Source organism: Dasypus novemcinctus, chromosome 1, assembly GCF_030445035.2.
Source record: "Dasypus novemcinctus isolate mDasNov1 chromosome 1, mDasNov1.1.hap2, whole genome shotgun sequence".
NCBI classification, from domain to species: domain Eukaryota; kingdom Metazoa; phylum Chordata; class Mammalia; order Cingulata; family Dasypodidae; genus Dasypus; species Dasypus novemcinctus.
The window spans coordinates 209,143,051-209,287,229 of NC_080673.1; the positions used below are offsets into that span (position 1 = coordinate 209,143,051).

The 144,179-nt window shown below is 46.8% G+C and overlaps 1 protein-coding gene across 10 annotated transcripts; it reads right to left on the bottom strand.

Moving 5' to 3' along the window:
- Window positions 1-23,421: 23,421 nt before the first annotated feature.
- On the bottom strand, window positions 23,422-106,672 carry PCGF3 (polycomb group ring finger 3). 10 transcript variants are annotated; one of them, XM_071217770.1, is made up of 12 exons: window positions 106,061-106,329; window positions 85,369-85,409; window positions 84,653-84,806; window positions 82,437-82,525; window positions 81,833-81,950; window positions 80,357-80,453; window positions 76,659-76,714; window positions 62,993-63,103; window positions 61,170-61,258; window positions 32,852-32,989; window positions 30,033-30,113; window positions 23,422-27,747 (listed from the first exon to the last, which is right to left on the bottom strand). In XM_071217770.1, exons 4-12 carry the CDS (start codon window positions 82,479-82,481, stop codon window positions 27,700-27,702), a joined length of 783 nt encoding a protein of 260 aa, XP_071073871.1. In that variant the 5' UTR covers window positions 82,482-82,525; window positions 84,653-84,806; window positions 85,369-85,409; window positions 106,061-106,329; the 3' UTR covers window positions 23,422-27,699. The 10 variants fall into 10 exon arrangements, with proteins under 10 accessions (XP_071073871.1, XP_071073866.1, XP_071073874.1 ...); XM_071217765.1 differs by lacking the exon at window positions 82,437-82,525 and having other exon boundaries at window positions 23,422-25,119; window positions 27,390-27,721; window positions 106,065-106,280; XM_071217773.1 differs by lacking the exon at window positions 82,437-82,525 and having other exon boundaries at window positions 23,422-25,119; window positions 27,390-27,747; window positions 106,065-106,280.
- Between the last annotated feature and the right edge of the window lie 37,507 nt (window positions 106,673-144,179).

Consider the following 144,179-nt stretch of genomic DNA (forward strand, 5'->3'; position numbering starts at 1 on the left):
TCACGACCTTGGCAAAGTAGGGCACATCCAGATCCAGATTCCTGTGGCTGAGGGGCTTCATAATTGCCTCCTTCATATACTCCTTGAGGTCGGTCAAGTTCATAACCATACCTGTAACAGGATCAATCTTTATAATTGTGCCCATAGCCATTTGGATTGTTGCATTTCCCAAAGAGTTTCAAGTTTTCTTCACTGCTCAGAGATTTGCTGTGGAGCCGGTGGCTCGCGCTGAAGGAGACGAGGCGGGACACTCGCGCACGGCGACGGCGGCCTTCTCCCGAGCTATCCGCACTCACAGTCCTCCAGCACCGAGCGCGCCTCGCCCCGGGCCCGGCGGGCCTTTTGCCCATTTTTATTTGGACTTGCTTGTCTTTTATTGTTGAGTTATGGAAACCTTTATAGATTCTGAACATTAAGCTTTATAAGATATTTAGTTTCCAAGTATTTTCCTCCCAATAAGTAGGTTGGTTTGCACTTACATGACAAAGTCCTTTGAGACACAAAAATTTTTAGTATTGAGGAGACTCCTTTTATCTATTTTTTCTTTCATTCCTTGTGCTTTGGATATCAAGTTTAAGAAACATTGCCTAACAAGGTTCTGAAGATGCTTCCCTACCTTTTCTTCTAGGATTTTTATAGTCCTGGCTGTTATATTAATGTCTTTGATCCATTCTGAGTTAATTTTTGTATATAATTTCGGATAGGGGTCTTCTCTTATTCTTTTGCACATGGATATCCAGTTTTCCCAGTACCATTTGTTGGACACTATTCTTTCCCACTTGAGTGCACTTGGCAGCCTTGTCAAATATCAATTGTCCATAGCTGTGAGGGTCTATTTCTGAACTCTTAATTCAGTTCCATTGGTCAACATATCTATCCTTGTGCTAGTACCATGCTGTTTTGACCATTGTAGCTTTGTAATATGCTTTAAAGTCAGTGAGTGTGAGTCCTCCAACTTTATTAATCTTTTTCAAGATGGTTTTCTTTTGGCTATTCACAGCCCCTTACCCTTCCAAAATTTGATATTTGGCTTTTCCATTTCTTCAAAGTAGGCTACTGGAATTTGGTTGGAATTGTATTGAATCTGTAAATAATCTGGGTAGAACTGACATCTTAATGATTTTTAGTCTTACAATCCATGAACACAGAATGCCCTTCTATTTATTTAGGTCTTCTTTGATTTCTTTCAGCAATGTTTTGTGGTTTTCTGTGTATAAGACATTTACATTCTTGGTTAAATTTCTTCCTAGTTATTTAATACTTTTAGTTGCTATTGTAAATGGATTTTTTCTTGATTTCATCCTCAGATTGCTCATTTCTAGTGTATAGAAACACTATTTTTTAAAAGTTTTTTTTATTTTTTCTTCCTCTCCTCCTTCCCCTCCCTGCTGTTTTTGCTGTCTGTGTCCATTCTCTGTGTGATCTTCTGTATCTACTTCTCTTTTTGTCTTTTCTCATCTTTCTCCTCTAGGATTCACCAGGATTCGATCCTGGGGACCTCTGATGTGGAGAATTTCCTTGTCAATTGTGCCACTTCAGTTCCTGGTCTCTCCTGTGCTTCACCTTGACTCTCCCCTTCATCTTTTTGTTGCATCATCATCTTGCTGTATGACTCACTTGCATGGGCACTGGCTCACTGCATGAACACTTGGCTCACTGTGCAGGCACTTTCATGGACACTCGGCTCACTGTGCAGGCACTAGCTTGCCATGCAGGCACACTTTCTCTTCTTCTTTTACATCAGGAGGCCCCAGGGATTGAACCCAGGTCCTCCCATATGGTAGGTGGAGGCCCTATCACTTGAGCCACATCTGCTTCCCAACACTACTATTTTTGAGTGTTGATATTGTACCCTGACACATTGTTGAATTTTTTTTTATTAGCTCTAGTAGCTTTGTTGTAGTTTTTGGGGGGACTTTCTATATATATATATAATCATGTCATATACAAATAGTGAAAGTTTTACATCCTCTTTTCCAATTAGGATGCCTTTTATTTCTTTTTCTTGTCTAACTGCTCTGGCTAGAACTTCCTGTACAATGGTGAATAACAGTGGTGACAGTGGACATCCTTATCTTGTTTCAGATCCTTCACTGTTGAGTAGGATATTAGCTGTGGATTTTTCATATATGCCCTTTATCATGATGAGGGAGCTTCCTTCTATTCCTACTTTTATAGGTCCTTTTTTTTTCCAAGAATGGATGCTGAATTTTGTCAAATGCTTTGTCTGTGTCAATTGAGATGATCATGTTTTTTTCTCCCTGCATTTAGTGATGTGATGCATTAGAGTAAATTATTTTCTTATGTTTAGCCACCCTTGCATACCTGGGATAAAATTCACTTGGTCATGGTGTATAATTTTTTGATGTTGGATGTGATGTGCAAGTATTTTCTTGAGGAGTATTGGATTTATACCCATTAGAGAAATTGGTTTGTAATTTTCTTTTCTTGTAGTATCTTTATCTGGCTTTGGTATTTGGGTGATGTTGGCTTAATAAAATGTGTTGGGTAATTTTCCTTCCTCTTCAATTTTTGCAAAGAGTCTGAGCAGGATTGATAATAATTCTTGGAATGATTGGTAGAATTCATCTGTGAAGCCATCCAGTTGGGCTTTCTTTGTTGAGAGGCTTTTGATGAGTGATTCATCCTCTTTGCTTGTAATTGGTCTGTTGAGGTCTTCTATTTCTTGTGGAGTCAATATAGGCTGTTTGTGTGTTTCTAGGAATTTGTCAGTTTCATCTAAGTTGTTGTATGAGTCAGTCAAAGGGGTGCTAATGCAAAGTACCATAAATCTGTTGGCTTTTATAAAGGGTATTTATTTGGGTAAAAGCTTACAATTACAAGGCCCTAAAGAGTCAAACTCAAGGTTACTTCCTTACCAAACTCAGTTGCCATGTGTTGAAGCAAGATGGGAGGTAACATCTGTGAGGGTTCAGCCTTTCTCTTCCCTCTTAAGACTCTATGGGTCCATCTTCTTCTGATCTCAGCTGTATGCTGGCATAAGGCTTGTTTCTTTCCAGGCTTAGCTGCTCTGTACTCTTCACAAGGCCAGCAGAAGACTATTGTGCTTCTCTATCTTCCTTGGACCTCTACTGTGTCTAATGAGCTGTCTCTCTTCCTCTGTGTTCTTCTCTGTGTTCTCCTGTGTATCTACTTCTGTCTGAGAATCTGTTTCATCAGCCCAGCAAGGGGTTGGAGTCTCAGCCCTGCATGCCCTAAAGATGCGGTCAAATCAAAGTCCTAAACTTTTTTTAATTAAAAATTTTTAATTATCTTTTTTAAAAAAGATACATGGATCACACAAAATGTTACATTAAAAAATATAAGAAGTTCCCATATACCCCACTCCCCACACACCCCACTCTTCCTACATTGACAACTTCTTTCATTAGTGCAGCACATTCATTGTATTTGATGAGTACATTTTGGAGCATTGCTACACAACATGGATTATAGTTTGTGTAGTAGTTTATACTCTCTCCTAGTCCATTCAGTGGGTTATGGCAGTATATATGTCCTGCATGTGTCCCTGCAATATTATTGAGGACAACTCCAAGTCCTGAAAATGTCCCAATATTACACTTCTTTTTCCCTCTCCCTGCCTTCAGCAACTCCCATGGTTACTGTCTCCACCTCAATGATACAATTTCTTCCATTGCTAGAGTCACAATGTTTCTACAGTAGAATACCAGTAAGTCCACTCTAACCCACATTTTATTTCTCCATCCTGAAGACACTGGGATGGTGATGTCCACTCCACCTCTAAATCAAGAGTGGGCTTAGATCCCACATGGCTGATGGATGGAATTCTGCTTGCAGCTGTAGATGCTCTCAGTTCCCTGGTGTGGTGGCTGACCATCCTCACCTTCCTATTAGCCGACCTGGATAAGTCCAATGAACTGGAGAGTAGGGGTTGCAACTCTGCTGAGGCTCAGGGCCCAGCTGGCACATGGGCAGTCCAGAGATTTGTCTCCTGAGCATACACCAACCCTAATGCCAACCACAGGTTCAGTAAAAGTGACAGAAGAGGCATGCAAAGGGAGGTCACATCTGAGTACAACTCAATCACACTCAGGAGCACAAATTCCAAAGGGCCCACTGGCAAGGCACTGAATTCCAGAGCCATCTGCCATGACCATATGATCTGGGTGTCTCTGTAGCCCTCAGGAGCACCACTACCTGGGGCTGTAGCTACTTTGTCTCTGAGACCCTGCTGAGATGTGCATGAGTGTGACCCCTCTTATGAATTCCTGACTTATTTTGAGGTCTCAGCCATATAAACTCCTTTGTCTTTACCATTTCCCCCTTTTATTCAAGGTTTTTTTCTAGTTGCATCACCAGCTGGTGATTGGTAACAATCCCTTGGCACCAGGGAGCCTCATCCCTGGGAGTCATGTCCCACACTGGGGGGAAGGTAATGCATTTACATGCTGAGTTTGGCTTAGAGAATGGCCACATTTGAGCAACATGGAGGCTCTCAGGAAGTAACTCTTAGGCACCCTGCGGCTCTAGACCTAGTTGAAATTTCAAGCACACAGGCTCATAAGCATAGTCATCAGCATCAAGGACCCACCCCTCATTGGACCATCCTTCTTCTCTGGTTTGCCCTTGCACGTGGGGGATTGTTGCTGCTCCATTGGGGAGTGAAACAGAGTTTACAGAATGGGAACTCAGCATTCTCTCAGTTGTTGTGTGAAACTCTACCCCCTATGTCAATACCCAATGAACATCCAAACATATCTATATACCCTATATGCATGCCCTGGAGAACTCTCTCCCACCCATGCATCCCCCATCAATGACACCCCACATCAGTGCTCCTCCCCTACCAAAGTTGAACTCTCTGTGATCCAAAACTTTTTCAAAAATGAAGTCTAATATATTGCCAAATTCAATTATTAGGAAAATGAAATGGTAATGTCAGGCTTAAAGATTAGAAATAGAATATATAATAATTTAGAAAAACTAAAAGTAAAATAAATTGGGGTATTAAAAAAATGAAAAATATCACAAGAAAATTTTTTTTGACGTTTTACCTTTCATCAGTGTAATAGGTGTTGCCCTATATGCACAGTTGCAAGGCAATCTCTTCCATTTCTTCCTCAGTGTCTATACCCTTTTTAAAAATTTTTTATTATTATGTCTTCATAAAAGTTTTAGGTCACAGTAATGTCAAAAATAGAATATAGGGAACTACCATGTACCAACTTCAAAACCTTTTCCCCCTTCCCCAGCAATGATCTTTTTACATGTGGATGTTACCTTTGCTGCAACTGATGGACAGATATTGAAACATAGATACCGACATGGTTCTGTTATGGTTTACATTTCAGACTGTACACTTTTATAAATTTTTGGTTACATTATGGTTTACATTTCAGACTACAAGCCTTTATAAAGTTTTGGTGATATTTAACATGTCCTATATTCCTTCATTGCATGATCTTGTGGAACACTTCCATTGTCCCCCAGTTACACTGCTTTCATCTATTCTCTTCTTCTCTCCCCTCCCCTCAGGGCCCACAGTGACACCCAAGCTTCACTGTTAGAAGGACAAAATTCATTGATACTTGCAACAATGCTGAGGGCCTGACACACTAGTCTGTCCATTGGAAGCCACCCATGCTCTTGAGAGACACCTCCCCTCCATCTGAGAACATCAGACCTCCCCAGGATGGGGGTACACCTTCCCACTCATTGTATGGGTCATCACCTACTGATATAACACACTATGACAAGAGGAGCACTCATGCACTCCCTAAAAGCCTGCCCCAGGTGCACCCTGTGCCAGACGCCCTCCCATCAAACACCTTATACCAGTAACTCTTCTTTATTATATTTTCTAAAGAGTTTTCCAACATTATAGTTTCAACCACATACCCAACAATCTCCCATGTTCACTTGCTCCCCCTTATCCCTCCCCCTACTTCCTTAGACCATCTGACCCATCCTCTCAACCCTATCCCCCCTCAAGTCTGCAAAGCCCAAACCACTAGTATACCTATGCCCTGGACTTATTCTTTCACTGCACAGCTACTTAACCTTCACTTCATCAGATTTTGCTCATGTGGGCGCTGGCTCACAATCTTCCTTTTCCCTCTCCACCTCCCCCAATTCATGTAAGCCTATCTTCCAGTCTCTAGCTCTCTGAGACAGATTGATTTGCAAAGTCCAATCTTAACATAATTCAATCAAAGGCATCTCAGCTGAATCTAATAAAATCAAAGGGTATCATGCCCAGAGGAACAGACCAGTTTACAAGCATAATATATTTTTAAAAAATTCATAAATAATATCAAACTGCTACCAATGCCCTTTGCCATAGTGAAGAAGTTTCTTTCTATTCTTATATTTCTAGGTGTTTTTAATCAAGAAGGGATGTTGGGGAAAGAGGTATTGAATAGATGGAATCAATGTAACTGTGGGGCAATGGAAGTGTTCCACAAGATTATTCAAGGATGGATATAGGACAAGTTAAATTACACCAAAAATGTATAGAGGCCTATAGGCTAAAATGTAAATTGTAATGTGAAACATAAGATAACTAAAACTTTAGAAAATTGTATAGTTTAAAATATAAACCATAACGTAAACCCAAGTGTAACCTTGTTTGAAAGCTATTGTCTCAATATCTGTACATCAGTTGCTGTAAATAGAATATGAACATGTAAAAAGATTGCTGTGGAAGGGACAAAGTGTCCTATGTTGGATATGTGGGAGTACCATATAATGTATATATGAATTACTGTGATCTAAAACTTTTGTGAAGACAAGCTTAATAATTAGAAAAAAAGAAAAAAGAAAAAGAATGTAGACACTGAGGAAGAGATGGAAGAAGTTGCCTTGCCAATGTGCATACAGAGCAACACTTATTGCAGTGATGGAAGGCAAAACATCAAAAACAAAGCTTTTTAATTTTAAAAATTTTTGATACCTCAATTTATTTTTACTTTAATTTTTCTAAATTAGCATGTATTCTATATCTAACCTTTAAACCCACCACTACATTCCATTTTACTATTAATGGAACCTGGCAATATATTAGGCTTCATTTTCAAAGAAGTTTTGGATCACAGAGAGGTTCAACAATGGCAGGGGAGGAATACTGGTGTGGGATGTTATTGACAGGGGACACAAGGTTGGCAGGGAGATCTCCAGGGCATATATACAGGGTACATAAAAAATGTTTGGATATTTTCATAGTGGTTACAGTTAAAAATGGCAACTGAGGGAATGCTGAGTTCCTAGCCAGGGGAGCTCTATCACATTCCCCAATGGAACAGCAACAATCCCCCAAGTGCAATGGCAAAGACCAAAAAAGGACGGCCCAACAATGAGCCTTTGATACTAATGACTATGCTTGTGAGCCTGTGCGCCTGAAATAAGAACTAGGCCTAGAGCTGCAGGGTGCCTAAGAGTTACCTCTTGAGAGTCTCCATGTTGCTCAAATGTGGCCAGTCTTGAAGCCAAACTCAGTATGTAAATGCATTGCTTTCCCTCCAGCATGGGACATGACTCCCGGGGATGAGCCTCCCTTGCACTGAGGGATTACTACCAAGTACTAGCTGATGACATAACTAGAAAATGACCTTGAATAAAAGGGTCATCTCAGACCAAGAGAATATCTCAGCCTACATGTAATATCAGGAGTTAAAAATGTTTTTTGACATTGAATAAAAAGGGGAAATGGAAAGGACAAATGAGTTTATATGGCTGAGTCTCCACAAGAGTGGGGAGGTCATCAGAGGGGTCGTCCTTATGCACACTTCAGCAGAGTCCCAGAGACAGCTAAAGTAGATACAATCCCAGGTAGTGGTTCTTCTGAGGGCTACAGAGACCCACAGGTCCTATGGTCATGGCAGATGGAGTTCAGTACCATGTCAGTTGGCCCTACTTTGGAGTTTGTGTTCCTGAGTGTGATGGAGTTGGACTCAGATGTGATCTTTGTTCACAAGCCTCTCCTGTCACTTTTACCGGACCTGTGGTTAGTGCTGGGGTTTAGTGTATACTCAGGGGACCTGAATCTCTGGACTGTCCATGTGATAGCCAGGCCCTGAGCCTCAGCAGACTTGCAACTCCTACCCTCTGATTTATTGGACTTACTCCAGTCAGCTAACATGGAGGTAAAGGTTAACCACCACACCAGGGAGACAAGATTGCCTACAACTGAAAGCAGAATTGCATCCATCATCCGTGTGGAATCTAAGCCCTCTCTCGATATAGATGTGGAGTGGACATAACCATTCCAGGGTCCACATGATGGAGGAATACAGTATGGATTAGAGTGGACTTACTGATATTCTAGTCATGAACTATTGTGATTAGTAACCAAAGAAAAGGTAGAATTGATGTGGAGAAAGTGGCCACAGTAGCTGCTGAGGGTAGGGAGTGGGAAGAAGAGATGTGATGTGGGGGCATTTTCAGGACTTGGGAGTTGTCCTGGGTGGTACTGCAGGGACAGTTACTGGGCATCGTATGCCCTGCCATTGCCCACTGGGTGGAGTGGGGGAGAGTGTAAACTATAATGTGGACCATTGACCATGTGGTGCAGCAGTGCTCAGAGTTGTATTGACCAAGTGCAATGAATGTCCCATGATGATGGAGGAGGTTGTTGTTATGGCAGGAGTGGGGCAAGGGGGGTGGGGGCTATATGGGAACCTCATATTTTTTTAATGTAACATTAAAAAAAATAAAGACAAAAAAAAAAGAAGGGATGTTGGATTTTGTCAAATGCCTTTTCTTCATCAATTAAGATGATCATGTATTTTCCCTCCTTTTTCTTTTAATGTTGTGTTTTGTATTTATGTTAAAACGTTTTTGCATGCCTAGGAAGAATCTAATTTGATCATGATGTATAATTCTTTTGATGTGCTGTTGGATTTGGTTTGCTAGTATTTTGTACAGGAGTTTTGCATCTCTATTCACAAGGGGTATTGGACTGTAGCTTTCTTTTCTTGTGTTATCTATTTAGTTTTCTATGGAGGTGATGCTGGCCTCATAGAATGATTTAGGTATTGTTCTCTTTTCTGTGGAATGCTTGCTAAAATTTACCTGTGAAGTTAGCCTTGCAGGGAAGGAGCCAGGAAAATCATTATCTTGACCTCACTCTGTCCCTCTGGTCTCTTGCCAGGACTCCCATTAGCTGAACCAACTAGAAGCCACAGGGAATGGCAGTTCTGTGGTTATAATGTCCATAAAGATCAGTCTCCATTGGCAGAAATAAAGATGGAGAAGAGAGGGGATTTGAAGGGTAAATGGAAGCTATCCAGCTGCCAGAGTCATTTGCCAAACTTCTGACTACATTTTAGGATTTGACTCCCCCCAGGCCTCATTGATAGCCTTTTATTGCAATGTAGTCTCTACAGCATTGTCCAAGTGTACATAAAACATGTTTCTTGATAGCACTTTCTGAAAATTTTTTCAAGTCCCCATAATGGCAGAAGGGACTACTTAATCTCCATGAAATCTGGGATCATAGCTTGAAATTTACTGTGGATATGAAATGACTTCTCAATTTTGTTTAAGCTAAATAATGCTTTGATTTTTACTGCAATAAACAGTTATTTGTTCTTAATAAAATTCACCTGTGAAGCCATCTGGCCATGGGCTTTTATTTGTTGGGAGTTTTTGATCACTGGTTCAATTTCTTGTTATTGGTTTGCTGAGATGAATTTCTTCTTGAGTCAGTGTAAGAAGTTTGTATATTTCTTATCTTCAACAATATACAAACATACTGTTACTTGCTATAAATTATATCTTTGTACAATGAATGTCCAAAATCATTTTTATGCATTTCCATTTTAGCACCTGTATGAAGCAAGAAATGGTGCTGCATAACAATACAGTGCATTTATAATTACCCACATGGTTTCCTTTACCAGAGATCTTTATTTATGCTGCTTTGATCCATTGTCTTGTGTTTTTCCTTTATTCATTCTGAAGAACTTCCTTGGCATTGCTTATAGGGCAGGTCTAGTGGTGACAAATTCCCTCAGCTTTTTTACTGGGGAATATTTAATAACTCCCTCATTTTTTAGAGAAAGTGTTGCTGGATATACAATTCTTGGTTGACAATTGCTTCCTTTTGACACTTTAAATATTTTGTACACTGCCTTCTTGCCTCCACAGTTTCTGTTGAGAAACTGGCACAATCTTATTGGGATTCTCTTGTACATAATTCATTGCTCTTCCTTCCAGCATTCAGAACCCTCGTCATTGGCATTTTTTTTTCTTTTTTTTTTTTTTAATATTTATTATTATTATTTTTTAATTACATTAAAAAATATATATGAGGTCCCATTCAACCCCACCGCCCCCGCCCCCCACTCCCCACACAGCAACACTCTCTCCCATCATCGTGATACATCCATTGCACCTGGTAAGTTCATCTCTGAGCATCACTGCACCCCATAGTCAATGGTCCACATCATAGCCCAGACTCTCTCACGTTCCATCCAGTGGGCCCTGGGGGGATCTACAGTGTCCCGTAATTGTCCGTGAAGCACTATCCAGGACAACTCCAGTCCCGAAAACGCCTCCACATCTCATCTCTTCCTCCCGTTCCCCACACCCAGCAGCCCCCATGGCTACCGTTCCCACACCCATTTCACATTTCCTCTGTGGACATTGGATTGGTTGTGTCCATTGCACACCTATGTCAAGTGAGGGCTTAGATTCCACATGGGTACTGGATGCACTCTTCCCGCTTCTAGTTGTAGACACTCTAGGCTCCATGTTGTGGTGGTTGACCTTCTTCAACTCCATGTTAGCTGAGTGGAGTAAGTCCAATAAGTCAAAGTGTAGGAGCTGAAGTCTGTTGAGGCTCTGGGCCTGGGTGTCATATTATCAGTCCAGAGATTCAAATCCCCTACATATATCTTAAACTCAGCACCAACTACAATTCCAATAAAGTAGCATGCAAGTCTTGTGAAAAGAGATCCCCTCTGAGTCCATTTCCATTACGCAGAAACACCAGCTCCAAAGAAGGGCCATCTGTCATGGCAGTGAACCCCTTCTGCCATGACCATAGAACCCGTGGGTCTCTTTATCCCTCAAAAGAACCAATACCTGGGGTTGTATCTACCTTATCTGTCTCTTAGACTCTGTTCAGTTGTACATAGGGGTATTCCTTCTGACAACCTCCAGACTCTTTTTTAGAGACTCACAGCCTTATAATCTCATTTCTCCTTTCCATTTCCCCCTTACATTAGGTCAAACCGCTTCCCGAAGTCATGTTATTATATGTAGACAGGTATATTCTGCTGTTCCGCATTGAATCTTTAATTCAAGGTCATTTTCTAGTTGCTTCTTCAGCTGGTATGTGGTAGTGATCCCTCGGTGCCAGGGAGGCTCATCCCCGGGTGTCGTGTCCCACGCTGGGGGGAATGCATCACATCTACACGCTGAGTTTGGCTGTGAGAGTGGCCACATTTGAGTAACATGAAGGCTGTCAGGAGGAAACCCCCAGGCACAATGCTACTCTAGGCCTTGTTCTTATTGCAGGTGCATAGGCTCAAAAGTGTAGCCATTAATATCAAGGGCCCACTGTTGGGCCCTCCTTCCTTCCTGGTTCTTGCCGTTGAACCTGGAGGATTGCCGCTGCTCTCCCAGGGCCCACAACAGTGACCCCCCGGCCAGGAGCCCAGTACCCCCCCAGCTGTTGTTTTTAATTGTTTCCACTATGAGTATATATAGACATTACCATATACCCTGGGCATATGCCCTGTATAACTCCCTGTCAACCATATATATCCTGTCAATAACATCCCATATCAGTATTCCTCCGCTGCCATTGTTGAACCACTCTGTGATCCAAAACTTCCCGTAAAGTGAATCCCAACATAATGTCAGCTTCAGAAGAGTCTTAGATCACCAAAATTCATATATACAATATACAGTATTTCCCCAGATCCACCATAAAACCTTTTCCCTTCCACAGCAATAATCTTTTAACTTATTCATATCATATTTCCTGAAACTGATGTACAGATTCCGAAACTATAGTTTTCAAACAAGGTAACATTTGTGCTTACTATGTGGTCCATACTTTAGGTTGTACAGTTTTCTAAATTTTTTAGTTATCCTATGTTTTGTCTTATGGTTTTCATTATTAGTCTGTCGTCCCCTATATGTTTTTGGTGTAATATTAGCTGTTTTATATTCATCCTCGTGTACTCTCACATAACTCCTCTTTTGCCCCCTTATTTACCTTTGTTCTATCCATTGCACGTCAGTTTTCCCCTCCCCTTAGGGCCCACAACGCCTGCCAATCTAATGCCCTGGGAGCCGTCCTTTCTCACGAGAGATACAGCTCTCTCTATTCGACGGCATTAGTCTTCCCCAGGATATGGGTCCACCCCACCCAATGGTAGAACCCACCTTGGCAAAATGAGCCTTCAGCTATTCCCTCCGGAGTCCGTCCCGCATCAGACCATACCCCCTGAGCGTCCTAACCAGGTGACCCTCCTACTTATACTTTGATACGTTTTACTCAACATTTAGTTCTCAACAAACTTCTGGCACTCTCCCATGTTTGTATGTTGCCCCTCCCTCCCACCTATTTCTTGGACCATATTACCCCTCTTCCCATCCCCAGCCCCCCTCAAACCCAGAAAACCCCACCCGAAGGTAACCCCTTGCCCCCATTTTGTCCCTTCTTTGTGCTCATACTTACCCCCAGCTCATCACAGATTCCACCCCTACAGACATTAACTCACATCCTTCCTCCACCCCGATTTCCAGTAAGCCACTTTTCCAGACTCTAGCTCTCTGAGGCAGTTAACTTATTTCATATCATTGAGGTCATATAGTATTTGTCCTTCAATGCCTGGGTTGCTTCACTTAACAGAAGATTCTCAAGGTTCATCCATGTTATCACGTGCGATTGTAGTGTATTGGTTCTTACAGCTGAGTAGTATTCCATTGTGTGTATATACCACATTTTATTGATCCACTCATCTGTTGATGGACTTTTGGATTGATTCCAACTTTTGGCGATGGTGAACAATGCTGCTATGAACATTGGTGTACATATATCGGTTTGTGTCCTTGTTTTCAGATCTGATGGGTATATACCCAGCAGTGGTATTGCTGGGTCATATGGCAAATCTATGGATAATTTTTTGAGAAACTGCCAAACTGTCCTCCAGAATGGTTGGATCCTTCTGCATTCCCACCAGCAATGGATGAGTGTTCCCCTTTCTTCACATCCTCTCCAGCATTTGTATTCTACTGTTTTTTTCATGGCTGCCAATCTTATGGGAGTAAGATGGTATCTCATTGTAGTTTTGATTTGCATTTCCCTGATAGCTAGGGATTTGGAGCATTTTTTCATGTGCTTTTTAGCCATTTGTATTTCTTCTTTGGAGAAGTGTCTGTTTAAATCTTTTTCCCATTTTTTAAATGGGTTGTTTATCTTTTTGTTTTCGAGATATATGAGTTCTTTATATATGCAAGTTATAAGTCTCTTATCAGATATATGGTTGCCAAATATTTTCTCCCATTGTGTGGGTTCCCTTTTTACTTTCTTGACAAACTCCTTTGAGGTGCAGAAGGCTTTAATTTTGAGGTAGTCCCATTTATCTATTTGTTCTTTTGCTGCTCGTGCTTTTGGTGTGATATTCATGAAGCCATTTCCTATTACAAGGTCCTGTAGATGTTTCCCTACACTGCTTTCTAAGGTCTTTATGGTCTTGGCTCTTATATTTAGGTCTTTGATCCATCTAGAGTTGATCTTTGTATAAGGTGTGAGATGGTAATCCTCTTTCATTCTTCTACATATGGCTATCCAGTTCTCCAGGCACCATTTGTTGAATAGGCCATTCTCTCCCAGTTGAGAGGGTTTGGTGGCTTTATCGAATATTATATGGCTATATACATGAGGTTCTATATCTGAACTTTCAATTCGATTCCATTGGTCTGTGTGTCTCTCCTTATGCCAGTACCATGCTGTTTTCACTACTGTAGCTTTGTAGTATGTTTTGAAGTCAGGAAGTGTGATTCCTCCTATTTCGTTTTTCTTTTTCAATATGTCTTTGGCTATTCGGGGCCTCTTTTTATTCCAAATAAATTTCATAGTTAGTTTTTCTAGTTCCTTAAAGAAGGCTGTGTTGATTTTTATTGGGATTGCATTGAATGTGTAGATCAGTTTTGGTAGGATAGACATCTTAATAATATTCAGTCTTCCTATCCATGAACAGGGAATATTCTTCCATTTATTTAGGTCTTCTTTGATTTCCTTGAACAATCTTGTATAGTTCTCGATGTATAAGTTTTTTACCTCTTTAGTTAAATTTATTCCTAAGTATTTGATTTTTTTATTTACTATTGTGAATGGTATTTGTTTCTTGATTTCCTCCTGATCTTGCTCATTATTGGTGTATAGAAATGCTACTGATTTTTGCGCATTGATCTTATAACCTGCGACTTTGCTAAACTCATTTATGAGTTCTAGGAGCTTTGTTGAAGATCTCTCAGGGTTTTCTATATATAGGATCATGTCATCTGCAAATAATGAAATTTTTACTTCTTCCTTTCCAATTTGAATGCCTTTTATATCTGGTTCTTGTCTCAGTGCTCGAGCCAGTACTTCCAAGACAATGTTAAATAGGAGCGGAGACAATGGGCATCCTTGTCTTGTTCCTGATTTTAGAGGGAAGGATTTCAGGACTTCGCCATTGTAAACAATGTTGGCTTTAGGTTTTTCATATATACTCTTTATCATGTTCAAAAAGTTTCCTTGTATTCCAATCTTTTGGAGTGTTTTTATCAGGAAGGGGTGCTGTATTTTGTCAAATGCCTTTTCTGCATCTATAGATATAATCATGTGGTTTTTTTCTCTCAATCTGTTTATATGGTGTATTACATTGATTGATTTTCTTATGTTGAACCATCCTTGCATACCTGGGATAAATCCCACTTGGTCATGGTGTATAATTCGTTTAATGTGTTGTTGAATACGATTAGCAAGTATTTTGTTAAGTATTTTTGCGTCTAGGTTCATTAGAGAAATTGGTCTGTAATTTTCCTTTCTTGTGGTGTCTTTGTTTGGCTTTGGTACTAGGGTAATGTTGGCATCATAGAAGGAATTAGGCAGTGTTCCTTCTGTTTTGATTTTTTGGAATAGTTTCAACAGGATTGGTGTTAGTTCTTTCCGGAATGTTTTGTAGAATTCACCTGTGAAGCCATCTGGCCCTGGGCTCTTCTTAGTTGGGAGATTTTTAATGACTGATTCTATCTCTTTGCTTGTGATTGGTTTGTTAAGATCATCAATTTCTTCTTTCGTCAGTATGGGCTGCTTATGTATTTCTAGGAATTTGTCCATTTCCTCTAAATTGTCATTTTTGTTGGAATATAGTTTTTCAAAGTATCCTCTTATGATAGTCTTTATTTCTGTGGGGTCAGTGGTGATATCACCTTTCTCATTTCTTATTTTGTGTATTTGCATCTTTTCTCTTTTTTTCTTTGTTAGTCTCGCTAAAGGTTTGTCAATTTTGTTGATCTTCTCAAAAAACCAGCTCTTGGTCTTGTTTATTTTTTCAAGTGCTTTCTTATTTTCTATTTCATTTAGTTCTGCTCTTATCTTTGTTATTTCCTTCCTTCTTCTTCCTGTTGGGTTACTTTGTTGTTGTTTTTCTAATTCCTTCAAATGTGCAGTTAATTCTTCAATTTCTGCTCTTTCTTCTTTTTTGATATATGAATTTATGGCTATAAATTTCCCTCTCAGTACCGCTTTTGCTGCATCCCATAAATTTTGGTATGTTGTGTTATCATTATCATTTGTTTCAAGGTAGTCATTGATTTCTTTTGAGATTTCCTCTTTGACCCACTGTTTTTCTAAGAGTGTGCTGTTTAATTTCCAAATTGTCGTGTGAAGTCTGGGTCTCTGTCCCTTGCAAATTTCCAGCTTGACTCCACTGTGGTCAGAGATATTGTTTTGTATGATTTCGATCTTTCTGAATTCATTAAGCCTTTCTTTGTGGCCTAGCATATGGTCAATCTTGGAGAATGTTCCATGTGCGCTTGAGAAAAATGTATATCCTGCTGTGTTTGGGTGTAATGATCTGTATATGTCTATTAGATCCAGCTCTTCTAATATACTGTTCAAATGTTTTGTTTCTTTAGTGATTCTCTTTTGAGATGTTCTGTCCAGAGTTGATAGTGGTGTATTAAAATCCCCCACTATAATTGTAGATGCATCTATTCTTTCACTTAGTTTTTCCAGCGTTTGCCTCACATATTTAGAGGCGCCCTTGTTAGGAGCATAAATATTTATGATTGTTTGATCTTCTTGACAAATTGTCCCTTTCACTAAAATATAGTATCCTTCTTTGTCTCTCACAATTGTTTCGCATTTAAAGTCTATTTTGTCTGATATTAATATAGCTACTCCTGCCTTTTTTTGGTTGTTGTTTGCTTGTATGATTGTTTTCCATCCATTCACTTTCAACCTCCATGAGTCTCTGGGTCTAAGATGTGTCTCTTGTAGGCAGCATATAGATGGGTCGTATTTCCTTATCCAGTGTCCCAGTCTGAATCTTTTGATAGGTGAGTTTAATCCGTTGACATTCAGTGTTATTACGTTTAGAGAGTTATTTATGGTAGCCATATTTTGGTTGGATTTGTGTTTGTTATATTTTGTTTGTATTATTTTATTTTCCCCTTCTATTTTTGTCTTTCTTGTTGCTTTTACACTCTCCTCCATCTCTGACTGTCCTGTTTTTTCCTTTCTTCCTGCAGAATTCCCTTAAGAATTTCTTGAAGGGGAGGTTTCTTGTTGATATACTCTTTCAGTTTCTGTTTATCTGTGAATATTTTGAACTCTCCATCATTTTTGAATGCTAGTTTAGCTGGATAGAGTATTCTTGGTTGGAGATTTTTTTCCTTTAGTACCTTGACTATATCATACCACTGCCTTCTTGCCTCCATCGTTTCAGATGAGAAATCAGCACTTAATCTTATGGAGTTTCCCTTGTATGTGATGGTTTTCTTTTCTCTTGCTGCTTTTAGAATTTTTTCTTTGTCTTGAGCATTGGATAATTTGACAAGTATATGTCTTGGGGTGGGCCTGTTGGGGTTTATGACCAGTGGAGTGCGCTGTGCTTCTTGGATATGTACATCTGTCTCTTTCAGTAGATTTGGGAAGTTTTCATTCATTATTTCCAGCAACACTCCTTCTGACCCCTTTCCCTTCTCTTCTCCTTCTGGAATGCCTATAATACGTATGTTTGAGCGTTTTGAGTTATCATTCAGGTCCCTAAGTCCTATCTGGATTTTTTCTACCTTTTTATTGACCACTTCTACTATCTGTTTGATTTCCAATGCACTGTCTTCCACATCACTAATTCTCTGCTCTGCCTCTTCTAGTCTGCTGATATTTGCTGCAAGTGTATTTTTGATTTCTTGAATTGTGGTGTTCATTTCCATCCTATCTGTTATTTTTTTGCGCATGTCTGCAATTTCCCCTCCAAGTGTTGTCTTCACGCTGTTAACCTCTTTCATTACTTCATCAAATTTGTCGGTGATAAATGTTCTGAGATCTTTCATTGCTTGTGCGAAGTCCTGCCCCCCTTCCTGATTTTCAGTTTGTTGATTGGATTCAGCCATGTTTTCCTGATTACTGGTTTGGTTTGTAGATTTTTGTTGCTGTCTTGTCAACATTTTTTCTTGACGGGTTTAATCAGTTCCTTAGCTTCTTTGTCTAGTCTTGGAGATTAATTAGCTGTTGTTTTTGCGTAAGTGTTATATCTTCTCTTTGTCACTTTGTTCTTCTTATTCCAATTTCTTATTGCTAGTTAAGCTCATTTTAAAGGAAAGTATTAGTGCTGGGGAAAGTCAATTGTGTAAGGAAGGAAAAAGTGTGAAGTAGTATTGGTGATATATGTTTACAAAGCAACAATATGAGTTCTGGGAGGATGGAGGTTAGATCATGTAAATTGTGTAGAGTTATAGTAGTAGGAAAGTACCTATAATGAGGTAGACGACTGAATATGGGAGGAATGTGGTACGTACTAAGAGGCTATTGTTTTCATGAGAGAGGGAAAGAGAAAAGAAAGGTAATAGTTTCAGGGACGAATACCAGATGGAAAACTAAACAAAGGTATTAGAAATTAAGAGTTAGACACTTTGTGGATCAAAGAAAGTGAGATGGAATATAGGAGAGATAGCAGATGGTGGAGGATATCAAGTTGTAGGGGAAAGGGGATAGTGTAGATAGGCTAAATCTATTCACAGAGAAATGAGGCAGTGGAGGGTGAGGAAACCCAGCAAATGTGAGGTATTTCCTGTAGGACCTATTGTATTGTTAAGGTAAAATAGTATAAGAAGAATATTGGGGACAAGAAAGAGAGGATTGAAAAAAAAAAAAAGAACAACAAGAACAACAACAACAACAAAAAATAAAAAATAAAAAAAAAATAAAAAAACAAAACAAAACAAAGAACAGAAACCCCGCCGCCAGGCTCGGCTGGGCTCAGCTGGGCTCCGGTCCCCCGCCTGCCGCCCGCCGCGGCTCGGCTGGGCTCGGCTGAGCTCGGCTTTCCCGCCCGCCGCCCGGCGCGGCGTGGCTGGGCTTGGCCCCCCCGCCCGCTGCGGCTCAGCCGGGCTCGGCCGGACTCGGCCGGACTCGGCTTCCCCACCCACCGCCCGCCGCCGCGGCGAAGCGCGGCTCGGCTCTCCCGCCCGCCGCCCGCCGCGGCACGGCTAGGCTCGGCTGGGCTTGTCTCCTTTGCCCGCCGCCCGCCGCGGCACAGCGCGGCTTGGCTCTCCCGCCCGCCACCCGCCGCGGTGCTAGCTGCCTCGGCTCCACCTACCCAAGGAGGGAGTCCTCCACATGTAGCTGGGATCTCCGTGTATATTTCACAGATGGATCCTCTCTGTTACCTTCCCTCCAAATCGATGTCCAGACACCTCCGGACCAGGAAAAATCCCGAGACAGCCGGTCCCAAAGAGTCTCCGACGCCTCCCAGCCGATTCCCCCCAGGAGCTAGTAACCGGGAAGTTCACTCAGCCGCCATCTTGCCTCCCCCTCCTGAAAAGTCCCAAATTATATCTTATAGACCAGTCCTTTCCGTTAACTTCCCACCAAATCGATGTCCAGACACTTCCTGCCCTGAAAAAATCCTGAAAAAGCCTGGTCCCGGAGAACCTCCAGCGGTGCCCAGCTGCCTCTTCCCAGGAGAGACGGCAAGGCAAGCTCACTCAGCCACCATCTTGCCGGAAGTCCGTCATTGGCATTTGATTATGTGTCTGAGCATGTTCTCTTTGAATTTATTCTTTTTGGGGTTTGTTGGGCTTCTTGAATGTGCATATTCATGTCTTCCATTAAATTTGGGAAGTTTTTGGTCATTATTTCCTTGAAACTTCCTTCTGCTCCTTTCTTTTCCTTCTGAGACTTCCATAATGCACTTATTTCCACAGGGTCCTTAGGCTTTTCATTCTTTTTTATTTTTTTAATTTCTGCTCCTTAGACTGAATCATTTCAGTTATCATGTCTTTGAGTTCATTATTTTCTCTGCCACCTCCAATCTGCTGTTGAAACTGACTAGGGAATTTTAATTTTCAGTTATTGTGTTCTTCAACCCCAGTGTTTCTCTGGAGAGATTCTCCATATTGTTGATTCATTGTTTTCCTCATATCCTTTAGTTCTTTCTCTGTGAGCATATTGAGGATCATTATTTTTAAGTCTCTGGTCTTCTTTGTTGATGTGTTCTGGATTTTTATCTTGTTCCTTTGGATGGATTAGCATTTCCTGGTTTTTTTGTTTTTTGTCTTGCAATCTTTGGTTGCATGTTGTACATTTTAATAATTATTTTCAGTGACTTAATGCAGGCAGTCCTTTGCCTCAGGCTGTTTTAACTTGTTTTTCATACTGTCCCAGCTGTCTGCGAGAGGGTTCTGTGTCCTCAAGGAGAGCAAACTGGAGACAGACCCCCAACTCAGTTTCTAACACCTGATAGACTGCACTGACACATGTGCACTGTGTGCACACGGGACACTCTGCTCCCTCTGGAACAGGGCCAGGGTCTCACAATGGCTTCACCCTGTATTGTGGCGGGGTGGTGGAGGGGCCAGCAAGGGCACCAGGAGCTTCTTCTGTGGCTTTTGAATCTATGTTTTAATTTAGCATTTGTTCAATTAATGCAGCTCTTTAACTGTTTTCTAAAGTTTTGAGGAAGGTTATAATCTTTAAGATTCCTCTATCCCCTTTGCCCTGGGGGGGAAGAGGAGGGTGGGATGGAACAGTGTCACCTTAGAGCCAGCCCCCAGTGATCTGAAGATGTGGGATCAGACTTCAGATCAGACACATCCCTGCAGTTTGGAGGCCTACTTTATATTCCACCTGGCACTAGCAAGCTGAGCAAGGAGCTGGAGCTCCAGATCCACTGCTGCTGGCCACAAGGCTGGGGTAAGGGGGATGGTGTCCACTGCATAGAGGGTGAAACTCACCAGCCTATGGCAGTTCACCAGCCTCTTCCCCCTGCTCCTCCCTGGATGCTCAGTGCTCCACTGGACTCTGGCGCTTCCAAGTGGTGGATTCAGGCAGCTCCTGTCAGGTTAATAGTTGTTTTGGTGGAAGGACTGATTCTCAGAGCTTCCCCCTCCACCATCCACTCCTTCATTTTTGGGAGATAATTTGCCAGATGTAGAATTTCATGTTGATAGTTTTTGTCTTCAAGGCCTTTAAAGGTACCATCCCACTATCTTCTGATGAGAAATCCACCATTAATCTTATTGAGGACCCCTTAGATGTGACATCACCTCTCTCCTGCTGCTTTCAAAGTTCTTTGTATTTTGACAATTTCATTATAAAGTGTCTTGGTGTAGATCTCTTAGTCTATCCTAGTCTGAGTTACTTGTGTCTCCTGGATATGTATATATTCATGTGTTCCATCAGATTGGGTAATTTTTCAGTCACTATTTCTCCAAAATTTTTTTCTGTCCCTTTCTCTTTCATCCTCCTGGGATTCCAGTGATGCATGTTGGTATGCTTGATGGTGTCCCACAGGTCCCTCAGGCTCTGTCCATTTTTCAGTTTTTTCTTACTGCTTCTCACATTGGATAATTCCATGTCTTCTCTTCACATTCACTAACCCTATCTTCTGCCTGTTCTAATCTGCTGTAGAATCTAATTCATTTTCATATGAATATTTTACTTTGTAGTTCCAGAATTTATTTCCTTTTTTATAATTTCCACCTTTTGTCATTTTCGAACTTAACTTAGTCTTTGTGGATTCCTTTAGTCCAACTGAACAAATATTAGACAACTGTTTAAACTCTTTGCCTACTATTCCCAATGTATGAGGTTTCTCAGAGATTTCTGGCCAACTTTTTTCTTCTTCTCGTGAATAGGGCATAATTTTGTGTGAGTTGTAATTTTTTGTTGAGAATTGGGACATCCTTTTTTTTTTTTTTAAAGATTTATTTATTTAATTCCCCCCCTCCCCCGGTTGTCTGTTCTCTCTATTTGCTGCGTCTTGTTTCTTTGTCTGCTTCTGTTTTCATCAGCGGCACGGGAAGTGTGGGCAGCGCCATTCCTGGGCAGGCTGCACTTTCTTTCGTGCTGGGCGGCTCTCCTCACGGGGCGCACTCCTTGTGTGTGGGGCTCCCCTATGCGGGGGACACCCCTGCGTGGCGCGGCACTCCTTGCGTGGCGTGGCACTCCTTGCGCGCATCAGCACTGCGCATGGGCCAGCTCCACACGGGTCAAGGAGGCCCGGGATTTGAACTGCGGACCTCCCATGTGGTAGATGGACACCCTAACTACTGGGCCAAGTCCGTTTTCCCTGAGAATTGGGACATTCTGAGTATTATGTTGTTCTTACTCTGGAAATTCAGTTCTCCCACTTTTTGGGATTTCTAGTTTTTTTGTTATTGTTGTTTCTGAGGGCTGGTTTAGTTTGTGACTTTCAAAGCTACTTTTGTTCCCAAGTGCTGAATGTAAAGAGGAGAGAGAAAGGTGTTTCCTCTTGAAGAATGCTCTGCTGCCTTTGCCTGAGAGGGGTTGGAGCAGAGGGTGTCCTCTGAGTCAGCCCCAGCAATCTGAAGTAGCTGATCCAAGGCAGAAAGCCAAGAGACCCCCACTCCACCCCAGATTTTGAACTGGGTCCTTATAGCCCACCCTGGCCCCAGCAAGCTGTCCCAGGAGCCTGGGTTTCAGTCCCCACTGCTTCCTGCCCAGGGCTGGGGGCTGGGGATGGAGCCGGTGCAGGGAGGATGAAGAGCACGATATTTACCAGCTGACCAGCCTCTTTTCAGCTCTTCCCTGATGACTTACAGTGTGCTGCTAAACTCCAGAGTTTCAAATAGTTGATTCAGACCATCCTTGCCAGTTCAATAGTTGTTTTGGTGGAGGAACTGATTTCTAGAGCTTCTTCCTATTTCACTATCTTCCCACAGTCCTCCTATAAATTGTTTTATGGGGCACTAAACTTGTTATTTACTTGAGCAGCTAATGAATTACTGGAGCTCTCTTTCCACTGAAGGCTCCTGCAGCATTTGGGACTGTGGGTGCAGAACCTACCCAGTGCCCACAGACCCCTGACACACTTACTTCCCACCCAATGTGGTGTAGAGGAGACAGTCCTTTAAATCTACATAAAAACCAGCAAACATGATCTAATTTTTAAAACTGACATTACTACCAACTTCTCTGCGGTTTACACTAACATGTAAATAAACAAAAACGTTTACATATAGTTTCAACTAATATCGTGATATCCATAAGATGGAACAAATGATTTACTGAAAACAAATAAAATGACCATTCAATGTTAAATCAATTTCTTAACACTAAGCTTTTCCTTAATGTTTAATGGTCTTAAGCTTGTGAGAGAATTTTCATCCTATTTTCCCTTCCTTTCAACTCCAGTATCCTCAGATTTTCTGCCAGAGTAATAAACAAGATTGCTTTATATTAATTAACCTTTAAAAATTAGTTTGGTTGTGGTACTTACCTTTTTGCTCAGTGTCTAATATAGTAAAATAGAACATTAGTCTTTCAGTCAATTCATCTACAAGAATAGCAACTTGACCACTTAGTAAAAGACAGTATTTTCATTGGCATACCCAGCCTCAAACCAAAGGAAATTCTCTTTCTCCAAGCAAATAGACAACCAGCATGAATTTTGTATTTGTTTCTTACACACCACTGGTCCAAACACTGGATGACTTCAACTCAAGTTTTACACCCACGGTGACGTTGTACAAATGCCACGTGGATCAATGCAGTGGAGATGGCCAACCTATAAGGAGGGGTGAGGAGTAGCACACAAGTGTGGGTGTGCGCACGTGACACTAGGGTGAGGACTGTCCCCGGTGTATACCAGCACCTGTGGTGCTTTCGTTACACTCTTTTACACAAACAAATCATTTTTCTTCTGTGCATACAAACATTTTAGACAATAAATTTTCAGCCTGAAAGAATTATAGTTGTTTTCTTTTTGCTTTTATTACAAGCATATAATATTAATTGGCAAAACACTGGATACAAGCTTCACTATCATAAAATCAAAACATTTAAGCAATATTCCAAAAAAGATTTTAGACAAAAACTAGCCACCAATAGTACAAAAATTACACACCAATGCAAAGCATAAAAAATGTAAACTTTTAAATTAAACAGTCAAAAATATGTATCTGAAAGATCATTTCCATAAGCGGTGATAACCTTCATCTCTTTATTTTGCCATACACTGATGATAAAGGCTTAGTGGTTGGACTATTGTCCCTTAATCCTAAATGAATTCCATTTGGGAAGAAAATGTTTTCCTTATATCCAATTAAGTTGTTGGAATAGACATTTACACTAACGCTACACATATCCTTTAGATGACATTTGAACTTAAGTCTGGTCTCCAAATGCACTCTTGGCTGTAGGTGAATGGCACGTGATGGTGACAAAGAGCCAAGTGGCTCCTGTGGCCCCTTCTGCCTCAATGCGGAGACTCAAGGCTGGCGCCCAAGAAGCTGAGGGCTGGTGCCTCACTCCGTTCTCTGCCTTACAGGCAAAAATTTGAATGATGGACTTCTAATCTACTTACCCCAATTCATTCACTTGGTTTATTTAAATACCAAGGCCAAGAAATGCATTGGTTTATCATGTTAAGGTCACATGTGATGTGGCAGAGCTTTAATCATTTCCTGAGGAAACAGAGAAATGTGAATTTTTTGCGAATTTAGCTGTTTGCATTGAATGTATTTTTCAATGTTTAGAGAACATATCAAATATTCATATACAATATATAAATCAGTTGGCTTGTTCCTAGAACATTTAATCCAATGACACATTTCAAATCACTGTAAAATATCGTCCTATATATCTTGTTTTAGAAAAACCTCCCAATGAATCTCCAAAGACTGCGCATGCCACAAGCAGGATCAGAGGCGGCGCGCTGGGGCCCTGGAGCCTGTGTGGTCAGCACTGACGCACCTGCAGTCTGTGGCGCTCGAGCCCACCTGCAGGCCTGGGTCTTTTGGGCAGGATTGTGGCTGCCACCCAATCACATACGGTCAACTACTGCTGACAGGTCGTGCTTGCACAGGTACACGCACACACACACACAATCCTGAAGCTAGCATTCTTGTAATAATAACAATGAAGAAGGAAAAACCAAATAGCTGAATGTACAAATTTTGAATTCCACTTCCATTCAGCAGAACAGATGCTACATTATAGTTTAAACACGACTAATATATTCATGTGTGAACCTATTGCACAAAAGCATAAAAATGCTCTTCATCCATAGGAAACAAAAACATACAAATTAAAAGCTACTCAAAGTAAAAAGAAGAAGCTTGCAAAACATCTCACAATTTCATTTTATATGCCTGTAAATAAAGCTGGGCCACTGACACCAAAAGATTGGATGGGAAAATAGGATAGAAGGCTTAAAATAGAATAAATAATTTTATAAAGTTAAGTTTCTTTTTTAACCCCCCAAATCTTAAATTCAATATTATATATTCTATCTGCATTTTCTATTTTCATGAAAACTGTGGCTAATGAGACTATCTGCTGGGCCATTAGTCCCACTGCTGCTGAAGACGGCATGGTAAGACACTCAAACAGCGTCTGTTTTACCAGCATAAACAGTTGTGAAAACTACTTCACAGTAACTCCATCTGTAAAAAAAAAAAAAAAAAAAGACTTAATAGGGTCCCATCACTAATTGACCCTGGATTTCATGCTGGAGGGAAATGAAATTCAGCCTTTTGATGGTAAATGAACACTTAAGAGAAATGAAACCAGACGCCTGGAAGCAGCGCTCTGGCGGCAGGGCTCCCTGACCCCGCTCCCCAGACCGCGTAAGGCGACAGAGCGCAACCAAGAGGCAGAGCTCACCAAGGAGATCGTCTGACATGCTCAAATTTTAGAAAAATAGGTACTTTTGCAGCTGAGGTTTTATCAGGGTAACAAAATTACAAAAGCAGAATTACACAATAAGGACCAGTGACCAGCTGGAGATGTCAACACCAGCTTCACCTTCTCCCCGCCTCGGTATTTAACTATCAGCTTAGCACCATAGCAAGTTCAAGTGATTTCAAAGAGAGCTACAAAGTTACAAATATATATTATGCGATTATTATAGCAACATAAAGTTTCATCTGAACTGTGAGTTCATCTTATTTGGACATGGATGTTCACACTGTTAACCCTTCCTCAGTTTCACCACACAGGAAAATACCCAAATTCTAATGTTAAAATTGCGTCGTAATAATATATGGTTTTACAGAATGCTTCAGCAGTATACATATTTTGAGGTAGACAGGTAATATTTACTCATATACATCTACTCATTAAACCCTTGTATAGTAACTCTAAAAAATGATTTGGATGAATAGCAAGCTTAGGTAATTGAATAACTCAAGCAGTACTGGAAGTTAATGGGCTTTAAAAAAAAGGTAATTTTGACCAATTTTATCGAAGAATTTTTTTTGTGTTTTAAAAAGGCCTTACATTAAAGTCACTTTGATTGAATGAATTTGAATGTTTTTTCTCAAAACTAAAATTAGGTCTCATTAGTGGTTGCCTCCAACATTTTGTATTTATGAAATAGGAAGCAGAAGAAAAAAAACAACCAAACACTGAAGGTTGATGAGCCCGGCTATAACTTCCACAACAAATTCAAGAAAAAATCCTAGTCAGTGAAGTGAAATGCTTCCTGAAAAGCCCAGCTCTTGGGCCACCACGCAGGGCGGCTCCCTGCTCGAAGGAAGCCTGGGCACCTGGCGGGGGCCGGGGCCAGAGGGCTTATCCCATAGAGCGGGCGGGGAATGAAGAGGGCTCGACCACCTCTCACCGCTGAAGGCCTTGGGGGCAGCGCGGGGCGGAGCTGGGGCCGTGGGAACGCGTGCCCTTTCCCCTCGTGTCCTTGCCTTTACGCAGGCCGAGGGGTTTACTTAAAGAACAAACGTTCTCGTGCTGGCAAATGGTTGATTCTCTAATTTGACAAAAATGTAACGTGGGAGGAGAGAGGGGCTAACAAAGTGCAAACTGACGGGCTGGTGCTTTTGGGTTATCAAGTGACCAGAAAAGCAGCTTCCACCGACCACGGGCGCTCACTCGACCGGCCTGGCCAGCACCGCGGCTTCGCATTCCCAGGAAGAGCAGCCATGGAGCCCACGGACGGCTCCCCTGGCCGGGCATCGGGGCTGTTGCTCACCCAGAAACCCGCCGCCTCTACGGGTGAAAGCGGTGCAGGCAGCTGGGGCGTGTGCAAACCTGCCAGCTTGTCCAGCAAGTATCACCCCGACGAGGTCGGCAGCGCCGCGCAGGACAGCACCTGCTCAATCAGGCTCTTAAATGAAAGAACGCAAGCGTCACCACCTCTCTCAGCAAAATGAAACTGGGGACGAATAAAGGGGATACTGAAGAATGTCACTGAGCAATTCATGCCCTTTTAATAATAAAAGATTTTTAAAACAAGAATTGTTCTGCAAACAAGGGTTACGCTGGTAAAACCACCTTGGGATGGCAGACGTGAACCTGTTTGGGTGGGCAGCGTGTCCTGCTGGTGGGAGGAGCTGCCCCTCACGTCAGGACCTTGCCCGGCCCAAGCCTGCCCTGGGCCGCGGGAGGCAACGGGCCCAGGAACCTTGAACAAAGGCAAGTTAGGGGAGTTACTGCTCTGTTATATTTTATAATGTGGAAATTTAAATACTATGGATAAATCATAACAGTAAGGGGAACCTCTTTTGGTTTGCTTTTAAGTTAAATTTTTACATATTTTCTAAGTCTTCAGGAAATTAAAGGCAACATAAATATCATCATTCACCGAGAAAAAGGAATTTTTCAATAACTTAGGAGGATTCAATAGACGTCTAAGTGTTTTTGAGGCTTATCATGAACCTAATTCATAAACTAAACAGAAATGAATTAAGATTTTCAAGACCTGGAAAGCAAACAAAGCAACGTGTGTCGGGAGGCGACTTTTCTTTGAGCTGCCGCCACTCCGTGACCGGCGTGGGCCTGACGCAGGGGCGCTGGGTGCGCGAGGCTGTGAAGTGTCTCCGTCTGTAAACGCGGTGCTGGTAGTGTCTCGTTGAGCTGGGAATTCTCTCATACAAAAGGGTATAAATATTCTCTGTCCAGGAGTCTGTCCGCACGGCCCGGGCGGCGCTCTCCAGCGTCCTGTGGCCACGCCCGCCCAGGAGCCCGGGGAAGGGCACATCTGCGGCGGTCCCCTTGGGCCCTCCGGCCGCTCACAGCAAGTCCATCTTGGGCCTGTAATGCAGCAGTAGAGGTGCTTTCTGTAAAACAGAAGACCAGATGTGGCTGCCGTCCTCATGGGGACAGCTGCTGCTGCAGGACACGCCCAGCGCCTGCACGGGCTGAGAGCTGGCTCCCCGGCCCTGCCTGCCGTCTGCTGCCCTCTCCACTGCCCTCCGTGAGGTCTGGAACTGCGCGCACCACGGAGGTCACACAGCCCATGGCTCGGCGTCTTCCTGAGCAGCCCAGGAAGCTGAAGCGGGGTTAGAGGAGAGCGGGCGCTGCCGCTCCAAACACCAGAAGGTGTGGACGCGGCCTCGGCACGGGCCAAGGGGAGCAGCGGGGAAGAACTGGGTGCCGAGGGAAAGGCCCGGGGCTCTGGGGTGTGCTGGGGAGAGACGGACGCCAGGGACTTCAAAGGCCTGAGGTGGACGTGATGACTGTGGACGGGACGCTGGAGGAAAGGCGGCCCTAGTGGACAAGAGGCAGAGGACTCGGCAGAAATCGAGAGTGGAGAACTTGCATATTTAGCTGAGATTTCCAAGCCAAATGTGGAAAGTACAGTCTGGTTTTTCCTTGCAGGTTATAACGAAATGAAGAGAGGAAAGGGGTAACTTGAGAACTGGACACAAAGACACTAGAAGTCGGAGGTTTGGAAAACCGTGAGCCTGCCAGACAGTTTGCTCTGAGGCTGGAGAGCGAGCCCCTGGGAATGGGCCTGGGGGCCGGCCTCAGTTTCCATGGAAGTCGGGGTTGGAGGTGCAGCTATCCAGGACCTGGGGAACCCCTTCTGCCTGACGGCCGGGGCTCGTGAACTACGTGCGAAGGTGGCAAGGTCTGCAAGACCCGCGTGAGTGGAAACACTGCCACGGGCCACGGAGAGCAGCGGGACGCGGCCCCAAGGGCAGGGCCACAGGCCTCCTGGGGCTGAGAGAGCGGTGCCCATGTGTGTGGAAGGGGGTTCCTCCCTGTGGCTGCCTCCGTGCTCATGCAGAGCCTGTACCCCGGTGTGTGGGAAGACTACCGGAAGGGGTGGGGCAGCCATGCCATCAGGCCAAAGGACAAAACATCGTTCTGGAGACGACTCTCAGACCTTGAAATCTAACACGGAGCTTGCCCTGGGTTCCGGAAACGTTTGGGGCTGTGGCCTGTGTTCCTCTACCCTATGGCTGACCTCCTTGTGTATCAGAAGCAGGTGCCCCATTCTCAGGGTGCCCCAGGGTGGACCACACCATAGCCACTGGGACGAGGCTTTGTACGGAGCCTGCTTCTCAAGGGACTGAAGCTTTCTCTATCCTGAGATGGAACAGATGTCTTTTGCATATAGAAAAAATATGTCTTTTTGGGGTCCAGAGGTGGAGGGGGGTGGTTTGGAGCTGTACATGCCCCAGAAAAGCAGGGTCTTAAACTTGCCACTGCCGTGGGTGTGGACCCACTGCACATAGGACCTCAGATGAGGCGGCCTCAGGTATGGTGGGCCCCTAGCGGGATGGGTCTTAGTCCTATCCTGCAGTCCTCTGGAGAGCGGAACCCAGACGGGGAGCCAGAGGAAGCAGGCCGGACGCTGGAGCCAGCCCGACTGGGAAGAGCGCGGCCGGGAGACGCTGCCGTGTGGCTCGCTGCTCCAGCCCGGAACACCGAGCCTTCAGGGGCGGCGTCACGGCGACCTGGACCTCCTCAGGAGCGACCTGGACCTCCTCAGGAGCGCATCGCTCCCACCGCTTAGCCCAGCCACCGCAGGGCACTCAGCTGAGCCAGGAAAGGGCACCACCTCCCTCCACCGGCAGCCCTCTGCCTTCCCCACCCTCCTCCCTCTTCCCCTTCCCTCACTCCCTCGCCCTGGGCCGTGAACCGTCCTGAGGGCACCCCCGGCGGCTCTTCAGCCCCTCCTGCCTGGGCAGTTGGCCTCCTGGAGGTGGACGCTGGCCAGACCTCGAGCTGCAAGGAGGCGCCTGGCCCCTCAGCACAGCAGACACACCAGCAACCGCAGCTCGGCCCCTGCTCCTGCTCCGAAAGCGGCTGAGGCTGAGCGCGGGACCCTCGACTCGGGCCCACCCCGTCCCACCCACCACCACATCCTCCTGTGCTCCCAAGATGCGCCTGCGCCTGGCGCGCGAAGGCGGCTCTGACTCAGAACTCGGGCAGGGCTGAGGGGGGTCCTGGAGTTGACTTCTGAGACTACTTTCTTTCACGAAAATCCCCCTATAACCAAAGCATGATCTTTAAGTTCTTGGAAAAAAATATGCACAGAAAAGTGGCTCCCATTTACAGCAGATCCTGAAAATGGAATGCAGCTCGCTGCCGCCAGGCCCCGCGTCCTCCTCACCTTGAATCTCCACCTAGTGACGACTACGAACTTGAGCGTGTGGTCCTTGCCGAGGATCTCCTCGTTGCACAGGATGTCCAGCTAGGCGGGAGAGAGACCGACTCAGGGGGGCCCCCACCCCTGGCCCAGCCTCCCTCCAGCCATGGGCTCCACCAGGGAACAGCTCAGCTTCCAGTTAGACCAGCTTCAAAAATAAACCTGCTAGTGTCTCCAAAACGGATACACGCGCGGGGATGAAGACAGCGGTACGGCCGTTCATCCGCTTCTGTCTGCCCCGTGCCGAGGCGGAAGCCGGGCCCAGTGGACAGGCCCCGCTGCCTGGACAGGCCCCGGCCGCAGGGCAGGACGGCGCCGCCCCCGCTGGACAGGCTCCCAGGCCTGCGCAGGCCCCGGCCGCAGGGCAGGACGGCGCCCGCCCCCGCTGGACAGGCTCCCAGGCCTGCGCAGGCCCCGGCCGCAGGGCAGGACGGCGCCCGCCCCCGCTGGACAGGCTCCCAGGCCTGCGCAGGCCCCGGCCGCAGGGCAGGACGGCGCCCGCCCCCGCTGGACAGGCTCCCAGGGCTGCGCAGGCCCCGGCCGCAGGGCAGGACGGCGCCCGCCCCCGCTGGACAGGCTCCCAGGCCTGCGCAGGCCCCGGCCGCAGGGCAGGACGGCGCCCGCCCCCGCTGCTCCTGCACTGCCCGGCCTCAGCCCTGGCCACATCCTCTGGGCGGGGCTGGTGGCCTCCCCTCAGGGTGCCCTGGCCCCACCTCCCACCGGACCACTGCCGGGCTGCCCAGGCCGCAGCAGGCTGGAACGCCTTGACTTCCCCCTGTCCGTCCGCCTGCCTCTTTGTCCCTCCAGAGCGCGGAGGGACTGATACCTCTGCACTCGTGGTCACCACGACGTGGCTGAGGGAGCGAGGCGTCCCCAGCCAGGGACCAGGGGCTGAAGACCGTGCGGGCAGGGTCCTCCCGGGCTGCGGAGCTGACCGCCGCGCGGGGTAAGTGCCACAGCCCTGGCTCTGGGCCTCCGTGGCCCCAACGCCCCTCTGGGCATCTTCAAGGTCCCCACGCTGGTGGCCACCCGCGCCCGCACCACCCCATCAGACACGAGCGCAGCGTCCCTGCCCTCTGCCCCACTCACCAGCACCGCTTTGTTCCACTTCTGCGCATCGTGAAGAAGCGAACAGACCAGAACAACCAGCGCCTGCCGAGGGCCCTCCACGCTCTCCTCGCCTGCTCCTGCCTCAGCCCCACCTGCCGGTGCGTGCCCCCACCACAGCCGCCCGGCCTCAGTTTCTTCCATGAGCACCAGCTGCACCTCCTGCTCGCAGCCCTGACCTCTGACTGGGGACAGCACAGGCCGAGGCCCCCCGCCCTCTCGCTGGCAGCCCTGGATCCCCTGGGCCTGAGGTCCACCTGGGCCCCGGAATGCAGAAGCGTCCCTGCCTGCGAGATGGGGGCCCTGCCTGCAAGACGGGGCCCTCCCTCTGAGATGGGGGGCCCTCCCCGCGAGAGGGGGGCTGTGCCAACCTGCACCCCCGCTGCTGCTCCATGCAGACCCACCAGCAAGCCCCCATGGCTCTCACTCAGAACAGGTTTCAAGTGTCCACTTCTCTCTGTCCTGCTGCCCCCACCCTGATCTCTCTCTCTGGGGCTACGGCAGGACCCTACCCCCTGACTCTCCACCTGGCCTCACCTGTTTTCATTTTTGTCCCCAACACTCCATTTTCCACACACAGCTTGAGGGATCTTCTAACATACCTCGGACGTGCTCCCTGCTCAGGCCCTACAGTGCCTCCTCTTGCACTTACCTGTGCATGGCGAGCTCCCACTGCACTTCACAGGTCAGTGTAAGTGCCCACACCTTGGGAGGCTCCCCAGTAACATCTGTGCTCACATAACCCTCAATCCACCAGCCCTACTGCACACTGCCAGGTCCCAGGTTTGCTTTTTTTAAAAAAAGATTTACTTTATTTATTTCTCCCCACTCTCGTTTGTGCTTGCTGTCTGCTCGTTGTGTGCTCTTTTTTTTTTAGGAGGCAATGGGAACTGAACCTGGGACATCCTGTGTGGTAGGCAGGCACCCAACTGCTTGAGCCACATCTGCTTCCTGTCCAGGTTTTATTATTCTCAGCAATTGTCACTGCTTCAAAGTATCTTATCCATTCACCCATCCCACATCCAATCATCCATCTACCTATCTACCTGTCCATCCGTCCATCCACCCATCCTTCTTCTGTCCATCCATCCATCCACACGCCCACTGAGAGGACCCATCCTGTGTCCTTCTTCCCTGTACAGCAAAGCACAGAAAACTGCTGCTCAAGTAAGTATCTGCTGAAAGAAGAGCTAACGCCTCCCAAAGACAGGGCCCCTGGGAGGCTCTGAAGAGCAGGGGTGGGCCCCCGGCTGCTCCCCGGGGCCAGCAGGGCCCTCCTGAGGGCTGCAGAGGAGCCACGTCCACTCCCTCTGCTGCCCGAGGCCGGGTGGGAGGGCTGCCCCTGCAGCCCCCTCTTTCAGTCTCCTGCACACACTCCCTGCTTCCTCCAAGCCCCTGCTCCGGGTCCCCTCACACTGCAAGCCTGGACACCGCTGGCCACTGGACAGCGGCGTGCTGCAAAGCGCCTCTGCGGGGGGGGGGAGGGGCGGGGATCTGGCGCACTCACGGGGCCTCAGTGCCCGCTCAGGACCTCGAGGCTGGCCCATCAGTCCTCAAGCCCTTCCCAGTCACACCCTGGGGACTGCATTTAAAATTCCTAAACAAAGTTGTAAAAAAGGAAAACCAAACACAAATTTTTAAAGGTGTCACTTTTGCAAATGAGAAATCACTATTACCTCATTAAAAGATGAGAGGTTAAGCTTTTTGGCAATGAACTTCTTTAGGTGCAAGACGGTGGCCTGGGCTGAGCAGCGGATCCACTTGCGCTTCAGCCCCCGCAGCTTGCTGCTGTTGCACTCCAGGCAGATGCTGACCTGGGGAGAAAGGGCACACCTGTGAGCGGCTGAGGGCCTCCGCTTCCCTCCAGGGACACGAGCAGATACGCAGGAGCACAGTTACATCCCCCAGTGCGGACGTTTTAAAAAAATCAGAACTTGGCTTTAACCTTGAAGCTACAGAAAAAGAATTTTAATCGTTTTACATGTTACGTGAAAACCTGTTAATTGTTTGCTTGCCGTTTTGTAAAATATAACCTGACACTGTTGTTTTGTTAACGTAATATTATAAAATAAAGAATTTTTATTCTTTTATTTTTTTAAAGATTTATTTCTTAGTTATTTCTCTTCCCTCCCCGCCCAGTTATCTGCTCTCTGTGTCCATTCGCTGTGTGTTCTTCTGTGTCCACTTGTATTCTTGTCAGCGGCACTGGGACTCTGTGTCTCTTTTTGTTGCGTCGTCTTGCTGCACCAGATCTCTGTGTGTGCGGCGCCAACTCTGAGCAGGCTGAACCTTCTTTTGCATGGGCCGCTCTCCTTGAGGGGCGCACTCCTTGCGTGTGGGGCTCCCCTATGTGGGGGACACCCCTGCATGGCATGGCACTCCTTGTGCGCATCAGCACTGCGCATGGGCCAGCTCACCATATGGTCAAGAGGCCCTGGGTTTGAACTCTGGACCTCCTATGTGGTAGGTGGACGCTCTATCAGGTGAACCACATCTGCTTCCCGGAATTTCTATTTTTGACACTATGTTACCCTCTGAAATGAAACCGACAAAGACAAGGACCTTGTTCTGAAAGCCTGTAGGCAGTGGGGACCGTGGAGCCACCCCCAGGCCGTGCTGAGGGCTTTGCGAATGTGAGGCAGAAGGACAAACGGCAAGCCTGGGGCAGGCGTGAGTAACTTTGGTGCAGGTGCCCAGTGCACTTGGCTGGAAGGAGGACGGCTGCCAAGAGAGGATTCCAGAGCAGAGGCGCGGCTTCTGAACGTTCTGGGTTACCTTCTGGAGGATCCACAGTCCAGGGCGATCAGAGCGTGGCGGGGCACGGACCTCCCAAGAAGAAAGCGGGGATCCCGAGACGCGTGGAGCACAGGAGACAAAGGGCCCCAGAGCATGGGAACTGCTGAGAAAGCCCCCTTGGGGTGCAAAGTGGCGGAAACTAAAGGAGCCATTTACAAAGAAAAACAGAAAGTAACAAGGAAAAGATGTAGTTCAAGAGGAAAGGAGCCACGCAGGCAGGGGAGGTGACAGGCAGGAAGTGGGCGCACGCAGCACTGCGGGTCTGCGCAGGTGGCAGGGACAGCTGGGGTGAGCGAGAACGAGGCCTGGGGTACGGGGTGGTGAGGACAAGGCCCTGGGCATGGGGGGGGTGAGGACGAGGCCTGGGGTATGGGGGGGGGGTGAGGACGAGGCCTGGGGTATGGGGGGGGGTGAGGACGAGGCCCTGGGGTGGGGGGGGTGAGGATGAGGCCTGGGGCACGGTGGGGGGGGGGTGAGGACGAGGCCCTGGGGCACGGGGGGGAGAGAGGACGAGGCCTGGGGTGCACGGGGGGGTAAGGACGAGGCCCTGGGGTACGGGGGTGGGTGTGAGGATGAGGCCTGGGGCACGGGGTGTGTGTGAGGATGAGGCCTGGGGTATGGAGGGGGGTGAGGACGAGGCCTGGGGTATGGGGGGGGTGTTAATTATGAGGCCTGGGGTGCACGGGGGGGGGGTGGGGGTGAGGACGAGGCCCTGGGGTACGGGTGTGTGTGTGTGAGGATGAGGCCTGGGGCACGGGGGTGGGGTGAGGACGAGGCCCTGGGGTATGGGGGTGTGTGTGTGTGAGGATGAGGCCTGGGGCACGGGGCAGCAATCACGGAGAGTGAGCCAAGGTCCTCGTGTAATTGGGGAGAAAGGGAGGGACATGTTACCTTTGGGCTTTTTTAAAAAAGCAAATACTCTTCAAAAATACTGTAACCACTAAAATAAATAAAATAGAAATACAGCTTGCAAACCAGTAAGGGGAAAAGAGATTAAAAAAATAAACAGAAAGCACAAAATAAAGCAGAAAGAACTTTACCAGTAGCCACAGTTATAGAAAAATAAAATACCAGTGAAATTAACTGATTTGAGTTAAAAAATCCAGCTCTAGGGAAGCGGCCGTGGCTCAATCAGCTGGGTTCCCGTCTTCCACATGGGAGGCCCTGGGTTCGTGTCCCGGGGCCTCCTGGTGAAGGCAGCCTCGCCCGCACGCTGTGCAGAGCTGCCGGCCCGGGCACTGTGGAGTGCCGCTGGCCCACAAGCGCTGCGGAGAGCCGACTCAGCAAGGTGACACAGCAAAAAGGGAGACAAGCAAAAATGCAGAAGAGGGTGCAGCAAATGTACACAGAGAGCAGACAGCATGCAAGTCGCAAGGGGTGGGTGGGCGGGGAATAAATAAAAATATCCAGCTCTACACCATTAAAGTTTTAAGACATATTTTTAAAAACAGAAAAAAGGCAAAAACCCAAAAAAACCAGTGACATATGACATTAATATTAGATAAAGAAGACTTTAAGAAAAAAGCTTAAGCATAAGGAGAAACACTTCTAAACCCAGAAGCACCCAGGAGAGTTCCTGAACTGAGGAGCCCACACTGGCTCAGACGCGCCCTCCACCGTCACGCACCTCCCGCACACAGGCCCTTGAACGCAGGTGAGTCAACACGACTCCCCAGCCGCCTGGCCTGCTCCTGCACGAGCAGCCGCGTGCCACGGGAGGGCGGGGGCCCGTGCAGCACGGCCGCAGGCGCAGGAGGCTGCGGTGCAGGAAGCAGCGGGGGAGAAGGCACGAGCGCACCCAGCCCCAGCCTGGCAGCTGCCCCCAAGCCCACCTCGCCGCAGCCCACCCCTCCGGCCCACCCATCTGGGCTGGCTGTATGGTGCACCACAGCTGCTCTCTGCTCAGCAGCTGATGGACATCTGGGGGCTTCCAGACTCAGCTGCTGTGGGCACTGGGTCCAAGAGGCCTTTTACTTCTCTAGGGCACATACGCAGAGGAATTGCTGGGCCACAGGGCAAATTTAATGTTCAACTGCTAAAGAAGTTGCCAATCTGCTTTTCAAAGTGGCTGCACATTTTACACTCCCAGGAGCCTCGCCATGGCAAGAACTGCTTCCTGGGACAGCTCACCAGGGTGTGCTCACTTGCAAGATACACATGAAGGACAGCCATGCGTGTTCTGGTCTTGGCATGTAAGACTTAGGGACTGAAATGTCCACCCCCTGCCCTCCCAGCCCACACACCAATCAGGACTCACTTTTCCAAAAAAAGCTTTCCTCGCACTTAGTTGAGTATAGTATGTCTCTAGGGAAGCAGTGCTAGAAAATTCACAAGAATCCACTGATGATCAAAACTTGCAAGAGAGTTTGCCACACTTTCTGGATAGAAAATCTTTATGCAAAAACTGACAACTCCTAAAAACCAGCAACAATTAGTAAATGCGATTTAAAAAAATTACACTATTCACAATGAAGCAAGTGGTACCAAGGACTCTCAGGAGCCTACAAGCACACGGAGCCTTCATGGAGGAAGCGGTGGGACTGCACTGATCGGTAGTAAAGACCCGAATGAACGGACACACCCTGTTCACGGATGAGAAAGCTCGGTTTTGTCAAGATCTCATTTTTCCCAAAATAAATCTTAATTTATTCAGTGATTTTCTAATAAAAACTCTAGATTGTTCAGCGACTTTGGCAAGGTGATTTTAAAAATGTACTTGGAGGAGCAAAGGGCCAAATTTAGTCAAGACACATTTGAAGAAGAAAAATGAGGGGCTCGCCCTGCCAGAAATCAAGATGTAAAGGTAAATTAAATAATTGCAGTTTAGTGAATTCCTTGTGGTTTCGGCACAAGGAGAGACAAGAGCCCAATAGGACCCAGAAGCGGACCAGAGTGGATGTGGAAAGCCAGCGTCGGGGCGAGAGGCGTCCGTGCAGTGAACGCCAACCAACCAGCTGGTCACCCAACAAGAAAACAAAGGCAGGTCCCTGTCCACCTCATACTATGCACAGGTCAATTCCAGGTGCTTAAAACCTAAGTAAAGAGCAAAATTTTAAATTCTTTTAGAAGAAAATAAAGAAGAATGAATTTATGACCATGAGGTAGGGAAAAATTTCTTAAGACACAAAGGAAAATACTGATAAATGGAATTATGTTAAAGTCGAAAAACTGTGAGTAACGGCAGTACTGTGAAGAAAGCCAACAGCCACAGAATAGAAGAAGAAATTTGCAATGGGTTTAGCAACATGAAACAAGTAGACAAATGAGCCAACACAAAAGTGGGCAAAGAAGATTCACAAACGAAGGCACCAAAAAAACCAACAAGCCCTTTGAGAGATGTCCAACCCCACTCCACACAGGGAGGCAGGAAATAAAAGCAGCACTGTCACTTCACCCAGCTGGCGGGCAGAAGTGGGAACGTGGGAGTAACAAGCACTGGGAGACATGTGCGCCGGGAGACCACCTCGTCTCTGGGACGCCTCATTGCGGCTCTGCAGGCCTTCAACGACCGCACAAGGCCCACCCGCATTATCGAGGGTGGCTGAGAGTCGTCGCCTTCACATCAAGCCAACCAGTGGTAGCTGTCAGCCACGCCGACAAGATGCCCAGGTCATGGTGGAATGCATAACTGGCACCAAAGGCTAGCGAGCTGACCCATGAAACCAGCCTGTCTATCCCTTGTCACCTGGCATGCTCAGGTGCTCAAACCACACTGAATCTCCAAACAAAGGACAACAAATACACTTCCGCCTAACATAGTACAACTGCCCCATGTACAACTGGAAACACACCTGCCCTCTCCCCAGAGGAGAACGCAAAGTCCTTGGCTGATATTCCCTCTTCTCCTTGATATTCTGTGATGTACGTTAACTACTGTTAATACATCTTATGTTATATTATGAAGAAATAAGAAAAGGAAGAAAACAGAAGATCCTTGCTAAACACAAACACATTCATAAAATAAGGAAGAAACACTCAAAAAACCGTGGTGCCCACTGTTTCTACAACTGGCCATGTGGTCCCAGCTGGTATTTACAGCTACCTGCTTCCATGGCTCATACTCCCACTGCGGGGGAGGCCCCTCAGCGGGTGCTTCTCGGCCCAGGGGTGACCCCACCTTCACTCCTCAAGGCTCTGGGCCATCAGGAGTTCTGCCTGGATGAACTGCAGCCCTCTGCTGGCTTTAATCACAGGACAGGCAGAGCTCAGGGATGCCTTGGGGCTGACCTCCTGCCCCACACCTTCACTGTGCAGCTGCAGCCCAATTTCTCCTCGGTTAGGGGAAATGACTCCCTTTATTGCCTGCCGACTCAGAGGCCTGAGGAGCCCAGAGTGGTCCAGCAGCAGCCTAACTTCCAGTTCAGTGGAATCACTGTTGTATCTTCTGGAGGAAGCACTCCTTGTTTTGGAACTAAGACTTGTAAACTAGCAGAGCTTGTGGGTACAGAAAGCAAAATTTTCCTAGTGGGTCACTAGGGGAGTGAGTGGTGCCACTCCCATTTCTTCCCACTGGTCCCTGGAACCCTGAATGCTGGCTATGAGAGAAACAGCACCATAGAATGGTTGCTGATTTACAGCATTTGCAGCTCTAAATATCGATTTCCTAAAAGGTATTGCCATCCACTAGGAGCCATAATTGAGTCCTCAAAAGGCCATCCACCATTCTATCAACGTTGCTGCTTCAGGACGAAGGGAACATGGTAAAACCAGTGGATTCCATGAGCATGTGCGTATTCTCACAAGCCACTGCTGTTAAATGGGTTCCTTGATCAGAAGCAATGCTGTGTGGAATACCAGGACAATGGATAGGGCATTTTTTAAGTCCACGAATGTTAGTTTTGGCAGAAGCATTGCATTCAGGGAAGAAACACCCATACTTGGAGTATGCGTCTACTCCAGTTAGAACAAATCACTGCCCCTTCCATGGTGGAAGTGGTGCAATGTAGTCAACCTGCCACCAGGTAGCAGGCTGGTCACCTTGGGGAACAGCACCATATCAGGTGTGGGTCTCTGCTGCTGGCAGACTGGGCACTCAGTGATGGCTGTAGCCAAGTCGGCCTCGGATGGGGGAAGTCCATGTTGCTGAGCCCATGCAGAACCTCCATCCCACCACCATGGCCACTTTGTTTATGAGCCCATTGGGCAATGACAGGAGTGGCTGTGCAGAGGCTGAGGGCAAGCCATGGAGTGGGTTGTCTTATCCACTTGATGAAAATCATCCTGTGCTGAAGTTACTCTCTGGTAAGAGTTCACATGGGACACAAATATCTTCATGTTTTTGGCGACTCAGGAAGGTCTATCCACATACCTCTTCCACAGACCTCTTTGTCACCAATTTTCCAGTCATGTTCATTCCAAGTCCCTGACCATCCAGCCAGACCACTGGCAACTGCCCATGAATCAGTGTACAAAGGAATTCCAGCCATTCCTCATTCTAAGCAAAATGAACAGCCAGGTGCACCGCTCCCAGTTCTGCCCACTGGATGGATTTGCCCTCACCACTGTCCTACAGGGATATCCGAGAAAGGGGCTGCAGTGCTGCAGCTGTCCACTTTCAGGTGGTACTTGTATATAGTACAGAACGATCTATAAACACAGGCCCGATTTTTCTATTCCTCAGTCAACTGATTGTAAGGCACTCCCCAAGAAGCCACAGGTGTGAGCTGGAAAGAGAAGGGAATGTGGCAGGTGTGGGAGCCACGGGCATCTGGGCCACTTCCTCATGTAACTTACTTGTGCCCTCAGGATCCATTCGAGCCCTATCTTGTATATTAATATATTAAATACCACTTCCATTTGACGATGGAGTGCTGCTGTGCATGCCCAACTTTATTATGACTTAGCAGGTCAAGCAACACCCAGTTCATGAAGGGCAACTCAGGTCTCTTGGCCCAGTAGCAGGCCAAAAGCTGCTTCTCAAAAGGACAGCAGATGGCAGAGCTTTTATACAAACTCTCTACATTGTGATTCTCCTCTAGGGGCCTGCCAAAGGCTCCAGAGCACCAATGGATCTGCTGGATCACGCGGCCCAAGCGGCAGAGCAGTTTGCACAGCAGCTTGGACCGGTTGCAGAGCCTCTTGTTCCAGTCTCCACTCAAAGGTAGCAGTGTTTTGGGGCTCAACTGGTAAATGGGCTAGGGTAGCACTCCCAAATAAGGAAGATGTTGCCTCCAAAATACAAAGAGGCCAACTAGGCATTGTGCCAATTTCTCAGTTGTGGGAGGGGTCGGATGCCAACAGCTTATCCTTCACCTTTAAAGGGCTCTTTTGACATGCCCCACACCGCTGGATGCCTAGAAATTTCACTGAGATAGAAAGCCCTGATCTTTAAGTTTTTTTTACAAACACTTACCCCCCCTTACCTCTCCACCTATTCCCCAAATTAATTAGGAACCCCTAATTTGCTTTCTATCTCTTCTAGCCATCTCTTTGTAATTGGTAACATACAAATTTTGTTCTTACATGTCTTCCTTTTTTCATTGAGCATGTTTGCAAGGTTCTTCCATGTTGCAGCATGTCTCATGACCATTTTTTCCTTATGGCTGAATACTATTTGTATGTATGTACCCCAATTTGCTTATCCACTCATTAGTTAATGGACATTTGGGTTGTTTCCAGCTTTTGGCTATTGTGATTAATGCAGTTATAAACACTGGTTATAAATTTATGTTTGCGACCTGTTTTCACTCTCTTTGGAAATGCCAGATGAAATGGAAATTCCCTGTTTACCTTTTTGTCTGTACCATTTCACATTCCCACCAACATTAGGCCAAACTTCCAATTTTTCCACATCCTCTCCAGCCCTAGTTTTCCATTCTTTTAATAACAGCCATCTTTGTGGGTGTGATGAGGTGTCTTGTGGTTTTAATTTGCATTTCCCTAAGGCTGATATGGAGCATCTTTCATGTGCTCATTGGCTGTCTGCATATCTTCTTTGCAGAAATGTCTGTTCAATCCCTTTGCCTTTCTTTTAATTGGACTGCCTTTTTGTTGTTGATTTATAGGTAGGTCTTTATATATTTTGCATAGTAAACCCTTACTCAATATGGTTTAAAACTATTTCCTCCCATTCCGTAGGTTTTTTCACTTTCATTAAAATTTCCTTCAATGTACAAAAGTTTTTAATTTTGATGAAATCAAATGTATCTATTGTTCTTTTTGTGTGTATGCTTTTGGTGTTTTATCTAAAAGTTCACTGCCAGATCCCAGGTCATGAAGATTTGCCTCTATGTTATCTTCTAAGAGTTTAATAGTTCTAGCTCTTACAGTTAAGCCCTCAATCCATTTTTTTCTCCCTCCCCCCACCCCCCACACCCTTTTTTTGATGTGTCCATTCACTGTATGATCTTCTGTGACTCTCTCTCTTTTTTTTTAAAGATTTATTTATCCCCCCCCCCCCCCCGCCTCACCTCCATCCCGGTTGTCTGTTCTCTGTGTCTATTTGCTGTGTCTTCTTTGTCCACTTCTGTTTTTGTCAGTGGCACGGGAATTTGTTTCTTTTTGTTGCATCACCTTGTTGTGTCAGCTCTTTGTGTGTGCAGCACCACTCCTGGGCAGGCTGCACTTTCTTTCGTGCTGGGCAGCTCTCCTTATGGGGTGCACTCCTTGCGCGTGGGGCTCCCCTATGCGAGGGACACCCCTGCGTGGCACAGCACTCCTTGTGTGCATCAGCACTGCACATGGGCCAGCTCCACACAGGGCAAGGAGGCCCGGGGTTTGAACCGCAGACCTCCCATGTGGTAGACGGACGCCCTAACCACTGGGCCAAGTCCGCCGCCCTTATGTGTCTGTTTCTTCCTGTCTTCTCGTTTTCTCCTCTAGGCTTCATTGGGATTCGATCCTGGGACTTGCAATGTAGGAGAGAGACCCTATCACATCTACTACCTCAGTTCCTGGTTTCTGTCTCATCTTGCCTTGACTCTCCCCTACGTCTCTCTTTTGTTGTGTCATCATCTTGCAGCATTGCTCCCTGTGCGGGCCTAGCACACATTTACCAGGAGGCCCCGGGGATTGAACCCGTGACCTCCCATATGGTAAAAGGAAGCCCAATTGCTAGAGGTACATATGCTTCCCCCTTGATCCGTTTTGAATTGATTTTTGTTTATGGTGTGAAGTATGTGTCTAACTTCATCCTGGTTATCACATTTTCCCAACACTATTGTTGAAGAGACTATCTATCCCATGCATACATTTAGCACCCTTGGCAAAACTCAACTGGCCATAGATATGAGTTTATTTCTGGATTTTTAATTCTGTTCCACTAACCTATTTGTTTATCTTTGTGACAGTTCCTCACTGTTTTGATTACTGTTGTTTTCTAACACAATTTGGAATCAGGAAGTTTAAGTCTTCCAACACTGTTCTTCATTTTGAGTATTATTTTAGATATTAATGGTCCCTTGCAGTTCCATAAGAGTTTGAAGATTGGTTTTTCCATTTCTGCAAAAAAGGCTGCTGGAACTTTAATAGGAAAGGCATCAAATATGTGTATTTCTTTGGGTAATACTGACATATTAACAATATTAACTCTTCCAATCCATGAACATGGGATGTCTTGCTATTTATTTAGGTCTTCTTTCATCTCATTCAGTGGTGTTTTGTAGTTTTCAATATACAAGTCTTCTGTATCCTTAAATTTATTCTTATGTATTTTATTCTTTCAGATGCAATTGTAAATGGAATTGTTTTCCTAATTTCCTCTTCAAATCGTTCATTTCTAATGCATAGAACTTTGTGTGTTTTGATCTTGAACCCTGCCACATTGCTAAATTCATTTATTAGCTCTAATAGTTGCCCTATGGACTCTTGGGTTCTCTATGTCATGTTGACTACAGACAGAGATATTTTTTACTTATTCCTTTCCAAATTAGACATATTTTATTTCTTTTTCTTGCCTAATTGCATTAGCAAGAACTTCTAGTACAATACTGAGGAGCAACAGTGAAAGCAGGTACCCTCATCTCATTTCTGACCTTAGGAGGAAAACTTTTTAGCCCTTACCATTGAGAATATTAGCTGTGAGTTTTCCATAAATGGCCTTTATCATACTGAGAAAGTTCCTTCCTATTCCCAGTTTTCTAAGTGTTTTAATAAAGGGTGCTGGAATTGCTCCACTACCTTTTTGGCATCTGTTAAGATAATCATGTGGTTTCCCATCACTCCATTTATGTAGTGTAATACATTGATTTTTCAAATGTTAAATCACTTTTGCATTCCTAAGATTAATACCACTTGGTCATGGTGTATAATTACTGTTTTTTAACTTTTAAATTTTTAAAAACTGTAATAAAATATACATAACATAAAAATAATTTCAACCATTTCAAATGGACAATTCTTTGATATTACATACAAAATACTATGTTACTTTCACCACTATTTCCAGGCTACTTTTTATCATCCCAAACCAAAACTCACACTCATTTGGCAATAACTCCCTACTGCCCCATTCCGCCACCCATGGTAACTATTCTGCTTTCTGTGTCTATGAATTTGCTTATTCTAAGTATTTCATACAAGAGAAGTCATAAAATATTTGTCCTTTTGTGTCTGGCTTATTTCATTCAACATGGTATCTTCAAAGTTCATGCATGTTGTAGCATGTACCAGCACTTCACTTCTTTTTATGGCTGAATAATATTCCATGGTATGGACATACCACTCATCTGTTGATGTATGATTGGGTTGCTTCCACCTTTTGGCAATTGTCAATAATGCTGCAATTGACACTAGCATACAAATATGTCCAAATCCCTGCTTTCAATTATTTAGGGTATAAACCTAGGAGTAGAATTACCAGGTCATATGGGCAGGTCTATACTTAAAATTTCTGAGGAACTGCTAAACTGTTTTCCACAGCAGCTATACTATTTTACATCACCACCAACAATATATGAGACTTCCTGTGTTCCAATTTCTCTGCATCCTCTGAAGCACTTTTTCTTTTTTTTTAACAAAAGTCATCCTAGTAAGTGTGAACTGGTATTTCCTTGTAGTTTTGATTTGCAATTCTTTAATGGCTAATGATGTTGGGCATCTTTTCACATATTTATCGGCCATTTAAATATCTTCTTTGAAGAAATGTCTACTCGAATATTATTTAATTGGGTTGTTTGTCTTTTTGCTGTTGACTATAGTTCTTTATATAACCTGGATATTAAACCCTTACCAAGATATATGGTTTTCAAACATTTTCTCCCAATCTGAAAGTTATTTCACATTTTTCATATATTTTGATTAAAAAAAGTTTAAATATTGATGAAATCCATTTTGTAAAAAAAATTTAGTTACTTGTGCTTTTGGTGTGAAATATAAAAATCCACTGCCTACTATGAGGTCTTGAAGGTATTTCCCTCTTTTCTTATAAGAGTTTTATAGCATTGCCTCATATTTAAGTAATTGATCCATTTTGAGTTAATTTTTGTATATGGTGAGATAGGGGTCCTCATTCATTATTCTTCATATGGATTTCCACTTGTCCCAGCATCATTTATTGAAGTCACTACTATATCCCCATTGAGTGAACTTCACACCCTTGTCAAAAATCAACTGGTCATAGATATGAGGATCTATTTCTGAACTCTTAATTTTATACCATTATCTCTATGTCTGTCCATATGCCAGAACCACACAGTTTTAATTATTGTAGCTTTGTAGTAAGATTTCATGTGAGGAAGTGTGAGTCCTCCAATCCTGTTCTTCTTCAAGAATGTTTTTACTATTTGGGGCCTTTCACAATTCCATATGAATTTGATCAGTGTTTCCATTTCTGCAAAAAAAAAAAAAAAAAAAAGGCTCCAGGAATTTTGATATGGATAGCACTGAATTTGTAGATCACTTTAGGCAGCACTTATCAATATTGTCTTACAAACCATGAACATGGAGTGTCTTTCCATTTATTTAGGTCTTGTTTAATTTCTTTCAGCAATGCTTAGTCGTTTCTACTGTACTGGTCTTTCATGGTTAAATTTATTCCTAGTATTTTATTCCTTTAGATGCAATTGTAAATGAAATTGTTTCTAATTTCCTTTTCAGATTTTTCATTATTGGTCCATAAGAACCCAAACTTCTGCATGTTTACCTTACTTGCAACTTTGCTGAATTTGTTTATTAGTTCTAGTAGTTTTCTTGTGGATTCTTGGGGGATTTTCTATTTATAGGATCATGTCATCTGTGAATAGGGATAATTTGAGTTCTTCCTTTCCAATCTGGATGCATTTTGTTTCTTTCTCTTGCCTGACTGTGCTAGCTAGAAATTCAAGTACAATGTTGAAGAGTAATGATGACAGCAGGCATCCTTGCCTTGTTCCTGATCATAGGGGGAAAATTTTCAGTCTTCTACCATGAAGATATTTGCTGTGGGTTTTTCAGAAATGCCCTTTATCATGAGGATGATGGATTTTACCAAATGCCTCTTCTGTATCAATTGGTATGATCATGTGATTTTTCTCCCTTTACTCTATTACTGTTGTGTATTAAACTGATTGATTTTCCTATATTGAACCATCCTTATACTGTTGGAATAAATCCTACTTGGTCATGCTGTAATACATACATTTAATATACAGTTGAATTTTGTTTACCAATATTTTGTTGAGGATTTTTGCATCTATATACATAGGAATATTGGTCTGAAGTTTTCTTGTCTTGTGATGTCTTTATGTGGCTTTGGTATCAGGGTAATGCTAGCCTCATAGACTGAGTTAGGAAGTAATCCCTCCTCTTGTTTTTTTTGGAAGTTATTGAGAAGGACTGCTGCTAAATCTTAAACATTTGGCAGAATTCAACAAGTGAAGTCATTGGGCCCTGGACCTATTTTTCATGGGAATTTTCCAATTTCTCTTCTTGTTACAGATCTATTGGTATTTCCTATTCTTGTGTCAGATTAGGTAGTTTGTATGTGTTTAGGAATTGGTTCATTTCATCAAGGTTTTCTAATTTGTTGGCATATAACTGTTAATAAAACCCTGTAATAACCCTTTTTATTTCTGTAAGGTTGGTAGTAATGTCCCAAGTTTAATTCCTGAACTTAGTTATTTGAATCCTCACTCTCTGTCAGTCTAAATGTTTGCTGATGTTATTGATCTTTTCAAATAACCACATTTTGGTTTTGTTGATTTTCGCTATAAATTTTCTATTGTCTATTTTATTTATTTCTGCTCTAATTTTTACTATTTCCTTCCTTCTACTAACTTTTAATTTCCTCTTTTTAGTCTCATCTTTCAAAGTATGAAGATAGGTTATTGATTTGTGATCTTTCTTCTTTTTAATGTAGATATTTAGAGCTATAAATTTCCCTGTGAAGACAGACTTCATTGCATTACATAACTTTTAGCATGTTGTCTTTTCAATTGCATTCATCTCAAGATATTGCCTTATGATTTCTTCTTTGATTTATTGGTTGTTTAATAGTCTGTTGTTTAATTTCTACATATTGGTGAATTTTCCAAATTGTTTTCGGTTATTGGTTTCCTAGCTTTATTTCATTGAGGTTCAAGAAGATATTTTGAATACTTTCAGGTTTTTTTGTATTTATTAAGATTTGATTTGTGGTGTAATATATGAACTATCCTGGGAAAGTTCCATATGCATTTGAGAAGACTGTTGTTTGACGTAGTAACTGAAAGGATTGACTTCTGCCATTTAGCCATTTAGCTATTTGTTTTCTGTGTATCTTATATGGTTTCTGTTCCTGTTACTTTATACTGCTTTTTTAAGTATTCAGTTGTGTGTTTTTTTTGATAGCATACCAATCTGATTCCCTCTAATTTCCTTTGTTGTGTGTGTGTATATATATATCATTTATTTTTGTAGCAGTTATCTTTGTAATTGCTATTTTTTTTTCATTTGTTTGCTTGTTTGTTTTTAGGAGGCACCAGGAACCAAACCCAGGACCTCCCATGTGGCACAGCTTGAGCCAAATTTGTTCCCCAAATAAAGATTTCAAATATTATTTAACACATTTGCCTGTTAAGTCATATGGGGTGGGTGTAAACATTTATAAATTAAAAGTACAATAATACAGGATTTTATATTTAACTATGTAGTTACCTTTACCAGTGTTCTTTATTCCTCTTATGGCTTCAAGTTACTGTCTAGGGTTCCTCTATTTCAGCCTGAAGAAATAAAATCCTTTCAGCATTTCTTGTAGGGCAGATCTTTTGGTGATGAAATCCTTCAGCTTTTGTTTATTTGTAAATGTCTTCCTTTCTCCTTTACTTTTAAGAGGCAACTGTGCTGGATATAGAATTCTGGTTGACAGTTTATTCCTTTAAGAACTTTACCTACATCATCCTCCTATCTTTTGGTTTCCAGAGTTTCTGATGAGACATCCATTGTCAATCATTTGTGGGTTTCTTATATATGACAATTCACTTCTCTCTTGTTGCTTTCAAGATACTCTCTTTGTATTTGTATTTTGACACTTTCACTATAATGTGTTTTGATGAAGATCTCTTAGAGCTTATACTGTTTGGAATTTACTTAGCTTTGTAGGTGTGTATATTCATGTCTTTCATTGGACTATGTTTTTTTGCCATTATGTCTTCAAATAATTTTAAGGAAGTACCAAGGATTGAACCCATGATCTTGTACACGGGAAACAGGCACTCAACCACTGAGCTATATCTGCTCCCCTTCAAATAATTTTTTAAAAAGATTTATTTATTTCTCTCCCCTTCCCCCCCCAGTTGTCTGTTCTCTGTATCCATTTTTGCTATGTGTTCTTCTTTTGTCCGCTTCTGTTGTTGTCAGTGGCATGGGAACCTGTTTCTTTTTGTTGCGTCATCTTGCTGCATCAGATCTCCGTGTGTGCGGTGCCATTCTTGGGCAAGCTGCATCTTCTTTTGTGCTGGGTGGCTCTCCTTACGGGTACACTCCTTGCGTGTGGGGCTCCCCTACGTGGAGGACACCCCCTGCATGGTACGGCACTCCTTGCGTGCATCAGCGCTGCACGTGGGCCAGCTCCACACAGGTCAAGGAGGCCTGGGGTTTTAACTGCAGACCTCCCATGTGGTAGGTGGATGCCCTATCCATTCGGCCAAGTCCACTTTCCCCTTCAAATACTTTTTATGCACTCTTTCTCTCTTCTTCGGGGACCCCAATGACGTATATGTTGCTATGCTTGATGGTGTCCTCAGGCTTTGTTCATTTTACTCCATTGTTTTTTCTTATTGTTTCTCACACTGGATAATTTCAATTGTCTTGCCTTCAAGTTTATGGATTCTTCTCCCTATTCAAATCTGCTGTTGAATCCATCTAATGAATTTTTAATTTCAATTACTGTACTTTGCAGCTCCAAATTTTCAGTTTGGTTCCTTTTTATCATTTCCACCTCTTTATATTATTTGGACTACATTTTCTAATGTCCTTTAGTTTGTTGCATATGTATTTCTTTAGCTCATTGTACATAACTGTTTTTATTTCCAAGCTGCTAAAACAAATACCATACAGTAGGTTGGCTTATCATCAGGAATTTACTGGCTTGCAGCTTTAGAGGACAGAAGGCGGGTTCCTTCTGGGGTCTTCTGGCCGGCTGGCAGTCTTTGGGTTCCTTTGTTTTCCTGTCTTGTAGCAATGAACATGGCACCCTTCCCTCCTTTCAGTTCCAGGTTCTGGTTCTTCACCATGGCTTCTCTTTCCATTTTACTTTCTCTCTGCTTATACAGAACTTCGGTAATCCAGACTACTGGAACTGAAAGCCCACACAGATCCAGGTGAGCCACACCTGACCTGAAGTTACGTCTTCAAGAAATCTTACTCTGAATGGGTCAACACCCGATACAATGAGGACCACAGCCAAGAACATGTTCAAACTGGGCTACACGGTTCTAGCCACCACAGTACTCAGGACAGTGGATTTAAAGTTTTTGACTAATTGTTCCAAAGTGTGAGCTTCCTCAGGGATGGTTTCTAGCAAATCCCCTTTTTTCCCCTCTGTGAATGGGCCCTACTTTCATATTTATTCATGTGTTTTGTAATTTTTTGTTGAGCATTGAACATTCTGGGTATTATTTTGTTACAACTCTGCAAATCTAGGTATCCCATTTCTCTGAGATTAATAGGAGCTTTCTTTGTTGTTTGTGTTACTGTTGAGGGCTGGAACCATAATTTGTGACTTTTCCAAACTATATTTGCTCCCAAACAGGGAAGGGAAAGAGAAAATAAATAAAAGGTCCTGTTCCTTTAAAAATCTGCTGCTGCTTTTGCCTGAGCGGGACTGGAAAAATGGCTTCTCTCAGAGCCACCTTGCAAGTAGGTAATTAAAACCTGTGATCAGCAGTCAGATCACACAAGGTCCTTAAATCCCACCGTGGCACCGGAAAGCTGACAGAGCAGCCTGGGCTGTAGTACACATTGCTTCCTGACATGAGGCTAGGGGAAAAGGGATGGTGAGCCTCTGCACAGCACGTGAATTCACCAGATTTACTGCAGTTTACCAGCCTCTTCCTTCCTGCTCTGGATACAGCACAATGCTCCACTAGACTCCAGAGCTCCAGAACAGCTGATACAGACAGTTTCAATGATTCCTGGAACCTCCTTCCTACTTCCCCATCTTCCTGTAATCCTCTCTCTGAATAATCTTTTAAACATGCCATTTTATACAGTTTGCTAGTATTTTGTTAATGATTTTTGCATTTATATTCATAAGGGAAACTCGTTTGTAATTTTCTTTTCTTGTAGGATGTCTTTACTAGGCTTTGGTATCAGAGTAACGCTGGCCTCACAGAATGAATTAGGAAGTGCTCCCTCCCTCCTCTTAAATTATTTGGAAGTGTTTGAGAAAGATTGAAATGTTTGGTAGAATTCACCAGAGTCCCTGAATTTTTGTTGGATTTGTTTCTCACCCTCTGACACACAAATGTCTTGCCAATAAGTCTACAGTAATTGCCACTTCTTGCTTACTAGATCCAATCTGCATAATTTCATCAATGTAATATACTAGGGTGATATCTTGCAGGAGGTTGCAGGGACCTTCCACAAGACATGATCTTGATCATCTGCAGGGACGATTAAAGTCCCTGCAGACTAGATGATGACCAAGGGATAGAAAGTTGATAGTCACCTGAGGCAGGACAGTGAAGGTATACTGTAGGCCTTGCCAACTGAAAGCAAACTGTTTCTAGTGGTCCTTACTAATGGCAATTGAGAAATGCATTTGCCAGATCCACAGCTGCGTACCAGGTACCAGGGGACATATTGATTTGCTCAAACAATGATACCACATCTGGAACAGCAGCTGCTATTGGAGTCACCACCTGGTTAAGTTTATGATAATTCACTGTCATCCTCCACCATCCATCTGTTTTCTGCACAGCCAAATAGGAAGGTTGCATGGGGATGTGGTGGGAATCAACGCCCCTGCACCCTTCAAGTCCTTGATGGTGGCACTGATCTCTGCAATCACTCCAGACATCTGGTATTGCTCCTGATTTACTATTTTGCTAGGTAGGGCAATTCTGGTGGCTTCCACGTGGCCTTTCCAACTATAACAGCCCTCACTCTACAAGTCAGGGAACCAACGTGGAGATTCTATCAGGTACTGAGTATTCCAATTAAGCATCTTGAAACTGGGGAAATAACCACAGAATGGATCTGTTCTTCTGGGTGTGATAACCTTTGATCACATTAAACCCAGCTGAGGGGCCTTTGATTAGATTACTTGGTAAGACCATTTTAGGGCTTTGGATAAAAACAATGAGGCAGGACTCAGGATGACTCTCTGCCGCTCGCTGGGTCTGATATTTACCCAGAGACACAGGGAGACAGACAGACAGACACAGGAAAAGGAAGCTGCCATGTAAGGAGGACTAGAGGACCACCTGAGCACAAAGGCCCAAAAGGCTGGGTACACAAGCAGCTCTAGAGGAGATGAGCCCTGCTCTAGAGGAGATGAGCGCAGCTCTAGAGGAGTCCAGCTCTAGAGGAGATGAACTCAGCTCTAGATGAACTCTGATGTGACTGATATCTTAAAACAGCTGAACTCAGAAAGGAAGCAAGCAGCCAAGACTGATAGAGGGGGCCTGGTAGGAGATGAGCTCTGTGCCTGGCTGCGCTCAGTGGAGCTCAAACCTTGGCAGAGATCTCTGTCCTCTTGCATCAACACGTGGCAACTGACTTTAGTGAGAAATCGTTTCTGATGGTGCTTTCATGTGGACTTTTCACCCCTTGGAACTGTAAGATTTTACCCCAAATAAAGCCAACCCATTTCTGGTACTTTGCATCAGCAGCTGTTTGGTGAACTAAAAGTTCCTTTGGCAAAAGCTGGGAGAACAATTAACAGTAAAAATTTTTCTTTTTTTGCAGTACAGCAGGCTCCTTTCTCAAGGGGCCTAGCCTCCACTTCATTCAAGGGGATCTGAGACCGTAAAATGGCTGAAGTCTGGGAATTAATTAAGGGGCCTGACTCTGTATCTGTAGTTCAAGTTAGACTTCTGCGCACTTGACCTAGAACTCTTCCACTTATACAGATCAAGAATAATTTAGCAGACTGCCCATCTGTTTCACTCCTAGGTACCCCATGACCTGCTAGTCAACGCCACAGGCTCTGTGAGTACAACTACACTCAGCCGTCCATTGTGACAGCAGCCATCCATTGTGACAGCAGCCGTCGTTGTGACAAGAGCCGTCCATTCTGGTAGCTGCACCTGCCTTGTTTGGTGGTTACGTGGCCCCTGCCTCCCTGGGAGCGAATTATCCCCATTGCATTTAACCATGTCAGTTTAGGGGAAGAAGTTCCCACAGTAATATCTGACCTACAGAGAAGGGGGACCACAGAATCTTGGAGGGACTGAGGGTCTCCCCCACTACTTTCCTTCTCACAGGCACAGTGAAAGGTATGTCCTCTGCACACTCTGAGGACACTCCTGGGGTGGGTAAGCAGGTCCTGCATGGTAGTTTCAGTCTAACATTCCAGTCTCTCCAAGCTTTGGGATCCCCTAATCCACATTATACCAGGCAGTTCTGGCATTTTGAGCTCAGGTAAGGCCAGTCACCTTTCGGTCCATGCCTCACCCAGCCACCCAACAAAGTGTTAGAGCCTTTCTAACCCTCAAGCTACAATACCAAATCCAGAATCTGCCTAGTGAGTCCCTATCGACAAATTCAGCCCATTCCAATTTTCTGGTCCTTCCTTCATTATATCACAATCTTAATTTCTGCTCCTGTACATATCCACCTGTAAAAGCTGGGAAAACCATGCAGTTCCTCTGTACTTCCCTTTGGGGCCTGCTGGGACTTGGGTCTAATTATAGCTCTGGAAGCAAAGAAGGTTCTGAGGCGACTCAGCAGTTTCTAGCAAGGCAAACACCTCAGAGGATCCCGTTAACACTTCCTTAGGCGAAACAGGCAACATCCTCACACGCGGGAAGAAAGGCTGCTTCTACCAGCAAAGATGACTGGGCAGAATTTAGGGGTTCAGTGTCCCCAGTTTCATCAGGATCTGCTTGTATGGCTCCATCACAGTTCTCAGGACTCACTCCTTCCCAATCAATTTCAGAGACACCCTTCAAGGCTGGGAATTCAATCTGGCAATTCAGCCACTAACAGAATGAGACTCTGGAACTGCTTCTTTGAAATTTCACCTCTGCATCCACAAGAGATAAGGATTTCTTTCAGGGGACAAACTTTCAGCTCATTTAGTGGCACCTGAGCTAGGGGTTTGAGGATGAGCTCCAGGCTCACCCTTTTCTTTCCCACTTTCTCCAGTGTAGGTGGAACAACCAGCCAGTCTCACTATACTTGTTAGTTTGACAAAAAAGTTGTAAGGTTTCAAACACATCACTGAACCTTGTCTTTTATAGTACTTTATCAGGAGTATCTCCCTCCTCTCCCTCCCCCTTCCTGGTCCTTTGGGGTTTGTGCTGGGCCTCCTGCGGACACTGTCCCTCAGGGAGCTCACACACAGCCCCCACTGTAATGTGCTGTCTACGTGGCAACAGTCCCCAGGGCTCTTACGTAGCCAGATTCTTCCCACTCTCACACACTCACCCTGGCACAAGCTCTGGCTGCATGCTGTCAGATGCCCTGGAGACACCAAAGGCCATTGTGACAGGGCAGAGAGTTCAGAGGCTGGGCTGCAGGCGGGTGATGAATGTGTGTGATGAGATGACTGGGAAGGAGCCCTAAGTGAGAAGAGCACCTCGACAGGACTGATGTTTAGTGGAGGGAAGAGAGGAAATGGCACAGAAGCCTGAGTAAAACTCTGTGTGGGATGCAGGAGACCAGGTGAGGAGAGGGAAACGGTCAACGGTGCCTCCTGCCGTCCAAGCAGATGACGGAGACCAGCAATAACCAGCTCCAGCGTGTGCCCAGACCCGATCGAGGCCCGTTCGACAGGCCCTGGAGGGAGGACACACTGCCACGCAGGTGGCTCGGCACGTGGGCCGAGCAGACCCTCCGCAGAAGGTAGTGATGGGATAGCAGGGTACCACCAGAGCTCAAAGGAAGGAGAGGGCGGGCTGGGAAAACTTTCCAGAAGAGAATATGTCTAAATTGTAACCTGAATGCTAAGTGGAAGTTGGCTGAAGAACACACTCAACCCTGACAGTGAAAACTTCAGAGCCAGTCACCAGGAAATGGAGGCCCAGACTGCACGGACTCATCTCCGTCAGAGCGCACGGAAGGAGGGTGCACTCACACTGCCGACAAGGGAGCACCACCGCAGGGGAAAACACCGCGCACAGAAATGCCAGAGGAAGGACCGGGAGCTGGGCCCCGCAGACCCTTGACACTGTCCTGAGATGGTGCTGCCCTGCTGCTGTCCATGCCCGTGGCAGCCCATGCCCCGCTGGATCCATGCTCTGTGCCCGTGGCCGCCCACGCCCCGCTGGGTCCATGCTCTGTGCCCATGGCCGCCCACGCCCTGCTGGGTCCATGCTCTATGCCCGTGGCTGCCCACGCCCCGCTGGGTCCATGCTCTGTGCCCGTGGCCGCCCACGCCCCGCTGGGTCCATGCTCTGTGCCCGTGGCCGCCCACGCCCTGCTGGGTCCATGCTCTATGCCCGTGGCCGCCCACGCCCCGCTGGGTCCATGCTCTGTGCCCGTGGCCGCCCACGCCCTGCTGGGTCCATGCTCTATGCCCGTGGCCGCCCACGCCCCGCTGGGTCCATGCTCTGTGCCCGTGGCCGCCCACGCCCCGCTGGGTCCATGCTCTGTGCCCGTGGCTGCCCACGCCCTGCTGGGTCCATGCTCTATGCCCGTGGCCGCCATGCTCTGCTGGTGTCCATGCCTGTGGTTGCCTACACCTCACTGGTGTCCATGCTCTGTGCCCGTGGCTGCCCACACCCCAAGGATGTCCACTCCCTGCTGGTGCTGTGACGTGGCTGTCCATGCCCAGTGGTCCACGCCTCACTGGTGGCTGTGCCCCAAGGCTGTCTGCACGCACGTGACTGCACGTTCAGGGAGCCGATTCAAGAATAATCCAGGAACGTCCACAAACCACTGTGGTTAGCAAAGCTCACTCCTGCCCCGGGCCGCCCTGGCTGGTACGTCCGTCTTCCCAGCAGAAGGCTGCCTGCCCTGCGGAGCCCAAGTGCCTTGAGGCAGGGACCCTGAGCCCAGCAGGGGTGAAGGACTTGGGGAGGGCCCCGCTGTGCGGCTCCGTCACCTCCCTCATCAGCCGCAGGTAGCTGGGCCTCCCCACCGGGCTGCCCCATCCATCCTCACCCCCGAGCACCGTCCGTTTGGCCAACAGTGTCGACAAGGGCACTCACTGCCCTGGGCACTGTAAGGTCCTCAGAGGTGACTGTGAGCCAGCCAGGCCGGCCTCCCTGAGCTTGGAGCTGGGGCCAGTGCACATCAACAGCAGAACTACACACGAATGGGGAGAACCCACACCTGGATGGAGCAGGGCTGCGGGGAGTGCTGTACCAGGGATGGCTGAGAGGGCCAGGCCGAAGAGGTGACGTTGAGTTGAATTCCTGCAGCGTGAGGATGAACCACGAGGGTTCAGGGGAAAGAGCAGCATGTGAAGAGCCCCGAAGAACTGGAGGTGTCAGCACGGCAGCCCAGGCAGGAGGCGCGCTGTTAGCCTGGAGCTCACCTCCAGCCCAGGCACAGCCCCCCCCAGCCCACGCCGCCTTGCCAGGACTCTGCCGCGTCTTCGCATCACCCCGAGTGCCGGCTCAAGCAGGGCGTGCTCAGCTGTCAGCAGGGAGGGGCACACCGGACCTGCAAAGCCAAAGCTCTTTCACACCCTTACTTGGGTCTGCTGGCGTCAGGACCTCCAGGAGGCCAGAGGCCACACCTCTGAGAAGAGGCAAGAAAGAAGCCTCACGAAATTCACCGGGAGACATAACTGCTCAAAAGTAGCTGAATTTGGGCCATGTAAGAGGTCACATTTTCCTAGAGGTAAGTCTACTCTAATTTTCTTACTGTTTGCTCTAGTAACTTGTCAAACTACAAGAACTGCCACCTTTTACCCCAGGCCCGTTGCTTTGGAATGGCTGACCCAAGAGGTGGCCTAAGAAGGCGGAGGCGCTGCCTGTACTTGCCAACATGATGTCGTCAACAGCAGGGCAGGGAGAGTGAGGGAAACACAGGACGTGTGGGGCCGGCGCCCAGCCCCATGGTGCCACACAGACCCACAGCTGACAGCCAAGGCAAACGCCTCCTGCCCAGCAGCGGAAGCAGCAGGCTCAGGGGGCCGAATCTCAGCTTGAGGATGCTCAGGGCGGTGCCAGGCGGGTGCTGGAGAAGCTGCTGAGCCTGCACAGGCTCTTTCTCCAGCCCCTGGCCCTCCTGAGGGGCTCTACAGGGGGCTGCTCCCCCAGACTAGAACCGGGCACAGACGCGCAGGGCGGGGCTGGTCCACATACATTTCCATCTGCTGAGCCCCAGCCGTGTCTCTTGGGGGTCACTCTTGCTCAGCCCCAGCCGTGTCTCTGTTGGAGGGGTCTCTCCTACTCAGCCCCAGTTGTGTTCTGTTGGGGGGGGTCTCTCCTACTCAGCCCCAGCTGTGTCTCTGTTGGGGGGGTCTCTCCTGCTCAGCCACAGCCGTGTCTCTGTTGGGGGGGTCTCTCCTGCTCAGCCACAGCCGTGTCTCTGTTAGGGGGGTCTCTCCTGCTCAGCCACAGCCGTGTCTCTGTTGGGGGGGTCTCTCCTGCTTAGCCACAGCCGTGTCTCCATTGGGGGGGTCTCTCCTGCTCAGCCACAGCCGAGTCTCTGTTGCGGGGGGGGGGGTCTCTCCTGCTCAGCCCCAGCTGCGTCTCCGTCAGGGACGCCCCCAGCCTCACACTTCCTGCCTTCACAGGCCTCTGCTGCTGCCTTTGTTGGGTAACCAGTTTCTCAGCATGGGTTTCTCTGTCCATCTCATCCCATCCACTCCTTACCCTTCACCTCAGCAGAACGGGGGTTGGCTGATGCTTTAGTTTGCCAAAGGGCTGCTGATGCAAAGTACCAGAAATGGGTTGGCTTTATCGGAGGCAAAATCTTACAGTTCCAAGGCATGAAAAGTCCACGTGGAGGCACCATTAGAGCTGCTTTCTCACCCTAGTCAGCTGCCATGTGTTGACGCAAGAGGCCAGAGATCTCTGCCAAGGTCTGAGCCCTGCTGAGTGTAGCCAGGCATGGGCTCGTCTCCTACCAGGCCTCCTCTATCGGTCTTGGCCGCGTGGCTCCTTCCTGAGCTGAGCTACAAGCTACTGGCACATGGCTCGTCTCTCCCTGGTCTCAGCTCTTTGAGCTTCTCGGGGGGCTTCTCTCCTCTTGTGCTGCTCCGTGGGCCCAGCTCTTGGGGGCTTTGTCCTTAAGCGATCCTCTAGTCCTCTCACAGACGGCACGGTCAAAAACAGCAGCTTCCTTTTCCAGTGTCTGTGTATGTCTCTGTCTGTCTGTCTGCATCACACCCAGCAAGGGTGCAAACACTCAACCTGAGTCCTCCCTCACCGACCTAGTCCAATCCAGAGCCCTCAAGCGATCTTACCAAGCAATCTAATCAGAGGACCCTCAACCAAATTTAATGCAAAGGGTATCTCACCCACAGGAACAGATCAGTTTATAAACATTAAGGCTTAATGTTAAAAGTGCTTAGTGCTATCAAATCTCTGATTTAGGAAGGATTCATCTCAAAAGATATGAGGAAAAATTATATTGAGTTTAGAATTCTATACCTAGCTAAATTATCATTCAACTATAAAGACGATCCTACCAATTCAAGAGACCAGAACGTTTACTATCTGCAAACCCTTTTAAAAAAAACTAGTGGAGGATGAACTCCAGCAGTACAAACAGAATCCGTGAAAGAAGGCAAAGAATAAACCAAATAATGGTAAATAAACAAAACAACCAAAAGAGCCCCAAAAGACCTATAAAACTTTTTGCTAAATCTAAGCAATTGTTAAATATTGAGTGAAAATTGCTAGACAATTGCTAGATAACAATTGCTAGAATAGTACTACTGTAAAATAAAATGAAAATTACCAAAAAATAATCTGGGGACAAAACTTCAGATGACTTGGAACAATTCTATATGGTGGTTGGGAAGGGGAGTCAGAAAAAACATAATAAAGTCTTGGGTTTCTAAGAAGTGACAAACTGATTAATTCTGTAAGCTGACGTGATGCAAGTTTAAAGGCGCCACTAGAAGAATAAAAAGAGGATGTAAATTTCCAAAACATTTTACAAAGAAAAATGAAAGGAAAAAGAAAACCTGATCAAAGGATACAAACAAGAAAGGGGAAGAAAATGCCAACAAGATAGCACATACACACACTCAAAATCAAGATCAGGGCAGCATAACAGCTACCACAATAAAAAATGAAAGGGTTAAATCCTCCTGTCAAAAAACAGGGCCTAGAACTGAGTTTAATTAATTACCTAAAACAGGTGGAAAAGTAAAACACAAAGAGATGGAGAAATAAGGACAACACAGTGGCAATATTAGTATCAGACAAGATAGGATTCAAAGCAAAAACATACTGAAAAGAAGGAATAATTCACACTGGTAAAAAGTGCAACACATCAAAAATACATAATAATTATAAACCTGAATATGCCAACAATGCAACATATACAATAAAATAAAACTGCGAGAACTTCAAAGAGAAAGGAACAGAACTGTAATCCCAGTGGATTCTTTACCTACAGGAGTGACATGACTTGAGTTCTCAGTTAACAGTCTCCTTGGCTTGCCCACTTGCTTCATCATTCCCTTTCTCAATTTTAGCAACATCTCCAAGTGCTTTTCAAATTGAAACCATTTAATCCTCACCCACACCGTGGGCAGATATTTTTACCACCCCCATTTTACAGATGAGGAAACCAAGGCACAGAGAACTGAGGAACATGGCAAGGCCAGGCCTCTGGCCAGTACTGGTGTGTGCTCAGCCCCAAACCCAACCAAGAAAATGCAGACACCACCTGTGGAAACCATATGACAAGGAAAACCTCACTCTCAAAACGCATATTATCACCGTAGACAACACCTGAACAGTAAAGAAGGAAAACTAGGAAACAAGAGCAAATCAGTACCAAGACAGTCTATTTCACTTGGCTATTTAGGAACATGCTTCTCTAAAACTCTTGGATTGATAGGAAATAAGGGAAGTAAATAATGAAATTATGGTTTCTTTAGAAACAAATCCAATACTATGACTTATCAAACCTAAGGGGTGCAGCCAGAATACTCAGGAAAAGCATATACATTTAAACGCATTTTTTTAAAAGAGCATAAACAAAGGTTTTAATTCAAGAAGTCAAAAAATAAAAACATATGGTTTAAGAAAATGAGACAATTAAAAACAAAAAGTGGGAAACGGACTTTGGCCCAGTGGTTAGGGCGTCCGTCTACCATATGGGAGGTCCGCGGTTCAAACCCCGGGCCTCCTTGACCCGTGTGGAGCTGGCCATGTGCAGTGCTGATGCGCGCAAGGAGTGCCTTGCCACGCAAGGGTGTCCCCCGCGTGGGGGAGCCCCACGCGCAAGGAGTGCACCCGTGAGGAAAGCCGCCCAGCGTGAAAAGAAAGTGCAGCCTGCCCAGGAATGGCGCCGCCCACACTTCCCGTGCCGCTGACGACAACAGAAGCGGACAAAGAGACAAGATGCAGCAAATAGACACAGAGAACAGACAACCAGGGGACGGGGGGGGGGGGGGGGGGGAATTAAATAAAAAAAAAAAAGAAAAAAAAACAACAACAAAAAGTAGTTCTTTTGAAAACAACTAATAAAAAAGACAAATCTTTGGCATGTTTGGAGTAAAAGAAAAAAGGTGAAAAAAAAAAGTAATGATCTCTGGGGGTTTTAAAAACTGAAACTGCAGAGATCTGAAACTAGAGGAAAATATTATGTACAACCTTGCACCAATAAATGTAAAAATGTGCATGAAAGACGATAACTTTCTGGACTTGTTATTCAGAGGTCAGAGGTCAGTACCCCTAATGGGGTAGGGGCTCAGGCACCACCCAGGCTGTCTGACCCTGAACCCCATTTCAACGAGGCCCCCAGGGGTCAGAGTTTGAGAAGAACCATTCTAGGTAAATGCACATAAACAAAAGCTGAACTAGGAAGTGGCAGAAGATGTGACTCATGGAATCATCTAATCTTTTCTTCTCTGATCTGAAATATCAGCTTTATCAGAGCCTAAATACGTGGCTATTTATACAAAATTTCTATTTTGTAATGCTCAGTGCAAAATTTTTAACAATACAGAAATGCATAAACTAAAAAAATTAAGATTCTGTTACTCTATTCTTATACCCAAATCACACTATTTTAACGACTATACCTTCGAAATATATACTTACCTATATAATTACATATTCATTTCTGATACTTAATATTCAGGATAATATGTATAATTTTTCTCCTGATATAGCCAATCCCCCTTGGTTTTCTCTTTTTTTTTTTTAAATACATAGATCACACAAAATCTTATATTGAAAAATGTAAGAGGTTCCCATATACCCCACCCCCCATACCCCTAACTCCTCCCACATCAACATCCTCTTTCATCATTGTGGCACATTCATTGCATTTGGTGAATACATTTTGGAGCACTGCTGCACCGTATGGATTATAGTTTGCATTGTAGTTTACACTCTCCCCCAGTCCATTCAGTGGATTATGGCAGGATATACAATGTCCTGCATCCCTTGGTTTTCTTTTTAAAAAAATTCATAGCTACTCTTGAATATTCACTCTCCCAGATGAACTTGAGAACTGGCTCATTAAATTCCATAAGCAACCATTACGATCAGGAGTACAAAACCTACAATTAATTTGGGGAGAACTGATATTTTAACACCAATCTTTCCATCCAGGAACACCCATTTATTCAGATTTTTCTCTTACATTCTTCAGTAAGGATTTAGTTTCTTCATTTAGACCTTACAAATTTCTTGTTAGGATATTGTGAAGCTTTTACTCATTTTAATAAGTAAAATAAGAATAAGGTTCCTTCCCCATTTTTTATATGTAACTATTGATAACAGTATGTTGATCTAATCATCTCAATGAGCAACAATAAATTTTAACAGTTTTTCAGTTGATTGTCTTGGATTTTATGAAAGACAATATTATCACCTGAGAATAATGTTATTTTTGTATCTTTCTCACATACATACATATTTCATGCCTTTTTCTTTCCCTATTGCATGGGCCAGGAGGTTCAAAATCATGCCAGTAATTGGGAGATTTTCCGTATTTCTGATTTTAATGAGACAAAGATTCTGTTTTACCATAAATATGATGACTATTTTAGTTTTTACATTAAGGTATCTACATTAATATTTCTGTAGAAATGAATATGGAAAATTATGAAATTCTTTTACAGTGTCCTTTTCTAATCTGACAATGCAGTAAGTGAGATAGGAACAGAATCCTCAATGTTACATTATTATTTTTGTTCTAATACACCATGACGTGCCACTTTCTTTTTTTCAACATTTGTGTGCACACAGGAAAGTGCCTGGTAGATAGCTGGGGGTTGTTGAGGGTGGGCTTGAACCTCTTCATATTTAGAATGTTTCACAGAGAACATTTATTAAAAGAAAGAAAAACAAAGTAAGGAGTTGGAAGGGAAAATACTAAGGAAGTTTAGCATCTCTACATTCTCACCCCTCGGCCTTTTTATTTTTAAATGGAGAAAACATTCCACAAGTTCCGTCGCTTGTTTAATTTCTCGTATGATTTCATAAAACATCCTGTGCGATGCCCATTCTCAGTCAAAACGGCTCCTAAAAACCCAGGGAGTGGGCGCCTTACCTGCTCATCACTTCTGTGGTAGTCCCCGTCCTCATCCTGCTTCTCTTCTGCTGCGCCTTTGTTGGAACTGTCATCGGCTTTGGTTTCACCTTTCAGCACGGACAGAAATACCATATCATGAAATCCAGACATTTAAGCAGCTGTACGCAAAATACTATCAAACGCTCCCTTGAGTAAGTGACTGAGCCCATGAGTCACAGGAAGAGCAGCAAGCTGCAGCTAAAGCTCAGCACTCTGTAAAGCCAGGAGCTTCCCAAGTGGTCAGAGTCTGGTGCACATGGCAGGTAAACGCAGGTGCACGGCAGGTGCATGTAGGCACGTGGTGTGTGTGGTCATGTGGTGGACCATAGCAGGCTCGTGGTGGGTGGACATGGGTGTGCAGTGGGTGCATGTGGGCATGTGGGGCGCATGCAGGAGTGTATGGGCGCGTGCTTGGTGCATGTGCGTATGCAGGAGTAGATGTGGGGGGGTGGCAGTGCATGTGGTGAGTAGTGAGTGTTGGCGGTGCATGTGGATTCAAGGCAGGTGGATGTGGGTGTGTGGTGGGTGGATGTGGGTATGTGGAGGGTGCACGTAGCACATGGCAGGTGCACATGGGTGTGTGGTGGGTGGATGCAGGTATGTGGAGGGTGCACGTGGGTGTGTGGCGGGTGGACGTGGAGGGTGCACGTAGCACATGGCAGGTGCACGTAGGTGTGTGGCGGGTGCACATAGCACATGGCGGGTGCACGTGTGTGTGTGGCGGGTGCACATGGGTATGTGGCGGGTGCACGTGGGTGTGTGTGGCGGGTGCATGTAGCACATGGCGGGTGCACGTGGGTGCCTGGTGGGTGGACATAGCACATGGCGGGTGCACATGGGTGTGTGGTGGGTGCATGTGTGGCAGGTGCATGTAGCTCATGGCAGGTGCATGTGGGTGTGTGGTGGGTGGATGTGGGTGTGTGCTAGTGCACGTAGCACGCAGTGTGTGTATGTGGGTGTGTGGCTGGTCCATGTATGAGAGGTGGCAGAAAAGAAGAGAAAGACAGTGGGAGAAACTGGCAAAAGGGACAGATGAGCTGCCCTCCACTGTCCTCCACTCCCCTCCAGAACCCCAGGGCCAGGGCCGCCTGGACCCTATCCTGCTCTAATGCACACCCCAGGAAGCACCCAGAGCAGGACGCCAAAGCTGCTTCCCCTCGGGGGGCTCGTCCCTCCCTGCCCCCGCCCTCGGAATCTGCTGGCTTTTGGCCTGCAAAGCTCTGCCTCTGTGAAGAGTGATAAGGGCTTCATCTTCTCATTCTCACACTGCTAAAAAATACTCAAGGCAGTCTAGAACATTTTTAGGAATGTGTGGTCTACTAGAAAAATATCATGGCCTCAAAGATTTGTATAATTTGTTATGATATACATAGGTTTAAAAACGCCATTAACTTTATGGAGAAATCAGAATGTTATTTTGCCATTTTGTAGTGAAACTGAGTTATAGATAAACATCATCTTCCCTGTGGACCACCCCCCCAGCCTCTGACCTCCCCGCACTTTCTAGGACGCTCCTGCTCCCCCCTCCCTGGAGCTGCACCCCAAGGCCCTCTCGCTTCACCTACGGCAGGACCTTGTCCACCCGCGTCCCGGGCTCTCAGCCCCGTTCCAGAGTCCCGTCAGCACTGGGGGCTGAGGAGGACTTCCGCCCGAAAGCACCTTCCCACCAGTCCATTTTAGAAGTTTCCTTACTTTGTAATATCAAACTACATGAAGGAAGGTTCAGAAGACAAGATGAGCTACAGAGCTCGCTAAGAAACGCTTCCTCACGTTCTCAGTAGCCAAACGAGAGGCTCACTCACCATTCCGATGGGAATCTAAGTGTTGCTTTGCCGAACAAGGCTCCCCCTTGACGTCTCCAGGCACCTCCATGCCTAGCTTGTGATAGAATTCCCTCTGCTTCCTCATTTCCGCTATTAAAAATTAATATATAATCTTTAATATTAAGCAGGCAAATAATTATATTAAAATTCTGTTCACAAACACTTGAAGAAATTACAGATTGAGATATGGAAATGGTGAAGGCTGCTACTAATAAAGCAAATCCCAGCTTTGGGTTGTAATTCCCAGAAGTGCTGCCAGCTAAGCACAGCCAGGTCAGTGGCCCTTCCTTCATTTGCAAATATTGGCTGACCATCCACTGCGGGCCAGGCACAAGTCAAAAGCACATCGCATGGCGCAGAGGCCACATGGTGCACATGTGGCGCAGAGGCCACGCGGCGCGGAGGCCACGTGGGAGACAGGCTTCCCTGGCAGCCCACAGGAGGCTGCTCTTGCTGGGAGCCGTCCAGGAAGGACCCCGAGGCCTCCGAGGGCACACGGGATCCTGGGGCTGGGGTCTAGGGTGGGGAGTGCTCAGCACTGCGCAGTCGCACGACGGACCTGTCCTCAGGGCTGATCAGTGCAGCGGGGGGCCTCCCTGCTGGCCATGAGCACTGACCACGCACAGGCAACAGCGTGACAACTCGGGGGTCTCCCATGACCGCCAGCTCGCAGGTGCCTGAGATTTTACCATCAAGCAACCATGAGAAAGCTCAGCCTTGCCCGGGGTGGGTGGCAGCAGAGCGAGGACGGCATCCGTGCGCAGCTGGCCTGTCCCTGGTGCTCGCTGCGCCCGGGATGGTGCCCTGTCCTCGGGCGCACGCGCCGTTCCACCCCCAACAAGCCGCAAGGACAGGCCCTTCACAGCTGTGGACAGCGAGGGAGGGGGGGTGCGGGCAGCCGTGCTGAGCTGCTCTGGCAAGCGCAGCGGGAGGACGGCCCAGCTGGCCAGAAGCTTGCCTCCCATCACCACGGTCGGGGTGGTCAGCACAGCAGAGGGAGCGCACCCCATGTCCAGAGCAGTGGCCACAGCCTGCCCCAGCGACCTTGGACGCAGGACCCCGCTCAGAGAGCAGCGGCTCCCCAGGGGCCCAGGTTTTCCTCCACCAAATGCCCAGTTCTCTTCTGGATCACGGCGCCGTGGGCAGCTCAGCCTCCTCCGCCCCACGCTGGCCAGCACAGCAGCCACTGCTGGGCACCAGAGGGGCTGGCATAGCAGGCTTCAAAAACAAGGCCAGCAGGACCAGCTGTGCATCACACGTTCCGGACAGAGCGTGTCCAGGAGACTACAGGGACTACTAACCTACTCTTTTCTTAATGAGAGAAGGTGCAGATTTACAGAAAACCGTGCAGAAAATAGTTCCACACACAGTCTGCCTTAAGAAGACTTTTCTTCAGCATGGTACCTTTGTTACAACTGACGAAAAAATATTATCATTGTACTGTTAACTGCAGTCCATGTCCACATTAAGGGCCACTAGTTGTGTTGAACAGTCCTATGTTTTATTTTTAATTTTTGTTTTAGTAACTTACATACAACCTAAAAGTTCTCCCTCTTAACTATTCAAATCTATAACTCAGTAGTGTTGTGCTGCCATCACTGCCATCCATTACCAAGACTTCTTGGATCCTGAACACAAACTCTGCACAATTTGACCATTAAACTCCTCACTCCCTGCCCCTGGCCCAGTCTGTGGTAAGTTATAATGCAGATTCTGATTTGATGAATTTGCTTATTCTAATTATTTTATACCAGTGAGATCATACAATATTTTCCCTTTTGCGTCTGGCTTATTTCACTCAACATGACATCGTCAAGGTCCATCCAAAATGCACATTCAAGACTCCATTCCTTTTTACTGCTGGGATATCCCCTACAGTATGGCACACATTTATTTATCCATTCATCTTCTGATGGACACGTGGGTTGGTACCTTTTGGCAATTGTGAACAATGCCACTAAAAACATCAGTGAGCAAATATCTGCTCGAGTCCATTTTCAATTCTTTTGGGTATATACCTAGTAGTGGGATTGCTGGGTCATACTGTAAATCTATACTTAGCTTCCTGAGGAGCCGCCAAACTCCGTTTCCCACAGCAGCTGCACCATTTTATATTCTAACAACAATGAACTAATGCCCTATTTCTCCACATCCTCTCCAGCACTTGGAGTTTTCCACTTTTTAAATAGTAGCCATTCTAGTGCATGTAAGATGGCATCTCACTGTGGTTTTGATCTGCATTTCCCCTAATGGCTAATGATATTGAGCATCTTTTCACGTGCTTTTGGGGCCATTTGTGTGGTTTATCTTCTTTGGAGAAATATCTATTCAAGTCTTATCCCTGGATTTTAACTGTGTTGTCTTATGATTGTTAAGTTGCAGAGATTTTTAACATATTCTGGATATTAAACCCTTATTGGATATATGGTTTCCAAATACTTTCTTCCAGTCTGTACGCAGTCTCATCCTTTTGTTGGTAATGTTCTCTAGTAAACAAAAGTTTTTTTTAAACTTTGATGAAGTCCATATTTTACCTATTTTTAATTTTGTTACTCATGCTTTTGGTGTAAAATCTAAAAATCCACTGCCTACTACAAGGTTCTAAAGGTGTCGCCTCATGTTTTCTTCCAAGATTTTTATAGTATTAGCTCTTATATGTTGGTCTTTGATCCAATTTGAGTTAATTCTTTTATATGGTGTGAGGTAGGAGTCTATCTTTGCTTTTTTGCATGTGGACATCCAGTTTTCCCAGTGCCACTTGTTGGAGGTCCTACTCTTTTCCAATTGAGAGGACTTGGCACTTTTGTCAAAAATCAATTGGCGATAAATGTGAAGGTTTATTTCTGATCTCTCAATTCAATTCCATTGGTCTATGTCTGTCCTTGTGCCAGTACCATTCTGTTTTGACAACAGTTGCTTTGTAATTGGTTTTAAAATCAGTGTGAGTCCTCCAAATTTGTTCTTTTTCAAGATGGTTTTGGTTATTTGGGAACTCTTACACTTGCATATAAATTTTGATGATGGGCTTTTCTGTTTCTGCAGTGGAGGCTCTTGGAATTCTGATTGGGATCGTGTTAAATCTATAAAACACTTTGAGTAAAATGATGACTTCGTAATATTTAGTCTTCCAATCCATAAGCATGAATGTCCTTTCTGTTTATTTGGGTCTTCCTTGCTTTCCTTTAGCAAAGTATTCTAGTTTTCTGTGTATAAAGTCCTTTATATCCTTGGTTAAATTTATTTCTAGAGATTTGATTCTCTTTACTGCTTTTTTGGATGGAATTCTTTTCATGATTCCCTCTTCAGATTGTTCATTACTAGTATATAGAAATACCACTGACTAGTGTGTGATCTTGTACCACTTTGCTAAATTCATTTACCTCTAGTAGTTCTGTTGAGGATATCCCAGGATTTTCTATATATGCAGAGGATTATGTTGTCTGCAAATAGGGAAAGTTTACTTCTTCCTTTTCACTTGGAATGCCTTTTCTTTCATAGACCTATGTACTCTGAGTAGCATTTCCAGGACAATGTTGACTAACAGTGGTGACAGGGGAAATCCTTGTCTTGTTCCTCATCTTAGAGGGAAAGCTATCAGTCTTTCACCACTAAGTACAATGTTAGCTATAGATTTTTCATTTATGCCCTTTATCATATTGAGGTAATTTCCTTCTCCTAGTTTTTCAAGTGTTTTTATCAAGAAGGTGTAGTAGATTTTATCAAATGTCTTTCTACATCAAATGAAATGATCATGTGGATTTTTTCCCTTCCTTCTATTAATGTGGTGTATTTTATTTGATTTTTCTTATGTTGAACCACCCTGGCATGAGATAAAGCCCATTCTGTCTTGGTGTAGAACTATTTTAATGGGCAGTGGATTCAGTTACCTAGTATTTTGTACAGGATCTTTGCATCTATTTATAAGGGACATTGGTCCATAATTTTCTTTTCTTTCCTTGAGGTATCTTTATTGCTTTACTGTATCAACCAAATCTTCTATTTTCTTATTAATCCTGTCTAGATGTTCTGTTATTGAAAGGAGTGTAGTGAAGTGTCCTATTAATGCAGAACCATCTATTCCTCCTTTCACATCTGTCCATATTTGCTCCATATATTTTGGGGCTCTGGGGCTCTGCTGTGAGCTGCATATATATTTACTTGTTGAAATAACTGCTTTATTAATACATAATGACCTTCTGTGTCCCTTCTAACAGGTTTTTACTTAAAGTCTATTTTATCTGATATTATTATAGGTTTATTTCCCCCATCCTTTCACTTTACTTTTTTTTTTTTTAAAGATTTATTTATTTCTCTCCTCTTCACCCACACTATCTTCTCTCTGTGTCCATTTGCCGTGTTGTCTTCTGCGACCACTTGCATTGTCAGGTGGCACCAGGAAACCGTGTCTCTTTTCTGTTGTGTCATCTTGCTGCACCAGCTCTCTGTGTGTGCGGCGCCACTCCCGGGTGGGCTGTGCTTTTTTCATGCGGGGTGGCCCCCTTGCCAGGCACACTGTTGCATGTGGTGCACCCATACATGGGGGTAACCCTGCGTGGCAGCACAGCACTCCTTGTGCGTGGGCCAGTTCACCACACACAGGTCAGGAGGCCCTGGGTTTGAACCCTGGACCTCCCATATGGTAGGCGGATGCTCTATAAGTTGAGCCATGTCCACTTCCCTCACTTTACTTTCAACCTTCTTGAGTCTTTTTTTTTTTTTTTTAAAGATTTATTTATTTATTTAATTTCCCCCCTCCCCTGGTTGTCTGTTTTTGGTGTCTATTTGCTGCGTCTTGTTTCTTTGTCCACTTCTGTTGTCGTCAGCCGCACAGGAAGTGTGGGCGGTGCCATTCCTGGGCAGGATGCACTTTCTTTTCACGCTGGGTGGCTTTCCTCACGGGCGCACTCCTTGTGCGTGGGGCTCCCGCACGCGGGGGACACCCTTGCGTGGCACGGCACTCCTTGCGCGCATCAGCACTGCGCATGGCCAGCTCCACACGGGTCAAGGAGGCCCGGGGTTTGAACTGCGGACCTCCCATGTGGTAGACGGATGCCCTAACCACCGGGCCAAAGTCCGTTTCCCCTTCTTGCGTCTTTGAATTTAAGATGCATCTATTAGAAACAGCTTATAGTTTGGTCATCCTTTTTTATCCATTCTGCCAATCTTTGCCTTTCGACTGGAGAGTTTAATCCATTTACTTTTAAAGTAACTACTGACAATACAGGCCTTTCTTCTGTCATTTTGCTATTTGATCTTCGTAAGTCTTATACATTTTCTGTCCCTCAAATCTTCTGTTAATGCCCACTTTTACGCTGATTTTTTGTAGTGTATCATTTTGAGTCCCTTCTCATTTCTTTATGATCAATTTTTCCTATATTTTCTTTGTGGTCACCATGGGGCCCTAATTCAACATTCTAAGTCTGCAACAATCACAGCTGATATGATATCCACTTAACTTCATAGCACACACATATACTGTTCTTATACCCGTCCCACATTTCATTGTATTTGTAACAAATCAAATCTTTATGTATTATATATCCAAAACTGTAAATTTATCATTACTTTTTACAAGCATGCATTTCAGAAGCTGTAAGAAGTAGAAAGTGAAGTTACATACCAAAGAATACAACACGACAGTCCTGGCATTTATAGTTACCCATATGGTTGCCTTTGTCAGAGGCCTTTATTTCTTTATGCGGCTTCAATCCATCTCTAGTGGCTTTTCCTCTCAGTCTGAAGAACTGCCTTTAACACTGCTTTTAGGGCAGGTATAGGGGTGACAATCCTTCGCCTTTTGTGTATCTGGGTATGAATTAACCTCTCCCTCATTTTTGAAAGACAGTCTTGCTAGATATAAAATGCTTGGTTGGCAATTATTTTCTTTCTGCACTTTAAATGTTTTGTACCACTGCCTTCTTGCCTCCATGGTTTCCATTGAGACACTGGCAACTTCATCTTATTGGGATTCCCTTATACATAACACCTTGCTTTTCTCTTGTACTTCTCAGGAATCTTTGCTTGTCCTCAATATTAGACAGTTTGACTATGATGTGTCTGGGCATGATTCTCCTCAAGTCTATTTTGTTTGGGGTTCATTGGGCTACTTGCGTGTCCACATTCAAGTTTTTCTTTAAATTTGGGAAGTTTTCTGCCACTATTCCTTTGAATATTCCTTCTGCCCTGTTCTTCCCTTCTGGGACTCCTATAATGCATATACTGGTAGGCTTGATGATGCTCACTTTTTATAATTTTTTTTTCTGCTTCTCAGCCTGAGTCATTTCAGCTTTGTTGCCTTTTAAGTTCACTGGTTTTTTTCTTCTTCTGACAGCTCCAATGTGCTGTTGAAATGCTCTAGGGAAATTTTCATTTCCGTTTCTTATGGTCTTCAACTTCAGTATTTCTCTTTGGATCCTTTTTAAAATTGCTATCTATTGAGGTTCTCATATTGTTCATTCATTGTTTTCCTGATGTCCTTTAGTTCCTTTAGTTCTTTATCTGTGTTTCCCATTATCTCCTTGAGCACGTGTGTATTATTTTTTTTATTCTTTGCTGGTATGTTCAATGCTGGATCTTCTTTGTTAATGGTTTCTGGGTTTTTATCCTGTTCCTTGGGATGGGCTATCATTTCCTGTTTCTTTGAGTTGTAATCTTTTGTGGAACACTGTATATTTTGATATTTTAATGTATTAACTCTGAGATTTAGTCCTTGACCTGTCTATGCCTTAAGTTTGTATCCAGCTAGCAATATGCCAGAGATTTCCTTGTGTGCCAGGAGCTAACAGAAACAAACACAATAAATACTTTTCACTATCTTTGCAAATTGGCCCTGCTTTGGCTGGTGGTCTCCTTCAGAGCTTAGCTTTCCTGTCAAGAACAGCCTGAGGCCAATGGGAAGTGCAGGGCCCTCTCCGTCCTTTCCAAGCCTGCATCTTATCCTGGGCTGTGCTTGCTGGTGGCCTCAGTAATTCCTGTTAACAGGAATTAGAACATCTCCTCTACCAAATACTCCCTACCAAATACTTTCTACCCCTCCTAAGTGCTCTTTCATGACTTAAAGCAGGTAATCTTTGCCCCAGGCCACTGTAACTTCATTGTTCCTTACACAGCTTCAGCTGTCTGCAAAGCTGCTTCTATCTTGAGGGCAAGTACTTAGAAGGGGAGCCCAAGAAGAGTTTCCTGGCTCAGTCTTTGAGGTTGCTACCAAAGGCAATATATTAAAAATAGATATTTAAAAATTTAACTTTTGACCAAAAAATTCTACTGCTAATAATCTATCCTAAGGAAATAGCCAGATAAGTGAATAAAGAGGTATGAATCCAGATAAACATGAAAAATAAGGAACAAGTTAAGTGCTAAAGGTCCCACAAGAGGGACTCATCAAGCAGAATGCTAACTCCTCACTGTGCATCCCAGCCGAGGTTGAGAGCCTTAGAACCTTCTCAACCCTGCATTCAGGTAACCCCCTACCATCTACTATTGATAGAGATGACACACAAGATAAATCCAACATTTCTGTTATCCTAGGATAGGAAAGGACTTGGGGATCAATTATTCAATGGAATACTATGCAGCTATTTTAAAAAATGATGCAGATCCACATTTATTGCCATGGAACAAGTGTCACATTATAATATTATGATAAAGACAAATAACTTGATAATACATACATAGTATAACCTCTTCATTTATTTATTTTGGCATAAAAAGCTATGGTACTAGTACGAATAAATAAATCTTAAAGAAAAAAGCCAGATGATAAATATTTGAAGCCTTGTGGGCAAGTGGCAACACTGAGATATTACATAGATACTTACATAACAGGAGATAAGACAAATTTTCACAAAATTTTTTAGTCAAAATTTCAAAACAGAATAATAATAATCATGTACAATTTTCTGTACTTCAGGCCTGTAAGGCCTGTTTAATTGGGTTAAAAGTTAGTGCTCCTCACATCATCAAAACTGACTGCAGTGCTTATCTGTTACAGCTCTTCTGTAAGTAGATTGTACACATTTCTTCTTTGAAAATGTCCTTTCCCACAGAATATGGACATCAATCCACGAACATATGAACTTTATTAGAGCATACCATTGCTCAGAAGGCATTTATGGAATTTTACTAAATTCTTCTCTTGATAGCTGCCGTTTAGCATGCCATTAAATTCCAAATTAATCACTTCCAAATGAAAGTTAGGTAGAAACTCCTCATTGCAGTTAAATGGATTTTTTAAAAAATGGAATTGGTAATATGGAAACTTCCTTTGCACTTGCATTAAGGTACAAAAAACACAGATGGAACTGTAGCTCAGGTTTAGAAAATATGTCCACTGCAAATTTGTGTGGGAAGAGAGGTCTTGTTTGTTATTTTAACTCTTACAGGATGGGAAGTATATAAAGCAGACTGGCATTACTTGTGGTTCAAACAGTATTAGTTGTCATTAAAATGACTTTACCACAGTGAGGTACTGTTCTGCCTTGTGATTTTAGGTTGAATTCATTTAGAAATATTTACAGGTCTTTAGCAAAGTTAATTTCCAAAGCCATTTAGTGCCTGACAATAGTGATTAAAGGCAGCTTTTTGCATTCTGAAATTTTCAATCTCTGCCCTTAGCTCAAAAAAAATCTCAGTCAAATTTTACCATTGCTAAGCCATCTAAATGTTGTGTGGTAGGGTGAGTTGAGCATTCTTGCTTTTTAATTCTGACAATGATATTAAGCCCATGAGAGTCAATTAAGCCTGCTGTTGGCACTACTGATTCATAACACGACAGATTCAAGTATTTTCTGTAAAGTTTTTGCTAACGAATAGCACAAAGACCTTTAGACATCAATGAAGCTTTAAACACCTTATTTTCTTTACAACCTTTGTAAATTTGGCCAACTAAGAAGTCTTCTGATCTATACAAATTTTTACCACTATTGGTTGTAATACATTTTAGCAGATTCCACTTCAGTTTGTATGAATTAGTGTTCTTCTCAACGTCTTTAAAAAATATTCTTGCCTGTCATACAGACTCTTCATGGAGACTAGTTCTTCAGTTACTTCAGAATGGCACTGACTCCCGAATAAATCATAACTGAGCAGTGCTGAGCCAAGGAAAACCACATGACATCACTTGCCTTGTTTTTAATTAACTGCTGATGCTAATTCCAAAGCCCTCAACTCTTAAGAGAAACTGTTCTCAACCAAATGCTAGTGGTCTCAAACAAGCTTATTTTCAGTTGTCACAATCAAACATAATTTAATTCACCATCAGCAAATGCTTTTACTTGTTTGGCTAGCAAATGCAACTGCTGCCTGATTATTATTATTATTTTTTTTTAAGAAATTCTGCTGTGATGAGATGTCCATTCTAAGTCTCAAGTTTTTTCCTAAATGTTGCTTCCCTTTGAGTCAGGGATACTGAGGGTAGTATTTAGTCTAGTAATGCCAACCTATATTGTATTCTTCTAGTATAGTTACAGTGTCATTGCGTGATAAACGCAATGCTTATCTAATTTTCTAAAAAAATAACACATATTTCACTGTGCCTTAAAAATGTGACATTTGAAGTCTGTTCTCCTGTTCTTGTTTTGACACAATGGGTATGCACTGGTGACCTTTAAAAGTCCAGATACATTGATATGAATGGGACTTGAAACGCTGTCAGCCGTAGCTGCGTCACTGGGATGTGCTGAGCAGCGCTGTGATGCGATGAACGCCCCGTGTGGCCTGTCACAAACACTCGCCTCTGCCTGTGTGGCCTGAGAGCAGCCATGGGTGGCAGGTGAGTGAATAAACACGGCTGTGTTCCAATAAAACTCTATTTATGGACAACGAACTCTATTTATGGACAACGAAATTCCAATTTCAGATAACTTTTACATATCACAATATACTACTCTTCTGATTTTATCTACTATTTAAAAGTGTAAAAACCATTCTTAGTTTGTGGGCCCAATAAAGCCAGCCAGTGGGTTTGACTTGACGTGTGGGCTGTAGTTTTCTGACTCCTGCTCTAGCCAGTGCAATGAGACAAGAAAAATATAAAAATGCAGGTAGCTTCTGGTCCAACAATTCTACTTCCAGAATAAAACCAACAGACGTATTTATTTATATTTACAAAATAACATAGAAGGCTAGTAACTGCATATTTCTCTTTTAAGTAAAAGATGAAAATCAACTTAAATATCCATCAGTGATGGACCGGTCAGATATGGATAGTGAAAGCCTTTGTGACAATGATCAAGAATGGAGCAGACGCTAACAACTCACAAGCATCTCTAAGGAATACTGCTAAGTGTAAAGGGCAAGGCACAGAGCAGTGTGGATACTATTTGTGAAGAAAATAAAAACAAGTTATGCTGAAATACACCTGTGTTGAAAATGGGTAATTAGATACATTTTATAGAGATGTTGCCTCTGGGAAGACAAGTTTTTTAAAATCATAAATGCCAAAAGAAACAACAAACAACTGGAAAACTAAGGCAACTCCTTTACCAAAAATCAGTCTTATCTACAAAGAAATAGAAAAATTGAGCCAGTGAGAAACCTGCCTGACCCAAAGAGGTATGAAATTTTATTTCCCCAGAAAGACCTAAGAGGAAGAAGTTAACAAATGACACACAGCTGATGGACCAAATGAAATCTCACTCAAAAGCAGAATGGGAAGGAAAAGTCCACCTCCTAAAATGGCTTGCAAAGTGTAAGTCAGTAAACAGGTTGGTTTATACTGTTATTCTCCAAAAATAAGCCTGCCACCTCCAGAGCTGATGCTCGCCCCACCCCACAGGAGCACGGCTAAAAGGTTTCCATGTCATTTGCAGGAACAGGAAGAGGGTCTCTGGAGCGAGAAACTGGGTGCAGGCACTGACAGCACAACCGAGAAAACCAACCAGCCCTCACCAAGAGAGTGTTTTGTATTTATAGTAACCTTTCTAGAGCGCAACAATGATAAAACGTAGGAGAGGCAAAGACGCTGTCTAGGCAGAAAACACCCAGGTATGAGAAGTGCCCCCCCCGTAGGCGTCCCACCGGCAGGAGCATGCGCCCTTTTTGGGCACACGAGGTTTGACTGGGTTTACTCCTCACTGGATGTGTGGATTTGGAAGTTCCTCATCTCTCCAGCTCCCAATTTCTTCAACTTTAAAGTCGAGCTGAGAGCTCTGGCACTGGACTGCCAGGATGACAAAACGTTAAGATATGGAGGACTCCTGGTGTGCAGGAAAAGACAACTAGTTATTCAGAGAAGTGAATGTGATCTTCATAATTTTGCTATTTTTTTTCCACAGCAAAAGCTCTATTAGAAAGGTCACAGGAGCACCCCAAGCACCCAGGCCGCTGGTCTTGAAGCACCACTGCCCACTAGTGGAAGCCTGGGCTCCGTGGAGAAAGGCTGCTTCTATCCCTGGGCACCCACACCAGCAGGAAGTGGGACTGTGAGGACGGCCAGGCCTAGGAAGTGGGGATCAGCAAAGGCCAGGCAACTCGAGCTTCAAAACGTAAGTGCTGTGAACTGGAAACACGTAGGACGTGCTTAAATCTCCCGAACTGATCCCAGTTGTAGAGTGCTACATTATTTTGAAACAAAATGAAAGGGAGGGAGCAGGGAGACTGAGGCATTTGTTCTCTTTCTCTACAGTGAAGCTGGTCTTTCTGGAAGTGAAGAAGGGGTGACAGGTCAGTGTGCTCCTTATCGCCCTGATGTGAACTGCTGGATCGAAACATCAACTGGCAATTAACACGATGCACGAGAGACAGAGACAAGGCAGCACCTGCCTCTGGGTGAAGAGCACACCACCACCTACGAAGGAGTTGTGCCAAAAACGTGAACCAGACTCTCATCAAGCCTCTGGATCCAAAGGCCAATGCCACCAATTCTCAGGAATGCAGAAGACACCAAGGGTATGTCTTCAGCAGAATCCAGACTTGAGGAACTCTACAGGAAAAATATGTGGGTAAAAAAGGGAAAACTGAGAGATGTGAGAGGGGCCTAAAGGAGACGTAAGTCACTCCAACTGCAGACCCTGTAAGGGTCCTGACCAAAAAAACTGAAACAACTGGGACAACTGGGAATTTCAACACTGCTGGATACTTGACATTAAGGACCTATTTTCTTAGGTGTTATAAAGGTTCTGCAGTTATGTTTTTTCAAAAAGAACCTTTATCTTTTGGGAATACATTTGGAAATATTTAAAGATGAAATTATGTGGAAAGGAGAGGTGGATGAAATGAGAGTGATCTCAAGCTGACAACTGTTGAAGCCAGGCAAAAAGTACTTGGGAAGTCTATATATGATTCGATCTACTTTTGTACTTTTAAAATATTTATATCAGATATTCAAAGACAGACACACTATCGACTGATCTAATGAATTAGGCTGTACTTGAAGTTACAATCCTATTTCAAACACAACAACCGTTAACTGAAAACAACTGTTAACTGAAAACGTCGCTCCGTTTTACCCACGGGAACGCCGTGCCCGCCCTGAGCGGATGCTGACCAGCACCGCCCCTCCTCTCTGCCGTCACCATCCACACACAGAGAACACGCAGAGCCGGGGGGCGTTCTGGAAAGAACAACCCTAAATAAGTTACTTCCACTTCCAGGATATTTGTACTAAATAACATGTCTTTTTAATTCTAAGTAAAATTGGATTTCAAATACAATTAAAGCAAAAAAAAAAAAACCTACAAAAAAAAGTAAAAAGTGAAAACACACACACACACACACACACACACACAAAAGAAAAAAAAAACAAATACAATTAAAGCTCCTAAGGCGACCCAGCTGTTAGCTCTGACAACGTGCTGGCAAACTGCACGCAGCGCTGCTGTGCTCCCGTGGCCCCTGGACGGCCGGGGGCTGCTATGGGGGCCCCGACTGCCAGCCCAGGTCTCCCGGGCCCACTCAGTCCTGTTGGACAGGGGAGGCCTCCACATTAGCTGCTGAGTCCCCAAAGCCCAAGCAACGACTGGCGTACTAACATGCAGTCCGTGTTCGCGGATGGAACAGACAGAAAGAAATCCTCGAGTCCTAGAAAGACAATGGAGGGAGCCGGCTAGCGGGATGCAAACGAGTCAAGAAAATGGGTACGCGGGACAGCAGTGGTGCTGGGAAGGGGAAGCCCGCCACAGGTCAGTACTTCTGCGCCGAGCCTTGACGCCGGGCCGTCCTGAGAACTGAGGCTCTGAGTGGCTGAGCGGGCCGAGTGGGCAGAGCAGGCAGAGTGGGCCAAGTGGGTCATGTGTGCCAAGGGGGCCAAGGGGGCTTGAGTGGGCAGAGTGGGCCAAGTGGGTCATGTGGGCCAAGGGGGCTTGAGTGGGCAGAGCAGGCAGAGTGGGCCAAGTGGGTCACGTGGGCAGAGTGGGCCAAGTGGGCAGGGTGGGCCAAGTGGGTCATGTGGGCCAAGGGGGCTCGAGTGGGCAGAGTGGGCAGAGCGGGCCAAGTGGGTCATGTGGGCCAAGGGGGCTTGAGTGGGCAGAGCGGGCCGAGTGGGCAGAGCAGGCAGGGTGGGCCAAGTGGGTCATGTGGGCAGAGTGGGCCGAGTGGGCAGGGTGGGCCAAGTGGGTCATGTGAGCTGAGGGGGCTCGAGGGGGCCGAGCAGGCCGAGTGGGCCGAGCGGGCCATGTGAGGCAGGCCGAGTGGGCACACTGAGACTCACCTTCTTGGAGTCCGGGCACCAGCTTGTAGACAATATCTTGCATGGTTCTATCATGACTGGCAAAAAGAACAAAATAGGCAGATTAGTTAGAAATGCCAATTCTGAATTCTTGCACATTTTCCATTTAATAATATGGGAAACTGAGTGTCACAGACAAATGTCACTTTCAGAAACAAAGGCCCTGTCTGCCGGCGTCTGGCCCTGGGCTTTGCGAGGCCGCCTTGGATGGAGCTCCTCGCCACCTGCAGGTGCTGGAGACACAGCCGCTGCACCAGGCCCAGCAGTCAAGTCACAGACCTCCTGGAACAGCTACCCAGCGAGATACCTCAAACATGCTTCTTACTCTAGTTTGCTTTCTTCAAACACAAATTACAAGAGTGTGGAGGCTTTAATTTTCTAATCAACTTTAATTTCCAAAAACCACTCACTGAAAAAAAAAACCTTATATGCCTAAATTAGCAATATCTAAATGACAAATGAATTCATCTCACATGAGGGTAGACTGGTCCCTTGCCTGGCCAGGTGCAGGCGCTCCCGGGCACACAGCAGGGGCTCCCGGGCACACAGCAGGCGCTCCCGGGCACACAGCAGGGGCTCCCGGGCACACAGCAGGGGCTCCCGGGCACACAGCAGGGGCTCATGGGCAAACAGAGCTCACAGGCACACAGCAGGGGCTCCCGGGCACACAACTGGGGCTCATGGGCAAACAGAAGGAGCTCCCAGGCATACAGCAGGGGCTCCCAGGCATACAGCAGGGGCTCATGGGCAAACAGCTCACAGGCACACAGCAGGGGCTCGCGGGCATACAGTAGGGGCTCCCGAGCATACAGTAGGGGCTCCCAGGCACACAGCAGGGGCTCCCCGGCATACAGCAGGTGCTCATGGGCATAAAGCAGGGGCTCCCGGGCACACAGCAGGGGCTCCCAGGCATACAGCAGGGGCTCATGGGCAAACAGAGCTCACAGGCACACAGCAGGGGCTCCCGGGCATACAGTAGGGGCTCGCGGGCATACAGTAGGGGCTCCCCGGCATACAGCAGGTGCTCATGGGCATAAAGCAGGGGCTCCCGGGCACACAGCAGGGGCTCCCAGGCATACAGCAGGGGCTCATGGGCAAACAGAGCTCACAGGCACACAGCAGGGGCTCCCGGGCACACAACTGGGGCTCATGGGCAAACAGAAGGAGCTCCCAGGCATACAGCAGGGGCTCATGGGCATAAAGCAGGGGCTCCCAGTTACAGAGCAGGGCACACAGCAGGGGCTCCCAGGCACACAGCAGGCACCCACCCATGGGCACACAGCAGACACTCATGGACACAGAACAGACACTCACGGGCACACAGTGGGTGACCACCCACAGGCACACAGCAGGTGCTCATGGGCACACAGCAGGCACTCACGGGCACGCAGTGGGTGCCCATCCGTGGGTGCAGAGTGGGCTACACACTGGTGGCTGGGCTGTTAGCATCATGCAGTAGTTCCCGGGAGCGCCTCCAAGGCCTGATTCCAGATGATTCCAGACGAGCCTCCCCGCACTGAGCCTGTGGGTGGCTAACACAGGCCTCCCAACCGTGCCCGGCTGCTGCCCTCGGGTACTGTGTCCGCACAGAGCGCGCGCCCAGGAAGCACCGTGAACAAGTCCCCCTTGTTACGCATGACGCCCTCAGCACTTTCTACCCTCTGTCCTCTGCCCTGTGTCCAGCTCCTCACGACCAACTGTCAGGAGGACGCTGGGCTCAGCGGTCAACACCACTGTGCTCACCTGGCCAGGTAGAGGGGCCCAGGAGTTGGGGGGGGAGGGACAGTGGCTTTGCAGAGCCTGTCCTCAGAGTCCCCTTGACTGGCCGTTCCTGGCCTGTGCTTCCACGGCATTTCTACTGACCAAGCCACAGCGCAGCTCAGCGTGGCTTCCTGGGAGTACAGGCGGTCGTGTGGCCTCCACGTTCACCTCTGCGCTTCTCTGCGACAGCGCACAGCGCTCCCGCAGTGAGGCAGAGGTGTGGACCTGCAGCTGGCCACCAGCCCCGATTCCAAGGGGCCGAGGCCAAGAAACTCGCCCCCGGCGGGCCCCTTTTGCCCAAGGCTAGCCTTCACCCTGCACAGCCCGGCCTGGAAGCTGGAAGTCCTTCCCTCTGACTCCAAGCCTGGGGGCAGCAGGCCAGGGCCCAAGGACAGGGTGGGCAGGGGCTCTGGCACCCACAAGGCCCCACAGGCAGGATGAGGTAAAACCGACCTGGGCAGGGCATGAAGGCCGACAGCCAGGTAGGCTGAGGGAATGCCCAGCAAATCAGTAGAGGGAGAGGAAGGGGGGAGAGGCACCTGCAGCCAAGCGGCGAGCCATCCACCAGGACAGCTGCTGCCCAGCTCCCTCAGCTGCGCCTGGCCGCCTGGCCTCCTCACCTCATCTCCTTACTCGCTCTCCTGACTGCCTGGCACTGGCACCTCCTCACCTGTTACCTGCTCCTCCTGGCCTTGCATATCTCACCTCGGCACACCTCATCTCATCTCATCTCCTTATCGCGTCACCTCATCTCCTGGCCCGGTTGCCACCTCACTTGGTCTTATTTTCTCTCCTCACCTCTTCACCCCCTCACTGTACAGGTCTCCTGAATGCGTCACCTGGTCATGGCATCACCTCTGCATAAAGAAGAGCTCGAAGGCTGGAGGTCAGAGGCAGGGCAGGCCTCCCCGGCCAGCGCTCAGCCCCAGGCCCAGCTATGGCTCCCAGCCGGCTCCCAGCTCCCGTCAGGTGGTGGCTTCCTCCCCTCGTGGCCCTCTAGTGTTACCCCGCTAGTCCACACCTGGGACTGAGCGGCCCCCAGAACGTGGGCTGCCGCAGCAAGCACAGACCACCCGGCCCCTGCTCCTTCCACGGTGCGAAAGCCTCCTGCCACCCCCTGCTCTCAGCAGGTCGCAGCTGGGAAGTCCTTTCCCCTCAGCACTGCAAAACCTCACCCAAGAAGAGCACACGTGCCCCACGCTGCCAGGTTAGCGTCGAAAGCGTTACTGACAAAAGAAACCCACGAAGAGCTCAGAGAAAATCGACTCAGGCATGTAAGTGACACACGAGGAAGCCCAAATGGCCGCTGGTGTCTGGGTGGTTGCTGTGCTCCCCACTGACAGGCGTGGAGCGCCAAGGGGGCTCCTAGAGCTCAGACAAGGACAGGTGAGAGGACAGGTGAGAGGGCAGGTGAGGGCGGAGCACCAAGGAGGCTCCTGGAGCTCAGATGAGGACAGGTGAGAGACAGGTGAGGACAGCTAAGAGAACAGGTGAGGGTGGAGTGCCAAGGAGGCTCGTGGAGCCCAGATGAGGACAGGTGAGAGGACAGGTAAGGGCAGAGCACCAAGGAGGCTCCTGGACAGATAAGGACAGATGAGGGCGGAACACCAAGGGGGCTCCTGGAGCCCAGATGAGGACAGGTGACAGGACAGGTGAGGGTGGAGCACCAAGGAGGTTCCTGGCGCCCAGAGGAGGACAGGCGAGGACAGGTGGGAGGACAGGTGAGGGTGGAGGGTTTAGTTTAAAACCAGTGAAATTCCAACTGGGTCTTAAGGTTTCTTAAACCACTTAGTTTGAAATGTTGCTGGCAGGGAACGTGTCCTGGCCGCCGCAGTGACCTGAGCGGGACGGGAGGCCTGGGAGCAGCGCTGGCTACAGCCCTCAGCCACGGGGCCGGGCAGCCACCACTGCGCCCTTACCCGATGTACTGGAGCGGGTGGCTCTGGTGAATGACGATCCTGCAGGTTGGGCAGGTGTTGTTTTCTTCCAGGTACTTCACCAGGCAGCTCCTGCAGACTGATTTCAAAAGCAGTTATGTTAGAAGACTTAAAACACAGAAATAAGACTGCTGACATATATCCTCAAGTCAGTTCAAGACGAAAAGTGGCTAAGAGACATTTCTAGAAGTATTAAAAGCCATTTTCATATGTGTCTTCTAATATGTTTCTCACTAGCTCTGGATTTCTGAAGGAAAATGTTTCACCTTCAAGTCTTAGTAAACAATGGAAAAGCTTCAGATACTTCTATCAGCTGCCCTAACGCACAGGCTCAGGGACTAGGAAAGGAGAGGAAACTAAAGGGAGGAGATTTATCAAAGGAGGCTAAGACCTGTGAAATAATCCAAATGAGCTTCCAGCTACTCATCTGAATGTCCTTACTGTACGGCTGACTTTTAAAGTTTTTATATTAAGTTAAACTTGATAAAATTCCATTAAAATAATATAACGTGAAATTATGCCCACCAATATCTAAAATCATAATTGACTTTTAAAATTGTATCAAGACTGGCAAATTTTTCATTTTCTAAAGTGAAAAAGCACATGATCAAAAACAGTCTGCGTGGCGGATAGCCACTCCCTGTGGCGACCCCTGGGGACGGCGGTCCCAAGGCGCCCTCAGTGTTGAGCGCTGGAGTCTCAAGGAAGCAGGACACCGGCTTTTCAGAGTGGTCTTAAAGAGGAAAACCAAGTGTGGCACAAGCTGCCTTTTCTGAGCACAGGCAGGCTGGGCGAGACGCCTCGGAAGTGTGGGGGCTGCCCAGGGGCGGGGCTGCCCAGGCGTTGGGGGCTGCGGGAGGGGGGCCCCCTGAGGCCGTGGGGGCTGCGGGAGGCCATGGGGGCTGTCTGAGGGCACCCCCAGGCCGTGGGGGCTGCCTGAGGGGGGTTCCCCCGAGGCTGTGGGGGCTGCCTGAGGCCCACCAGGCCCAGGTGGCTGCCTGGGGGCTGGGGCTGCCTAGGGGGGCTGCCTGAGGGGGTGTCCCGAGGCCGAGGCCGTGGGGGCTGCCCGGGGGCGGGGCTGCCGCCCACAGAACCCGGAGGTTGCTGAGGGCACCTGGAGATCCTGAGAAGCAGCATCTCTGCCTACTAGAAGGAGTCCGTTCTACCACAGGCACGTAACCTAGCTGTTTATACAGAAATAACTAAATTTTTCCTGTATTTAGCTCTCAATTATGCTTTATCTCTACTGAAATTACACTTAATTGAAGAAGTTTAGTAGTGTTTTTGACTTTTATCCTCAAAACCTTCATTCCTGCTCCTGTACCCTGTTTTTCTTTGAGCTTGTGCTAAAAGCTTTTGGTTGAAATAAGAGAAGCCCAAGTGCAAATGACGAGGTGCGAGCCAAGCCACCCAGGCCCCCGAGTGGCCGTGTTCCCCAACAGGGGTGCTCGCACGTACAGGTGTGCAGACACTCGGTCACGGTCGTGGCGTCGATGAGGTACCCGCTGCACAGGCGGCAGGTGATGTGGGCGTTGATGTCCCAGAGCTTGATCTTCCTGGTCAACATCTTTGGCTTCTGCAAGAGAAACACGCTGCTCACACCTGCGGCGCCCCGCACTCGAGAAGGTCTGACGCAGCTTGGCAGCGGCACCGCGCAGGGCTCAGTGGGGACCCTGAGAGCCGACGCCCACCCCTGCACCCATTGAGGCCCTCAGGAGTGCTCGGCGCTCACTCCCCCGTGACCCTGGCACTCTGTCCCTCTGGACACCTGCTCCTCTCTGCCCCACACTCCTCCTGCACAGCGCTGGAGCCCCGGAGGGCTAGGGCTGGGAGAGGAGGGGGGTGGTGCCTGTCCTGTGAGGCCTGCAGGTCTGCACGGGATGCTGAAGGGCTTCTGCCTTTCTCTGAGAAAGAGAAGGTGAGGCGAGAGGTGAGCCCTGCATGCCGAGGTGAGCCAGGGGGAGCTGCAGCCACAGCTATGCAGCTGTGGGGGGCGGCTGGGCAACGCCACGAGTGGGCAGGGGCAGGCACGGTGCCCCCCACCTCCCAAGGCCCAGAGCACCTGGCGCTGGCTTTCCACAGGAGTACCCGGGACAGGGTGGTCCATGGCGCAAACGAGAGCCAAAGGCAAAGCTGCTCGAATCAGTCCAACTGCGGAGAAGAGGAGGGGCTGAGGAAGGGGATGCTCGGCCCTAATCAGCCATGACATGCAGACCGGAGCACGAGTCACTTCTGCTCCTGAGGCCCTGAGCCGAGAGGGGCAGTGCCGGCTCCACAGGGCGCCGGGTGAGGCAGGCATGCCCCAGGCAGAAGTGTGCCGAGCGCAGGCTCCGACCCTGCCCCTCAGCTGCAGGGACTCACCTGCTGTCACCGGACAAGCTGGAAGGGCGTGTGAGGCGCGAGTGCACCTGTTGGAAGGGCAGCAGCAGTGAGGCCGGAGGCTTCCAGGCACCCGCACAGCCCCAGGACCCCCACCCGTGCCGCACTCGGCCCACGTGCCTCCTTCCTCTCAGGCAGCAAGCGCTCAACACCCCGGCCATGTGCAGGCGCAGGGCACGCGTTCACAAGTACGTTGACAGTCGGAGAGCAAGCACACCACCACGGCCACAGGGACATCGTGGGGGCACCTTCTGCCCTGCCCCGGGCTTGGCTCTGCCGCCACGCCTCCTACCAGTCGACCCTAGAGACCCCAGCACCCATGACGGCCACCTCCTGAGGGGTCTAGACTGAGATGGCGGGGGTCCTGGGAGACGACCCTGGTCCAGGGGGGCCATGACCACAGGGTCCTGAGGAGGGAGAGGCGGCAGGAGGCCACAAGACAGGAGGGGCCCCAAGTCGGGCACAGGCACGGAGCCCCCGGACTTCCAAAGAGGCAGCCCTGCCGATGCCTGGACCGTAGCCTGGCAAGATCCATTTTGGAGTTCCAAGCGCCAGGACGGTCAGATGATAAACCTGTGTTTGTCCGACCCCAGTCCTCCGGCCCCTCAACGCCCCTGCTGCTGCTCACGAGGGCTCGCCGCACGCCTCCCCAATGCCCTGGGACGTCTCCACCCCTGCACCCTTCCCCGCCTGCTCTCCCTGCTTCTCCCTGAACCCCCACCTTCTCAACATCTGCGCAGGTCCTAGAGGACAAGGCTCACGCTCACAGGCAGAGCTCCTGCCCACTGTGCCCGAGGCAGCCTCGCGCCTGGCACATGCCGGCACAAGGGGCACGCCACTGCCGAAGGAAGGAGTGAACTCCACTGCGCTCCCCTTGCTTGCGCCTGGTTGCCTGGCGCTTCATACTGGACCTGCCCTCAGCTCCGGGAGCCCAGGCTCCTTCTGAGTCACCTGCGGAGGTCACACCCAAGACACGATGCACACTGTCGGGTCTGTGCATGCAGACAGCGCCATCACAACAGGAACACGTGAGAGGTGGCTCCGTCGGAGAGAAGGAAGCCACGGAGAGGGCCAGATAGAGGGCAGGAGAAGGGAGGGAGAGGGCTACATGGAGGGCGGGAGAAGGCAACCACAGAGAAGGCTAGACAGAGGGTGGGGGGGAGGAGGGACGGAGAGGGCTGGACGGAGGGTGGGAGGAGAGGAGGGTGGGAGAAGGTGGCCACAGAGAGGGCTGGACGGAGCGGGGAAGAAGGCGGCCACAGAGAGGGCTGGACAGAGAGCGGGAGAAGGGAGGGAGGGGGCTGCACAGAGGATGGGAGAAGGCTGCCATGGAGAGGGCGGGACGGAGGGTGGGAGGGGGGAGCAGAGCCCTTCCTCCTCCTCCAGCAGAGCGCCAACCCCTGCAGCAGGGCTGGAGCAGAGCCGGGGCAGGAGCTGGAGCCTCGTGGGGCAGGCAGAGCATACCGGTCCCTTGCCAGTGGAACAAGGGTGGTGGGGGCAGCACGGGGGCCCTCGGGGGACCGTGGAGGGGCAGGGGGACCCGAGCACACCCTGAGCCTCACCTGGGGTCCATGGGGGCCGTGGGGCCCGAGCACACCCTGAACCCCGTCTGGGGGTCCATGGGGCCCGAGCACACCCCGAGCCCCCGTCTGGGGTCCATGGGGCCTGAGCACACCCCCAGCCCTGTCTGGAGTCCATGGGGGTCCATGGGGCCCGAGCACACCCCGAGCCCCGTCTGGGGTCCATGGGGCCCGAGCACACCCCGAGACCCATCTGGGCTCCATGGGGGGCCGTGGGGCCCGAGTACACCCCGAGCCCCATCTGGGGTCCATGGGGGCCATGGGGCCTGAGCACACCCCAGCCCCGGCAGGGATGACGGTCCGGGCCTGCGCCTCTTACCTCGTCTAGGTGGCGTCCCGTCCGATGTGCTGCCGTCGCGTGCGTGGCTTTAGGCCACTCTTGCAGCTTTGTCAGGCCTTGCTGGCTGTTTCGCTCTGTGCTCAGGGTCTTCACTTCTGCACCTTCCTTCTGCCCTTTGCTTTTTTTCCATTTTCTGGCACGGAAACAAGCACCTGTTAGTTCATGTGGTTTCTGTTCAGAATTCTTTTCTGGGCCCAAGGCAGTGGACAGTGGAACCGAGCTGACTCGAGTATCAGAGAGACAAAGTCCAAGTATATATAAAGTAACTTTGCCGTCATCGGCTCCAGCGGCCCTGAAGACTACATTTTATAAGAACCAGGAGGGGAAGCGGATGCGGCTCAAGCAGGGGAGCACCTGCCTCCCACAGGGAGGTCCCAGGTTTGGTTCCCAGTGTCTCCTAAAGAGAAAGCGAACAGCCAAAAAACCCCAACAGCGAGCAAACAGACGAGATGAGGGAACCGTGGGGAGTGGGGCAGAGAACTAAGAGGGGTTGCAATGGGAACTCTACTTTCTGAGCAATTTTTCTGTAAACCTAAAACAGCTCTAAAAAATAAAGTCTATTAAAAAGCAATTAAAAGGATTTGGCTTTTTTCTAGGGCTACAATATACTTAAGTATAATTCAAAGTACATGTAATCAATTCACATACAGTGGAAGAAGAGAAAAGCCAAAATACTTCATTTAAATCACGTTTACCTGTAAATGACAGCCTGGAATCTCTTCCTACATTTTGAAACCTATGGAGAGACACAAGACAAGAGGCGTGACCCCTCACGTCCTGAAGTCCTGCTGCACCCGGCCGCGGTCAGCGGATGGACAGGCACCATCAGGCTTATCTCCCGCCGCCGATCAGCAACCGTGAACCTCTGCCACTTCCTTGAAATGCCCAGAGCAGAGGAAGGATGAGGATAGAAGACCGGGGCCCCACGGAGACAGGAAGGCCTGGGGCAGAGAGCAGCACCTCCCACTGGACGCAGTGGCCTGGGGGAGGGCGGGAAGAGCAGCCTCACCCAGGAAAGAGGCCTGAGGAGGAATACCGCTGCCACCCACTCCCCCTGGGGGCGGAGGTCCTGGGAACACGCGGGAGGTCGACCCGCCCGCGCCTCACTGAGGGTGCAGGGCTTGGGCAGTGAGCGCCGCAGCATGTCCCCGCAGCGGCAGGGCGGCAAGGGGGCCGTGGGCAGAGGGGGCTCCGGCAGCAGTGGGTCCCAGCAAGTGAGGCCTCTGGGCAGAGGGGCGGAGCTGCGCCCACCACCGCGCTGGGTCCTGAGACCGTGCTGCCGCAGGCCGGCCTGGCACAGGGGCCTCAGGCGCCCGGCAGCTCTGCCCAGGCCCTCTTTTAGGAGAGCTGGCCAGAGAGGAAACGGGGAGAGCAAGGGGGCCCAAGGAGCATCGTGGCAGAGCCAGCGCCTGCTACTCCAGCCTATGTTCCGATTGAGAAGCCCACGCAGGGGAGACAGGCTTGGGCAGGGGGATGGAGCCAAACTCTGCAAAGGTAAGACCTTGACCACTGTGCAAACACTTTCCATTTAAGCACAGTGATGGAGTCCAATGAGGCAATATCAGGTTTACTTATTAGTAAACAGTGTCTGCACCACGCCAGTGGATCTGCTACCAGCCGAGGACTGCACACGGGCCTCCGACAACTACTTACAGGCATGGGCAACGGCACACACTCGGAGGCACATGCACACCCACAGAGGCACTCAGGTGCACACACACACAGCTACACACGTGCACACACTGAGAAGCACGCATTCACGCAGGTGCACAGTTGCAGACACATGAACACCCACAGAAGCACTCAGGTGCACGCACACACAGTGTACGTGTGCACACACTGAGCGGCACACATGCACACAGTTGCGCACGTGTGTACACACTGAGAAGCACACACTCAGGTGCACACACAGCTGCGCATGTGGGCACTCACACCGGGAGGCACACACGCACTCAGGTGCACACACACACGCACACCATGTGAGGAACACTCAGACGCGCAGGTGCACACACGTGTGCACAACTGGCAGAGTTCTATGCGTCTATGATGTGCTGCTCATGCCCCAGGCTCTCGGGACCCAGAGGTGAACAAAATATCTGCACTTATGAAGCTCACATTTGGGAGTGGGAGACAGGACAAAAATAATCGAGGTAAAAATACTATACAATGTGGAGGGGCAACAAGAACGTGAAAACAGTAAGGCCAAACCAAGAAGGGCGGGGAGCCGCTGCTCTGTTATCACGGCAGCACCTTGCGACCGGCCTGAGGAGGAGCAGCCGGGCAGGGAGGCCCTGAGCTAACGTGCGAGGGGCTGCCCGAACGAACGTGGAGTGAAGGAGCCATGGGGCCGGGGGCTGCCCGCGTGAGCAGGGGTGGGGGCCAGGGACTGTGGTGCCCTCCACGTTCCCGCTCCACGTGTTTTGAAAGAACCACTGAAGCAGTTCAATACAACAGAAGAATCAGTGCCAAACAGGCTTAAGGAACCATGGAGAAATGCAATTTTGTAGCAGTTTGATATGGTTATGAATTCCAAAAATAGATACTGAATTATGTTTGCAATCTGGTCTGTACCTGGGCATGAATAAATTGTGATTAGGGCTCTGATTGGGCCACGTCATTAGGGTGGTAAAGGACAGAGTAAAGGATTTCTGATGTTGGAGTTTTGATGTTGAGGTTTGATACCGAAGCCCTAAGTTGGGAGACTCAGGAAGTAAGCACACAGAGGAAAAAGAAGCAAGCCCCAGGAAGAGAGGAACCCTGAACCCAGAGAGGAGCAAGACCCTAGAAGAGAGGAACCCAGGGAGCCTAACCCTCGCGGCCACTGACAGGTGTCTTGCTCCAACACATGGAAATAGACTTTGGTGAGGGAAGTAACTTATGCTTTATGGCCTGGTATCTGTAAGGTCCTTCCCCAAATAAATACCCTTTATAGAAACCAACCAATATCTGGTATTTTACATCAGCACCCCTTTGGCTGACTTATGCAGAATTTGGTACTGGGAGTGGGGTAGTGCATTTCCAATTACCCGAATGGTGGTATGGTTTTATAAATGGGTAAGGTATTTTTTGGCAGAATTGTGAGATGCTTGATGGAAGAGGCCTAGATCACTCTGAAGAGACTGTTGACAGCAATATGGATGCCAAAGGGACTTTTTATGACGCCTTAGAAATTAAAGATGAAACTATTATTGGAAAGTATAAGAAAGGCAATCCGTGTTTTAAAGTTGCAAAGAACTTAGCAAGATTAACTCCTGGTGTTTTATGGAAGAAGAATTTGAAAATGGCGATCCCGGGCATTTAGCTGAAGAAATTCCCAAAGTAGGGAAGCGGACTTGGCCCAGTGGTTAGGGCGTCCGTCTACCACATGGGAGGTCCGCGGTTCAAACCCCGGGCCTCCTTGACCCGTGTGGAGCTGGCCATGCGCAGCGCTGATGCGCGCAAGGAGTGCTGTGCCACGCAAGGGTGTCCCCCGCGTGGGGGAGCCCCACGCACAAGGAGTGCGCCCGTGAGGAAAGCCGCCCAGCGTGAAAAGAAAGAGCAGCCTGCCCAGGAATGGCGCCGCCCACACTTCCCGTGCCGCTGACGACAACAGAAGCGGACAAAGAAACAAGACGCAGCAAATAGACACCAAGAACAGACAACCAGGGGAGGGGGGGAATTAAATAAATAAAAAATCTAAAAAAAAAAAAAAAAAAAAAGAATATGAAGAAAACAATTGGAGAGAATACAGAAGAAATCACAATCAATCACAAAAATATAACAGATATGATGTTGATGAACAACACAATTCAAGAAATCAAAAATACACTCTCAGCAAATAACAACAGACTCGAAGAGGCAGAGGAGAGAATTAGTGATGTGGAAGACAGTACATCTGAAATCAAACAGATAGAACTGGTGAATAAAAAGATAGAAAAAATCCAGCAGGGGTTTAGGGACCTGAATGACAATGCACAAACATACATATTACAGGCATCCCAGAAGGAGAAGAGAAGGGAAAGGGGACAGAAGAGGTATTGGAGGAAATAATGGCTGAAAACTTCCCAAATCTACTGAGAGAGATGGATGTACATGTCCAGGAATCACAACACACCCCAAACAGCATAAATCCCAACAGGCCGCCCCCAGGACATATACTTGTCAAGTTATCCAACACTCAAGACAAAGAGAAAATACTAAAAGCAGCAAGAGAAAAGAGAACCATCACATACAAAGGAGGCTCCATAAGATTAAGTGCTGATTTCTCATCTGAAACCACGGAGGCAAGAAGGCAGTGGTATGACATAGTCAAAGTACTAAAAAAAAAAAAAAAAATCCAACCGAAAACACTCTATCCAGCAAAGTTACCATTCAAAAATGATGGAGAGCTCAAAATATTCACAGATAAACAGAAACTAAGAGAGTATGCCAATAAGAATCCTGCCCTTCAAGAAATACTAAAGGGAGTTCTGCAGGAAGAAAGAAAAAAACAAGAGAGACAGAGTTGGAGGAGGGTGTAAGAGCAACTAAAAAGACAAAAACAGGAAAACAAACAGAATATGGCAAACACAAATCCAAAGAAAATATGGCTAATATAAGTAATTCCTTGAAAGTAATAACACTGAATGTCAATGGATTAAACTCACCTGTCAAGAGGCTCAGACTGGAAGACTGGATAAGGAAATATGACCCATCTATATACTGTCTGCAAGAAACACATCTTAGACCCAGGGATTCAAGGAGGTTGAAAGTGAATGGCTGGAAAACAATCTTACAAGCAAACAATAACCAAAAAAGGGCAGGAGTAGCTATATTAGTATCAGACAAAACAGACTTTAAGTGCAAAACAATTGTGAGAGACAAAGATGGACACTACATATTAGTGAAAGGGATAATCTTTCAAGAAAAACAGTCATAAACATTTATGCTCCTAACAAGCGTACCTCCAAATACGTGAGGCAAACACTGGAAAAACTAAGTGAAGGAATAGATACATGGATAAATCTTGAGAACCTTATGTTGAGTGAAGCAACCCAGGCACTGAAGGACAAACACATGACCTCTCTGATATGAAATAAGTAAACCAAGCTGTCTCAGAGAGCTAGAGACTGGATGATAAACTTTAAGGTAGTTGGAGGGTAGAGGAAGGTTGTGAGCAGACACCTACACGGGTGAAATCTATGATAAGCTGGAGGTAAGTATTTGTGCAGGGAATGGACAAAATGGGGGCACAGGGATAACTTTGGGTGGGGCTGCATGGGCTTTAGGGGTGTTAGGGATGGGAGGATGGGTCAGATTGCCTAAGAAATTGGGGAGAGGGTGAGGGGAACATTTGATTATGGGAGATTGTCAGGTATGTGGTTGAAATTGTGGTGCAGAGAAAACTCTTTAGAGAATGTAATATGGAAGATTGCATGTTTGGGAAGCTTAAGGGGCGGGGGGGCGCATCTGACACAGGGCAAGCTTCTTGGGAGTGTGTGAGTGCTCATTTTGTCATAGCGGATTATATCATTGGGTGGAGACCCATACAATGAGAGTGAAGGTATACTCACATCCTGGGGAGGACTGATGTTCTCAAACAGAGGGAATTGTATCTTTTGAAAGAATCGGTGGCTCCCAATGGGTTAGGGCCGTCAAGTATGGCAAGCCCTCAACATTTTTGCAGTATCTCTGAATATGGTCTCTCAAGTAATGAAGATTGATGGTCATGGTGGGCCCTGAGGGGAGTGGGAAAGAGGTGTTGAATGCATGAAATCAGGGTAACTGTGGGGCAGTGGAAGTGTTCACAGGACCATGCCATGATGGATACAGGTCATGTTAAATTACACCAAAAATGTATAAAAGTCTATAGACTAAAATGTAAACCGTAATGTAAAACATAAGATAACTAAAAATTTAGAAAATTGTATAGTCTAAAATATAAACCATGACGTAAACCCAAATGGAACCATGTTTGAAAGCTATTGTTTCAACATCTGTACATTAGTTGCAGCAAATATAATATGAACACGTAAAAAGATAACTGTTGGGGAAGGGAAAAAGGGTTTGATGTTGGATATGTGGGAGTACCATATATTGTATATGTGAATTACTGTGGCCTAAAACTTATGTCAAGAGAAACTTAATCAGGGAAAAAAAAAAGGAGGTAGACACTGAGGAAGAAATGGAAAATTGCCTTGCCACTGTACATACAGGGCAACACCAGTAGCAGTGATGAAAGGCAAAATGTCAAAAACAAAGCTTTTTCATTTTTTCATTTCTTTGATATCCCAATTTATTTTTCCTTTATTTAATTTTTCTACATTTCTATGTATTCTATATCTAATTTTTAAACCCATCACTATATTCCATTTTACCAGATATGTGGTTGGCATTTGGGTTGGTGTATACTCAGGAGACCTGAATCTCTGAACTGTCCATGTGATGGCCAGGCCCTAGGCCTCAGCAGACTTGCAGCTTCTACCCTCTGGTTTCTTGGACTTACCCTAGCCAACTAACAGGGAGGTGAAGAGGGTCAACCACCACACCAGGGAGCCAAGAGTGCCTACAGCTGCAAGTAGGAGAATTGCATCCATCATCCATGTGGAATCTAAATCCCCTCTTGATGTAGAGGGGGACTAGACACAGCCATCCCAGGTCCACAATATGGAAGAATAGAGTATGGATTAGAGTGGACTTACTGGTGTTCTGCTGGGGAAATACTGTGATTAGTAAGGGAAGAAACTATAGTAGTGATGTGGAGAGGGTGGCCATGGTGGCTGCTGATGGTCGGGAGAGGGAAGAAGAGATATGGTGTGGGGGCATTTTCAGGATTTGGAGTTGTCCTAGGTGGTGCTGCAGGGACGGATGCTGGACGTTGTGTGTCCTGTCGTGGCCCACTGGGTGGACTGGGGGAGAGCGTGGACTAGAATATGGACGACTGTCCACATGGTGCAGCGGTGCTCCAGAATGTATTCGCTGGGTGCAGTGGATGTGCCACAATGATGGAAAAATTTGTTGATGTAGAAGGGGTGGCGTGGAGTATATGGGGACCTCATATTGTTTTAATGTAACATTTAAAAGAAAATAAAGAAAAACAAAAACCAAAAAAAATTAATTTGACAAGATGGTTAATAGAATGCAAAATTTCCTAGAAATTACTGTATATTTACATTTACAAAAATTAACAATGAAAAACAACTGATAATATTTCTGTGGCTAAATAGCAAATGAATAAAAAATGTACTTTAAATAATCATGTAAGCCAAGGAGAGATACTTATTTGTTTTTCAAGCAAATGTTAAAGGTCCTTAATTCAGAGCAAAAAGATACAATAAAGGAATAAACTTATTATTTGGGGTAAAAAAAAAAAAAAAAAAGACTAGCACAACTTACACACCAAACCCAGAAAAGGTCAGAATCAACAGGAAAATTACAAACCAGTCTCACTGATGAACATAAATGCAAAAATCCTAAACAAAAGTTAATCTCATCCAACAATATAGGAATTCTTGACCAAAGTATTTTTATTCCAGGAATGGGGGTACAATTTAGCATGAAAAAAGAAACTGAAGCAATTTATGTCCTTAACAGACATAAGGAGGCAACCATGGGATGTTCCCAATAGAAACAAAAAGCTATTTGAGAACCTCTGTTACCTGGTCACGATAAAGGAAACTCTTGTCCTCATGGATTCCCTAAAGGAGAGCCACGGCGGTGCACAGGCGCGAGCCGCGGGGGGAGGCCCTGCCCCGGCGCCAGCAGCAGCCCAGGCGCCGCCGCGGACGGCCACGAGCCCCGTCCTGCGACTGCGGTGCTCGCGGCACACAGAGCCCCCTGATGCCCGGCCTCCGGGACGCCGCCAAGAGCCGAGTCCCGGGGGACGAGCCCTCACGGGAGCTCAGCTGGAGCGCAGGGAGAACACCCTCCGCGCGGGCGAGGGAGAGGCCGGCGGCGCGCACCCGGCCAGGCTGGCCGGGGCCCAGGGCCGCTCGTCAACCCAGCTTCTGGGAACCCACGCGTTTAGGTCGTCTGTGCCCGCGGCAGACTGGAGTGGTTTCGATTGTGCGTGACCCGCAAAGCCTCACGCATTCACTCTGTGGCTCTTTACTGGGCCAAGTCCTGATCTAGACGAAAACGGGGACTCCTGGAGGAGCCTACAGGAGGGAACCGACGCGCTTCCACCTCAACCCGCCACCTTCCCCAGCACACCAGGGCGCACGGCCTGCACCAGACCCCACCCCACGGGCAGCCAGGGTCCTCTCCACCCCGGGCCTCGGCCCACCCCACCCCGCCTCCCCTCTGGCGCGCTCAGGACGCTGCCCTCTGCAGTCCCCACGCTTCCCACATTCCCACCACCACTCTTCAGCCAACAACCTCACGTTCAGGACTCGAAGCAGATGCAGAAGGCACTGGAGAGGGGCCTTTCACCAGGAAGAAAGGGCTGGAAATCACAGGACAAGCAGCGAGAAGATCTCTACCCGCCCTCACTGCCCCCCACCTCCCTCACCTGTGCCCACAGCCCCCCATCACCTTCCCCCACCTGTACCTACAGCACCCCCTCTACACCCTCCCCGCGCACAGTTACCCCTCTACTTCCCCCTCCCCTGTGCCCACAGCCCCTGCTCCATGTCCCCCCACCTGTGCCCTCACCCACTGCCCCCTTTCCTGGTGGGTGAACTGTCCTCCTGCCCCCAGGCTCTGGCCTGCCCATCTCGCAGTGAGGCTGCCCTTTCCTCCTCCCAGGGCCCCTCCTGGGCCTCCACACCTGCCCCTGCCTCCCCTGCCCGGCCAAGCCTGCTGGACTCTCAACCCTGACCACCCCTCCCTGGCCCCTGCGGCCCTGAGTGGCCTCACTCTGCTCTCCCCTCCTCTCTCCCCGCTTCTGTGAGCTCCACCGACTACTGAGCTGTGCTCTGACCCTGTCCCTGCAACGCTGAGGACAAACTGGGTGGCTGACGAAGGTCCTAAAGTACGGCGAGCACGCTGCAGGCGTCGATGACTAGGCCTAGTTCCTTTGTGGCAGGCGTGAGTTCCTAAGTGCAAGCAGGACGACGGAGAGTTTGGCTTAGTCTGTTCTCTTTTACTGGGCAAGGCTCACATGCTTCAGAACTTTGTGCCTTCTTATTAGAAAGGAGCAGGACTCCCAGGAGGGAAGTTTAACGTTTTGTTGGCTACTACGTGGGCCTCCATCTACCCAGAAAGCATGCTTATGGCAACAAAGACACATGAGAGCCTAGAGAAGGATGCTTCAGGTGCAATAAACCAGAATTTTAAATGGGGAGTGGATGTGGCTCCAGCAGTTGAGCACCCACCTCCCACACGGGAGGTCCTGCGTTCCCTTTCCAGTGCCCCCTGAAAAACAAAAACAAACAACAAGCAAAACAAACTGAAAAAAACCAACCACTGATGTGGCTCAGTGGTTGAGCGCAGATTCCTATATATAAAGTCTCAGGTTCAATCCCCAGCTCCTGGTGTCTCAAAAAAAAAAAAAAAAAAAATTAAAGGCGATACAAAGTGGCTAAATGCCACTGACTACATACTGGCTCCCAGATTAACTTTCTGACTCTACCAAGATATATAATTAGAATTTTAAAATCAAGAATATTTTGATTTATGGTGCTTTTCAAGATAAACCTTATACCTAATGTAGCAGTTTGGTATAGTTATGAATTCCAAAACTAGATATTGGACTATGTTTTTAAACTGGTCTGTATCTGGGCGTGATTAAATTATAATTAGGGCTTTGAGACCCCGCCCCTTCTGGGGACTCACAGATAAGAGGCAGCAAAGGACAGAGTTGGGGGTTGTGATGTTGGAGTTTTGATTTGGAGTTTGATGCTAAGGCCTTAAGCTGGAGCCCGGGAGATAAGCACACAGAGGAAAGAGAAGCAAGCCCCAAGGAGAGAGGAACCCTGAGCCCAGAGAGAAGCAAGACGCTGGAAAGGAGGAACCCAGGAAGCCTGAGCCCAAGAAGGAGCAAGTCCTGGGAAGAGAAGAACCCTGAGCCCAGAGAGGAGCAAGACCCAGGAAGGAGGAACCCAGGAAGCCGGAACCCTCGCAGCTGTGGGCAGCCACCTCCTTCAGCACGCCGGAATACCCCTGGGGAGGGAAGTAACTATGCTTCACCGCCTGGTATCTGTAAGCTCCTACCCCAAATAAACACCCTGCATAAAAGCCAGCAGGCTTCTGGTATTTTCCATCAGCACCCCTTTGGCTGACTAATACACCTTGTTTTAAAATAAATTTTATAAACACAAGAATAATTCCCAACCAAAGACCGCGGAAGCACAAAGTCGAGGCGTGCCTCAGGGGGCGCGCAGAGGCGCCCGCCCAGCACCTCCCAGCACAGGCCGGCTCCCAGGCCCCTGCACCCGGCGTCCCCTCAGGGAGCGGCCCCCCGCTGACCTTCCCCTCCCCCGGCCTCACAGCAGCCCCAGCGCAGGAGCAGGGGGCCCCCAGCGCAGGAGCAGGGGGCCCCCAGCGCAGGAGCAGGGGGCCCCCAGCGCAGGAGCAGGGGGCCCCCAGCAGACGCTTCCTCCTCCGCGCCCCGTGTCCCTCCGCGCCCCGTGTCCCTCCGCGCCCCGTGTCCTTCCGTGTCAACACGCGCAGCCCGGGCGGAAGGGCCCCACCCCGGGCATCCCCAGCCCCATTCTGGCCAGAGACCGCCCCCCACACCTCTCGGGCCCCCCAGGCTGCAGCGCTGCGCCCCCTCCCCGCAGCCCCTGCACGCCCACCCGCCAGGGGCACCCGCGCCTTCTTCCCGGGGCGCTCACGGAGCAGGCGCCCGCCTCCCCGCCCTGCCCCATCTCCCCGCCCTCCGCCGCCCGGGGCCTGGGGCCCAGCAAACAGCACAACGCGCCCCCGGCCCCCCGCACCTCCTTCCTCTGCACGTCAACGCGCGGAGAGGCACGCCCACCGCCCCCTCCGCAGCACCTGACCCTGCTGCCCTTCAGCGCGCTCCTCCAAAGCCCACGGCTGTCCGCTCCCTGTCCCCGGCTTCCACCCCCGGGCCCCTGCCCGCCCGCGCTGCCCGCCCGCAGCCGCCTCCAGGCTCCTGCCCACTCCCGGGCCGCGGCCCAGCCCTGCTCCCGCCCTGCTCTGACCACCGCGGACGGCCGGCTCTCCCCCCCCAGGCCGCCTGCAGCCCGGGCCAAGAGCCCCCTCCCACCACACGCCCTCACACGCACCGTTCCTTCAGGTGGGACACGTGGCTTCGCTTTCCCTTTTATTTTATGAAAGTAACATACAGGGGAGCAGATGCAGCTCAGGCGGCAAGCACCTGCTTCCCATGTGTGAGGTCCTGGGTTCAATCCCTGTACCTCCAAAAAAAAAGCAATATGCAAATGTATTAAATATGGTTGGGAAAATAATGACATTAAAGAAAAAAATCTACAATTCTAATCACCCAAAAACAGCTCCTGTCCTTATACCCCGGCATATTCCCTCAGCCGCTCTGTAAGGCTCATACTGGGGGATGTACTTAAATATTTCTACGAGGTAGGGAAATGATGTCGCCTTTACAAAGCGTTGCCGCCATCCCCACATCGGCCCACAGGCCTCCTCCTTGGCCCGCAGCAGGGGTCTCCTGTGGCCTGGTGAGCACCTGCTGCCTGCACCGCCACGCCCCGGGGACGCCGCGTAAGGCTCATGCCCCTCCGGCTGCCGCCAGCATCCGCTCAGCGCCCCCAGCCTCGCGTGGGCTCCTTTCTGGGTGAGCGCTAAGAGCCAGGCCCGCCCCTGCACCCCGCAGGCCTGCCTGAGGCCCCCCACAGCCCCCACAGCCCCCACAGCCCCCACAGGCCCCACAGCCCCCCACAGCCCCCCACAGGGCCCCACAGCCCCCCACAGGCCCCCACAGGGCCCCACAGCCCCCCACAGGGCCCCACAGCCCCTCACAGCCCCCCACAGGGCCCCACAGCCCCCACAGGGCCCCACAGCCCCCACAGCCCCCACAGCCCCCACAGGCCCCACAGCCCCCCACAGGGCCCCACAGCCCCCCACAGCACCTCACAGCCCCCCACAGGGCCCCACAGCCCCCCACAGCACCTCACAGCCCCCCACAGGCCCCACAGCCCCCCACAGCACCTCACAGCCCCCCACAGGTCCCACAGCCCCCCACAGCCCCCACAGCCCCCACAGGCCCCACAGCCCCCCACAGGGCCCCACAGCCCCCCACAGCACCTCACAGCCCCCCACAGGGCCCCACAGCCCCCCACAGCACCTCACAGCCCCCCACAGGCCCCACAGCCCCCCACAGGGCCCCACAGCCCCCCACAGCACCTCACAGCCCCCACAGGTCCCACAGCCCCCCACAGCCCCCACAGCCCCCACAGGCCCCACAGCCCCCCACAGCGCCTCACAGCCCCCCACAGGCCCCACAGCCCCCCACAGGGCCCCACAGCCCCCCACAGCACCTCACACCCCCACAGCCCCCCACAGGGCCCCACAGCCCCCCACAGGTCCCACAGCCCCCCAAAGCCCCCACAGCCCCCACAGGCCCCACAGCCCCCCACAGCGCCTCACAGCCCCCCACAGGTCCCACAGCCCCCCACAGGTCCCACAGCCCCTCACAGCCCCTCACACCCCCACAGCCCCCCACAGCCCCCCACAGGGCCCCACAGCCCCCCACAGGTCCCACAGCCCCCCAAAGCCCCCACAGCCCCCACAGGCCCCACAGCCCCCACAGGCCCCACAGCCCCCCACAGGCCCCACAGCCCCCACAGGCCCCACAGCCCCCCACAGCCCCCCACAGCACCTCACAGCCCCCCACAGGTCCCACAGCCCCCACAGCCCCCACAGCCCCCACAGCCCCTCACAGCCCCCCACAGCCCCCACAGCCCCCACAGCCCCTCACAGCCCCTCACACCCCCACAGCCCCCCACAGCCCCCCACAGGGCCCCACAGCCCCCCACAGGTCCCACAGCCCCTCACAGCCCCCCACGGCCTCTCACAGCCCCCCACGGCCCCCACAGCCCCCCACAGGCCCCACAGCCCCTCACAGGCCCCTACAGTCTTTCACAGCCCCCACAGGCCCCACAGCCCCCCACAGCCCCTCACAGGCCCCCACAGCCCCCTCACAGCCCCTCACACCCCCACAGCCCCCCACAGCCCCTCACAGCCCCCCACAGCCCCTCACAGCCCCCCACAGCCCCCACAGCCCCCCACAGCACCTCACAGGCCCCACAGCCCCCACAGCCCCTCACAGCCCCCCACAGCCCCCTACAGCCCCCCACAGCCCCCTACAGCTCCTCACAGCCCCCCACAGCCCCCCACAGCCCCCCACAGCCCCCACAGCCCCTCACAGCCCCCCACAGCCCCCCACAGGCCCCCACAGTCCCCACAGCCCCCTACAGCCCCTCACAGCCCCCCACAGGTCCCACAGACCCCCACAGCCCCCACAGCCCCCCACAGCACCTCACAGGCCCCTCACAGGCCCCCACAGCCCCCACAGGCCCCACAGCCCCTCACACCCCCACAGCCCCTCACAGCCCCCTCACAGCCCCTCACAGGCCCCACAGCCCCTCACAGCCTCTCACAGCCCCCCACAGCCCCCCACAGGGCCCCACAGCCCCCCACAGGTCCACAGCCCCTCACAGCCCCCCACGGCCTCTCACAGCCCCCCACGGCCCCCACAGCCCCCCACAGGCCCCACAGCCCCTCACAGGCCCCTACAGTCTTTCACAGCCCCCCACAGCCCCTCACAGCCCCTCACAGGCCCCCACAGCCCCCTCACAGCCCCTCACACCCCCACAGCCCCCCACAGCCCCTCACAGCCCCCCACAGGTCCCACAGACCCCCACAGCCCCCACAGCCCCCCACAGCACCTCACAGGCCCCACAGCCCCCACAGGGCCCCACAGCCCCCCACAGCCCCCTACAGCCCCCCACAGCCCCCTACAGCTCCTCACAGCCCCCCACAGCCCCCCACAGCCCCCCACAGCCCCCACAGCCCCTCACAGCCCCCCACAGCCCCCCACAGCCCCCCACAGGGCCCCACAGCCCCCCACAGGGCCTCACAGCCCCCCACAGGTCCCACAGCCCCCCACAGCCCGCTGCTCCCCAGGAGCATGCCTGTAACGAGAGGGCCATCAACTCCGCCCCCCATCACAAAAGCCCCCAATGCAGGAGGCATTCTTTTTCAGCTGTATTTTTTTAGAATCTTAGTTTTCTTTCCTTTCCTTTCACTTTGTTGCTACAACGGGCTCTGTCCACTCCTGGTCGCCGCGTGCTAGAGGGCTGCGCGGTGGTGGCTTACAGCTGCCTCCTGCAGAAGCCTGGGTGCCGGGCACCCCCGGGCAGCTGGCTCCCGAGGCTCCCGGTCGTGCTCGAGGGAGAAGAGGCACTGCCCGGCCCTGCCGCCAGCCCGCGGGGAGGGCCCGTGGTCCAGAAGGGCCTCGGCTCCCAGGGCGGCCCGCACCTCCCGGGGAAGGCACAGCTGCCTCGCGCCTGCGCCTCCTGGAGCCGCTCCCCACCCTCGGGCTGCTTCTTCCTGAGCTCGTGCAAGAAGTGGTCCTTGCTCCCAGCGCCACGGCGGGTCTGCCGGCGGCGTAACTCTGACAGAGCTGGAGCTCTCCACAAGTGGCGTCGGCTGGTCGCTGAGGCAGGTGGCTGCCACTCGACAGGCAGCTGAGGGGCTCGAGGCTGAGGGGACCGGCACCGGGACCGCTCCACTGTGGGGGCTAGAGGCCCGCGGGACCACCAGGCACCTTGTTTTCTATTTATTTTTGAGTTAGATTTGCTAAGTTATATTTTCCTACAAAAGAGCGTGTCAAATTTATTGGCATGAAGTTGTCCATAACATCCAGTGACTTTTATTAAGCAGCTCCAGAGACCTCCAACAAAGGTCAGCGCGTAACGTGGCGTCATCCTTACAGCTGAGACCCATGCCCCTTTGTAGTTCCTCTCGTGCTGCTGCCCCCAACCCGTCACCACAGCTACGTCCACACTGTCCAGAACCTTCCGTAAGTGGAACCACATGGCGTATGCTCTTTTTCTTCTTGCTCTTTCACTCAGCAGAACTATTTTGAGGTCGATCAACATGGCTGCACACGTTCATTCTTCTTCACTGCCGAGTAGTGGTCAACTGCACGACCTGCTCATCCAGTCCTCAGCTGGTGGCAAAAAGTGGCGCGAGTCCGCGCCTGGGTGGCAGCTGGGGGGCAGCCGCTCCAGGCCTGCCCAGGCGCTTTCCCTTGGCTGCCGGGCCCTGCCAACACCTCCCATCTCGTCCCCTGCACATCTGCTCTCGGTCAAGTCCTGCCCAGTCCCCCTCCCACCCTGTCCTGGCCTGTCTGTCCCCAGCCTCCTCGTGGACAACAGGCCCGGGATACCTTCTCCACCTCAAGTCTGAGTAGCGTTTCAGGGAGGGCTCCGCCGCCCTGCCCTGCCCTGCGCTGCAGGCTGGGGCCGTCCTCTGGCTGCCTGGTGCTGCCCGCTCACACCAGGGCCAGGTCCCGGGTCTCCCCTGGAGTTGCCTCTCCAAGCCCAAACTCCAGGCGAGCAGCTCCTGGGACGACGTCCTCACAGCCTCTGCCTCTTAAGGCTGCTGGTTTGGAGCTGTGTGCACCCCAGAAAAGCCAGCTCTTAGCCCTGTGCCATTCCTGCGGGTGTGACCCACTCTAAGCAGGCTCACAACCCCGAGGAGGCTGCTTCAGTTAGGGCGTGGCCCACCTGCGGTCGCAGTCCCCGCACGGGAGTCCTTCAAACACTGGGCGAATACAGAGAAAAAGCAGGGCAGCAAGCTCCAAGCAAGGAGACCCAGAGGAGCAGACCAGCAGGGGCCGCCCGAGCCTGGCCCACGGCAGAGGACCCAGATGGCCGGCAGCCGGCCCTCAGAAGAAGGCATCACCTTGACGGGCATTATTTGGGCATTTTCCCAGCCTCAGAAGCGTGAGCAAATAAACCCCCATTGTTCAAGCAAACCATTTCATGGTACCTGCTTGAAGCAGCCCAGGAAACTGAAACATCAAGTGACACACACGGGTGCTCAGTGAGCAGCTGGAGCTGCCGGGGGACAGGCAGGGCGTGCCTCTCCCGCCTCTGGACACCCACCCGCAGAGAGCGCCCAGAGGCTCGCCTGCCTGTGGCCGTGACTACAGAAGGCCTTTTGCTTTGTTTCTGCAGAGGGAGGACCAGTGCCCTCGGGTCACACCTGCGCCACTGTCTGAGTCGCTGCTCGGCAAGCACGCCCACCTGTCACCGACCTGTTGCCGCCCCACCTCTCCCCACCTCTCCCCACACCGCCCCTGCTCCTCCCGCGCTCCTGCTTCCTCAGGGCACTCTCTCAGCCTCACAGGGCCCATCCTGGGGAGTCTGAGAGGAGGCTGGGGACTCAGAGCTGACGCAAGAGGGATAAGGCCCTTGGGAACCTCGAGGGTGCGACTGTAGAGTGTGAATTGGGGCACGGGGAAGGGGAAGGCGCAGTAGGGAGAATTCTACCCCCACAAGTTCACAGTCTTCTCACCACCATCAATCAAACACTAACCTAAGTCCTGTTGAAAAGGGATTTCTGCAGATGTGAGGAGGGTCCCAAACCAACTGGCCCTAAAACAGCTTATCCAGGGGGGCAGAGATTCAGGCTCCGGCTGGCCTGGGAAAGCAAGCATGCATGCTGGAGGTGCCCTGGGGCTGTCTGTTGGCAGCCCCAAGAAAACGGGACTTCAGTCCTACTTCCTAAGTAAGTAGAGTCTACCAGCAACTAGAGGGCGTGGAAGAAAACCCCGACTCCCAAGGGGGCCTGGGCCAACCCCTGGTTTCAGCCTCTGGACCTGAGAGAGGCCCTGGCCGTGCTGGGCTTGGCCTCCTGATCTCAGGGCTGTGAGCTAACCAAGGGCCACGGCCCAAACCACTAAGCATGTGGCACTTTGCTACACAGCAATGGGGAATTAACACAACAGCATTTAGAGAAACAGAAGCAACTAACAGAAAAAGAGCCACTTTTCCAAGTATCTGAAATACAGAGTGGCCAAGGAATCTGGAAGCTCTGTATAAGGCAACTATTCTCCCAATTTTGGAGACAAGAAACTGGTGCAGAAGCATGTGGCTGAGGCTGGGTCTGGGGCTCCTCTTCTGACTTCTAACGCCCACCCTCTCCCCAGGCTAGAGAAGACAAGCTGATTCAGCCATGCTAGTACCCCCAGCCCCAAGATACTGTACGCCACCCACTACTCTACGGGAAGAACACGCTAACCAACAGCACAAGTCTCACTGAAGTTCACAACTTCAGACTCCTTCTACTCTCAACCTTTGGAAAAGTCCAGTAAAACTAAAAAAGTAGAGTAGAGCCCGACTCGCTCTTGTGTAACTAGTTGTGAGAAACAGGACCAAATACCAGGGGAGCTGTGTCAGAAGTGGAAGTGATGCTGAACTCCGCATGATCAGGGTGCAGTCTCCGTGCTGCGTTTTGCCCCGTGACTGCTCCCCATGGCGCGGCGCCTGAGGTGGGCAGTGCCTCCGCAGGGTCCACACTGCTCATGGGGACGAGGGAGGGCCGCACGCCTGGCGAACTGGACCCAGCCTCCACCCACCTTCCTCAGTGGTGGAGGACATGAAAGGAAAAGCCAGACAATTCACAACACGCCAAGTGGGCTGGAGAAGCCAGCGCTGTGGGGCGGTGGGCACCTGAGGCTGCAGTGCTCAGGAGGCGTGGCACCGACACAGGGGCGTGACTGGTGAGGACAAGGAGGAAAGGCTGCGGAAGGTGTTCCTGAGACAATGCACAGCGGTTAGCTGACACTGAAACAGCTGCCGGCTTCCTCCGGTGTGATGAGGCCTTGTGCACACAGAGGCTGCCCACAAGCTCGGAGTCGCCACAGGGCCACGTGCCGCCACGTCCACAGCACTCAGGCAAATGTGGCAGAACATAAACGTGGAGCTAGGAGGGCATAATGGTGTTTGCTGTCATTTTCTTCAGTTTCGCTGTATTATGACTTTTTTCCCTAATAAAAATTTGGGTGAAAAAGTAAAGCAAAACACTTGAAATAAAGAGGAGTGACTGCTCCTTCCCGCTCCTCCCATCCTGGCTGTGACAGGCCCTGCGCCTCCATTTTCCCGTCTGGCAATCGGGATAACAAACAATCCCCGGCCAGCTAAGGACCAGCATGGTAACGCAGGCAGGTCCTCAGAACCGGCCCCGTGAAAGGGGCTCTGTAAGGATGGGCTTGGTCGCCAACGAGCGCCTGCTGAGCACCCGGCAGGGCCGGCCTGCGCAGGCCCCTCAGGTGCAGCAGGAGGCTCCGAGCAGGTCTGGGAAGCTTCCCACGCCTGGCATGCTTCTCACTAAACAGCTGGCAAGGGCGACATGGCAAGGTCCAGCAAGTACCAGTGTACTTGCAAAAGCATCCAAATAATCTCCACTCTCTTAATTCCCCTAAATATCAGAGGTGCTCCCCAAGAAAACCAATCAACCGAACAGCATGGAGTTTAGGTACTTGTCGACTGGCTCGTGCTTGACCTCAGTCTTCTCTCATTGCCTGCTAGTTTTCACTGTTGTTCTTTTGTCATTTTGGCTTTCATATAATTCAGCTCTGTAGGGAGAAAAGTGGTAGCTCAGAAAAGAGTGTTTTTATTATTTTTAAAGACTGCACCTTTTTTAAAATTTAAAGATAAAATATTAACTTGGAGAACTGAAGAATAATAATTCGATCTTTTGAAGGACAATGAATTGTGCAGCATTTTTGCTGTATTACCAACAAAAATCACAAGTGTAGTAAGAAGGAAACAAAAGGAAACTGTCCCTAAACCTCAACATCTTCCAATAGTAAAAGAAAAATCATTTTCTCAGCTTTAATTCCAACTCTGACAAAGTCAACCAAGTAAGGCTCCAAACGAATAACAAATCCTGCCATTTGACAGATAAAGAGCAACTGCAAAGACCAAAAAAAAAAAAAAAGCCTTGCTTTACCAAAGCAAACAACCCCAATAAGTGATTCATTCCCTGGCAGAGGCCCCAGGCAGACCCCGAAGTGCAGCCTGGGCAGGTCTGGAGAGCAGTGGTGGGAGGAGACGCAGCCCTCCCCAGGCGCTGCAGGGCTCCCATCTTACGCGATATCTGCAAAGGACACGAGGACCAAGGTGCCAGTGAAACTATTCTCTAAACTGCTTACACAGGTCAGTGTGCCGTCTCTGGGGCACAGCCACAGGCAGGACCCCGTGATCAGGCGCGGTGCCCTGGGAGCCCCGCTTCCCTGCCCCGCACCTCCACACACGACGGGCAGCCTGCAGGCTCGGACACCACAAATTCGTTCCTGGGACACGCTTCCGTTCGCGTGTAGCACAGGCCTCCCTCGAGCTGCTGTCCATGAGGCACGATTTCCATCTCTGGCAAGGCGCTAGAGGAGGCAGCGCCGTTCAAGAGATGCTTCTCAGGGACAGGCGTAGTAGTGGTCGAAACCTGACAAACCCTGGCGAAACCCCAGAATGCCTCCAGGGTTAGGGCGGCTTGCACTGAGGGACGCACTTACAGCCACAGCCAGAGCAGGCCTGGGGCCAGCCTGGCGGCGGCTCCTCCCCAGCTCCACTTTCATGTGAGACCATAAGCAGGTGACCACTGCCCTGCCTGCCCCGGAAATGGCGAGGTGATAAATGGCTGTTGTTTGAAAACCATGAGGTTTGGGGTAATTGGTTATATACAGATAGGTAAATAATACAACCACCCAACAATATATCTTTAAAATGAGAAAAAAAAAATTAAGATTAATTAAACTTGAATGCCTAGTTTTCCAAAAATTTCCCAAAGCAAATTAAAAAAATAAAAACAGTAAAACATCAAAGGACAAATTAGAAGAAGTATGGTTATATTTGGCTAATAAAAGTTTCTCAGCTGTACTATTTAGGGGACCATTTTGGTTTAGATTTGGTACTATGAAATGTTAAACTGAAAATCTAAAATGGATTTTCCTCTAAATAAGACATGAAGTATGACCAGTTCACTGTCTCTCTTTGAAGTCCATACAGCCTGGAGTTTCACACTTGCTTTTTCCTAGTGCTCAACTTCTGGATAAGTGCAATCCCAACCCGCTGCTTTTCCAAAACTCTCCCACCTTCCACCACTCATGCACGCATTCGGTCACTCACATGCGCTCTGCTCTCTGACCCCACCAGCCAGCCTGCCCTCCTGGGTGTCTCCCTAGCACCTCTGACATGTCCCTCCACACTCCAAGTCCCTCTACACTCTGGAGCACTTCCAAATCCAAAAGCAGCAGGCACCACTAGCTATGCATACTTCGTGAAACACAGAAACTGCATGCTCTTTATTCCTTATCACTTCCAAATAAAAGGAAAACCTTGAAAGTTCTGGATGAAAGGCTTCCGAGAAACTCGCAAAACCCTCCATACCCACCCACGTGACACACAACCTTGTGCAAGCCAACTTTCCCTCGTGGGGCCTACAGCCCCCAAACCTTCCAGGAACCCACACTCGTCATGCTCCCGGAACCGTCGGATTTGGGACACCACCACTGGGAGGAGGAGGGGCAGGAGGGGCTGAAGGTGCCCGGCACTGGCCACAGGGTGAAGGCAAGGAAATGACAGCGACCCCGGGAGGGGGCTAAGAGCACAGGGTAAGGGGCAGCTTCCTGAGCTTGGGCACTGGGCACAGTGCTGGCCTGGTTCAGGAGCACCCTGGACACAAGTCTCTGGAACCAGGAGGTCAGGCCTCAACCTTGCCTCACCCCTGCACCCCAGGCCCAGCTGAGGCTGAACCTGAAGGGCTCAAGGGCTGTGAGGCCCAGCGGCTCATGACGTCGGGGGACACAAGGTCTTGTGGACAGGACAGAGGTTGGGACCTGTGGGGCTCAGGTGACCGAGATCGCAGCTGGGCAGGGGGCTGGGCAGACGGAGTGCCTCTGGGTCCTTTCCAGGGCCCCACCCTGGACTGGGGTCCCAGCTAGATGCGCCTCGGTGGCCTGCTAAGGCCCAGCTTTCTCTGGGGAACAGCCTTGATGTCCTACCTCTCCTCGGAGGTGTGGACCTGAGAGCCTCGCCGTCCTCAAGGGCCAGTCCCAGGGTCCCAGCACAGCCGTCCCACTCTGAGGAATCCCAGTCCTCCCTGGGAGGTCTGTCCCAAGGCCCTGACCTTCCCATGGGTCTGTCCTGGGTCTGCTTCTTCTCAGTGACCAGCCCCGGGGTCCCGGCCCTTCCTCAGTGGTCAGGCCTGGGGTCCCAGCCCTTCCTCAGTGGACAGGACCGGGAACCGGCCCCCGTGAGTGACCAGCGCCGGGGTCCGGCCCTTCCTCCGTGACCAGCCCTGGGGACGGCCCTCCCTGCTCCTGCCCGGGCCTGGGGCCTGCCGAACAGTGTCAGGTTCCGCGACCCAGGCCGACGAGGGGCGCACGGGCGAGGGGTTCGGAACCTCTGGGCTCGGGCGGGCCGAGGCCGCGGCCTGGGGAGCGGGCGCCGCGGGCCAGGCCGGGCGGGGGCGCGGACTCACCGACCTGCGGTCTCCGGGCTGCGGGCGAGCGGGACACACGCGAGGGCCGAGCCGAGAGGGGTACAGGGGGCGCCGCTCGCTCCGGGTGCCCCCCAAGAGAAGGAGGAAAAAGCCCGTCCGGAGTTTAAAACAAAGAGGCGGAAATGCCCGAGCGGAGCCGAGCGCCGAGTCGGGGGCGCCGCGCTTGGAGCATGCGCATTGAGCAGCTCTGCTCCCACCCGGAGGCCTGGACCAGGGCGATTCCCGGGGCGGGGCCTGGGGGCGGGGCCACCCCTTCAGAGGGCGTGGTCAGAGTGAGTTGGGCTGGGCGGGACCTGAGGACGCACCTAACCCGGCTCAAGGAGCCGGGAGAGACGGAAGGCGGCTGCGGCTGCGAGGGGCGTGGCCAGGGGAGCGCGAAGGGGTGTGACTGAAAGGTGTGCGGGGAGCAGAGGGGCGGGGCTTGGGGCGTGGTCAGAGAACCTGCTGGGCTCCACAGACCCAGCCGCGGTGGTTCATGGGGCTTGGAGGGGACGCCAGGAGGCTGCAGCGGTGCCGGCGGGGCCGGGGGCGGGCCGGGGGCGGGGCCCGGCCTGCAGCGCTCTGCAGGGGGCGCCGTGGAGGCGCGGGGCTGGTCGCGCGAGGGGCGGGGTGGGGAGCTTGTGAACGTGCGCTGCCAACAGCTGCCTTTCTCCTGTAACCCCCGGCCCCCATCGCTCAAGTCCGCCCCAGCCCTTTCCTCTCGTGCCCACTCTCAGTCCTTCAGCAAACGCACTGGGTGGGGTGGGGGGCCAGGTCCCCCAGCTCTGTGGCACCAGAGCAACAGCCTCCAAACTGGTCCCCCCTCCTTTCCTTGGTCCCCCAATCCTGTTTTCAACCATGGCACTAGTCAAGTCCTCCTCTGCTCAGAGTCTTACAGCGACCTCGCTTAGAGCAAAACGGGGTGGGGGTTCAGGGGGCATAAGGAGCCCTAAAGAGGATTGACATTGTCTTGATTGTGGCAGTGGATTCACAGGTGTATACACATGTCGAAACTCATCAAATATATGCAGTTACACCTCATGATGCCCACAGCCCCCACTCTACCTCCCCCCACCTGTGCCCTCACCCACTGCCCCCTTTCCTGGTGGGTGAACTGTCCTCCTGTCCCCAGCCTCTGGCCCCATCCCTGGCACCCCCGTCCCTCGTGGGCCAGCTCCCTCGCGGTGAAGCCTCCCATCTTAAAAACAACACAAGGCAAGCCCTCTCTGACCCCACCTTCCTCTGCTTCTCTTCTCACATCTCCTCAAAACACTTGTCTGCACTTGCTCTCTCCAGTTCCTCTTCTCAGTGCACACCCACATCCACAAGCTCCTGCCCCCAATCCACCAGAATGCTCCTTTTCGGGTCTCCAGAGACTTGGTGGCCACACCCAGCGGTCCTGTCCTCTGCAGCCCGCAGGCCACGTTTGGCCCTGGCTCTCCCTCTTGGAGACTTCTTCCCTGCGGCCTCCACCCTCCCTCTTGCCCGTCTAACGATCACCGTCTCAGTCCCTTAGCTTCCTCCTCTCTTGGGCTTCTTTACCTGGCGCCTTGAGGCGGGGGCTTGGGCCTCCTCTTCTCTTCCAGCCATCACTGCCATTACCAGCCATGGTGTTAGACTCCACATGGACGCTGAGGATTCTCTGGGGCTCCACCACGTGGGACAGAGCTCCTGACCACCCGTGGCAGACCTCTTCCCCCACAGTCCTCCCTGCCTCAGCCAAAATGTCAGCTCCCTCCTTTCTGCTACTGGAGCCCCCAAACCTAGGCTCTCTGTCAATTCCTGTTTTCTTCCATCCAATTCATAAGAAGTTCATCTGCTCAATCTTCAAAATATACCATAAACCAACCGGCCTGTCTACCTGTGCTGCCACTGCCCTGGCCTGAGCCCATCCTCCCAACTCTACGCCTTCAGCTTGAACAGAGCAGCCAGTGAGTCCTGTTCTTTAAATCTGAAGCCCCTCCATGGACGTGTTTTGTATGATAGCGCAATGATGGATACTGGCCATGTTAAATTTCATCAAAAGTATATAAAAGTGTATAGTCTAAAGTGTAAACAATAATGTAACCAAATATTTATAAAAGTGTGTAGTCTAAAATGTATACCATAATGTAAACCATAAGGGAACTACAGTTAGTAGCTATGTTTCAGTATTTGTACATCAGTTGCAGCATATGTAACGTGCAAATGTAAAAAGATCACTGCTGGGTAAGGGGGAAAAGGGATTGATGTTGGGTGTATGGGAGTCCCCTATATTCTATATGTGACTTTACTGTGACCTAAAACTTTTTAGAAGACATAATAATAATTTTTAAAAATGTAGACACTGAGGAAGAAATGGAAGAGATTGCCTTGCCTCTGTACCTACAGGGCAATACCTATTAAGTGATGAAAGGCAAAATGTCAAAAAAAATTTTATGATATTTTTCATTTTTTAATGCCCCAATTTATTTTTTACTTTATTTTACTTTTTCTAAATTATGTATTTTATTTCCAAAGTTAAACCTATCATTACTATTTCATTTTTCTATTAATTGAATTTGGCAAAATATTAGGCTTCATTTTTTAAGAAGTTTTGTATTACAGAGGGTTCAACTATGGCAGGGGAGGAGCACTGGTGTGGGGTGTCATTGATGTGGGATGCATGGGTGGGAGGGAGTTCTTCAGGGCATGCATATAGGGCATATAGATATGTTTGGATGTTCATTGGGTATTGACATAGGGGGTAGAGTTTCACACGACAACTGAGGGAGTGCTGTGTTCCTAGCAAGGAAAGCTCTGTCACATCCCCCAATAGACCAGCAACAATGCCCCAAGTACAAGGGCAAAGACCAGTGAGGAAAGATGGTCCAATGATGGCCCTTGATACTGATGACTATGCTTATAAGCCTTTGTGCTTGAAATTTCAACTAGGCCTAGAGCTGCAGAGTACCTAAGTTACCTCCTGAGAGCCTCCATGTTGCTCAAATATGGCTACTCTCTAAGCCAAACTCAGCATGTAAATGCATTACCTTCCCCCAGCATGGGACATGACTCCCAGGGATGAGCATCCCTGGGGCCGAGGGATTACTACCAAGTACCAGCTGGTGATACAACTAGAAAAAGACCTTGAAGAAAAGGGGGAAATGGTAAAGCCAAATGAGTTTATGTGGCTAAGAGACTTTAAAATGAGTTGGGAGCCAGCAGAGGGGTTGCAGTTATGCCTGTCTCAGCAGGATCTCAGAGACAGCCAAAGTAGATACAACTCCAGGTACTGGTGCTCCTAAGGGTTATGGACACACCCAGGTCCTACAGTCATGGCAGTTGGCTCTGGAGTTCAGTGCCTTGCCAATGGGCCCTACTTTGGAATTTGTGCTCCTGAATGTGATGGAGTTGGACTCAGATGTGACTTCTCTACGCATGCCTCTTCTGTCACTTTTACTGAACCTGTGGTTGGTGCTGAGGTTGGTGTGTACTTAGGAGACTTGAACCTCTGGACTCTCCCTGTGCCAGCTGGGCCCTGAACTCCAGCAGAGTTGCAACACCTACTCTCCATTTCATTGGACTTACCCAGGTTAGCCAACAAGGAGGTGAGAATGGTCAACCATCATACCAAGGAACTGAGAGAGTCTACAACTGCAAGCAGGAGAATCCCATCTGTAGCAGTTTGAGATGGTTATGAATTCAAAAAATAGATATTGGATTTTGTTTGTAATCTAGTCTCTACCTGGGCATGATTAAGTTATGATTAGGGCTTTTGATTGGGTCACATCATTAGGGTATTGAGTCTTCACCCCTTGGTGGGTGGGGACTCACAAATAAAAGGCATGGCAAAGGACAGAGTTGGGAGTTTTCTGATGTTGGAGTTTTTTGCGTTTTTTTTAAAGATTTATTTTTTCTTTATTTCTCTTCCCTCCCCCCCCCCCCCCAGTTGCCTCCTCTCTGTGCCCATTTACTGTGTGTTCTTCTGTGTCCATTTGCATTCTTGTCAGCAGCATCAGGAATCTGTTTCTCTTTTTGTTGTGTCGTCTTGCTGCATCAGCTCTCCATGTGTGCGGTGCCATTCCTGGGCAGGCTGGACTTTCTTTCGTGGGGGTGGCTCTCCTTACGGGGTGCACTCCTTGCTCATGGGACTCCCCTACATGGGGGACACCCCTGCGTGGCACAGCACTCCTTGCGCACATCAGCACTGCACATGGGCCAGCTCACCACATGGGTCAGGAGGCCCTGGGTTTGAACCCTGGACCTCCCATGTGGTAGGCAGATGCTCTATCCATTGAGCCAAGTCTACTTCCCTGATGTTGGAGTTTTGATGTTCGAGTTTGATGCTGAAATCTTAAGCTGAAGCCCCAGGAAGTAAGCATGCAGAGGAAAGAGAAGCAAGCCCTGGGAAGAGAGGACCTGAGCCAGGAGAACACAGAGGAATAGAGACAGCTTCTTAGACATGGCAGAAACAGAGCCATCCACCTGATAGTCTACAGCTGACCTTGTAAAGAAAACAGAGGCACTGAGCCCAGAGGAACCCAGGAAGCTTGAACCCTGGCAGACATCAGCATCCATCTTGCTCCAATACATGAAAATAGACTTTGGTAAGAGAAGTAACTTATGTTTTATGGCCTGGTAGCTATAAACTCCTACCCCAAATAGATACCCTTTATAAAAACCAACCAATTTCTGGTATTTTGCATCAGCACGCTGTTGGCTGACTAAAACACCATCCATCAGCCATGTAGGATCTAAGTCCCCTCTCAATGTAGAGGTGGAGCGGGCATCACCATCCCAGGGTCCTCAGGATGGAGGACTAAATTATGGATTCAAGTGGACTCTCTGGTACTCTACTATAGAATTATTGTGGCTCTAGCAATAGAAGAAATTATGTCATTGATGTGGAGACAGTGGCCATGGGAGTTGCTGAAGGCAGGGAGAGGGAAAAAGAGGTGTGATATTGGGGCGTTTTTGGGACTTGAAGTTGTCCTAAATGATATTGCAGGGACATATGCAGGACATTATATATCCTACCATAACTCCCTGAATGGACTGGGAGAGTATAAACTATAACATAGGGAAGCAGACGTGGCTCAACTGATAGAGTGTCCACCTATCATATGGGAGGTCCAGGGTTCAAACCCAGGGCCTGCTGACCCATGTGGTAAGCTGGTGCATGCACAGTGCTGATGTGAGCAGGGAGTGCCATGCCACACAGAGGTATCCCCTGCCTACGGAAGCCCCACGTGCAAGGAGTGTGCCCTGCATTGAGCTGCCCTGCACAGAGAAAGCACAGGCTGCCCAGGAGTGGCACTGCACACACAGAGAGCTGACACAGCAAGATGACACAACAAAAAGAGACACAGATTCCTGGTGCTGCCGAGAATGCAAGCAGACACAGAACATACAGTGAATGGAAACAGAGCAGACAACGGCGGGGGGTGAGGGAGTGGGGGGGTGGGGAGAAATAGATAAAATAAATCTTTAAAAAAAACCCAAAAAATGAAAACATAAACTATAATCCATGCTGTGTAGCAGTGCTCCAAAATGTACTTATCAAAATCAATGAATGTACCACACTAATGAGAGAAGTTGTTGATGTGGGAGGAGTGGGGGGTGTGGGGAGTGGGGTATATGGGAACCTCATATTTTTTAATGTAACATTTTTTGTGATCTGTGTATCTTTAAAAAAAAACAAGATAATGAAAAAATGAAAAAAAAATCTGAAGCCCCTGCGTGGCACCCACGCGTTTCCCCTCAGCAGGCAAGGCGAAGATCACCCCTTGAGGGCCCTGCCTCCGCGCACCGCTGGCCCGACCACAGGCTGCTTGTCTCTTCCGTGGCTACCACACCCATGCAGCTCTTCTTTCGCTCAGGTGTGCACTCAGGTGTCACCTTGTCACTGAGGCCTCTTCTGACCAAAATGCTGACAGAAGCCCTGACATTGGATAACTTAATTTGTTGGCAAGACTGTGGGGAACAGGCACTCTCACCTATTACTGGTGGAAATGGAGGGGAGTTGGACAAGATCTAGCAAAATTGCATATGCTTTTATCCTTTGCCCCAGCAATTCCCCAACTAGGAATTTATCTCAAGATACATTGGCAAAAATACAAAAAGACAGATGAACAAGGCTATTAATTACAACCTAATTTATTTTTTTTCAAATTCTACTCAATTTATTCATTTTTAAAAAAATATTACATTAAAAAAATATGAGGTCCCCATTCACCCCCACCGCCCCCACCCCACCACTCCCCCCACAGTAACACTCTCCCCCATCATCATGACACATCCATTGCATCTGGTGAGTACATCTCTGGGCATCGCTGCACCCCATGGCCTGTGGTCCACACCATAGCCCACACTCTCCCACGTTCCATCCAGTGGGCCATGGGAGGACATACAATGTCCGGCAATTGTCCCTGGAGCACCACCCAGGACAACTCCAAGTCCCAAAAATGCTTCCACATCTCATCTCTTCCTCCCATTCCCCGCACCCAGCAGCCACCATGGCCACTTTTTCCACACCAATGCCACATTTTCTCGATTATTAACCACAATAGTTAATGAATAGAATATCATTAAGTCCACTCTAATCCTTACTGTATTCCTCCTTCCTGTGGACCTTGGCTTGGTTGTGTCCATTCCACATCTATGTCAAGAGGGGGCTTAGATTCCACATGGATACCGGATGCAATCCTCCTGCTTTCAGTTGTAGGCACTCTAGGCTCCATGGTGTGGTGTACAACCTAATTTATAATAGCAAAAAAATGGAAATGACCCAAATGCCATCCATGTGGGATAAATTGAATAACCTATCAGTCCTCCACACCATTAGGTACCTGTGTCTGCAAAAAGGAGTGACAAATACTTCCACATACTGTTATAGAGTGACTTCCAGGATATACTTTTAGCATATTGCAAGATGGACAATGGACTGTTCAGAACACTGCCCCATTTATTTGGAAAATGGGGGTGGGTGGTGGGTGTTAATGAACGTTCTATGTGTTTGCCTACGTTAAAACAAATCCTTATGGTTTCTGGGAAGATGGTGGCAGTGGCAGCAACAGTATTTCTCAATGGATCCTTTAATAAAGCATATAGTGCAAAAAAAAAAATAGCAAAACAAAAATGACATGGGCAACACTGACCAAAAAACCAGGTGAAAGCAGGTGGGGACAAACCACCTCACTCTCTACACAATAACAGCATAGAGACCAAATTTATCCTCCCACCTGGAAAAAGAAAAAAAAAAAACAAAACGGGCAAAACATTATTTCCAATACTGTACACTAGGCAGCATAGGACGGTGATCCCTGAGAGGGAGGGAACAAATGCAGTGATCCTTAAAAAGGCATTTTCTGGGAAACGGACTTTGGCCCAGTGGTTAGGGTGTCCGTCTACCATATGGGAGGTCCGCGGTTCAAACCCCGGGCCTCCTTGACCCGTGTGGAGCTGGCCATGCGCAGTGCTGATGCGCACAAGGAGTGCCTTGCCACGCAAGGGTGTCCCCCGCGTGGGGGAGCCCCACGCGCAAGGAGTGCGCCCGTGAGGAAAGCCGCCCAGCGTGAAAAGAAAGAGCAGCCTGCCCAGGAATGGCGCCGCCCACACTTCCCGTGCCGCTGACGACAACAGAAGCGGACAAAGAAACAAGACGCAGCAAATAGACACCAAGAACAGACAACCAGGGGAGGGGGGGATATTAAATAAATAAATAATCTTTTTAAAAAAAAAATAAAGGCATTTTCTGCTGTGCTGGGAAAGAACCACCTGAAAGAGGCTAAGGGAACAATTTGGGAATACACCGGGCTGGGAATAACTTGTGTTCTTACCAGCCACAGGAACACCTCATAAATCAAGGGCCATCAGGTAGAATAATTGCTACTTCAACAGTGTTTGTTCCAGTCTCAGAAAGCTTAAAAGTCTGGAAAGGACCAAGCTGTTTCCAAGTAACCTAACTTCATCAAGAACAAAGCACAATAATATTTACAGAATACAGAAATATTCAGTACCCAACAAAGTAAAATTCACACAATGTCCGGTATCCAACCAAAAATTACTAGGCATGCAAAGAAGGAAAATATAACCCATAATGAGAGAAAATATCAATGAAGTGAAACAGCCTTAGAAATTACACTGATGAGAGAATTAGTAGACAAGGACATTTAAATAGTTATTATAACTGTTCCATATGTTCAAGGATCTGGAAGAAAGATTGAATATGCTTGGAAGTGGAATAGGAAATGTTCAGATGAGCATTTAGTACACCTTGCTGTACTAAGCCACTGGGGTTATGTTAAAAGAATCCAGAAAAAAAGAAAAAGAAAAAGAAAAAGGAAACAAAAACAAATTTAAAAAATAAAAAACAAAAAATATAAATTAAAATATAAAAAATAAAAAACATAAGAACAAAACAAACCAAAAATATAAATAATTTTTAAAGAAGAAAAATAAAATAAAAAGACAACACACAAACACACAAACCAGAAAAAAAAAGAACCCAGAAGACAACCTAAAGAGGTTTGGCTGCCATTGGCCCAAATGGGGAAATTGGCCATCAAAAGGAATAATTATAGCAATAGATCAAAACACATCAAATATATTTAAAGCATGAATTCATAAAGCTACTTTAAAAAAAACAAGTCTGTGTTTCTGTGTTGTAAGATATTAAGGAACAAATTCTTTACTTTGAAAACTGGTAAATAATGGGAGAAAATAATTTATCTCCTTTTATATACAAACTACACTTCAGGATAACCCAGTATTTGATGAGGGATAGCTTCTCTTTATGAAATAGTCCAGCTCATAAATGAAGAAGAAATTATAGAATTAAAATATTACCGTTTCATAACCTCTAATAAAATAATGGCTACACCAATGATGCTAAAAGAGAGATTTTACACTTAGTAAATGATGTGAAAAGGCCAACGAAAGAGAAATAATCAGATGTTGCATGCCTTCTGATGGAAGTACGGCACATCTCTGATGCCTTCTCAAAAAGTCCAGCCTGAGTCCAAGTGTGGCAGACCCTATTGCTTGCCCCACATCTGCGTGCCCACCTTTGACCTCACCGTAGGTGGATTCTATGGTCTGTCCAGGGACCCTCCAGCAAGGACGAGGGCAGCTGGCACTTGCAGGGACACTTCACCACCTCTCTGGCACTTGAAGAAGTGCCCTCCAGTCCTGCTGCAGCAGCCCTGGTCATGCACCTTTTATTTTTTTTAATTAAAAAAATTTTTTAATTATTATTATTTTTTTATTTCTCCCCCCCCCCAGTTGTCTGCTCTCTGTGTCCATCTGCTGCGTGTTCTTCTGTGACTGCTTCTATCCTTATCAGTGGCACCAGGAATCTGTGTTTCTTTTTGTTGCATCTTCTTGCTGTGTCAACTCTCCATGTGTGCGGCGCCATCCTTGGGCAGGCTGCACTTTCTTTCACGCTGGGCGGCTCTCCTTATGGGGCGTACTCCTTGTGCATGGGGCTCCCGTACGCGGGGGACACCCGTGCATGGCAGGGCACTCCTTGCGCTCACCAGCACTGAACATGGGCCAGCTCCACAGGGGTCAAGGAGGCCCAGGGTTTGAACTGTGGACCTCCCATGTGGTAGGCGGATGCCCTATCCATTGGGCCAAGTCTGCGTTCCATCATGTACCTTTTAATTTAGTGCTTCCTCCTTCCCTGTCTTCCTAAGATCATCTCCCAAACAAAGTACCATGACCCAAGTCTTTATCTCAGGCTCTGCTTCTGGGAAACTCCAGTGAAGACATGGATCAGACCTCTGGATCTACTCCTGATTCACTGGAGCGCATGGGCAGAGACAGTGTCAGACAGCGAGGAATGCAAGCAGGAGCTACAGGACAAACAGCTTGGTTTCCTCTACTGACTACTTGCAAGGGGTTAAAGACAGAGGGACTTACAGATTAAAAGTAAGGTACTTCGGGGCTCATTCCCTCACAGGATCTTTGAACAAGCATCAAGAACTGGCAGAAACATCTTTTTCAAAGCACTTTCAGAAAACAGTTAAAGGATTGCAGGAACAGTTTGAGTGCTAAATCAAGGAAAAGGCCTCTTGGAAGGGGCAGGAGCACACAGAGCCTGGCTGGCCCACCCCACCCTCCCCTGCTCGACACAAAGCTGGCATGCCCCGCAAGTGCAGACCCGCTCCCAGTTCAGGGAGGAGCCCTTGTGCACATGCTGGAGCATGTATGTCTGGCTCAGTCTGTCTGGTGGAGGACTTGCCTGAGGGACTTGCTGGGCCAGAACTTGCCCTGCAGTGGCCCACAGAGCTCTCCTACAGAATGCTGCAGGGAGCAGCTGGGTGGCAGCCTGGGGCAAAGGATGGGGGGTTGTCGGACATACAGTGCAGTGCTAGGTCTGCGAGGAAACTGCTTCCTAAGAAGAAGGGACATCCAGAGCCATGTAAGTGGGGGGATTCCGAGGGCGATATGCTGCCCAGACAAGACAGGTGCAGAAAGGACCAGGGAGGCCTCTATGCATTGGCCTCGAGCTGTTCTCTAAACTCATCATAGGGATAAGCCCTAAAGGAGAGCACTGCTCAGGTGGATCTGTGAAGAGGATGAAAGGTGTTACCTTTCTCCTTCTGTGTTCTTGCAAGCTCCTGACATTCAAGAAAAGTACTGTCTTAAGGCTAGCTAGATAACAAACTTAAGGAACAGATGCCTCCGGGGCTAAACTCCAGTGATAACACACTAAAATATCAAAATGTCTAAGTTCAAACCAAAGGTTACCAAACATACAAAGAAACGGGAAGCGATTGCCCAGGCAAAGGAGAAGATTTAAAGTTTTAGAAACCATCAAAGAGGATGACCAGGCCTAGGCCTTACCAGATAAAGACTTTCAAAAATTAGTCCTGAAGGGAGTGGGTGTAGCTCAGTGGTTGAGCGCCCACTTCCCATGTATGAGGTCCTAGGTTCATTCCCTAGTACTTCCTAAAAAAAAGTGGGGAAAAAAAAAGTCCTAGTCAACAATTGCAAGCAGGAGAATTCCATCCATCAGCCATGCAGGATCTAAGCCCCCTCTTGATTTAGAGGTAGAGTGGATATCACCATCCCAGGGTCCTCAGAATGGAGAAATAAAATATGGATTTGAGTGGATTACTGGTATTCTACTATGAACTATTGTGACTCTAGCAGTGGAAGAAATTGTATCATTGATATGGAGACACTGGCCACGGGAGTTGCTGAGGGCAGGGAGAGGGAAGAAGAGGTGTGATGTGGGGGCATTTTTGGGACTCGGATTTGTCCTGAATGATATTGCAGGGTCAGATGCAGGACATTATATATCCTGCCATAATCCACTGAAGGGACTAGGGCAGAGTGTAAACTACAGTGTAAACTATAATCCATGTGGCATAGCAGAATCGAAATCTATTCATCAAATGCAATGAATGTGCCACAATGATGAAAGAGGTTGTTGATGTGGGAGGAGTTGTGGGGGTGGGGGGGTGGGGACTGGGGTATATGGGAATCTCTTATATTACTAATGTAACATTTTGTGTGATCTATATATCTTTTTAAAAAAAACAAAAAAAAAAGAATTTTAAAAAATAGTCCTGAATATGCTCATAGAAGTGAGGGTAACGTGGACAAATAACTAAAGGAAGAGACACTAAAGAGAGTTTTTCAGATTGAAAAGAAAGGACAATAGACAATAGATCAGAAGTGCATGCATAAATAAAGATCTCCAGTGAAGGTAATGATATGAGTAAATATAAATCCCAATACTATTGTACTTTTTATTTGTAACTCTACTTTTTACTTCCTACAGGATCTAAAAGGCAAATGGATTAAAATAATGATAAATCAGTGGTTTTGGACTCATAATGTATACACATGTATTTTGTGACATGAACTATGTGAAGGTCAGGGGATGGAGGGATATAGAAACATAGTTTGTATATGCTCTGGAAATTAAGTTGGTATCAAAGCAAAATGACATTAAAATAGATTTAGCCTGCTGCTAACTACAAAGAAAATTTTGGAGAAAATGCAAGCTTGTAGAGACAGAAATTAGAGCACAGGTTGCCAGGAGTGGTGGTGGTGGGGGAAACGCGGAGTTAATGCACAACGGGAGTGGGGATTCCTTTTGGAGAGATCGGAAGGTTTTAGCAATGGAAGGTGGTGAGGGCACCACAGCACTGTCAATGTGACTGATCCCACTGAATGGGGTGCTGGGAAATGATTGCGATGGGAAAGTTTATGTTGCCGCAATTAAAAAGGAAAAAGGAAAGCCACTAAAGAGACTGACGTAGTTTGCTATAGCTGCTAGGAGCAAGAGATCAGAAATGGGTTGGCTCTTAAAAGAGGGATTTACTAGGGTAAAAGCTTACAGTTCTCAGGCTGCGAAAATGTACGAATGATGGCATCAGCAGAGATGCTTCCTCACCAAGTGGGCTGCTGGGGATCCTGGGGTCCTGCCCCATGGCGGGGCACAATGGAGGCCAATCTCTGCTGGCCCCTGCCTTCTCCTCCAGGCCCCCTTTCCCCTGAGTTCTGCTGTGGGCCTCCAGGCACTTGGCTCGTCTCCTCCTGGGCCTCCTCCTTTAGCCTCAGCTGCTTCACTGATTCCAGTTGCAGCCTCTCTCTCAGCCTCTTGGGGTCTCTCTGTCTTTCTGCAGCTGCAGGAAATCCTGGGGTCCTTTCTCACATGGTAGAGTGAAAATGGCAGCTGTCTTCTCTGCATGGTTCTGCTTTCAGTTCTCAGTTTATATGAGACTCCAGCAGAGGGAAGAGACCTAACCTGGGTCATACCTCACTGGGGTATCCAATCAAAGACGCTTAGGCAATCTAATCAAACCCCCCTTAACTGAATCTAGTGCAATCAAAGCACCCCACACCCACAAGAATAGAGCACGATCTTTTCTGGGATTCACAAAGTTTGAAGCTGTCACAGTGACCATTAAATGCAATGCATGAGCCTGAATGGGCTTTAGCCAGAACAGAGAAATGGCTCCAAGGGCCATTGTTGGGAACAGTCTTGGAAAAGAATAGAGTTGGAGGACACATGTGTCTCAATTTCAAACCTTACTGCAAAGCTACAGTAATCCAGACAGTGTTGGACTGGCATATGGATTGATAGGTAGATGAACGGAATAGAATTGAGAGCCCAGAAATAAAACCTTACATTTAAATCAATTTTCAATATCAGTGCCAAGGTTATTCAATGGAGGAAAAATAGTCTTTTCAACAAATGGTCCTAGGATAACTGAATCTATAGAGGCAAAATAAATGGAACCAGACTCGTAACACACACCATGCACAAAAATTAACTCAAAATCAATCAAAGACCTAAATGTAAAAGATAAAACTATAAAACTCTTAGAAGGAAATATAGGCCTAAATCTTCATGACCTTGGATTAGACAGGGGGTTCTTAGTTATGACACCAAAAGCACAAGCAACAAAAGAAACAATAGATAAGTTGGACTTTATCAAAAAGACACCATCAAGAAAGTGAAAGGAGAGCCCACAAAATGGGAGAAAAGAAAATTTGTGCAAATCATATATCTGATAAGGGACTTATACTTAGAATATGTAAAGAACTCTTACAACTCAGTGATAAAAAAAAAGGACAAATAACCTAAATAAAATGGTCAAAGTATCTGAATAGACATTTCTCCAAGGAGAATACAAAAGTTGCCAACAGCACATGAAAAGATACTCAACATCATTTGCCATCAGAGAAATGCATATCAAACCCACAATGAGACACCACCTCTCACCCACTAGGGTGGCTAGAATAAAAAAGATAAGCAAGGTTTGTGGGAGATGTCATCTGACTAACAGGCAGAGCTCAATGTTCTCATAAAAACAATGGAGAAAGAACTGAGGGCTGTCTGAGGAAACTGCTTTGGGTGTCAGCAAACCAGGACAGGGCTACACAAATCCCAGGAGGGTGTGAGTGAGAGAGATGAAGAACCCAAAACAACAGTGCATTACCCAATCCCTGCTGCAGCCAGGAAGGGTTTCCCTACCCCACCCCCAAGATATTAAGCTGAGGAAAAACCCCTGACTCACTGCAGCTGACTGAGAGGGGAACAGACATCTACCTCTCTGTCAGCTGTTTCAAGGGAACAGGGATGGGGAGTTGGGGGCTTTTCTTTAGTGAATCCAGCCAGCAGAGCCTGCTTTCCACCTCTGCTCTGGAGGTTCAGCACAGAAACACAGGAAAGTCAAGACTGAATCACCTCCCTGGAAAGGTGCACCAATGAGCACCATCTGCTGTCATGTCTGGAAATTGCATGGACAAAACCTGTTTTTGGTTCTCCCTGGATCCTAATCCCTGGGAGAAAATCTGTGTCCCTTTAGTGAGTCCCTGGCCTGATTTTGATACCTTGAGCTGGGAAGTTTTAGACTTAAAATAAGTTGAACTAAATATCAAAGAAGAGCTGTGAAAAAAATAGATAAGAGAGAGAAATTTGCCATCAGAATAAATTCACCAACATCATCAGATGCCTAGACATCAGCAAAAAATTACAAATCATACTAGGAAACAGGATGAGATGGCCTAGCCAAAGGAACAAAGCAAATATCCTGAAGAGATAAATGATTTAAGAAAATTAATCAGTGATAATCACACTACTCTCCTAAATCAATTCAAACAATGGAAAGAAAATATGACTACAGAAATAAAGGAGATTAAGAAGACACTGGGGGGTGAGCATAAAAAACAGTTTAAAAGGCTGCAAAGAAAAGTAAGAGACCTTATGGGAGTGAAAGATGTTACGGATGAGATTAAAAATACATTAGAGGTGGAAAGCAGATGTGGCTCAAGCAATTGGGCTCCCACCTACCCCGTGGCGGGGGTGGGGGGGGGTCTGTAGTTTGGTTCCCTGTGCCTTCTAAAGAAGACATCAAGCTGGTACAACAGGCAGGCGCAGCAAGCTGACCCAAGATGACACAACAAGAAACACAAAGAAAAACATAATAAGAGATACAACAAAGCAGAGAGCAGGGGTTCCTGGGACCTCTAGAAAAGACCAGCAGGACCGCAAGCTGGCACAATGGGCAGGTGCAGCGAGCTGATGCAACAAGAGACATGAGAGGAAAAACATAACAAGAGACACAACAAATCACGGAATGGAGGTGGCTTCATCAATTAGGTGCCTCCCTCCCACATGGGAGGTCTTGGGTTTGGCTCCTGGTGCCTCCTAAAGAAACAAAAGATGAACAGACACAGCAAGTGCAAACAATGTGGGGGTGGGGAGAGATAAATAAATGAAATTTAAAAAAATACATTAGAGAACAGAATTAGTGATTTAGAAGACAGAACATCTGACCTGGAAAAGACAGGAGAAAGGAGAGAATGGAAAAAATGGAGCAGATCTCAAGGGATTGAATGACAATGCAAAAATGCATAAGCATTCGCAATATCAGTGTTCCAGAAGGTGAAGAGAATGGAAAAGGGGCAGAAAGAATATTTGAGGAAATAATGACCGAAAATTTTCCAACTTTATGAGAGATACAAATATCAGTATCCAAGAAGGACAACACACCCCAAACAAAATGAATCTGAATAGACCTACCCTGAGAAACCTGCTATGCAGAATGACAACAGAGAGAGAGAGGATTCTGAAGGCAGCAAGAGAAAAGCAAAGTAACCACATATAAGAGAACCTCAATAAGATTAAGTGCCGACCTCTCATTATAAACCATGGAGGTAAGAAGAGAGTTATATGATTTATTTAAGGTACTAAAAACTGTCCTTCAAAAATGAGGGTGAGTTCAAAGTCTTCAAAGACAAACAAAATCTGATAGAATATGTTACCAAAAGAGAGAATTACAAGAGATACTAAAGGGGGTGCTGCAGCCTGAAAGGAAAAAAAACAAGGGTGAGAGACTTGGAGAAGAGTTTAGAAATGAAGATTAGGAAAGGAAACTAAAGGGTAAGAAGACAGACAATAGAACGATATTGCCGCAGAGAGCCGAGGGATAAAATGGATGAAGTAAATAATGCCTTTACAGTAATAACATTGAATGTTAATGGATTGAACTCCCCAATCAAAAGACATAGAATGGATTAAAAATACATGAGCCATCTATATATTGTCTATAAGAGCCCCACCTCAGATGTGAGGACACAACCAGGTTAAAAGTGAAAGGTTGGAAAAAGATATCTCATGCAAACAGTAATCAAAAAAGAGCTGGAGTAGCAATCCCAATAAAACCCTCAACAGCCTTTTTTGCAGAAATGGAAAAACCAATTTTTAAATTTATTTGGAAGGGAAAGGGGCCCCAAATAGCCAAAAAGATCTTAAAAAAGAAGAGCAAAAATGGAGAACTTTCACTTCCAGACTTTAAAGTTTATTACTTAGCTACTCTGGTTTAAAAAAAAAAAAAAAAAGCATGGTACTGGCATAAAGACAGACACATTGACCAATAGAACCAAATCAAGAACTCAGCACTAGACCTTCACATCTACAGTCAAGTGATTTTTGACCAGACTGTCAAGCCTTCCCAGCTGAGCCAGAACAGTCTATTCAACAAATGGTACTGGGAGAACCGGATATCCACATCCAAAAGAAAGAAAGAAGACTGCTATCTCACACTTTATACAAAAATTAACTCCAGATGGATCAAGGACCTAAATATAAAAGTGACAACCATAAAACTCCCAGAAGAAAATGTAGAAAAATATCTTCAAGATCTTGTGGTAGGCAGTAGTGTCTTAAACCTTATAATCAAAGCTCAAGCAACAAAAGGAAAAGTAGATAAATGGTACTTCCTCAAAATTAAACACTTTTGCCCATCAAAGGACTTTGTCAAAAGGGTGAAAAGGCAGCCAACTAATGGGAGAAAATATCTGGAAATCACATCCTGTAAGGCAGGGGTTCTTAACAAGGGGCCTGTGAGCTTGAGTTTAAATTTTAAAAAACCATTATTCTTGTAGGGTGTGTTGGTGTGAGTGTGATATATTTATTAAATAATACACAGTATAGTGTGGACTTAGTAAGGGCTCTTTGGTTTTCACCTGACTGGCAAAGGGGTCTGTGGAACAAAAAAGGTTAAGAACCCCTGTGGTAAGGGTTTAATATCCATGACATATAAGGAGATGCTGCAACTCAACAGTAAAAAGACAAATGATCAGATTTAAAAATGGGTAAAAGACCTAAAAAGACACTTTTCCAAAGAAGAAATACAAATGGTGAATAAACTCATGAAAAACTGTTCAACATCACTAGTGTTTAGGGAAATACAAATCGAAACTACAATGAGATATCATTTCACACCTATTAGACTGGCCGCTATTAAAAAGCCAGAAAACTGTAAAAGTTGGAGAGGATGTGGAGAGATAGGAACATTTATCCACTGTTGGTGAGAATGTAGAATGGTACAGCCACTGTTTGGCAATTCCTAAAGAAGTTGAATATAGACTTGCCACGTGACTCTGCAATATCACTGCTGGGTATATACCCAGAAGAACTGAGAGCAGCGACATGAACAGACATCTGCACACTGATGTTCATAGCAGCATTATTCACGATTGCCAGAAACTGGAAACAACCCAGGTGTCCATCAACTGATGAATGGATAAACAAATTGTGGTGTATACACATAATGGAACATTATACAGCAGTAAGAAGAAATGAAGTTGTGGAGCATATGACAACATGGATGAACCTGGAGGATATTATGTTGAGCAAAGCAAGCCAGACACAAAAGGACAAATACTGTATGATTGTGGTATCATGAACTAAATATATTGTGTAAATACATGGAGTTAATAATTAGAATACTGGTTACCAGAAAGTAGAAGGAGGGTAGAGAATGAAAAGCGGAGGGTTAATCTGTGCAGAATTGGTAAAAAGGTTGTTTGTAAATCTTTGGACGTGAATAGAAATGGTAAGAGCACATCCTGGTGTTTGTAACTAGCAGAGCTTTTATATGGGTGTAACAGTAGCTGAAAGGGAAAGTCTAAGGTCATGTATATTACTAGAAGGAAAGCTAAAAACTGTAACATGTATGAGATAGTGAAACCTCATGTAAAACACAAATATGCATGATATTGCTTCCATAAGACTGTTTTTACAAAATGTAGATACAAATATACTAGAGAGAAGGAAACAGAATAACAGCTACGTATGGCAGGGTCAGCATAGAGAGATTAAGAAGTGACGAGTTTTCTTTGTTTGCTTTTTGTTTATTATTATTATTGGGATAATGAAAGTGCTCTAAGAATGACTGAAGTGATGAATGCACAAATATATGATTACACTAAATACCATGGATTGTACACTTTGGGTGGATTTATGCTTTATTAATATGTATCGATAAAATTGATTTGTAAAAAAAGAAAGATAGGCAAAAACCAAGTGTTGGCAAGCATGAAGAAAGACTGGAATCCGTGCACACTGCTAGTGGAAAGGTAAAATGGCAGTGCTGCTTTAGAAGATGGTCTGGCAGTTCCCCAAAAGGTACATGTGAAGGTATTGTATGACTCAGTAATTTATTTCCTGGCAGTTCCTCCAAAGTTTACATATAAAGGTATCATATGACTCAGCAATTTAGTTCCTAGGCATATACCCAAGAGAAATGAAAACATAGGCCCACACAAAAATTTGTACATAAGTATTCATAGCAGCATATTCATAACAACTCCAGAATGGGAATGACCCAAATGTCAACCACCTAGAGGAACAGATAAATAAAATCTGCATTCCATACGAGGAAGTATGAACTACTAAGACATACCACAACTTAGATAAATCTTGAAAACATGACACTAAATGAAAGAAGCCAGTCACAAATGACCATGTATTGTATGAGCCTATTTGCACTAAAAAATATCCAGAATAGGCAAATATGTAGAGACACAAAGACAATTAGCGATTGCCTAGGCTGGGAGTTTAGGGGAAAATGGAGAGCAATCACTAATGGATATCTGGATTTTTTTGGGGGTAATGGAATGTTTTGAAATTGATTGTGGAGATGGTTGCACTTATCTGTGAATACACTAAAATCTGTTGAAATGTACACTATAAGTGGGTGAATTGGATGGTATGTGAATTATACCCCAATAAAGCTATTATTTTGAAAAGGAAATTACAAAGGAAACTTTAAAATATCTAGAATGATAAAATTAAAGTGCTGCATATTTATTGCTAGGGAAAAAATTAAGCTTAGTTATCTAACTCACAACATAAATACACACACGGACATAGAGAAATAAATAACCATTTCAGTCCATACACAGATCATTAGGCATCTATCTCAAATAACACACATGCAAAAAAATTTGATATACATCTCTCACCATATATACCCAAAAAATGAGATAACCATTTCACACAAAATATTAGATATCCACATTTCCCTGTACACATGTACACACACAAATAGATACACATGTCATTTCTTCATATATACAAATAGAAACTCATTCCCACCATATACACAGACAAATTTGGTAACTAATTCTTATCTTATACACAAAAAAATTCTCATTCCACACAATACATAAAAAATTAGATACTACTTTCATACCATATAGAGAAAAGTAGACACCTCACACCTTACACTAATGAATGCCCAAGTCACACCATACATATATACACACCAACACACAAAATTATACCCCCTTCTCAAAATATTTTTTAAAATCAGATACTATCAAGAGAAAACTCTCTGTGGATAGCTCACATTTCTGCATGGTCCAGAAGCTCGGAGCAAAGCCCTTTGCCATTGGGTCTGTACAAGGAGATTTTCCAGGAGGCTAAAGCTTAGAGATGCCGTTTCCTGGACACAGCACAGGTAGCAAGGATAAAAAGGATAAAGACCCCCCCCTAAAGATTTGCTTCCATTCCAGAGTAAAGGTAAGAGGTCTCTCTCTGGAGGGGAGGTTGGGCAAGTCACCAGCAGCCCTACATAAGACCAGAGTTTCCTGGTTTTAGTTTTTCCCTCTGAAATGCACCCCGCTGCATGTGCATGTACCATTTGGCTCTCATGCATCATGTCATACAATCCGGGTTAGAGAAACCAACACAAGAGACTGCTCTGGTTGTTTCTTTTGCTGAGTGATAACCAGTCTTTGTCTCTGATCTAGGCGTCTCCTATTTCCTAAATACATAGGTGTTTGAAACTGGTAAGTAGTTGTAGAGCAAAATCTCAGCTCCGTCAGTTTCTGATTTAACAGATAGTCATCTTATACCATACACATAAAAACTTGACCCCAATCATACACCACACATCAAAAAATTATATGTCCATTTTATACCATGCATACACGAAAACCTACCTAGCCGACACAGCGCAACATGAACATACACTCAGTGCCCATCTCATACCAGACGTACACGTAGACGCGCCATCTCAGGCCACAGGCAGGAAATTAGACCCCATCTCCTGTGGGCTGACTGGTTCAAGCCTAACTCCTAGTGCCTCAGAACGAGGCCTTACTGGAAATGGGGCCTCTGCAGATGTGATTAGTTAAGAAGGGGTTCCACTGGAGTTCTGTGGGCCCTGAATCCAGGATGCCTCACATCCTCCTAAGAGACCCACAGAGACCCCTAGGAGAGGCCACGTGATGGGGGACACGGACCATGCAGCCACAGGCCCAGCAGGCCAAGGGGGGCGGCGGCAGCAAAGCGGGAAGAGGCGGAAGGACCCTCCCTGGGCCTCCAGGGGGATCACGGTCTGCCCACCCTGGATTTCACGCTGGGAGAGAAAACATTTCTGTTGTTTTAAGCCCCCCAGTTATTGGTGCTTTACTATAGTAACCCTGTAATAAACTAATACACCATCACACACAAGCAGTGAGAGACACACCTCCTACCATACTTATAGAACAAAACACATACTCATCGCACACCACACAAACTCACAATTTAGATACGACCTCACACATACACACAAGTATTGACGACTACTTCCTCCACCTCGTGGACAGACCGGCTAGTTCTGAGGAGCACTGCAGGGACAGAATGAAGCCCCCCGTGGGAGGGAGCTGGCAAGCTATGTTCCCAGATACTTGCTGCAGTTCCTTCAGGGAGTGCCATGTGAAGGCAGTGTGGTGGGAATGGAGGAGGAGGCAACCCAGAGCTCCTCTCTGGTAGGTGCCAGCGGGCACGCAGGCAAGGCTGACCACTCTTTTTTTGTCACACTATGCAGGCTCACGTGGCAGAGCTGATTTGTAAATGTTTTCGGTGGACAAGATTCTCTGGTAGACCTTCCAGGGTGAAGCTACGTCATCATGATAGGCGGGCGGTCCAGGTCTTGCTTGGCCCACTCAGCTCTCTGCCTTCGGGCAATGTTCCAGCAGCTGTGAGCTGGAGGGAGCATGGAGGAGCAGGCACGGGTGGAGGAGCAGGCACAGGTGGGGGAGCAGGCACGGGTGGGGGAGCAGGCACGGGTGGGGGAGCAGGCACGGGTGGAGGAGCAGGCATGGGTGGAGGAGCAGGCACGGGTGGGGGAGCAGGCACGGGGACATGCTCCAGGCCTGGGGCCGTGGACATGCAGGGGCAGGAAGGATGCTGCCCGGGTGCTGCCCATCCCAACACCAGGGATGCAGGTGTGGACAGAGGCAACTCTTGCCCTCACGAGCGAACATCCCCTTGGGAGGAGCTGATGATGAACAGATGATGAACCAAGCAGACAAGCAAGAGGGTGGCCAGGACAAGCTGGAAGGTGAGACTGTCCCTGCGGTGATGCCTCAGCAGAGGAGCCACCTTACACTCCAGACTTGGCAAATCTGCTTTATTAACAGTGACAGCTCTCAATTCCTTCATTCTGAAAGGCAGCATACTGAATACAGAAAGCACATTTGCCTGAAAAAGCTTCAATTGATGTTAGTTTGTTAGTTTAAGATGCTTACAGAGCTCTCTACTGGGTTTTTAAAAAAGGAGATACAGAAATTGAAGTCATTAGTCAAAGTTGGGCATGTTGAATGTTGTTGTAAACAAGTCTTCAAATATAATTTTCAAAAGCAAGACAACAGGTTGCTTTTGTGTGGCGATCCATGGCCACCTTCAGAATATAACTGCCCTGAAGCTGTGCAGATGGCTGCTTGGCTTGGGATGGAGCTATATTTGGATTCAAAGTTAAAAAGTTACATGTTTATGTTGAAGATTCTTGTCAAGAATTTAAGCAAAGCTGCCTCACTAAATGTAACAGTTAGAAAAGTCATTATTTCAGGAAGCAGACTATGGGAATATGGTGGAGTAGGAAACTCCAGGAATCAGCCCCTTCACCAGAAACATCTGTGGGAGCTGTCTGAATCAACTATTTTGGAGCTCTGGAGTCTGGTGGAGCACTGTGCTCCCTCCAGGAAAGAGCAGGAGGAAGAGGCTGGTAAATTGTGGCAAATATCAGTGGATTTCCCCCTCCTGATAGATTACCATCCCCCACTCCCACCTCAAGGCAGCGGCAGCAGCCGGGCCTACAGCCAGGGCTCCGGGGCAGCTGGGGCAGGGGTGGGGTGCGGGGACCTTGCCCTCCAAAGCCCAGGGGTTTGTGGTCTGGTTGCTGATCACTGCACTCATCAGCTACTTCAGATCATTGTTCCAACCCCACTCAGGCAAAAGCAGCAGAGGAGTCTTAAAGACTCTATTTTTCTCCCCTTTCTCTTTCCGTTGCTGTTTGGGAGCAAAGATAGTGGAAAAGTTGCAAACTGATGACTCCAGCCCTCAACCACAACCACAACCACAAATACAACCACTACAGCAAAACCTTAGCAATCCTAGAAGAGAGGGAGAATGAGATTTTCAGATGGGTGACAAGACAATACCCAGCATATCAGGCACTCTAAAAAGTTACAAAATACAAAGAAACAGGAAAGTATGATCCATTCACAGGAAAAGGAATTTGCCAGAGACCATCCCCGAGGAGGTTCAAACCTTGAACAGTTAGTCCGACTTTAAATCAAGTGTCCTGAATATTCAGTAAGCTGAAGGAATCATTATACAAAGGAAATGAGGGAAGTGTTGTCTGATCAGAATAAAGAGATGGAGGGGAAACGGACTTTGGCCCAGTGGTTAGGGCGTCCGTCTACCATATGGGAGGTCCACGGTTCAAACCCCGGGCCTCCTTGACCCGTGTGGAGCTGGCCATGCGCAGTGCTGATGCGCGCAAGGAGTGCCCTGCCACACAGGGGTGTCCCCGCGTGGGGGAGCCCCACGCGCAAGGAGTGCGCCCGTGAGGAAAGCCGCCCAGCGTGAAAAAGAAAGAGCAGCCTGTCCAGGAATGGCGCCGCCCACACTTCCCGTGCCGCTGATGACAACAGAAGCGGACAAAGAAACAAGACGCAGCAAAATAGACACCAAGAACAGACAACCAAGGGAGGGGGGGAAATTAAATAAATAAATAAATCTTTAAAAAAAAAAAAGAATAAAGAGATGGAAAAAGGAGCCAGACAGCTATACTGGAGCTGCAAAGTACAACATGGAGATGAAAGGATTTTTAGACATATTCAACAGCAGATTCAAACAGGGAGAAGAAAGGATCAGCAAACCTGAGGGCAAGACCATTGAAATTACTCAGTGTGAGGAGCACAAATAAAAAATAGTGGTAAACACCGAACAGAGACTGAGGTACCTGTAAGGAAGGAATGAAAGAAATTGCCTTGCCACCGTACACACAGGGCAATACCTATTACAGTGATGAAAGGCAAAAACAAAGTTTTATGATATTTTTCATTTTTAAATACTCCAATTTATTTTTTACTTTATTTTTTCTGAATTGTATGTATTCTATTTCTAATCTTTAAGCCTATCATTACTATTTCATTTTCCTACTAATTGAATTTGGCAAAATATTAGGCTTTCTTTTTTAAGAAGTTTTGGACCACAGAGGAGTTCAACTATGGCAGGGGAGGAGCTCTGGTGTAGGGTGTTATAGATGGGGGACGCATGGTTGGGAGGGAGTTCTTCAGGGCATGTATATAGGATAATTTAAAATGTTTGAATATTTGTTGGGTATTGTCATAGTAGTTAGAGTTACAAATGACAACTGAGGGAGTGCTGCATTCCTAGCCATGGGAGCTCTGTCACATTCCCCAATGGAATAGCAACAATCTCCCAAGTGCAAGGGCAAAGACCAGTGAAGAAGGATGGTGCAATGATGAGCTCTTGATACTGATGCTTATGAGCCTGTGTGCCTGAAATTTCAACTAGGCCTAGAGCTGCAGGGTGCCTAAAAGTTGCCCCCTGAAAGCCTCCATGTTGCTCAAATGTGGCCACTCTTAAAGCCAAACTCAGCATTACCTTCCTGCCAGTGTGGGACATGACTCCTGGGGATGAGCCTCTCTGGTGCCAAGGGATTACTACTAATCACCAGTTGGGATGCAACTAGAAAAAGACCTTTAATTAAAGGGGGAAATGGTAAAGACAAATGAGTTTATATGGCTAAGAGACTTTAAAATGAGTGAGAAGGTCATTAGAGGGGTTGCACTTACACATGTCTCAGCAGGATCCCAGAGGCAGCCAAAGTAGATACAACCCCAGGTCCTGGTGCTCCTGAGGGCTACAGAGACACACAGGTTCTATGGTCATGGCAGATGGCTCTGGAGTTCAGTGCCTTGTCAGTGGGCCCTACTTTGGAATTTGTGCTCCCAAGTGTGATGGAGTTGGACTAGGTGTATCCTTTCTGCACATGCCTCTTCTGACACTTTTACTGAACCTGTGGTTGGCACTGGGGTTGGTGTATACTCAGGAGACTTGAAGCTCTGGACTGGCCATGTGTGATGCTGGGCCCTGGGTCTCTGCAGAGTTGCAACACCTACACTCCGGTTCTTTGGACTTACCCAGGTCAGTTAACAGGAAGGTGAAGATGGTCAACCACCACACCAGGAAACTGAGAGTGCCTACAACTGCAAGCAGGAGAATCGCATCCAGCAACCATGTGGGATCTAAGACCCATCACGATTTAGAGGTGGAGTGGACATCACCATCTCAGGGTCCACAGGATGGAGGAATAAAATATGGATTAGAGTGGAAGTAATGGTAATCTACTATAGAACTATTGTGACTCTAGCAATGGAAGAAATTGTATAATTGATGTGGAGACAGTGGCCACAGTAGTTGCTGAGGGCAGGGAGAGGGAAGAAGAGATGTGGTGTAGGGGCATTTTCAGGACTTGGAGTTGTCCTAAATGATATTGCAGGGACAGGTACTGGACATTGTATATCCCGCCATAACCCACTGAATGGACTGGGAAAGAGTGTGAATTATAATGTAAACTATAATCCATGTGGTGCAGCAGTGCTCCAAAATGTATTCACCAAATGCAATGAATGTGTCACAGTGGTGAAAGAGATTGTTGATGTGGCTGGAATGGGATGGGATTTGGGTTATATGGGAACCTCCTACATTTTTTAATGTAACATTTTTTGTGATCTATATATCTTTAAAAATATATAGTTTAAAAAGTTTAAAAAATAAAATGGAGAACCAAAGGAAGGCATTCCGAAAAAAAAGAAATAAAAATAATGGCAAACACTGAACAGAGCCTGAGGGACCTGTGGAACACCATTGTGGCAGTTTGATATTATTTATGAATTCAAAAAGAGCTACTGATTCTGTTTTTGAACTGGTCTACTCCTCTGGGTTCAATACCCTTTGGTTATATTAAATTCAAAGGTTTTATGTTTACCTAATTAAATTAAGATTAGGACTTGGATTTGACCATGTCAGCAGGCTGTGACCCAGGGTTGAGTCCCTATCCCCTTTGTGGTCTATACAAACAGACACTCACACAGAAGAAGATACACAGAGGAATAGAGAGAGCTCCAGAGATATGGAAGAGGAGAGAATTTATCAGCTTTGATCCTACAGCCATAGGAAGAGAGATGAGCCATTTTTCTGATAGTTTACAATTGACCCTATGAAGAGAACAAAGCAGCTGAGCCTTCAAGCCTACAGCTGAGATTGGAAGAACCTGGCCCCATGGAGCCTTAAGAGGAAAGAGGAAGGCTGAACCCTTGCAGATATCAGCAGCCATCTTGCTTCAACACATGGCAACAGACATTTGGTGAGAAAGTACTTCTTATGGTACCCTGAGTTGGACTCTTTAGGGCCTTGTAACCATAAGCTTCTACCCCACAAAAATACCCTTTATAAAAGCCAACAGAGTTCTGGTACTTTGCATCAGCATCACTTTGGATGACCAGTACAACCACCAAGCATAACTTCCATATGTATATCATTGGAGTCCCAGAAGGACAAAAGAGAGAGAAATGGGCAGAGAAGGTATTTGAAGAATTAATGGCCAAAAACTTCCTAAGACTGGTGAAAGACACGAATACACTCATATATGTAGCTCAATGACTCTGTGAGATCTACACCAAGATACATTATATTGAAAATTTCAAAGTCCAAAGACAATGAGAGGATAAAAAATGCAGTGAGAAGCAACTTGTTACATACAAATGGTCCCCAATAGTGGGGGGTGGGGGCGGTGGGGTTGAATGGGACCTCATATATTTTTTAATGTAATTTAAAAATAATAATAATAAATAAATATTTTAAAAAAAACAAAAAAAACAAATGGTCCCCAATAAGATAAGATAAACAGCAGATATCTCATTATAAACCACCATACTCAGAATACAGAAAATGGCATATCTAAAGTCCTTAAAGAAAAAATTCAACTGAAAATTCTATATTTGGCAAACTTATCATTCAAAAAATGAAGGGGAAAGGTTAAAGGGAGTCTTTCAGGCTGAAATAAGAGGATATTAGATAGTAACTCGAAGCCATTAGAATAAATAAAGAACATCACTGCTTGGTCTTTTAGCTAAGATCAAGTGTAGAAGAAATAAAGAACACTGGTAAAGATAGATACATACATAAATATAAAATCCTACATTGTTTTACTTCCATTTTTTTTAACTGTTTCTCCCCCCATATGACTTAACAGGCAAATGTGTAAAAATATTTTAATATTTAAAATGGGAAGACAATGTATGAAGATGCACTCTGAGCCAATAGCAATATAAAGTGGGAGGGATAAAGAAATGTAGGAGTAGAGAATTTTCATACTACTAAAATTAGGTTGGACTAGTCAAGCTAGGTTATGACTTTAAGATGTTAATGGTAAATCAAAAGGTATTTTTGGCTAAGAAAATAGCAAAAAAAAAAAAAATAGGAAAAAGGAAAAAGGAAAAGGGAATCAAAATGGTAACTACAAAAAAGCAACTAAATACAACAAATGGAGTAATTGAGGAACAAAAAACATACAAGACATAAAGAAAACAAATAGCTGCATGGAAGAAGTAAATCCTTCTTTCTCAGTTATTACTTTTTTGTCAGTGGATTAAATTACTCTATTAAAAGGCAGAAACTAGCAGATTGGATGAAAAAGCATGATCCACCACTCACTTTAGGGACAAAGACACAAAGAGGTTGAAAGTAAGGGGGTGTAAAAAGATAGTCCATGCCAACAGTAATTAAAAGAGAGCCAGAGTGGTTATATTATTGTTATAGAAAATAGACAAGTAAAAAGAATTATAAGAGATAAATAAGGATATTATATATTGATAAAATGTTCAGTTCAGTGAGGGGATGTAGTGATTACATACATATGCATCTCCCAAAAAAAGCCCCAAATTATATGAAACAAAATTAATAGAACTGAAGGGAGAAATACATAATTCCACATTAATAGTTGGAGACTTCAAAACACCACATTTAATAATTGATAGTACAATTAATTGATTGATAGTACAAATAATTGATAGAACAATAAGGAAATAGAGGGCTGAACACGATTAGCCAGTTAGACTTAGCAGACATATTTAGAACCTCCACTCAATAACAGCAAAATACACTTTCACTCAAGTGCATATGGAACATTTTCCAGGATATTTTATTCCACAAATCAAATCTTAATAAATGTAAAATATTAATGTATGTGTGTTTCAATAAAACTTTATCACTTGTCAAGAAAACACACACACAGGAAGAAAGCTCTGTCATTTTCGATCCTACCATCTGACATAAAGGAGAAGGTTATAACAGTTGATGTCCCAGGGAGAGAGGAGACATTTTGCTTGGTAGTTTACAGCTGAAATTGGGAAGAGACCAGAGCAGCTGAGACTGAAATATAAAAACAAAAACAAAAAACAAAAAAATCTTCTTGGAACACAGTAAATAAAACTAGAAATCAATAACAGGGAAAACTTACAAACACGTGTCTATTAAACAACACACTATTAAACAACCAGAGAATCAAAGAAGAAATCACATTGTTATAGTTTCTTTGGCTGCTCAAGCAAATACCAGACCTTGGATTGGCTTAAAAAAGGGAATTTATTAGCTCATGGTTTTGAAGTTAGTGGAAGACCATATCAAGTCATCATCAAGGCAATGCTTTCTCCTTGAACAGTGTTTCTGGAACTGCTTGCTATAACCCTAACCCTAACCCTCTTTTGGCTTCTCCCTTCAGTTTTGGGTTCTGTTCACCTTCAGTTTCTTGCTTCCTGTGGTTTTTCTCTCTTAATTGTCTGAATTTCACTCTGCTTATAAAGGAATCCAGTAATAGAATTAATAGCCATCCTGATTGGGTTGTGCAAAAGGTCCTACTTACAATGGATTCACACCCACAGCAATGGATCGTGTTTAAGAACATGGCTTTTTTTTCTGGGATACATAGCTCCAAATGACCATATAAAGGAAATTGGGAAATATCTTGAGATGAATGAAAACTAAAACAAAACACACCAAAAACTAGTGAGATGACGTGAAGGCAGTGGCCAAAGTAATATTTGCCTATATTAGAAAAGAAGAAAGATCACAAATTAATAACCTAACTTAACACCTAAAGAAACAAAACAAAATGAAAAGACAAGCAAAATAAAACCCAAATTTAGTAGAAGAAAATAAATAGTATATATTAGATAAAAGATAAATGAAATAGAGAACAGAAAATCAAAAGAGAGAATCAACACCAAGACTTGGTTTTTTGAAAAGATCAATAAAATCAATAAATTATTAGTAAGAGTGACAAAGAAAAAGAGAGAGAGGGCACAAATAACTAAAATCAGGAAGGAAAGTGGGAACATTGCTACTGACCTCACAGAAATAAAAAGGATTATAAAACAGTACTGTGAACATTATATAGCAACAAATTAGAAAACCTGGGTGAAATGGACAAATTCCTAGAAATAAAAAAAATTACCTAATCTGCCACAAGAAGAAATAGAAAATCCTAACAAACCTCCAACAAGAAAAGATATTGAATCAGTAATTTAAAACCTCCTGACAAAGAAAAGTCCATGACCTGATTGGTCTCTCTGCTGAATTTCACCAAATATTTAAAGATTTAACATCAATACTTTTGAAATTCTTTCAAAAAAATGGAAAGGAAATATTACTTCCTAACTCTTTCTATTAGGCTATCTTTACCCTGAAACCAATGCCAAAAAAGCACAAGAAAAGAAAATTACAGATCAATATTCCTCATGAATGGAGATGCAAAAATCCTCAATAAAATACTGACAAACCAAACACAAAAGTGCATTAAAAGGACTATACAACATGACCAAGTGAGATTTATTCGAGGAGGAAATGATGATTCAATATAAGAAAGTTAATTAATATACCACATTAATAGACTGAAGGGAAGAAACACTCATTTCAGTTGATGCAGAAAAGACTTTGGCAAAGTCCAATATTCTTTTATGATAAAAACACTCCAAAAATTAGGAATAGAAGGGAATTTTCTCAATATGATAAAGGACATATATGAAAAACCCACATCAAATATACTTAATGTTGAAATACAGAAAGCTTTCTGTCTAAGATCAGGAACAAGACAAGGATGCCATTTGTCTTAACTGTTTTTCAATATTTCACTGGAAGTTCTAGCCAGGGTAATCAGACAAAAGAAAGAAATAAAAGGCATCCAAATTGGAAAAGAAGAAGTCAAGTTATTGCTATTTGCAGAGATTATGATCCTCTGTATAGAAAATCCCAAAGAATCCATAAGGAAGCAACAAGAACTAATAAGTGAATTAAGCAAAGTTGCAGGATACAAGATAAACATACAGAAGTCATTTGGGCTTCTATGTACCAGTAACTAACAACTTGAAGAGGGTATCAAGTAAGCAATTCCATTTTCAGTAGTATCTAAAAGAAAAAATTACTTAGGAATAAATTTAGCCAAGGAGATGAAAGACTTGTACACTAAAACTACAGAACATTGCTGAAAGAAATTAAAGACCCAAATAAATAGAAAGATATCCCATGTTCATGGATTGGAAGACTTAACATTGTTAAGAAGTCAATACTTCCTGAAGTAATCTACAAATTCAATGCAATCCCTACTGAAATTCCAACAGCCTTTTTTATCCTGAAATGGAAAAGCTTATCCTCAAATTCATGTGGAATTGCATGGGATTCCAAATAGCCAAAACAATCTTGGAGAAGAAGAACGCATTTGTAGGACTCACACTTCCTGATTTCAAGACTTCCTACAAATCTGCAATAATTAAAACAGTATAATGCATTTATATGCTGGGTTTGGCTTAGAGAGTGGCCACATTTGAGCAACATGGAGGCTCTTAGGAGGTAACTCATAGGCACCCTGCAGCTCTAGGCCTAGTTGAAATTTCAGGCACACGGGATCATAAGCCTAGCCACCAATATCAAGGACTCATCATTGGACCATCCTTCAGCATGTAAATGCATTACCTTCCCCCCAGCATGGGACATGACTCCCAAGGATGAGTCTCCCTGGTGCTAAGGGATTACTACCAGTCACTAACTGGTGATGCAACTAGAAAAAGACCTTGAATAAAAGGGGGAAATGGTAAAGACAAGTGAATTTATATGGCTAAGAGACTTAAAAATGAGTTGGAATGTCATCAGAGGGGTCGCACTTACATCTCAGCAGGATCCCAGAGACAGCCGAAGTAGATACAACCCCAGCTACTAGTGCTCCTGAGGCTAAAGAGACACACAGGTTCTATGGTTATGGCAGATGGTTCTGGAATTCAGTGCCTTGTCAGTGGGCCCTACTTTGGATTTGTGTTCTCGAGTGTGATGGAATTGGACTCAGATGTGACCTTTCTACACATGCCTCTTCTATCCCTTTTACTGAACCTGTGGTTGGTGCTGGGGTTGGTGTATACTCAGGAGACTTGAAGCTCTGGACTGGCCATGTACCAGCTGGGCTCTGAGCCTCAGCAGAGTTGCAACTCCTACTCTCCTGTTCATTGGACTTACCCAGGTCAGCTAACAGGAAGGTGAAGATGGTCAACCACCACACCAGGGAACTGAGAGTGCCTACAACTGCAAGCAGGAGAATCATATCCAGCAACCATGTGGGATCTAAGCCTCCTCTCAGTTTAGAAGTGGAGTGGACATCACCATCCCAGGGTCCACAGGATGGAGGAATAAAATATGAATTAAAGTGGACTTAATGATATTCTATTATAGAACTATTGTGACTAGTAATGGAAGAAATTGTATCACTGATGTGGAGAAAGTGGCCATGGTAGTTGCTGAGAGCAAGGAGAGGGAAGAAGAGATGTGGTGTAGGGGCATTTTCAGGACTTGGAGTTGTCCTAAATAATATTGCAGGGACAGATGCTGGACGTTATATATACTGCCATAACCCACTGAATGTAGTGGGGGAGAGTGTACTGCAATGTAAATTATTATCCATGTAGTGCAGTAGTGCTCCAAAATGTATTCATCGAATGCAATGAATGTGCCACAATGATGAAAGAGGTTGTTGATATGGGGTGGGGTGAGATGTAGGGTATATAGGAACCTCTTATATTTTTTAATGTAACATTTTTTTTGTGATCTGTGTATTTAAAAAAAAATACAATAAAACAAAACAATTCAAAAACCAGTGTGGTACTGGGATAATGATAGACATATAGACCAATGGATAAAACAGATTCCACAGATAAATCCACACATCTATGGTTAGCTGATTTTTGACAAGGGTCCCAAGTCCATTCATTGGGAAAGAATAGTCTCTTCAACAAATGTTGGGCCAACTGGAAGTCCACATTCAAAAGAATGAATTTTGACCCCTAATTCTCACCATATACAAACATAATTCAATATGGATTGATGACTTAAATGTAAGAGGTAATGCTATAAAACTTTTACAAGAAAACAAGGGGAAATATCTTCACAGTCTTGTAGTAGGCAATGGACTTTTAGATTTTACACCGAAAGCACAAGCAACAAAGGAAAAAATAGACAAAATGGACTTTATCAAAGTTAAAACTTTTTTGCAACAAGAGGCATTATCAAGAAAGTGAAAAGACAACTTACATAATGGGGGGGGGGGGGGAATATTTGGAGACCATATATCAATAAGGGTTTAATATCCAGAATATATGAACTCCTACAATGCAACAGCAAAAGACAAACAACTCAATTAAAAAATGGTCCACGGATTTGAATAGACATTTCTCTGAAGAATATATTTAAATGGTGAATAAGTACGTATATGAAAAGATGCTCATCATCGTTAGCTATTAAAAATGCAAATTAAGACTACAATGAGATACCACTTTACACCCTCTGGGATGGTTAGTATTTAAAATCTGAAAATATGGGAAGCAGATGTGGTTCAATCAGTTGGGTGCCCATTTACCACATGGGAGGTCCCGGGTTTGGGTCCTAGTGCCTCCAAAACAGATGAGCAGATGCTGCTCATGCCACAATGAGCTAGATGTGCCCCCACCACAAGCAGATGCCTAAACTAGCAGATGCCATGAGCCAGCAGACACTGCAGCCCATGGGGAGCAGATGTGGCTCAGGTCACTGGACACTTGCCACTCCTGTGAGAGGTCCCAGGTTTGATTCCCAGTGCCTCTTGGAGAAGGTGAGCAAACAATGATCAGACAAATGAGAGAAACATCAGGGAAGGGGGGATATATTTTTTACAAATAAATAATTTTTTAAAAAAAATCTGAAAATAAGTGTTAGTGTGGATAGAGAGAAATGGAACCCTCATACATAGTGGGAATGAAAAATGATATGGCTGCTGTGGAAAACAGTTTGGCAGTTCCTCAGAAAGTTAAACATGGAATTATCATATGACCTGTCAATTCCATTGCTAGGTACATACACCAAAGAATTGGAAGCAGGGACTCAGATATTTGTCCACTAATGTCCATTGCAGCATTATTCACAACAGTCAAATGGTGGAGGCAGCCCAGTTGTCTACCAACAGATAAAGTGATAAATGAAATGTGGTATGTCAGAGCAATGGAATATTACTTGTCTGTAAAAAGCAGTGAAGTGCTGGGTCATGCTACCACATGAATGAACCTAAAAGACATGACGAGAGAGATTAAGGGGCAAGATGGTGGCTGAGTGAGTGCACCTGATAATCTCTCCTGCAAAGAAGTGGCTGGGCAGCATTGGAAATTCTTTGGGACCAGGCTGTTTCGGGACTTTGCAGGGAAGGAGTTGTCTGGACATCGATTTGGTGGGAAGATAACAGAGAAAATTCATACATAAGATAAAATTGAGGCTCTATTACCCGGAGGTGGGGGCTGCACGAGGGACGCTCCCTCCTGGGGTGGGCGGAGCCGCGGCACTGGCCCTGCGGGGGTGATTCCTGGAGGCTCTGCGGTACTGGGGAATTCATAAGCCCTGAGTGGGCTACTGGGGGGCTAACAGGGCAGGAGGCTTTCACAGACCAATTTGGGGAGACAAACGGGCGTTTTATTGCAAGGTGGGGAATTTTTGATTGCAGACACAAATAATAGCACTTCTGGCTAGAGCCCCACCCCCAAGGCCGGCTGCTGATCTGCAGCAGCCTTAAATTGCTCGCAATAAAGAGACGTCACCAGGAGGCTGTTTCAGGGACTGGCAGTGTGGGAGACGTCTGGAAGCTGATTGGGGAATATTTTGCGAAGCGTGGGAATTTCGATTTCGGACTCTGATATCAGCATTTCCAGCTGGAGCCCCACCCCCTGGGCCTGGCTACTGATCTGCAGCATCATTAAATTGGCTGCAGTGTAGAGGCACCCCCAGGTGGCCATTTCGGGGACTTACAGGGTGGGAGGTGTCCTGAAGTCGAATTGGTGATACAGCCACAGAAGAGACCAGAGTGAGAGGGTGAATTACAGGGTTCTGACACATAGGTCAGAGTTTGCGGACCCCATAGGGCTGGCACCCAGCTGCAGGGATCCCTGAAGGCTGTGCTGCACTGCAGTGCTCCCAGGCTCCCTGTTAACCAGATTTGAGGTTGCCAGGTCTGAGTCCCCTAAACCCTGGTGGCCCACACCCCAGAGACTCACACCTCTTGAGTCTGCAATATCACAGACTTTCCATCCTGAATCAATCACGCCCTGAGGTCCATCTGAGGTCCTTGAATGTCCTAGCCCTCGACATTTGCATTTTTTCTTTTTTGTTTTTAATTTTTATTTTATTTTTTATTTTATATTGTCCTGATTGCTAACATTGCATTATCTCCTAGTCTTTTCTCCCATTGTATCCCCAAAAGTCTTTTTTTTTTTTTTTTCCTCTCTGGTCCCTCATTTTCTTCTTTTTTATTTTATCTTAATTATACAATAGGTGCTGCAGGGAACACCTAACATTTGCTGGGTTTCCTCATCCTCCATTGCCTCATTTCTGTGTGAATTGATTTTGGCTACCTACATTATCCCCTTTCCCCTACATCTTGATATCCTCCATCATCTACTGTCTCTCCTATATTCCACCTCCCTTTCTTTGATCCCCAAAGTGTCTAACTCTTAATTTCTAATACCTTTGTTTTGTTTTCTGTCTTTTATCCACTCTTGAAACTATTGCCTTTCTTTTCTCTTTCCCTCTCTCACGAAAACACTAGCTTTTTAATTCATACTATATTCCTCCCATATTCAGTCGACTACCTCATTATAGGTGCACTACCTACTGCTATAACTCTACACAACTTACATGAATCTAACATCCATCCTCCCAGATCTCATATTGTTGCTCTGTTAACATTTATTACCAATACTACTTTACACATTTTCCTTGCTTACACAATTGCCTTTCCCTGGACCTAATACTTTCCTTCAAAGTGAACTCAGCCAGCAATAAGAAATTAGAATGGGAAGAACAAAGTGACAAAGAGAAGATATAACACTTACGCAAAAACAACAGCTAATTAATCCCCGAGACTAGACAAAGAAGCTAAGGAACTGATTAAACCAGTCAAGATAAAATGATGACCAGACAGCAACAAAAATCTACAAACCAAACCAGTAATCAGGAAAACATGGCTGAATCCAATGAACAAACTAAAAACCAGAAAGGGGAGCAGAACTTCACACAAGTAATTAAAGATCTCAGAACATATATCACAGACAAATTTAATGAAGTAAAGGAAGAGGTTAACAATATGAAGACAACACTTGGAGGGGAAATTGCAGACATATGCAAAAAGATAACAGACATGATGGGAATGAACACCACAGTTCAAGAAATCAGAAATACACTCGCAGCAAATAACAGCAGATTAGAAGAGGCAGAGCAGAGAATTAGTGATGTGGAAGACAGTACATCAGAAATCAAACAGATAGTAACTTGATCAATAAAAAGATAGAAAAAATCCAGCTAGGACTTAGGCACCTGAATGACAATGCAAAATGCACAAACATACATATTATAGGCATCCTAGAAGGAGAAGAGAAGAGAAAGGGGTCAGAAGGAGTGTTGCAGGAAATAATGGCTGAAAACTTCCCAAATCTACTGAAAGAGACAGATGAACATATCCAAGAAGCACAGTGCACCCCAACCATCATAAACCCCAACAGGGCCACCCCAAGACATACACTTGTCAAATTATCTAATGCTCAAGACAAAGAGAAAATCCTAAAAGCAGCAAGAGAAAAGAAAACCATCACATACAAGGGAAGCTCTATAAGATTAAGTGTTGATTTCTCATCTGAAACCATGGAGGCAAGAAGGCAGTGGTATGATATAGTCAAGGTACTAAAAGAAAAAAATTACCAACCAAGAATACTCTATCCAGCTAAACTAGCATTCAAAAATGGAGAGTTCAAAATATTCACAGATAAACAGACATTGAAAGAGTATACCAACAAGAAACCGCCCCTTCAAAAAATTCTAAAGGGAGTTCTGCAGGAAGAAAGGAAAAAACAGGACAGGCAGAGTTGGAGGAGAGTGTAAGAGCAACAAAAAAGACAAAGAGAAAAGAAAACAAACAAACAAACAAAATATGACAAACACAAGTCCAATCAAAATATGGCAAACATAAATAATTCCTTGAAAGTAATAACACTGAATGTCAACGGATTAAACTCACCTATCAAAAGATTCAGACTGGGACATTGGATAAGGAAATATGACCCATCTATATGCTGTCTACAAGAGACACATCTTAGACCCAGAGACTCATGGAGGCTGAAAGTGAATGGTTGGAAAACCATCTTACAAGCAAACAATAACCAAAAAAAGGCAGGAATAGCTATCTTAATATCAGACAAAATAGACTTTAAATGCAAAACAATTGTGAGAGACAAAGAAGGATACTACATATTAGTGAAAGGGACAATCTGTCAAGAAATAGGAACAATCATAAATATTTATGCTCCTAACAAGGACACCTCTAAATACGTGAGGCAAACGCTGGAAAAACTAAGTGAAAAAATAGATGCATCTACAATTATAGTGGGGGATTCTAATATACCACTATCAACTCTGGACAGAACATCTCAAGAGAATCACTAAAGAAAAGAAATATTTGAACAGTATATTAGAGGAGCTGGATCTAATAGACATATACAGATCACTACACCCAAACACAGCAGGATATACATTTTTCTCAAGTGCACATGGATCATTCTCCAAGATAGACCATATGCTAGGCCACAAAGAAAGGCTTAATGAATTCAGAAAGATCGAAATCATACAAAATAATATCTCTGACCACAGTGGAATGAAGCTGGAAATCTGCAAGGGCCAGAGGCCCAGATTTCACACCAAGATATGGAAATTAAACAGCACACTCTTAGAAAAACAGTGGGTCAAGGAGGAAATCTCAAAAGAAATCAATGACTACCTTGAGACAAATGGTAATGATAACACAACATACCAAAATTTATGGGATGCAGCAAAAGCAGTACTGAGAGGGAAATTTATAGCCATAAATTCATACATCAAAAAAGAAGAAAAAGCAAAAATTGAAGAACTAACTGCACATTTGGAGGAATTAGGAAAAAAACAACAAAGTAATCCCACAGGAAGAAGAAGGAAGGAAATAACAAAGATAAGAGCAGAACTAAATGAAATAGAAAATAAGAAAGCACTTGAAAAGAAAAACAAGACCAAGAGCTGGTTTTTTGAGAAGATCAATAAAATTGACAAACCTTTAGCGAGACTAACAAAGAAAAAAAGAGAGAAGATGCAAATACACAAAATAAGAAATGAGAAAGGAGATATCACCACTGACCCCCCAGAAATAAAGACTATCATAAGAGGATATTTTGAAAAACTATATTCCAACAAAAGTGACAATTCAGAGGAAATGGACAAATTCCTAGAAACACATAAGCAGCCCATACTGACGAAAGAAGAAATTGATGATCTTAACAAACCAATCACAAGCAAAGAGATAGAATCAGTCATTAAAAACCTCCCAACTAAGAAGAGCCCAGGGCCAGACGGCTTCACAGGTGAATTCTACAAAACATTCCGGAAAGAACTAACACCAATCCTGCTGAAACTCTTCCAAAAAATCAAAACAGAAGGAACACTGCCTAACTCCTTCTATGATGCCAACATTACCCTAGTACCAAAGCCAAACAAAGACACCACAAGAAAGGAAAATTACAGACCAATTTCTCTAATGAACCTAGACGCAAAAATACTTAACAAAATACTTGCTAATCGTATTCAACAACACATTAAACAAATTCTACACCACGACCAAGTGGGATTCATTCCAGGTATGCAAGGATGGTTTAACATAAGAAAATCAATCAATGTAATACACCATATAAACAGATTGGAGGGGAAAAAAATCACATGATTATATCTATAGATGCAGAAAAAGCATTTGACAAAATACAGCACCCTTTCTTGATAAAAACACTCCAAAAGATTGGAATACAAGGAAATTTTTTGAACATGATAAAGAGTATATATGAAAAACCTACAGCCAACATCATTTACAATGGAGAAATCCTAAAATCCTTCCCTCTAAAGTCAGGAACAAGACAA

Coding starts and splice junctions, on each gene's coding strand:
- PCGF3 (XM_023590256.2), bottom strand. CDS start 82,481: ATGGACCACCCTGTCCCGGGTACTCCTGTGGAAAGCCAGCGCCAG. Junction 80,454..81,832: donor GACCGAGTGTCTGCACACCT/GTACGTGCGAGC, acceptor TTTTGAAATCAG/TCTGCAGGAGCTGCCTGGTG. Junction 61,259..62,992: donor CTTAGATTCCCATCGGAATG/GTGAGTGAGCCT, acceptor CCGTGCTGAAAG/GTGAAACCAAAGCCGATGAC.